Source organism: Hemicordylus capensis, chromosome 5, assembly GCF_027244095.1.
Source record: "Hemicordylus capensis ecotype Gifberg chromosome 5, rHemCap1.1.pri, whole genome shotgun sequence".
Classification (NCBI taxonomy): domain Eukaryota; kingdom Metazoa; phylum Chordata; class Lepidosauria; order Squamata; family Cordylidae; genus Hemicordylus; species Hemicordylus capensis.
In genome coordinates this window covers 207,289,339-207,433,517 of record NC_069661.1, presented here as the reverse complement: position 1 = coordinate 207,433,517, position 144,179 = coordinate 207,289,339, and the positions used below count along the sequence as shown (strand labels likewise).

Genomic DNA, 144,179 nt, shown 5'->3' with positions numbered 1-144,179 from the left:
TCTTAAGTAAGTCTCAGTGGGTGGCATCCAGACTAACACTGAACTGGCAGAGAAAGTTTTCTGAAACACAAGGTGGGGAGGAGTGACTTTTTTGGGCAATTCTCCCTTCCCTCTGCAGTTGCCTCCCAAAAGTATCACTCCTACTATACTACAACAACAACATATATTTATAAACTGCTTTTCAACAAAAGTTATCAAAGCAGTTTATGTGGAAAAATAAATATTAAAAGAAGATGATTCCCTGCCCCAGAAGGGCTCACAGTCTAAAAAGAAACAAAAAGTAGACACCAGAAGCAGGGACGCTGTGCTGGGGCTGGCCAAGACAGTTGCTCTCTGTGTGCTAAACATAAGAGACTCACCACTTTAAAAGGGTTCTCTTTGCTCAGTTAACTTTGTAAAGTATGTTCCCGAGGGTCCCTTAGCTCTTAGGGACATGTTTTCCAATGGTACAGGTAGCTGCAGAGGGAAGGGGGAATCATAGAAAATCACTCCTCCCCTCGTGCAGAACAGAACATGTTCTCCTTTGAGCATGTTGAGTCTGTATGTTGGCTTTTGAGTTTAGTGGCACCTGTTCCCAAGTAAAGGATTAGGGATGTGCATGGACCACAGTTCGAGCACATTTTGGCAGCAGGGCCCGGGAGCTTAAAGACAGAGGAGAGCAGGTTGCTCTCCGCCGCCCCCTGCAGCTTCCTGCTGGAGCGGCACATGTCCCTGGAAGCCCCGTGTGGTGTCGGCACACGTATGGCCTGTGCACATGATCAGATGCCGTTTGCATGGTCAGCGTGGTGTTGCCGACCACGCGAATAGCACCCATGAACGTGCAGTCACCATGTGTGTGCTGATGCCGCACGAAGCTTCTAGGGATTTGCGCTACCCTCGACAGGAAGCTGCATGGGGCAGCAGAGAATCCTCCTCTCTCTTGAAGCTCCCAGGCCCCACTGCCGAAATGTGCTCTGACTGCGGTTCGAACCACGGTTCATGCACATCCCTAGATAGGGCTGCTGGCTGTGATCCTAAACACTTTGTTTAGATGGAATAAGTGGAACTTACTTCCATGCCAGTGTGTCTAGCATTCAAATGTCAGTACTTTTTATGATTGATATTGTATTCAAGGTGTGCCCAAGACCTAATAATATTTCAGGCTGTGACTACCTGCAATATGCTTTTGATTGTATTAATTCAGGTATCTAGAAACCGCTTCCTGTCTTCCACCACCAGGGGGGGCATAGGTACAACCATAGCTGTGTCCTTGACTTGTGTCACACAGGCTGTTCTTTGCATAAAAATCAAGAATGATTTAAATGGGAGTTCACACATTTAACTAGAGATGCCACTGTCACCCCCCACCCCTTCAGAAAAACCCACCAAAACCCCACATGCCTTTAAGAGCAAAGATAAAACATGTTATCCCCATGCTGTTAATGCATTTAAGGAAACAGGGCAAAGCTTGCACCCTTAAAAAAAGGGCACTTTTTCTTTTGTAAATGAAAGGGAGAGAGCTTTTCACATAACACTGTTAAAAGGATGGCTGTGATGTTTCTGTACTTGTTTTGTTTTTTAATAAAGTGATACTCAAAGCAATAGCTCCCTGTGCACATCACACCATATGTGAGGTTCTGGGTGGGCGTACAGAATGCTGTGGTCCTAAAATCACTTGCAGTCAAACCAACTAAGCAAAGCCACTCCAATGAAGCAATCATCTATTAAGAGATGATTACTGCAATACCTGCCTAGCTTAAAAAGCTCGGGTGCTCATGGCAATGCCTTGAAAGTTTAGATAAATATGTATGAATTAGGGGGGAACGATGAAAGAAATAATTCATAAGAGGCTGACAATCAATGAACAGTATTTCAGGAGTCATGGCATGGTGGATGGAGTCAGTGGTTGAAGACTTCACGCATGCTCTTTGTGCTAAAATGCTCTAGGTACATTCTCCAGTTGGAAGGCCTCAGGTAATAGGGGAGCAGTTATCTACTTTTTAACAATTTGTTATGGGGCAGCTAACAAATAAAGTTTATTAATTAATTAATTAATTAATTAATTAATTAATTAATTATTATATTGTTTACACAGTCAGACAGGTGTTATTGACTGGTTTGTTTTATCCAGACATCGAGTCCTTCCCGAGGACCTGGGATGGCTGAATTTTATTGTCAATTGTTATAGATATCGTCACAGAATATAGGCTGTTCCCAGTAAAGCTGCTTTTTGTAATTGGCTGATGGTGATTTCTGTGACCCCTATGGTGTTGAGGTGCTCTTCAAGGTCTTTTGGAACTGCACCCAGGGCGCCAATTACCACTGGGATTATTATTTTTATTTTTATTTTACACAGTCAGACAGGTGTTATTGACTGGTTTGTTTTATACAGACATCGAGTCCTTCCCAAGGACCTGAGATGGCTGAATTTTATTATCCATGTTGTTGCTGTTATTATAGATATCGTCGCAGAATATAGGCTGTTCCCAGTAAAGTTGCTTTTTGTAATTGGCTGATAGTAATTTCTGTGGCCCCTATGGTGTTGAGGTGCTCTTCAAGTTGTTTTGGAACTGCACCTAGGGCACCAATTACCACTGGGATTATTTTGGTCTTTTTCTGCCACAGCCTTTCAATTTCAATTTGTAGATCTTTGTATTTTGTGATTTTTTCTATTTCTTTTTCTTCTATTCTGCTATCCCCTGGTATTGCTATGTCGATTATTTTCACTTGTTTTTCTTTCTTCTTGACTACAGTAATATCTGGTGTATTGTGTGGCAGATGTTTGTCTGTTTGTAGTCGGAAGTCCCATAATATTTTTACATCTTCATTTTCTTCAACTTTTTCAATTTTATGGTCCCACCAATTTTTGGCTACAGGTAGCTTGTATTTTTTGCAGATGTTCCAGTGTATCATCCTGCTACCTTGTCATGCCTTTGTTTGTAGTCAGTCTGTGTGATCTTTTTACAACAGCTGATTAGGTGGTCCACTGTTTCATCTGCTTCTTTACAAAGGCGGCACTTGCTGTTTATTGTGGATTTTTCAACTTTGGCTCTTATTGCATTTGTTCTTAGTGCCTCTTCTTGCGCAGCCAGTATTAAACCCTCTGTTTCTTTCTTCAAGTTACCATTTTAAGCCATTTCCAGGTCTTGGTGATGTCTGATTTTTCATTTATATTGTGCAAATATTGACCATGCAGTGGCTTATTTTTCCATTTTTCTGATCGTTTCTTGACTTGTTCTTTCTTGTAGGCCTGTTTTGTTTCATTGGTGTTGAATAGTTTCTCGTTCTTGACCATTTTACGTGCATCTTCTTCACTGTCCCTTATATATTCTTCAAGGCCTCTTTTCTCCTCCTCTACTGTTTGATGGACTTGCAGCATTCCTCTCCCGCCTGAGCTGTGAGGGAGGTATAGCCTATCTACATCACTGCAGGGGTGCAGAGCATGATTGATGGTCATGATTTTTCTCGTCTTACAATCCAGTGTCTCTAGCTCTGCCTGGGTCCAGTCTATTATCCCTGCAGTATATCTGATAACAGGTATAGCCCAGGTGTTTATGGCTTGTATGGTGTTCCCACCATTGAGTTTGGACTTGAGGCTTTTTCTAACTCTCCTGATGTATTCACTTCCAATTTTTCTTTTAACTTCAGTGTGTGCGATGTTATCAGCCTGGAGAATGCCCAAGTATTTGTAATGTTCTTTCTCTTCTAGGTTCTTGATCTTGCTTCCATTGGGCAGTTCTATTCCTTCTGTTTTTGTTATTTTCCCTCTGTTCATTATTAATGCAGCACACTTGTCTAGTCCAAACTCCATTGCTATATTGCTACTGAATATACGGACAGTGTTTAGCAGTGATTCGATTTCTGACTGGGACTTTCCATACAACTTCAGATCGTCCATGTACAGCAGATGGTTGATTTTACTTGATGTTTTAGATGTTTGATATCCGAGGCCTGTTTTGTTTAGCATTTGTGAAAGTGGGGTCATGGCGATTACAAACAACAGGGGGGATAGTGAGTCCCCTTGGAAAATACCTCTTCTTTTGCTAACCTGTCCAAGTGTCTCGCCATTGATTGTTAATTGTGTACTCCACATGCTCATTGCTTTTTAAATAAATATCTGAATGTTGTTGCTGACACCAGTTGTTTCTAAACATTTTAGTATCCATGTGTGAGGCAATTTGTCGAAGGCCTTCTTGTAGTCAGTCCATGAAACACTTAGGTTTGTATTTCTTCTCTTGCAATTTTCTAAAATCATTTTGTCAATCAGCAGCTGGTCTTTTGTGCCTCTGGTGTTCGGGCAATTTCCCTTCTGTTCAATTGGAAGCTGCTTTTTAGTTAATAAGTGTTGCATTACTTCATCTGCTATTATTCCAGTTAATAATTCGAACATGGTTGGCAGGCAGGCAGGTTATTGGTCTTTAATTACTTGGAACTGTACCTTTTGCTGGGTCTTTCATGATGAGATGAGTTTTCCCAGTTGTTAGCCATTGTTCAATATCACCTCCTTGCAAAATGTGATTGAACTGTTTTGATAGTTGTTTATGAAGCCAAAAGCCACGCAGTTAATCGTCGCCTGGTGTAGTCCAATTTTTAATTTTCTTTGCTCTTTCACTTATTAATTCTGGTGTTATTATTAGATCTTGCATTTGTTGGTTACATTTTTCGAACTCTTTCACCCAGCCTGCTTTTTTATTATAATCTATTGGATTGTCCCATAGTTTCCCCCAGAATTGCACTGTTTTTTCTTTATTTCATGTTTCTAGGTTTCTTGCAGTTTCTCCTTCTATACTTTGGTAGAAACGTCTCTGATTCGACTGGAATTGGAGATTCTGCCTGTGTTGTGTAATTCTAGAAGAAATTATTATTAATTATTATTATTATTATTATTATTATTATTATTATTATTATTATTATTATTTCATCATCATCATCATCATCATTGATAGGGGAGGATAGCTACCTGAGATTTGGAAAACCTGCTTGTCAGTCTGGGTATGTCCTGGGCCCCTTTAAGAGGGTCAGTTGGAAGTGACTGGGCCAAGCCTCAGAGAAAGGGGAAGGGGTTAGCAGCACCTGGGTTCTCTTCCTAGCTGTTCAGTCCTGGAGCTACAGCCTCTCTCTCTCCTTCCACCCTTCATCATGGGCTGAGCCTTACTGAAAGGCAGCTTCACATCCGAGCACCCAAGCCCCATCCTTCCTGTATCCTCCTCCATGTGCTTTATTGGTCCCTTCAGTACATCCCTTTGGCCTCTGTTCCCCCTCTCTTCTCCCTCTGCCCCCACCTGTCTCCAGCAGGGCAACTGCTTCCATCGACCACACCTCCTGGCTGATGTCATCAGTAGGCACTGCTTGGCCCGTCGGGCTGTATGCCTGAGTCGAGCCGCCCATGTTGCTCCCAACAGGCCCTGGGCCAGCACCGGCTCCTCCTGGCCTCCCACGCAGCCTCCCCATGTTTTCAATATCGCTGCTGCTCCTGCAGTAAGCCTGGTGTACAGGTAGGTTGGCCAGACACTGCTATTACCCGACTGGGGGCTGGGAGGCTCAGGGTCAAACAGCTGCGTGCAAACACAATGTACCAATGAGGATTCCATTTTTGGCATCCAATAGCAATTGCTTGAAATGGAAGTTGCTTGAAATTGAAACTACTTTTGGGGACACACCAGATGTTGGGGCTCATGAAACACTCCTGGCTGTAACCTTGGAGAAGCTGCTGCTAGTCTGGGAGGTCATTCACATGAGCTCATGCCATCACTCAGGAGCAGTGGGGGGAGAGCAGAGGTTCATCTGCCTTCCCCAGCAGATGAGCAATGGCCATCTTTGCCTCCACCACACCGCACACCCACACGAGTGCTGGCACAGCACAGGCTGAAGCCGGGATTAGGAGGAGGAAGTCCTCCCACATCCCAGAGTGCCCTGTGCCAGCTGTGCAGTGGCTGCTCTCATTAGAGCAGCAGCTGCACTTGGCATGGCCACTCCTTCCCCCAGCTTGCTGCACAAGATGGTGGTGGGCTGGGGAGGAGAGCATGCTACCCGGCGGCAATAGCCCAGATGATTGCCTGCCGAGGTAGAACAAATTTATGGTTTAATCTACCTCGGTAAAATGCTGGGTAGAAGAACAGGGCTACCCTCGGCTGGAGTAGCAAGAGCGGAAGGCTCTCAGTGCTCCAGATAACACAAGCTGCCTGAGTTTCCCTGGGGCTACCCTAGGCAGCTCGTGTCATGAGAATAGCCTCTATGTAGACAATACTGAGGTAGCTGGATCAATGGTCTGGCTCAGTATATGGCAGCTTCCTATGTTCTATGTTCTTGAAAGGCCATATTAATTGATACAAATGTTGTTGATGTTGATGTTGATTTTATTTTATTTATTGTTAAATTTATATATCACCTTTCATTAAAAACAATCCCAAAGCAGTTCACATAGAAACATTTAAACAAGACTATAAAATCTACACAATTAAAACATTAAGCTAAAATATAAAGACAGAGATCTAACTAAAAAGATTTTTTTAAAAACATGCATAAACTATACAAAACACAAAGAAGCAGCAGTGGAGACAATCACATAAGGAGGAGCCCCTGGTGGCGCAGTGGTAAAACTGCCGCCCTGTAACCAGAAGGTTACAAGTTCGATCCTGACCAAGGGGCTCAAGGTTGACTCAGCCTTCCATCCTTCCGAGGTCGGTAAAATGAGTACCCAGAATGTTGGGGGGCAATATGCTAAACCATTGTAAACCGCTTAGAGAGCTTCCAGCTATAGAGAGCGGTATATAAATGTAAGTGCTATTGCTATTGCTATAAAAGCCTGGCTAAAAAGCCAAGTTTTCACATGCTTTCTAAAGCCATGATGGAGACCGAGGAGCGAATAGCCACTGGGAGAGCATTCCAGAGTCTGGAGGCAGCAAAAGAGAAGGCCCTGCCCTGCGTGTACAACAGCTGAGTCTCCCTCATTGTGGGCACCTGGAGCAGAGCTCCCTCAGATGTCCTTGTCAAGCAGGCAGCAACCCTTGGGAGCAGACAGTCCCTCAGGTATCCAGGGCCCAAACATGTTCTCTCTTGTGTTGTTCCTTTAAAAAATAGTTTCCCTCCTTGTTTAGATGTTTCCTTTGTTTTGATTTTTTCCTGCGCTCCCACCACCCATCCACCGTTTTAAGCGATGGCAGCTGAAACTTAGTCCCTCCATTCTGAGTGGTTGGGCTTTTTCCTCCTTCCTCAGTGCTACATTTCATTTTGTTTCCCCTCCAGCATCAGTCTGTTGACCAATGGAAGCCATCACAATGTGTCTTTGTCACAATTTGTCTTGGGTAAAGAAAGGTTCCACACTATTGGAGAAATCACATCATCCTGACATTCACCCCCTGCTAGCTTTTCGGCGAGTATGTTGGATGAGAGAGACTAAAAAGAAAGAGAGAAAAAAGAAAGCCCTGAAAGTCAAAGGAAACTGTTAAACACTTTCCTGACATCAAAATAAGCACAGTGTAACCCAGCAACACTTTTGATTCTGCCTGAGTTACGGATTCTTTCTTTATCCATCAACGATAAACAGCCCACACAGTTGGTTCTAGTAATTTTCAAAATATGAGATACATAAATTTAACTTTATAATCTTGTGATCAGTGCCACTATGGAGAGAAATAATAAATCAGCCTCTATTGTGCTGTTTTGTGTATTGCCAGAATGCACAACTGCTGTGCAGATATTTGATTGATTTGTTATGCATGGTCAGGGAGACATGGATAGGGCTTATCTATGCCACTTCTGGTCTTGCAAGCCTGCGAGGTAACCATAATCTTCTCACCATGCCCCAGTGCGTTTCTCCCTTCCCACCCCAACTGATCAGTTTATCATTGGGATTAAGTTCAGTCCAAAGCAAGTGAGTATACTGCAGAACTCTTTATTCCAGCTTGATATAAAGAAAATGTATGCTGTCTTAATCGGAAGTGAACAATGCCTTAGGAAATTACCTAGTTCGGATCCATTATGCAGTCAGCAGATGGTAGACTTTCTATAGAATACACACACATACAAAGTGTACACAGGAATGTAGAAGCTACCTTATACCGAGTCGGAGCATTGATCCATTTATCTAATCTACACTGACTGGCAGTGGCTATCCAAGGTTTCAGGCAGGAGTCTCTTTCAGCCATACCTGAAGATGCCAGAGATTGAACCTGGGACCTTCTGAGATGCTCTACCACTGAGCTATACCCTGTCCCCAAAGATGGAATACAGGGGTCTCCCATCCAGGCACTGACCACACCAAGACCTGATTAACTTCAGCATGGTGGCTATCTCATGTAACCTTAGACCAGGGTTTCTTAACCTTGGGCCCCCAGATGTTGTTGGACTACAACTCCCCTCATCCCCAGACTTGGCCTTTGTGTCTGAGGATGATGGGAGTTGTAGTCCAACAACATCTGGGGGCCCAAGGTTAAGAAACCCTGTCTTAGACCATTCTCTGGGACCATGTGACTGCTGATGAGTTGGGAAAAGCAACTTTTATACCTCTGCTTGCACTACAGAAAAATTGTCTACTTGGGGTCATTCATGAAATTTCAGAATTGTGTCACTAGATATTCACGGTGCCTCCACCATTTATAACACACTGTGAAAATATTTCCCATTTCTTCCCAGATGAGGGCCACAATCTAGTCTCATAAACCTTCAGGTTCAATGACTGAAACCCATATGCCTGGGACACAACACAACTATCTTCTGTAAGTGGTAGTCAAAGTCTGGTAGGAGTGTCACAAGTTAAATCAAAGTATGAGTCAGTGTTGCACTTTAGGTTCCAGTATTAAGTGAGGCAGCGGAAAATGCTTGACTAACAAGCAGAAGGTTGCTGATTTGAATCCCCGCTGGTACTATATCGGGCAGCAGCGATATAGGAAGATGCTGAAAGGCATCATCTCATACTGCATGGGAGGAGGCAATGGTACCCCCCCCCCGTATTCTACCAAAAGAAAACCAAAGGGCTCTGTGGGCACCAGGAGTCGAAATCGACTTGACGGCACACGTTACCTTTATAGTATACTAAGAGCTTCCCTTCCATGCCAGAGAATCCTGTGAAATTTTCCTTGTAGTCTGCTGGACTGAGAAATGAAGCCAAGGAAGACACAGGCTGGACTGCAAGACTGATTGTGCTGTTATACCCATATAAACTGTCCAGACCAGGAATGCCATAATCATTTGCTGCTTATATCACATTCTGGCACCCATCCTTTATGTTGCCATGGCTGCCTCTGGGAGAAAGAAAATGGCCAAAATGCAGGGCGGGGGGTGGGGGGATGTTCCATTAATCCACATCAGAGCTCAAAGTTAAGGATCTACTGTAACACCTAATATATGGTTAGAAACATAGGAAGCTGCCTTATACCCAGTCTGACCATTGGTCCATCTAGCTCAGTATTGTCAACAGTGACTGGCAGCGACTCTCCAAGGTTTTAGGCAGGAAACCTTGGGTGTAAACTTTAAAAAGTAATGTGTAAAGCAGTTGGTAGAGAGTCTTGCGGGTCAGAATCACTTCTAGTGGGTGTAGCAGATAAAGAAGAGGAACATAGCTAGTGGCTCAGGTCAGGAAGGAAGAATATCACTAATGCTCATGATACTCGAGGACATAAGAACACAGCAAGCTGCCTTATACTGAGTCAGGCCATTGGTCCATCTAGCTCAGACTTATCTGCACTGACTGGCCGTAGTTCCTCCAAGATTTCAGGCAGGAGTCTTTCCCAATCGTGCCTGGAGATGCCAGGGATTGGAACAGGGACCTTCTGTATGTAAAACAGATGCTGTACCACTGAGCTAGGGTCTTGTTTTGGGATCATTACATTAATGGCAGAAGCATTAATTAAAACAACTTACTTTTAAACTAATAGATTTGGGAGTTAGAACAGCTGACAGACCATCCATTATTGCTTGCTAATAGTTTTAGATGGTTGGTTGATGTTTCTTCAGTGGGAGCTAATGACAAGAAGTGGTCTCCTGATAGCTTGGAATTGCTCTCTAACGTTTGGAATGAAATACCCATTAGAGTTTGGAGAATACAACACACCTTCAGCTGAGCTTTTGACACTGACATTTATTGAGAAAGGTATAAACAAGAACAAATAATTGTGTGTGTGAAGGGCATTTCTGTAGAGGATGCATTTTGGGAATCAGATGCAAATCTTATCTCTGCAAGCCATACATACCCTGTCCTAAGTCCCTAATAATGATACCCGACAATTTTCAGGTGGGTTAATGGCGGTTCTAAATTAGTTCAGAAATGGACAGGATAATGGCCAATAAACAGCAGCACAATCCAAACAAGATGGAGGTACTGCTGGTGCATGGTTCAGCTGTGCAAGGAGGTGGATTTCAATTTTTCCACTCCCCCTAAAGGGCTAGGTGTGCAGGCTGGGATTGGACAAAGAGCCAGTCCTGTCACTGGATGCCTAAGTGGCACCTGTTCCACAAAGCACTTTTCACCAGCCAACACCCGTGTCCCTCAGCAGCCCTCCTGGATATAGAGAGCCTGACCATGGTTATCCATACATAGGTAAACTCCAGATTAGACTACTGTCATGCATTGCACATGGGGCTACCTTGGAAGACTGTTTGGAGTGTCTGGAAACTGCAGAGGATGTAAAGAAAGCTGCTAGGTGTTGGTATCCTACCTACCTAGTGTTGAAAAAACTCTGCTGGTTTCCAGTCCTTTTTTTTGAGCACTATTCACAGTGCTGGTGCCATCCTTTAAAACTCTACACAGTTTAGGATTTATCACATCTCCTGACATTGGTCTTCCCATACCTTGCAGTCATTGGTGCCCCCACCTTCTGAGATGGGACAGGTAGTGACTAGAGAGACCATTGTTGTCTCTGGCACCCATCAACAGACTGTTTGTTCTGGGGAAGCTCTCCTCTTACCTTCTCTCTGATGTCATTCTGGCACCAGGAGAAGACTTTTTAAAAAAAAAATCCTCGCAGGCTTTTAAAAGCGATGAAACTGCTAGTGATGGTTTTATCTGTTATATGTTTAGCTGCTGCCCTTTTCCTGCTGTGTGGTAGTGGTGGTGCTGAGCTTTTATGCTGTTTGTATTTTGATCATGCCCTGAGAGAACTTACCAGTTGTTTTATTATTACGGGATCTGCATTTATTAAAAACATACATGCTTTGCAATATTTTGCTGCATCTTTTGCAGCAATGCAGGTGATATACAGGTGAAACTCGGAAAATTAGAATATCGTGCAAAAGTCCATTAATTTCAGTAATGCAAATTAAAAGGTGAAACTGATATATGAGACAGACGCATTACATGCAAAGCGAGATAAGTCAAGCCTTAATTTGTTATAATTGTGATGATCATGGCGTACAGCTCATGAAAACCCCAAATCCACAATCTCAGAAAATTAGAATATTACATGGAACCAAGAAGACAAGGATTGAAGAAAAGAACAATATCGGACCTCTGAAAAGTATACAGTATACTGTGCTTGATTGGCCAGCAAACTCGCCTGACCTGACCCCATAGAGAATCTATGGGGCATTGCCAAGAGAAGGATGAGAGACATGAGACCAAACAATGCAGAATTGCTGAAGGCCGCTAATGAAGCATCCTGGTCTTCCATAATATCTCATCAGTGCCACAGGCTGATAGCATCCATGCCACGCCACATTGAAGCAGTAATTGCTGCAAAAGGGGCCCAAACCAAGTACTGAATACATATGCATGCTTATACTTTTCAGAGGTCCGATATTGTTCTATTCTTCAATCCTTGTCTTCTTGGTTCCATGTAATATTCTAATTTTCTGAGATTGTGGATTTGGGGTTTTCATGAGCTGTACGCCATGATCATCACAATTATAACAAATTAAGGCTTGACTTATCTCGCTTTGCATGCAATGCGTCTGTCTCATATATCAGTTTCACCTTTTAATTTGCATTACTGAAATTAATGGACTTTTGCACGATATTCTAATTTTCTGAGTTTCACCTGTAGGAATGTGTGGCACCTCATGGGGCACAGCATGTCTCGGGCTAGTCCTAGCACTCTCTGTCTACAGGGATTATTTACCAGCCTTAGATCATCATAAGAACATAAGAATAACCCTACTGGATCAGGCCCAAGGCCCATCTCGTCCAGCATCCTGTTTCACACAGCTGCCCACCAGATGCCTCTGGAAAGCCCCCGGGCAGGAGCTGAGGGCATGCCCTCTCTCCTGCTGTTACTTCCCTGCAACTTGTATTTAGAGGCATCATGCCTCTGAGGCTGGAGGTGGCCTATAGTAGCCACCATTCTGGTGGCTATAGTAGCCAGTAGCCATCAAAGTACAAGACTTCTTTCTTTTTTTAAAAGGAAGAGTTTGTTCCTTTTCAGCGACACTAGCCCAGTTTATTTCTGTACTTTGCAGAATGGTGAGCACTTTCTGTCCCGTTGAGTGCACCTTGACATCTTTGTCTCTCTCCATTTCACAGCCCTTCCGTAGTATATGGCGTACGTGCTCAACTGCTTAAGTATTTTTAAATTTGCTCCTTTACAACCATCCAAATATCCAACAGATGTGCTAATGATCTTTAGGATGAATGCACTGTGGACACAGTGGTATGATGAGGCTCACTGCAATCCCATTTCTTCGTTTGCTCATGTAGTTCTCACCTGTGTAATGTTGGCAGCATGTTGACTCACAGCACACATTATTCTCTTGTTCAGAACTAACTTTACATCTTTGTTCCCTTAGGGAAGCACTTTATGTGACTCCTTCTTCCTTATTTGTTGCATCCCGACAGTTCTGTTCTGTACTGTTACTAACAAATCGTCTATACCAGGGTTTTTCGACATCTGCGGACCCAAAGTTGGCAACCCTTGATCTATATGAACACAACTTACATCATCAGCTTTCATAACCTACATGTTAAAATAAGTTGCAAAGAAGAAAACCAAAAGTAACAGCAGAGGCAGACTTTTTAAAAGCCTTGTGGAAATTAGTGCTCTTAAAAAGCTTCATAGAAAGACTGTTGTCATGGCTTAAAGCATGCATCTATAATAGGAACAGAGAGGCACACTCAGTCTGAGAGAACCCCTTGGAAAATGCTAACTTTTGGTTCACCTGATGAATATATCCTTGGCTCTCAATAAGTGTAGACCATATTGTTCACACTTGTGATTGCTGGTGCATAGCAAATGTTTGCTGAATTTAGTTTTGGCTGAATTGTGAACCGAATCTGCTAGGTTTACAGCCTACTAAGAAGGCAACCCCCCCCCCCAAGTCCTGCTATACTGCCTCATCATGGCGGGGTGGGGGTGTTCCTGGGAGGGATGAGCGAAGTACGCTGGGAGGTATACTCCCAGTAGGGTCACCCAAAGTGCGAAGGTCATCCCAGCTGCCCAGCTAAAGCAAGTAGGCACCTGCATTGGGCAGCAGTGATATAGGAAGGTTCTGGAGGTGGATGATCACTTCTGTGACAACAACAAAGGCATCATTTCATGCTGCGCAGGAGAAGGCAATGGTAAACCACTCCTGTATTTTACCAAGAAAATCACATGGATAGACAAAATTAAATGATTATCGATGTAGTGCCAGATGATGGGCCCCTCAGGTCGGATGGTACTCAACAGAGAAGATCAAACAGAAATGGAAGGAGCATACTGAAAATCTGTACAGCAGGGATGTCAACGTCCAAGATACTCTTGAAGATATTCCCTACTTGCAAGAACCTCTAGTATGGGAAACTGAAGTTAGATCAGCATTCCGGTCATTACCAAGTTGGAAGGCTAAAGGAATTGATGGAATAGCTACAGAAATATGGCAGCCAACAGAAGAAGAATCAGTCAAGGCTCTAACCAAACTATGCCAGCAAATTTGGAGAACAACACGTTGGCCAACAGATTGGAAGAGGTCAGTCTACATACTCATACCAAAGAAAGGAGACTTAACAGATTGCGCAAACCATTGCACAATATCCTTAATTTCCCATGCTAGCAAAATAATGCTCAGGATCATCCAACGCAGATTAGAGCTGTATGTGGAAAGGGATATGCCAGATGTTCAAGCTGGTTTCAGAAAGGCCAAGGAACAAGAGACATCATTGCTGATGCATGCTGGATACTTGAGAAAGCCAAAGAATACCAGAAAGAAGTCAATATGTGCTTTATTGACTACAGAAAAGCCTTCTATTGTGTCGACCATGTCAAGTTGTGGAATATCCTTAGGAAAATGGGTGTCCCAGAACAACTCATTGTTCTCATGAGAAACCTATACACATGGCAGGAAGCCACAGTCCAGACAGAACATGGTGAAACAAAGTGGTTCCAGAACAGCAAAGGAGTAAAACAAGGCTCTATTCTTTCTTCTTCTTTATTCAATTTATATGCTGAACATCTACTGAGAAAGCTCGATTGGGAGAAGATGAGCGTGGTTTTAAAGTTGGAGGAAGAAACATCAGTAACTTGCACTACACTGATGACACCATTCTGATAGCTGAGAATGTGGATGATCTGCCAGCTTTAGTAATGAAGATCAGGGAGCACAGTGAAAAAATGGGACTACAATTTTACAAAATGTAAAGAAGACTAAACTAATGACAATGGGTACAGTAACCAGCCTCAGAATTGACAATAAAGGCACTGAAGTGGTGGATAGCGTCTGCCTTTTAGAATCGACCATCAACAGTAAAGGATTCAGCAGTCAAGAAATAAGCTGCTGACTAGTACTTGGTAGGGTTGCAATGAAGGCCTTGGAAAGGATCTTTAGATGCAGTGACGTGTCTACACCTACAAAGATTAGAATCGTTCGGACAGTGGTTTTCCCCATGACACTCTATGAATGCGAAAGCTGGACTTTGAAGAAACAAGATAGAAAAAGTATTGACGCTTTTGAACTTTGGTGCTGGAGAAGACTTTTGAAGATACCATGGACAGCCAGGAAAACAAACAAATGGATCATAGAACAAAGCAATCCAGAATTTTCACTCAAGTCACAAATGACCAGGCTCAAACTATCATACTTCGGACACATTAAGCGAAGACCTAGCTCCCTTGAGAAGTCCATAATGCTGGGGAAGGTCGAAGGAAAGAGAAGAAAACGATGACCAGCAGTAAGGTGGATGGACTCGATTATAAGAGCAATGAATGCACCACTGAGAGACCTTAAAGGCCAAGTTGAAGTCAGATCATCCTGGAGAAAATCTATCTATGTGGTTGCTAAGAGTCGACACTGACTTGACGGCACTCAATCAATCAATCAATCAATCAATCAGGCATTCAGCCATAAGGATAATGGGCAACTGTAGATAAGTGCTAGAGGGGAAAGGGAAGCTCATATGTGAGACCCTCCATAAGAATAATTGGCAACTACAGATAAGTGCTAGCCACCTTAAGTGGCACAGCAGAGAAATGCTTGACTAACAAGCAGAAGGTTGCTGGTTTGAATCCCTGCTGCTACTATATTGGGCAGCAGAGATATAGGAAGATGCTGAAAGGTATCATCTCATACTGCGCGGGAGGAGGCAATGGGGTAGAATACCCCTCCTGTATTCTACCAAAGAAAACCACAGAGCTCTGTGGGTGCCAGGAATTGAAATCGGCACACTTTACCTTTATAGATAAGTGCTAGAGGGAAAAGGGCAACCCAAATGTGAGAACCTCTAAGGTGAACCCAAGTTTCAGGAGTAATTGCCACTGAAATGAATGCAGTGTCTTTAGGACTGGGTGGGGCTCTGGTTTAGTTGTAGAATGCTTTGGTTGCAGAAGGTTCTAGGTTCTGTCCCTGGCAGCTCCAAGTAGGGCTGGAAAAGACCCATCTCTGAAACCTCTGAGAGCAGCTGCCAATCAGTGTAGAAAATACTGAGCTGGATCGGCCAGTTGTTTGATCCAGTATAATATTGTTGTCATACAGGTAAATAAAGTTCTTGTTAATCCCACTGATAATTTGCAGCCCTGATTATGTGTTTTACCTCATTAGGTGCCCATGGTTGGGCTGTCATATGGAAAGAACACAGGCCTCCTGGGAGCTTTACAGACAGGGCTTCTACCTCAAATCTTCTTTGGGAGAGAGTGGACCGGGTCTCACGATCAGTGAGACCTGGTTTAGGGCACTGAGTGGGGAGAGCAGGCTAAGCCCGCTCTCCCCACTCACGAGTGGGCAGGGAGCCCTGGGCGGCCAGATTGGCTGCCCACATGATGGCCGGCTCCGAGACGGAGCTGGCAGGGGCTGGGGAGCTCGGGGGCCGCGCTGCTTTTAAGCCTCCCGGCCGGGGGTCTACTTGTGAGTAGCTGCGGTGCAGAGCCACGCCGTGGCTACTCACGAGCAGATAGCCCGGGTTTGTGGAGCACTTGCTCCGCAAACCTGGGCAAGTGACCAGAACCTGGGCAAGGCAACCTCAGCTGCGAGCCCGGTGGTTCTTACGATCACAAAAATTTTTCCTAGCCCGATTTTTGTGATCGTAAGAATAGCCCCAGTGTGTGCTTCACACACCAGCCAAACTTACCTCAAAGTCGCTTCAAGATCCTTGTTCCCACTCCACACACAAGTCGGGCTTTGTCTTGCGAATTCTAGCTAATCTCAAGGTATTTCTGGGTTTTTAAAATGCTGGTTTTAAGCTACTTTTTCTGAAAACACTGGAGCAAATAGGGAGAGGCACTGATCTAGAATCATGAGCGTGATAAGAGGGATACTGTCTTTGAAATGCAGATGTAGCTCTTTAGTAATCTCTCTCTCTCCCCCCCTCCCCATTGGCTAGAAGGAAAACATGGATGCCTGCCATGTGAACTTGTAAAAACAAAACTGAGAGCAGAGAGTAGGGGTTGCTTCCCTCAGTGCTGCGAGTGTGATTCGAAGTGGCTTCGCTCAACATTTACCCCGCAGCATGAAGCCGTGTGAGAAAAACTCCCTGTACCTTTAAAAGACACACAAAGAGGTGCAGTTTGCCATGCAGGGAAAAGAAATACTGCACCTGTTGGATTTCCCACTACTATGCATCATTTAAAGGTGCAGGAGATTGGTTTTCTTTTCCATATGGCAGCTCTAGCCCATGTGGACCATTATACATTGATAAGACTGTTAAAGAAAGAGGATTGATGAACATCTTAGAAATACAACTCAGGGTAATACAAGGGGGCCCCTTTGGTTAAACTTTGGCTGGAACTCAAATTCACTGCCAGTGATCTGTCCTTTTGAGCAATTCAACAAGTTTCTGTTGATAAAGATAAAGTTCTACTTCAGAAAGAAGCTCACTAGATGATAAGATGAGGCTGTTTGGCACCTCAGGTGGTTAAATGAAGAGCTTAACCTACTATATCTATTGTACAACAGAATGTCTCTGATAATCCAGGTGCAGCTCATTAGCTATGAACTTTTCTTTATAAAGAAGTACCTTTCTGAAGTAGTGTATGGGGACAGCCTTGTGCACGGAACCGGCGAGGGGTGGATCAAGGGGGGGATACCTTTAAGGGTGGGGGAAGGTGCTCTTTTAAAGCTATCTCTGCACTTTAAAAGGGTCTGGTGGGTCAGCAGCGTACCTCCCTCCCGCCCCGTTGCCTCGTTACTGGAAGTTACTGGAATACCTGGCGCACATGCGCACGTCAGGCATGTGCACGTGCATGTCACACGCATGCCCAATGTGCGCATGAGCAAGTGTGACGTGTGCATGCACGCACACATCCAGTGTGCACACTCATGCTGGATACTTCCAGTCACTTCCAGTCCGTCGAGGCAATGGGGCAGCAGGGAGGTTCGCTGCCACCCCGATGAACCCTTTTAAAGTGCAGTGCCAGTGGGGGAAACATGGTGGGAGGATAAGAGGAACCTCCCCCACCCTGAGAGGTATCCCCCGCCTTCAAACCGGCCTAACCGCTGGTCTTTCGAACCTATTCATAGGCCTGTAAAAGGGCCTCCGAACAGGTTCGTGCACATCCCTACAGCCTTGTAGGAAGTTTGTTTCTTTTGGATGTCATTTTTAGCCTACTTTCCAGTAGGCTTATGAGATCACCTGGCATTCTCTGTGTGTGTCCATGTGTGTTCCTTCTGCTCATCAACTTCGCAATGCATGGACCAATTTGAACCAAATCGGGTACACTTGTAGGGACACATAGAGACATCTCAATGGCATAGTTTGTGATGATATCATCCACACCTATTCAAGATGATGGATGTGTAAACATTTGAGGTGCAAGTGGGCTAACCACTTAACCAATTTGAACCAAAATTGCTGCAGCTGTAGGGACACATATGGACACCTCAAGGGCATAGCTTGTGATGATGTAATCCACCCCAGTCCAAGATGGTGGTCACGTGAACATCTGAAGTGCAAGCAAGCTAATTTGTGGGCTGTCTAACCCATTTGAACCAAATTTGCTACAGCTATATGGACACATAGGGATGCCCCAATGGTGTAGTTTGTGATTATGTCATCCACTCCGATACAAGGTAGTGGGCATATGAACTTTTGAGGTGCAAGTACACTAATGAGGACTGTCTAACTGATTTGAACCAAATTTGGTACAGTTGCCGTGAGTGACACACAGGGGCACCTCAATGGTGTAGTCTGTAATGATGTCATCCACCCCAATCCAAGATGGCGAGCGCATGGACATTTGAGGTGCAAGAGATATAACTTGGGGACCTCAATCTGAACCAAATCTAGTCCAGTTGTGGAGACAGTGAAAGGAAAGTAGGCTGATTAGTTCTTACTAGGACAACTGGTTTATTTTTGCCTCATTCCCCAAATAAGATGTGTCTTGAGACACATTGGGAGTGTTAGACAAATACTGTTTTATTACATGCTCTTCTGTACCCAGAGAGTTCTTACAGTATATAAGGCAGCTTCATTTGTAATGATAGGTAGCAGAGATAGTAGCTGAGATCCCGACCACATTTATTAAAGGAAGTCTTATTTAAATTTAGCTATCCTTTATTTTCTATCTATTTATTTATCTTTGCATTCATATCCATATCCTGTTCTTCCTCCAAGGAGCCCAGAGCAGTGTACATAGTTATGCTTCTCCTCACAACAACCCTATGAGGTAGGTTAGGCTGAGAGAGAAGTGATTGGACCATAGTCACCAAGCAAGCATCATGGCTGAATGGGGATTTGAACTTGGGTCTCCCCGGTCCGAGTCCAACATTCTAACCACTATACCATGCTGGCTAAAGGAGTTACTTTAAAGTAAGTAGTACTATTGAATAACTTAGTCGGGATGTTAGCCAGTATCTGTAGACTTTGGAAATAACCACAGCTTGGTGTCTGGATACCTCACAGGGACAAGGAAGGGTATAGCTGGAAGATCTCAACTAGATGGGGAAACTGTAAGTTCAGCTTGGGATCTGTTTGTTATTTTCTGTACCTTAGACAAGACTGGGGCTCTGACCGGGGGGTGGGCAGCAGAATAAAGCAGCCTGCTGATTTTCTCTCTGCTTTTATGCAGATGTGGCTAGGTAGCATCTAGATGTGGCTAGGTAACATTAGAAAAGGACTAGCTATAAACTAGAATTAATTTCTTCACTTCATTCAAAGATATGTTAGAAAGCACTTCTTCATCCGGAATAGGGAGACTACATAGAGTATGGACTGGGTTTGGGGACGGTGAGCGGGAAGAGCAGGCTAAGCCCGCTCTCCCCGCTCACGAGCGGGGACGGAGCCCTGGGCAGCTGGATCGGTCGCCCACATGATTGCCGGCTCTGAGACAGAGACGGCAGGGGCTGGGGAGCCGGCCCCCGGAAGCCCCAGTATGCCCTGCACGAGCTGGGAGGCGGCCTTTTGCCTCCCCTCCAGGGGTCTACTAATGAGTTAGTGCGGCGCAAAGCCATGCCGCGGCTACTCACGATTGAAAAAAACAGGTTTGCAGAGCGCTTGCTCTGCAAACCTGGTTTTGGGGCAGGGGTTCTTGAGCGGGTTACTCGCTCCAGAACCACTGGGCTCGCAGCGGAGCCCGGTGGTTCTGACGATTGGGAAAAATCGGGCTAGGCTTTCCTAGCCCGATTTCCCCCGATCGTGGGAATAGCCCCTATGTTTTTGATAGAGAGTACCCAGCTCAAAAGAGATAGGGGTTTTCCCTTGATAAGAACAAAGCCAGGGCATGAGGATCCCAACATGAAATATGATGTGTTCAAGCAACTTTGGGTCACATATGCACTTTTACTGGCAAGCTTTACATATCTAAGTTTAGAAAAGTAGTGTTTTCTCCAACACTTCCTTATTTAAAACTTTTCTGGCCCACCTTTCTTAAATTCAAAGTGGCTGAGAGAACATATAAAAATGATGTCAAAACAATAGCAAAGTAGCAGCAATAAAGTGATCATTAAAGCAACAGAAAACAATCAGAAACCAGCTAACAGCAGGAGGAAAACCTAACAGCTAAAAGTTCTCATGCCTCATAGCCAAAACTAATCATCCTTCATATGAGTTAGCCCCACTCGATTTGCTCTGTTTCATATTGAGGGAACTAGGAAAATACATTTTGCAGATTATAGAAGATTAAAATCTCCAGGGCCTATTGCATGAAAGTACCCTCCGCTTCCTATTTTTAACATAGCTATCCTTTGGTTTCATTGTAAATTGTGTAATTTACATAATTTTTGTATAATTCCACATTCTTGAATTTTACTGGTGTTTGGGGTTACTAGTGAATAGTGTGGACTGGAGGAGTGTAGCTGGATCTCTCCTTGTTATAAACAGTATTCAAGGAGCCAAAAGAAAGTGATAACCACTTGGCATTATGAAATTCTCATTTGAATTATTATTATTATTTGCTTCAAGTACGCATTTGTTTATCTAGGTCCCAACAGGAATATTCTTTGCATTGAGGTTACGGCAATCACAAAAATGACATTAAACGATGCTGGCATTAGTTGTAGTAGTTTAGTTTATTACGGTCATAGACCAGCAAAGATGCTGGCATTATAGATTCAAGCAAATATAATATCAGGCTCTACAAGCCAATACAAATTCCAGGGGGGCCAAGCTGACTTTCTGAAAAAGTCATTTCGCTGCTGAATATTGTTCTAGATAATGCGTCATATATCAAGGGAAGGACTCCTGATCTCAGTAACTGCAGTTGCAATAGCTCCTTTTTGACAGTCCTTTTGAAAATGTCTGCATTTGCCTGATATGCCAAGTCTTATGCCAGTCAGCATGACTCTCATTATCACAGAAGCCCCATTCAAATGTTATGAAACCCAGATATGATGTATCCAGGGGAAGGGGACAGGGACGCATGCTGGCAAGCCATGCCCTAAGGTAGTAAGGTGGTCTGTGGCCACTTCTGGGAAATCAGGTCTTTTATTTGCCCCAGTGGGAGGACATGTGGCTTGGGGGCGGGGGGACACACTGGTTCACACAATACTGACTCGCTGGTTTTAATGAAATGAATTAAAGTGGATTATTTGGGCATTAAGTGTTTTAAGATAAATTAAACCCAGGAACTTATATAAATGCATGGCAAAGAAACACAGAAAGAAATATTTTCAGTACAACATGGTAAGCTTCATACAGCTGTGTAGTTAAATCAAACTCCTTTTCTTTTCCTACTAGATTACTTGGAAGCACCATTTGTTCCCAGCAAAAGACAGTGCTAAAGAGAATTCACAGTCAAAATACAAAGAAATCAATTTTGATACCTACAAATTTTCAAGCTGAAGGGTCTCTAGAAGTGTCAGAAGTTAGAGCGGGGAAAGGTGGAGAGAGAGAGAGAGCCTCTCAAAGAAGTTTCCCTTCATCCTGAAAAACTATTTGTCAAACAAAAGCCAAAAGGTCCTAAAAGGAATCTTCAACAAACCAGGCTTCCATCTTATATACCTCAGCCAAATTACCCCGACCTTTCAGGCCTTCCATTAGTTGCATTCATATTAATTAATAAAATCAGTTCTATATTGGTGGCGCAGTGGTAAAGAGCCCCTGGTGGCGCAGTGGTAAAACTGCCGCCCTGTAACCAGAAGGTTACAAGTTTGATCCTGACCAGGGGCTCAAGGTTGACTCAGCCTTCCATCCTTCCGAGGTCGGTAAAATGAGTACCCAGAATGTTGGGGGCAATATGCTAAATCATTGTAAACCGCTTAGAGAGCTTCGGCTATAGAGCGGTATATAAATGTAAGTGCTATTGCTATTGCTATTGCTAATGATGGTTCAGGGCTTCTGCATGAATCCTTGGAGAGCTGCTGCTAGTCAGTGCAGAAAATACTGAGCTAGATGGACCAATGGTCTGACTCAGTATAAGGCAGTTTCCTATGTTCCTAAGGAATGGCCATGAAGTTGCCAGCATGTGTGGCTAGCTAGCATACTTACATTTCCTGGGGACACAACTGTAATACAGTGTAGCAGATTAAATAAGGGAGACCACAAGTACAAAAGAAAAACTTTACTTAGGAATGTAAGAAGTTGCCATATACTGAGTCAGACCATTGGTCCATCTAGCTTAGTATTGTCCACAGATTGGCAGCTGCTTTTCCAAGGCTGTAGGCAGGAGTCTCTCTCAGCCATTGGAGATGCCTGTGAGGGAACTTGGAGCTCCATCCCCTAGGAGGAATATCTTACAGTGCTCACATGTAGTCTCCCATTCATATGCAACCAGGGTAGACCCTGCTTAACAAAAGGGACAAGTCATGCTTGGTACCACAAGACCAACTCTCCTCCCATAAAAGTGTGACCAAAAAGTGTAACAATACTTAAAAAGTGTAACAAGTTTAACACAACTAATAATGTTATGACATTACCAAATCGTATACAATCAAATAATAACCAACCTTTCCAAACCTCATCCAATTAGTTCTGTTTTTGTGAGCGGTACATAGATCAAAAGCTCTCTCCCTCCGCTTATGAGGGTTTTGTAACAGGACCGGTTGACACTGTAACAGCACTGGCTAATTACTATCAGTTTTGCTGAGTCATGATGTTGAGTTATTGTATTTTAAGAGCATGTTTCAGCCACTACTGTATAGCACTGAAGATGATGTGTGACATCAAAATGTTTGCTACTTTTAACATCTTTTTTTACCTGCTCATTAAAGAGGTCTAGGAAAAAAGCTTGTGTTCCTTGGAAGGATGCATATTTCATTGCTATTATGCCGTCTTATTCAAAGTTGTTGGTTTTTTAACCTGCCACTGCCTCCTGCATGGAATGTTGGGCCAATGTGGGCAAGTATATTATACAACATAACTGGGTTTCATATCACCCAAAGAGGGCTTAAGGGTTCAGTGATCTTGGAAAGCTAGAATATCTTGGCTACAAGCATTAACTTTGCTGCTTCCACCTGTAGATATATTGCCAGACTTTTTATCACTGCATGGCTTATTGGTTTCTTTAAGAGGTAGCCTTTCAGGCAATTCTGACAGGGCAATGTACAAAGGGAAAAGAAATAAATACAATAAGGGTACAACATTACAGAATTCTAGAAACAAAGCATCAACATCACTTAAATTTCCAATGGCTGGAGAAAAACAGTATCACTGAAAGGCCCTGGTAAATAAAAACATCTTTGCCTGCCATCAAAAGCAGTTAGTTGACACCAGGCAACCCTCACTGGGGAAGGAATTCCAGAGACAGGGGGCCCATGACTGAAAAGGCCCTCTCCTTAGTGACTACCCTGAAAATGTCAGATAAAGATAACTGGAGTGATCTCAACTGAAAATCATCCAACCAAAGTATACTGGATGGTGCACTGGGAACCTCTTTTGACTGCGCTGCAAAATTTGTTGATTCAAGGTGCTGATGAATAGGAACAATTTTATCCATAATAAGGTGCTTTGCAAATATGTCACAGTGGGCAACCAAGGGTTCCACAGTATCACTGTTGGGGCTCATCTGGAGGAGGCTTGTGACCACTTAAAGCAGCTCAGCTGGACAGCATTCTGGAGACATAATGGTAACAGTAAAGGGAGATTTCTTTGCTGCTATCACCAGTACAGAGTAAGTCAGTCATGAGTATATATATATATATATATTTGGTCACATGGTAAGTTTCCCCCCACCTGTCTTATAGTCATCTCTCTAAGGCTGTCCTCATGAGCAGCCTAACCCAGGCTAGGGCAGCTCAGCCTAGGCTGCTCGTGTGGAGTGCCAGGATCGATCCCAGTGCTCCCACCCAGTGCTCCCAACCTGACTTTGAAGCCTGGATTTTAGCCAGGATTAATGGTGCAAGCATGCCCTAAACCTTGGCACCAGGGTCACTGAGCTGCATGCAGCCCGAGCATCCACAGAGTTGGGTGCATAGTGTGCCTGACTTCTGGGAGAATCCCCCAATGCACTTTGTGCAGTGCATTGTGGGATTCCTGGAGGCTGGGGTGATGAGTCCTGGCCTCCAGTGATCTGCACTCCATGGAGCAGCATGGATCATGTGGGCATACGCCAAAGAGGACATGAACTTACACCTGGGGGAAGGTAGGTCCGTCCCTGCCTTCACCCTCACCCTCCTTCCCCACAGCTATTTTGGTCATGTGTCCAGCGCCTCAGAAAACCAAGGGGTGGGATGGCTCTTGTCAATGGGGGAGGGTGCTGGGGAGAAAACATGTCAACTGGCCAAGTCATATCCATATCCTATAAAGCAACAAGGGCTTCAACTGGAATGCCAGCCATGTTGAATAGAAACTCCTCGAGGGCTCTCAGGTATCCATTAGAACCCATCATCCTCTGGGGTGGATTATTCTCATGGGCCCACTGCTTCTCTTGAAAGGGAATAATTATTGACAACCTAAATCTGACCTGGAAATGATTTGACAATGGTAAGTGAATCAACAGCCCCCTTCAGTGTAGATCACCATCCCCCAGTTTAGAGGACAGGATGTTTTTCATCTGCCACATGTATTGGGCTGTTGGCATATTGGAATAGTCCCATGGCTGTCATGGCAGTGATGAAGTTAGCTGCACAAGACAAGCTTGGCATGTAACTACTAGCCTGAGGGTTCAAAGCACCATGTCTGAGATCACCTTCACCAGCTTAGGGAGACTGATAGATTGACAGGGAGATTGATAAGCAGCAGGACATTTGATGCATTCCACCCTGTTACTATTGCCCAGCACCAGATATAACAAAGCAAAACTCAGACCTGACTAATCAGGAGTCCATATCTTGAGGGGAGGGGGGGAAGGTAGGTCTCTCCTTGCCTCCCCACCTCCTATTGTTCTCTCAAAGAGAACATCAGCTTTATCACCTTTCAGATAATATGTTACTATTTTTCCATTGCATAGTCTCCACAGAGTCTACTGTTTATGCAATAAACTAATAACCTAAATCGTAACTGATTTAGCGAACTAAATGACTAAACAAAAGCTTATCAGACAAATATCAGGGTGGCAAGTGTTCTTAGCTAATCAATTAAGTAATTACAAAGCAATCTCATATAACTTGTACTAAACAACAGGAAAACCTCACCTGATTCTTCAACTACTTCCAATTTTTGAAAGGATTTATATAACATATAGAAATGGATGGAGTTGTTTGCTTAATATCATATTCATCATTCAGTTGTGAAAGAAAGTTTCACTAAGGAGAATATTTCAAAAGCAATTGATACACCTACTCAGTTGTGCACATGCTAATTTTAAACATTAAGGTTTTGTTTTCATAAAGTACTAAAGTAGCAATACTGCTGTACTGAAAGCTGGACCCAAATTTTTGAGCTAGAAATGCTAGTCCATTATTGGGAAATACACTGACTTATGTACACAAGAAACCAGCCAGCCACTACCCAGGCTTAGCAACCCTCCTTCTGCAGTTTCCCCAAGGATGGGTGGGTGGAATTGCCACACCATTACTCATATCATGTTCGTAAGAGCCAAATGATTTGGCATTCACAGTATTGTGATTTATATCCTACAGCAAAACAGATATAAGTACTCATGAGAGAAAAGTAAGTTTCTTCTACCTAGACAGGTGCTGAATTAGTCCATTTTGCAGAAGAACTTTATGGCCAACTCTGGGCCTTTATAATGCCTTCTGTCTGTCAAGGGGACATAAAGAAAGCCCTACTGGACCAGATCAAGCATCAATTTAGTTGAGCATCCTGTTTCCAGTAGTGATAGCAAGATGTTTCTGGGAAGCTTACATGCAGAACATAAAGGCAGCAACTTTTTCCTTTTGCTTATGCTCTGCATAAGAGACACAGTTTTAAATATGAAAGTTCAATTTAAAGATTCTATATAGTAGCCAATGCCACCAATAGGGCTATCCGGTATTAATTTGTCTGACCTTTCTTAAAAACCATCTAAACTAGTACTTAGTGCCAATCTTGTGGGAATGAATTCAAGCATCTCTTGTAATGTGGTGGAATGTACACCTGCTATTTACCCTACCATCTATGCCCAGGATGTAAAATCAGTGATAAGATCCGGCCTCATTTACTGCATACTATTTCAGGGAATCCAAACAGCACACAAAACAGAACTGCAATGTATCTTAATACATATCTTCCTTGAAAGAACAAAGATAATCAGCACATAACTAAGTCTAACAATCTTCTATCAAATGAGTTCTGCAGGGAATTTTTAATTATTAACCTTTGCAGTAAAAGATGAAGAAAACACCAGCGGTTAATGAATCTTCATTGCCTTGATAAGTTGTAGTTTCTTTGCTCAGATTTGAGGCAAAAATACCAGATAAGGTAACAAAAGAACTTCAGTCTATACTTTTTATTGGGGGGGTGTTTGCACTTACAATGGAGCTTGCATGGATGTTCTGTTCTTTGCCTCTGCTGCTCCAAACCAGGTTTTACAGCATTAATTGATATCACCAGGCTTGCTCTTAAGGTCCCAAACTCTCAGCAAGCAAACAAAATTTAGCCAAGTTATATAGCACAAATGCGTATCCTCAGTATATTTCATGACTCAAAGCCCTGACTAAACACTAGAAACATATTTTCAGCAGGATTTTCATTTGACCAAACTCTTTCCCCCAAAGACCAAGGTTTTCATTTCAGTTCTTAACAACTGGGAGCTTACAGTCAGTTTGAAACTGCCCCCCTCCGCCCGGTTTAAATATTGCTGTGTTTTCTCAATAAACACACAACTGTATGTTGTCTCACTTGCTGCTTCAGGCTTGCCTTTATATTGCTGTAATTCACTACACCGTATAAACCTTTATTCCTTTTCCTATACAGGGAATCGTGTAACTCAAAATGTTTTCCTGTTGTGACGGAGAAGATGAAGAATTATAAAGACTAACACTACAATTTAACGCTTCACAGAAACAGTGTATACCATTCCTTCTCTGTAGACAAGCACACTAATTAATATTTATTGCACCTGTCAAACCTGTAGCCATGGTCAATCCATTGCTGTGGCAGTTCAATGGGAGGCTGGGCTCATTCTTTCTCCTTGGCAGGCATGTTTAGGTCATCAACAAAGACAAAAGCCCTTTTCCCTAGCGAAGCTCTGCAAGCCCTCTTCTTTCTCCTGCAGAATTAAACCATTAATTTTATTCATGTTAATTTTCATCCTAGCCTGAACAGCAGGAAGAAGAAGCAGAAGGGAGGGAAAGAGATATAAAAGGGGAGGCAGCCTCTCTTTGCAGGGAAACTGCCTGACATTATTGTTAGAACCCAGTACTTGTGGAATCTGTGACCTTTGATTTTTATCAGCTGTGCCTTAAAGGTCATGGAAGCATGGGGAGAACATAGTTATAAATCCACATGGAGTTTAATCAAAGATGGCAAGCCGTTCTGAAGTAAACAAGCTAATAAAACCATCCCAGTTAAAACCCTTTGTTAACAGAGTGTCAACAAAACCCTGCTGTCATTGAGTGACTAGCAACCAGATTAATTAAACAAAAGGGATAAAAATAAACCAGCTGCAGTTATGTCACCTACAGTGAGTACTTTGGCACCCTCAGTTAAGACCCATTTCCCAGCATGGTTTATTGCAATTTCTCTCTGCTGTTTCCCTGTCTCGGTTTACGTTCAGAGTGATGCTATATCAGGGTATTCTCAGGATATGGTGCCTCTACTTCATCTGCTGCAGTGGAACAGGGCACCAGCAGACTGGCAAAGTTGGGAGGGGTCCCAGGCAGTTGGTGGGGTTGTTGCCATGCCCACCTGCTCCCCATTGCTTCCCAGTGTATCCCTAGATTGAATCTTGGCTGTATCACTGTTCGTAGTAAGGAGGAAGCCTTTACCTGAGTGTATTCCTCTGATTTGAGGAAATGGGTCATTCTGGCCAGACTTTTCTTAAGAGTCCTCAGGTCATTAGTGCGATTGTAGGGAACTAGGAAAAGCCACTCAGATAGCCATTGCCCCCTGAGCATGCACAGGAGGTGCCAGAATAGACCAAGTGTCAAAGTACTGAGATTATTATTATTATTATTATTATTATTATTATTATTATTTCTTGTTTACACAGTCAGACAGGTGTTATTGACTGGTTAATTTTATCCAGATATCAAGTCCTTCCCAAGGACCTGGGATGCCAGAATTTTATTGTCGATGGTTATAGATATCGTCGCAGAATATAGGCGGTTCCCAGTAAAGCTGCTTTTTGTAATTGGCTGATGGTGATTTCTGTGGCCCCTATGGTGTTGAGGTGCTCTTCAAGGTCTTTTGGAACTGCACCCAGGGCGCCAATTACCACTGGGATTATTTTGGTCTTCTTCTGCCACAGCCTTTCAGTTTCAGTTTGTAGATCTTTGTATTTGGTGGTTTTTTCTGTTTCTTTTTCTTCTATTCCGCTATCCCCTGGTATTGCTATGTCGATTATTTTGAATTGCTTTTCTTTTTTCTCGACTACAGTGATATCTGGTGTATTGTGTGGCAGATGTTTGTCTGTTTGTAGTCGGAAGTCCCATAATATTTTTACATCTTCATTTTCTTCAACTTTTTCAATTTGATGATCCCACCAATTCTTGGCTACAGGTAGCTTGTATTTTTTGCAGATGTTCCAGTGTAACATCCCTGCTACCTTGTCATGCCTTTGTTTGTAGTCAGTCTGTGCGATCTTCTTACAACAGGTGATCAGGTGGTCCACTGTTTCATCTGCTTCTTTACAAAGGCGGCACTTGCTGTTTGTTGTTGATTTTTCTACTTTTGCTCTTATTGCATTTGTTCTTAGTGCCTGTTCTTGTGCAGCCAGTATTAAACCCTCTGTTTCTTTCTTCAAGTTGCCATTCTTAAGCCATTGCCAGGTCTTGGTGATGTCTGATTTTCCACTTATATTGTGCAAATATTGACCATGCAGGGGCTTATTTCTCCATTTTTCTGCTCGGTTCTTGACTTGTTCTTTCTTGTAGGCCTGTTTTGTTTCATTGGTGTTGAATAGTTTCGCGTTCTTGACCATTTGAAGTGCATCTTCTTCACTGTCCCTTATATATTCTTCAAGGCCTCTTTTCTCCTCCTCTACTGTTTGATGGACTTGCAGCATTCCTCTTCCACCTGAGCTGCGAGGGAGGTAGAGCCTATCTACATCACTGCGGGGGTGCAGAGCATGATTGATGGTCATGATTTTCCTGGTCTTACGATCTAGCGTCTCTAGCTCTGCCTGGGTCCAGTCTATTATCCCTGCAGTGTATCTAATAACAGGTATAGCCCAGGTGTTTATGGTTTGTATTATGTTCCCGCCATTGCGTTTGGACTTTCGGATTTTTCTAACTCTCCTGATGTATTCACTTCCAATTTTTCTTTTAACTTCAGTGTGTGCGATGTTATCAGCCTGGAGAATGCCCAAGTATTTGTAAGGTTCTTTCTCTTCCAGGTTCTTGATGTTGCTTCCATTGGGCAGTTCTATTCCTTCTGTTTTTGTTATTTTCCCTCTGTTCATTATTAATGCAGCACACTTGTCTAGTCCAAACTCCATTGCTATATCGCTACTGAATATACGGACAGTGTTTAGCAGTGATTCAATTTCTGACTGGGACTTTCCATACAACTTCAGATTGTCCATGTGCAGCAGATGGTTGATTTTACTGGATGTTTTAGATGTTTGGTATCTGAGGTTTGTTTTGTTTAGTATTTGTGAAAGTGGGGTCATGACGATTACAAACAACAGAGGGGATAGTGAGTCCCCTTGGAAAATGTCTCTTCTAATGCTAACCTGTCCAAGTGCCTCGCCATTGATTGTTAACTGTGTACTCCACATGCTCATTGCTTTTTTAATAAATATCTGAATGTTGTTGCTGACACCAGTTGTTTCTAAACATTTTAGTATCCATGTGTGAGGCAATGAATCGAAGGCTTTCTTGTAGTCAATCCATGCAACACTTAGATTTGTTTTTCTTCTCTTGCAGTTTTCTAAAATCATTTTGTCAATCAGCAGCTGGTTGAGATTATTAATAATAATAATAATAATAATAATTTGATTTCTATACCGCCCTTCCAAAAATGGCTCAGGGTGATTTACACAGAGAAATGACAAATAAGATGGAACCCTGTCCCCAAAGGGCTCACAATCTAAAAAGAAACTTAAGATAGATACCAGCAACAGTCACTGGAGGTACTGTGCTGGAGTGGATAGGGCCAGTTACTCTCCCCCTGCTAAATAAAGAGAATCACCACATTAAAAGGTGCCTCTTTGCCAAGTTAGCAGGGGCCAAGTCAGCAGGGAGAATGCAGTCTCTCTCTCTTAACTAGGGAACACCAGATAAGCCAAGGAACCAAGAACAGATAAGAGTCGGAGATTCAGTCAAGTGCTGAACATCAGTGCCCTCCTTCCCACTCTAAATTGCCTCCCTTGGGAGGACAGCCGCTCAGCCTTTTGTTTTAAGAGAAATGTCTAAGAGAGCACACAGCCTGGACATTGTGCAGACCTTTTGTCTAAGTATCTCTCCATCCACAGAACAATGGACTCGCCCGGTATTGCGCCCTCAGGCTATTTTGAAGAGCTCCTATTTTAAAGGACCCCCTCTTGCCACCCAACATTGGAGGTGATGGTAGAGCTGATGGTGGAGGTGATAGGCACTATACTGATGGTTTTGGGGAACAGCATGCTGCTTGCTTTACTATTTCCACCATCCCAAAGGCATCTCACATTTCTGCGAGTGATATCGAAATTCATCTCTTGTACTAGGGCATTTTTAGCCTACTTTCCAGTACACTAATGAGATCACCCGGCATTCTCTGTGTGTGTGTGTCCATGTATCCATGTGTGCATGTCTCCCCTGGACCAATATGAACCAAATGCCTGGACCAATATGAACCAAATTGTGTACAGCTGTAGGGACACATAGGGACAACTCAACAGCTTAGTTTGTGATGATGCCATCCACCCCAATTCAAGATGGTGGATGTGTACATGTTTGATGCACAAGTAGGCTAACTTGTGGACTGTCTAACTGTGAAACACCCAAGGACCTTTTGTATAGGGTGGTATAAGAATGCACCAAATAAAATAATAAATAAATAAATAAATGTGAACCAAATTTAGTACAGTTGTAGTGAGTGACACACAGGAACACCTCAACAGTGTGGTTTGTGATGATGTCATCCACCCCAGTTCAAGATGGCGGACATGTGAACACTTGAAGTGCAATTGGGCTAACTTATGAACCACCTAACTGATCTGAACCAAATTTTTTTACAGGTGTAGGGACACACAGGGACACCTCAAGGGTGTAGTTATCCACCCTGATGCAAGATGGCAGATATGTGAATGTTTGAGGTGCAAGTAGGCCTCAAGCTTCTCCCAAGAAGGAAGCCTGCAACTGCAAACCCTGGAGTCCTTGTCCTGGCCCATTCCCCCATTCCCTACCAACTCTTCCTGTTCCTCAGCACAAACCTGGCCCTGGCAGCATGGAGGTATGGGGGATCAGGATGCATCATCCCGGCCCCCAGAAATCCCACAAATCTGGTGTGCAGTGTGGTGCAATGTTGGGATCCCCCCCAGTGAATGGCAGGCCAGGCGCCCATCAGTGTTTCAGTGCCAACTAAAAGCAGCTAACATTGACATAGGGTCAGGTAAATAGAGTTAAGGGAGTGCTTGCTTCCTTAACCTTGTTTAAGAGGCGGGCTCCCTAGGTGGGTTTGTCACAGAGGTGCCGCCAGGCAGCCAAGCCCAGGCACAGCTGCCCTAGCCTGGTCTTGGCTGCTCATGACAACAGCCTCAATGTGTAGGCAATGTGCTGTTTGCAGTAAGTTTCTAGTCCCTGTGGTTGATGATGACATGCAACCTCGAAATGGAGACTGATGGTTACCTTTGGTTATGGTAACCTTTGAAAACTCAAACCTTGGAAATGGTTACCTTTGAAAACTCACACTTAAAATTTCATACACTTGGATCTTTTCATGTACATTGTTAATTCTCAGAAGAAATTTAATTTAATGCTTGTAAAGTGTAGTCGTAAGTTTTTCCTTTCAAGTGGATGAGTATTCCAGAGGATGAAAACCACAAAATAATCATATGCTGCCTTATAAAGCATTACTCAAATCCTGTAATGTTTTCACATCGTGAGCTATTAATAATTTAGCATAATTAATTCAAAACACTTCACTCAGTGTGAGCCAGAGTGTGTGTGGGGGGAATGATGCATATTCCAGTGTTCAGCGGTGGAATTAAATATGGAAAACAAGGAAAAGATAAAGAGCTGCCAACACTTATTTGGAGAGTAATTCACCTATTTTGAACTTGATATAAATTTCATGTTTTAAGACTTTCAACTAACTTCACAGGCCTAAATAAAAAACCCTTTCCTTTGCAAGCAAATTGGTTAACATAATTATAGTTGTTTGTCAGCCCTAAGAAGAAAAGGAACAAATTAATCAAAGGAAGGACTTTCCAGCAAAGAAGAAGCACAATGATTAAATACAAGAAATACTTTACACTGAGATTTTTAAATGCAGCATCCTCCACACTCCCTGACTGCAGTGCTTCATTGGCAAATGGGATGTTTTGAAATAGCCTGAAAAATTCTCCAATGTTTCTTTTTGGAACCTACGTTCAGAGGTCTGCGCACACACACAGGCCCACACAATTTTGTGTGAATGGCTGTACCTTTGTTCAGTTTAAAAGTGAATCTAGGTACAGATCTCTCAAAAGCCTTTTGGACAGAAAATACACTGTGAACCTTTCAGATTTCAGTTTGGAGAAATGTTGGTTCCACCTCTAGCAAGGAGTCAAGACTCTGCATGTAAGCTTAGTCCTCCTCTGAACTGGAAACACTGTTGGTGTCTAACCTCAGCTGTGAGGAGACCAGTAATGATAACTCGGTGATGAGAATAGCACTTTGCATATGCTCATGGACACTCTTTTTATGCAGTGACCTTTTATGTGAGCGGGAGGGGAATCTAGGAAGTAGGTGAATCCAATTCCAGGGCATGATTCTGGCTTTTGAAGTATGCACAAGCAAGTAAATTGAAGGTGATTATTCTGTTAGCCAGCCACATGTTCCTAGTTGGAGGATGTTATTTTTCCTAAAGATAGATTAACTGTGGGTTGCTAGCTTCTATTCTTTATTCTAGGGCTGGCACTGAAATGTTGAAAAAGTGGGATTCAAACTGAATTTCAGGCTTCCTCTAATAAGAAGCCTTTGAGATTTTTCAGGCAAAGCCAAATGAGTTTTTGAAAGACAAGTGACATTTCTCAGGAGGGTTCTGAATATCCCTAGCTAGAACTGGCTCTCAGAAGTGATTATGCACTTAAGAATTAAATGGAGATGCATTTTACATAGTTGGCAGCAAGAAAAAAGAGACAGGAGATGGTTTGGTCCTTCACCTGTTTAGAAATGAAAAGCAGATGGTACATGACGTATCACATGGAAAGAGGGAGTTCCAAACTCATATTTTGGCTGATGTGTAGGTGGTTTCTCCTCAATTTGTTTTAACACAAATTGGCAGCCTCAAAATCCAGTTCTACCAGTCATTCAGGCACAGGAGACAACAGGCCACAGGACTTCCTCTGAGTGCACGCTGATGTCATTCATGGCATTCTACATGTTGTATCCTGGAAGCGCAAGTAGAAAGCTAACAAGCTCATTGAAAACTGTGTGCTCAGACTTACATTTACAAAAAGAACTAAATTAAAATATATGAAAAATTAATGCCTTGCCATTATCATCTCCTCCTCCTCCTCCTCCTCACCACAACATATGCAATAAGATTACCTTCAATGCAACACTATCCACCAAATGTTTCATGTCTGCTTCCATGAGGAACCAAGGAAGGATTGACAAGAGATATATGCTGAAACTGACATTAGTTTCTTTGTGCATGAACAACCAGGGAAGCATCAGTAACCTCCTGTTTATAATTAACTTCCTGTAATCTGCTTTATGTTGGGCTCTGTTTGGAAGCATCAGCTGACTGTGACAGAATGCAGTGGCCTGCCCTGTTAACTGGGCAAGAAGTGCCTTTGAAAAGTAGTGGCTCCAGGGAAGTAACTTGCCTAGGGAGTAAAAGGTTGCTGGTTCTAATCCCCGCTGGAATCTTTCCCAGACTATAGGAAACACTGATATCGGACAGCAGCGATATAGGAAGATGCTGAAAGGCATCATCTCATACTGCACGGGAGATGGGAATGGTAAACCAATCCTGTATTCTACCAAAGAATACCACATGACTCTGTGGTCACCAGGAGTTGACATTGACTTGACGGCACAACTTTACTTTACTTTCTTATATTCAGAGCTGTTGTCCCAGTTCAGCCCAGCATAGCATCTTTTGTGGCTGTGACTGTGGAGTTCTCTCTCTCTCTCTCTCTCTCTCTCTCTCTCTCTCTCTCTTTCTTAGATTGTGAGCCCTTTTGAGACAGAGCCATATGCTCTGACTTTTCTCTGTGTACAGTGCTGTGAGACTATTTTTGGGGGGTTGAAAAGCAGTATATAGTTATTTTTGATAAGAATAATTGACAGACATGGGCCTCAAAGAACATGCAACACCAGTTTGAAGCAACTACACGGGTTTCCTATACCTTTCTGGATCTGCTGATTCTTATCTGGATCTGCTGATGCTAAGTGCTGATACTTATGTTTGAAGCTTTAAATGGCCTGAGTCCAGCATATCTTTGGGGCACTCATAATTTTCCCGTTTACTGAGGTCAATTATCCCCAGTTTACTTAGGTCACCCCTAATTATCCCTGGTTTACTGAGGTTTACTTTTCTATATCCCTTCATTTATTCAGGTAATAACTATTAGGTCACACAGGGGCTTTACCAGGTTGTTGCCTGTCCTCTGAAATTCCCTCCTTCAAGAGGTCAGACTGCTCCTCTAACTGCATGCTTTTCACTCTCAAGTAAAACTAGGCCCACAAGACGTAGTCAATTAATCTATTAGATCAATCAATTAAAAACCTTTTGATTAATAAACGGCATAGACCCTGGGTATTTCAGAGAGCATCTTCTTCACTATGAGCCCCACTGCCCATTGAGGTCATATGAGGAGGTCCATCTCCAGTTACTGCCAACACGTTTGGTGGCTACACAGAGATGGGCCTTCTCAGACACTGCCCAGAGATTGTGGAATGTGCTCCCTGCTGAGAAAGGATCCACAATTTTCAAAAAAACACCTGAAAACCCATCTTTTCACCCAAGCTTTCTCAGCTTCCTGAATGTTTTCGGTTTTAATCTCTGGTTTATTTTTAAATTGTTAAATTGTTTTAAGTTTTTGTAAATGTTTTAAACTTGTTTTATGCTATTGTCAACCGCTCAGAGATGAAAGTTTGGGGCGGTGTACAAATTTGATAGATAGATAGATAGATAGATAGATAGATAGATAGATAGATAGATAGATAGATAGATAGACAGATAGAAAGAATAATTAAATAACTTACGTTAACCCCAATTATCTAAGTAGTGGGTAAAAAAAATCATTCTTAATACAAGTAAGAATGTATTTTATATTGTGAACCACCCAGGGACATTTTTGTATGGGGCAGTATATAAATGAACTAAATAAATAAGTAAAATCTGTAGGTGCCATGCCTTAGAAGAGGTATTCTGCTATCTATATCACCCAAGTGGATATGCAAACGGCACAAGAAATGGTGTACCTCAGTTGTGTGATATTCAGAAGATTCCTCTTCTAAGATGCTGCCTGCTGTGAAACGTGTGTGCATATAACACATTTATGCTTTAGTTTCTTCACAAACATTGTTTTTCTTCACATTCTAATTTATGTAGATTTAATCAATTAACCAATTGACAAAATGCATATAATTTATCAACAGAGAGTTCTTTAATCTGGCAGCAGCTGTAGTGAAAACATTTATGTTCAAGAAGGCCTTTTAGGAAAAGTGCCACTAATGTTGCATTTCTTAAAAATTGTATTCCTGTAGAAGGCTTTTATATGTTGCCTGTTTTTGTTTATACTTGTTTTTAAGCTATCTTTAGCCCTATTCATATGTTATAAGCGCTAGTTGGGTGCACCCTTAGAACTGCACCAGCTGTGCTCATACGTACGACTACATTTATGACTCTGTTTACCCCATTACGGCAAGTCAGATAGCCAGCACTTCCATGAGCTGCAGGCTTGGGCAATCCAGGTTCCAGCTCATGGAAGTGCCAGCCATCATGCATACAGCACCTTTCCCTTCAGAGAAATGGGACTGTAATCATGAATGGGCCAGTTAGAGCGGGTGAGGGGGAGCATGGGGTGGGACTTCCCCCTTGCTTTTGCAGTTGTAAGTGTGAGTGTAGCTGGCACTCATAAGGTATAAGTGTATAAATAATGTATAAATTTATTTATATCAATAAATTGGGCTTTGATACCAGTGAGTATATTTATTGACAGAAATTATATTAATAAATAAAATTGTTTAGCACCCAGGTCTTCAGTGTAGTTTTATTCCATTGGTGAAAGGTTCTTCTGTGAACAGAAGGAACATTCTGCATACACAAGGTTCCCTTTTCATGAGCACATCCCTTCCACCATTAATGGATGAAATCTCCATCAGTGGGGCATTGGTGCACCCAAGGTCTGATGCCAATCATCACATTCCTGTTTTCCAGATTAATTTATAATTTATAGATTGGGGCTGCAATCCTAGGGTCACTGAATTGTGAGAGTAAGCACCATTAAAATGTGAAGGATTTACTTTTGAGTACCTGTTCATACTTTTGAATACCTACTCACTGGGACATGTATTGCTGGGCCAGTTCAGATGAACATGCCCCCCACTGGCCCCCTACATGTGATAATGTTGGGGTCACAATGAGAACGCACCTGCCCTGATGTCACTAAAGGGTGTGCTGGAGCATTCTTGGCATGTCCTGTAATTGCATGTAAGGGGTGATAATTGGAATCGTCCCTCTACACACACTGCAAAACCCTATTTAAACATTTTAGTGGTGGAGTGGGTGAGTTCTCAACATGACCCCAATGTTATCACAGTTAGGGGGCCCGTAGGGGTCATGTTAGTCTGAACCAGCCCAGAGATTATTTGGAACACACACACACAAACACACACACACCCCGATATGCAGAGACAAACACTGGGTTATACATGCATGGAAGTTTTCTCTACATGCGATTGCTTTAACTGCCAGCTGGAAGTTTTCTTTACATGTGATTGCTGTAAGTAACTGGTTGCTGAATGTGTAAATTCAGACCCCTGCTAACTTGGCAAAGAGGCACCTTTTAACGTGGTGATTCTCTTTATTGAGCAGGGGGAGAGTAACTGGCCCTATTCACCCCCAGCACAGTACCTCCAGTGACTGTTGCTGGTGTCTATCCTGTGTTTCTTTTTAGATTGTGAGCCCTTTGGGGACAGGGATCCATCTTATTTATGTAATTATTTATCTGTGTAAACCACCCTGAGCCATATTTGGAAAGGCGGTATAGAAATCAAATGAATGAATGAATGAATGAATAAATGATTAATAAATAGGGCTACTGAGAGTGACAGAAAAGGGCTATTTACACAAGCAGCCTACGTTAGGCTGCTCATGTGGAGTGCCAGGATCACTCCAGATCCCAGAGCTCCTGCCCAGTCTGACCAGAATTTTTACCCCGACCTTTAGCCAGGGTTAAGGGCACGATAACCCTGGCATTGGGTTCATGCATATGCTCAGTCTGCACACAGCCCAAGCACACACCAAGCTGGGTGGCAAGAGCATCTGGCTGAGGGAGGATCCCTCAATGCACTGCACTCCTGGCACAGTGCATTGAAGGATGGCGAAGTACCTCCTCCTCTGGCTCTCTGCTCTGATGATCTCCGCACTGCCACTCATGTGTCATGGCGAGCGGCAGAGCCTGGATGGGGATCATGTGCGGGAAGGCAGCCCTCCACCCTGCTAGCAAAAACGGTCATGTGAATGCCCTTAAAGTGTCTTTCCTTCATCTGATTATTGTCAATCAATTTCTGTTTAGAGTACTGTATTAGAACATTAGGCCACCTAATGGCATAGCGGGTAAATGACTTGACTAGTAAGCCAGATGTTGCCCGTTCGAATCCTCGCTGGTGTGTTTCTCAGAACATGGGAAACTCTCATATCAGGCAGCAGTGATACAGGAAGATGCTGAAAGATATCATTTCATACTGTGCGAGAGATGGCAAAGGTAAACCCCTCCTGTATTCTACCAAAGCACAGGGCTCTGTGGTCACCACGAGTCACACACTTTACCTTTATTAGAAAGCTTACTCATTGAAGCAAGATAAAAAGACCTGTTGGATATAACACATTGGGACATGTTGTTTTGTCATGCCCAATTTACTTATTCATAATCTGCATAACCTTTGCAGCTCTCAGGCCTTCTACCTTGCAACTCACCCTACAGATCCTCTTTAACCTCACATGGTGGTTTCCATATCATTAGTAGGCCTTCAAAATTATGAACATATCTTGTGGTCTTCATTTATAAAAGATAAGTACTGAAGAGAATTCTTAATAAGATGTTTTCTATATTTCAATATTCAACATTTTGTTTCACATTTGTCTCTTAGTCAAATGTTAATAATGCTACAGCATTATGTTGCTTTGTGAACTCCTTGACACTGACGGTTCTCTATTAAAAGATAAGCTCACTTCAGGAGGTTGAGTAAAACTCTAACATCTTCTAGTCTCTCCCCCCCCCCCCCCAATTAAATACATAAATAAATCTTGGTTTACTAATGAGTTATCTTCTCAGACTAAACTCCTCTATGTAGCGTATTTTTTTTGCTTTTTTATTCAATTATATCTTGAATTCTAAGAGCTCAACATACCATTTCTCTAGGTAGAACAAGCCCATTGTCCAACTGTTTTAAAAACATGATTAAATTATAAATTATGGAGGAGTTTTTTTAAAATTTCATTTTAATTGTGAACGATTTGATTGGTTTCATTACTTATTTTTATTTGATTTCTTTTGTTACTTAGTTCATTTATTTGTGTCATCTCCATTCATTTTTGTTTGCCACTGTCAATGGTACCAGTAGATCTGGTACCTCAGTTGGCCCAGTTGATCTTCTGATGCCTTTTTCTGGTCAGTCACTGAAAATAAATGCAACAATAAATAAATAAACTACTACTACTGATGCCTGTCACTTCAGTGCTTGGCATTCAAATTGGATGAGTTCTAGAACTCCTTCAAGGCATTAGACCTACACAATTTCAGAGAATTTGGAGTAAGGAGTTCTGTTTGAGAGGCAGATAAAATGACATGCACACCATAAGTTTCCAATTGCTTTTAATGAGAGACTAGCAGCTCTTATCTGAGTCCTGAGTTCTCAGCAGTTCTTGCCCTGTTCTGTGTTTTCCATTGGCATGATTTTCTGATATTTGATTACCCTGACCCCCAATCAGATCTGCTACATTTCCGAGTCTTAGGACAAAGAAGCAAGTTAAAAAGGCATTTGTATTGTAAGCTTTTGCTAGATTTCAGTGGGAGACCCAGTAGTTGTGTGTATCTTTTGTGTTTTCCATACTATTGGCACAGATTTTTCAGGCACTATAAAACACCACCAAAGGATTAAACCCTCAAAATTTCAGGTGTTTAGGACAACATTTTATAGATAATTGAAAATTTGTCAATTTTATTGATCTTGCTCTTTCTGCTCCTGCAGTTTTTCTGTGACCTGCATACAGTGTGCACACTGTTCCAGTGAGGACAGTTGTGAGGGCTCCAATAAAAATGAATGAAAACAAATGAAAATTTATTTTTAAGCCCAGTCATTTTAATATTCATTTGTTTGTATTGATACAACATGAATGGGATTAATTTGTTTTAATTTCCAGTCATTTTTAAAATAAATGCATGACACTATTAAAGTGTATTGGACTTTACTGAAACTGCATTGAATATACTTTACATTTATACATTTTAAAATATCCATCTTAAACTTTTCATCTTCCATGTAATTTCCCCTTTACAATTCTCAGCCACTGAGAATTCAAAATATAATATTTTGGGCCTACAGTACCAGAGTGCAAAAGGCATTGTATCTGAGCTAAGTAATTATGAACTCTTCTATTATATTGTTCTTAAGACTTTACTCTATTATTATTTTTTAATACTACCAGCATATCTCCCTTATATTAAAAAAGAACATTAATTGCAGTTTTACCATTAAAATGCTAAGGGATGTGTTGGGATGGTTGGCAAAGCTCTGTCTTTCTCAAAAGTGGAGAATACAGTGTGAATGTTTTTTCTTATGTGCCAGTTAATGTTGAACTTGCTTTTCTGCCATGTGATGAATTAAAAAATGTATGAGTTGGATGCTGGAAAGCCAGAAAGAATCCCCTAGACTCAACAATTCTTCCTATTGATCTTTTTGCCCTCCCTGAGTTGGCAAGGACTACCTATAGGCTATCACTCAGATCTTTCTCTAACAGATGGCTCCCTTTAATACTCCAGACCCAATCTGGTGATTCCTTTAATATGCTTTAGACTGATGAATACTCTGTACAGAGAGTTAATTCATTTTCCTGCACCAGGAAGAAATGTACAAAGAAAAAGTTAAGTCAACACATTTCCAAGATTGTCTTCTATATCTTGCTCCTCCAGCCATCTGCAGATTTGTCATCAGTTAGAATGTAATTTCCTCAAAAATGAACAATATATGGAGAAACAAATCAACTTTTATTTATATTTAGTCAGAAACTAAAAGAGATAGCTCCTTTACTATTTTATGAACAAATGCTCTTGAGTAAACTAAGCACAATTACGCACTTGATTTTAATTACAACATTGGGTCCTTTTCAGGTTTTGTTAGAAAATGTTGTGGGTCTGATTAGTTGAGGTCTGTGCTGAGATGTTAATTTGACATCTAACATATTTTTCATGAGGTAACTGTCACAGGAAGTTGTTTGTAATAGCTGTCTTTCCAGTGCCTGTGGGGCCTACAAAAAGTAATGGCTTATTCTGAAGCAGCATCTTTTCCAGGAAGTGCATCTGCATAACGACCCTGAACAGCTCACAATAATGCCATTTAGCTGTGTGAATAAAAGAGAGAACCAAAAGATGCAGATAAAAATGTTTCATTGCCCAACTGTACACAGAGCAACAATAGAATTCAATCATAAAATAGTTACAAAGCACAATAAAAACAAGACCTAGAGAAAATGCATGTGAGTAATGGAAGGAAAGTTACTGATTATGAACAGTATGCCTCATGGTATTGCTGATTTGGAAGATTTGGCACAACAGAAGAAACCTAAGAATTAATGTTGTGTATTTGAGGCCAGGATATTAAAGCAAAGCTTTTAATGATAGTGTGCAGAGATGGTTAACTGCTTTCATTTACAACTTCTGACACAAGGCTAAATGACATTGTCTTTAGGCTATAACCTTTTTTCACAGAAGCACAAAAACAGAAATTTAATGCCACATAGACACACCACAGAAAGCATTGTCACTGATCTAACTTGCTTTTTCTTGCCCTTCACACTTTAAACAGAAAGTCAATTCATTTTATTTCACACCTAAAAAGACAAGACTTTGGAGCTTGGTATAAAGTGGTACTTATTGTTTCATTGTTAGTTTTTTGGGCTTATTTTTGGACTGCTGTTGTAGACACTCATAAATGTAGGTTTGACCAGCCATAAGGCCATAGAACGTTTTTAAGCTGCCTCTCCCACTTTACTTTCCAAAAGATTTGACAGTTTACCTCAGGTTACTCTGAGAGAAATTAACTTTCAGATGTGAGGGTAGTGTACACATTCTGCAGTTCTCCCATTTCGAATGTGACTGAACTTCACAGAAAATGTTTTCATAGACCAGAGTTCACTTACATAAAAGCAACAAAGAAAAGCAAAATATATTGATTGACATTTATAATACACTTCAAAAAGCCTGATTCTATAGGTTGTGATATAGCATCAGCAAAGAATAGAATAGTGTGTTGTTTCTGGTTAATCCATTCAGTGATCCAGGCCAGCTTCTGAATGGTGCTTTAGTTGCACTCAGAGCCGCAAATAAAGACAGGACAAGCATGTGTGTATGTAAACTAGGGCCACTTTATTAACAGTTAACTTATGAAGGATCTGCAAGAACAATTGTAACTAAACAAGCCTAAAGTGTGGGCATCTCCACCCCATCTGGGTAAAGGCCACCTCCTACAGAAGACAGTCCTTCCCTTAATGTTGGGTGAAGCAGCTCGGCTTGACCTGCCGTTCGACTACTCGGCGTGGCCAAGACAAGCCACACAGTTACCTGTGTCAAGGAGGTAGCCATCCAGGTCACACACACCCCAAGCTGTAAGGCTCTGTGTGGGTGAATTGAATGGCGCCCCAAAAGTGGTTCATTCCCAGACTCCACCAAGGCTGCAAGACCCTGAGGGGCTGTTCCATGAGACCACTAATCACCTAAAAGGTGCCTATGGCTGATCACCAATGATGATCTTACCTCCGAAGCCCCCACTCACCTGCCACAAAAGGGTGAGTGCCCTTTTACCCACCCCTTACTAAGCACCGTATGAAGACCCTGCTGCAGATCCCTCAAGAAAACATCATTGCCCTGTTCACAAAGATGGACACTATCCTCCTTGTACATAGAAATATCTCAATGCCTAATGTCACTGTGTGTGGTGACAAACCCCCGCATACCTTGAACCGCCCTCCCCAGCTCATGGTTCACATTCTTATGAGCGCAATCTATTGTCTGTGGGTCACTGACATCACATGACCAGAACCTAGGTAACAAACCAGACAACACCAAAATCAATTTGGGCCAATGGGCCAACATCACATGAAAACCTGCAAAAGCCTGTAGAATCAGGGCCTTGCCATTCAGCATTCCAAGATGGAGAACAAGAACCTGTGGGTGTGGGCATGAACTGAAGTGCCAAAATTATGGTGGTAGCAAGCGGCACCACAACATGCTTTGCCTTCCTATCCTCTCCACTCGCGCTGATGCACCACACCCCAGTTGTGTTCCCCAACTGCTGGAACATGCATGACAGCTGGCCCAAAACATGAAACTGTGGCCACAGACCACAACCCGAACCAATTCTTGGTGGCCACCGCAATCTGCAAAGAAACAAGAGTTAGTAACTGATTTACAAATCCTGCCCCCTGAAGGGATGAATGTACCCACGAAGGCAGACAAATGTCATCGGCAAATGCGCTGGATACTAGATGACTGTGGAGGCCCCACCGATCCTGAAAGAGTGAGTGCCCAATGATCCCGCTGGCATCCCTGCCGCACACAAGGCGGACTTAGTTAAAGTCCAAAACTGAAAACACATGAGCGGGGTAGAATCAACATTGGAAAAAAGGGGGCCAGGAGAATTGCCATGAATTGCTAGATATGTTCCCATAGCAGATACAGGGCAGATGGTAGAATTAGAGCAACATTTCAGCTAGAAGACTAGTCCCTTACATCTCTAGTCCGTCTTGGAAGACGTCAATCGGACCTGTAACATCGACTCAAACACAAGTATGTTACCCCTTTGCAATGCCCTGCCCGAGCAGTCCAGTTTTGACATCAGCGGCATGCACATCCGTCTCAACCACTAACCCGCTGAGATGGACTGTAGCAGCTGGTGCGCCACCCCAGCAAGGATGGTGCACCGGCTGATTGGCCAGAAAAGGCCATGTGGGGAAGGATGGCTACGTGCCCTTCCTGTCCCCACAACCTGGGTGCAAAAGCTATCCCCCGCCCCAGCCTTTGGCGTCGGGGGAGGGAGTGGGATTACTTTTATTCTAGTCCTAGAGTAGAAGTGGGGCTAACAAACAGCCAACAGCAAGGGCACTGAAGGAAGACTGCACTTGCCTCTCTGTAAATAATAACTATTGCATTAAACCATCAATATTCCTGATTCAGCTCCACTGTCTTGTCTTTACATACCACAACATTCTCCTCTGCATTCTACACTGGTGATAAGAGTGGCTAAGAACCTCTCCATAAACCAACCAACCAACCAACCAACCAACCAACCAACCAACCAACCAACCAACCAACCTCCTTTCTCAATAAAAGAATGCAACAGAGACTGGAAAAGACACAGAGAGGACAAAAGGAAGGCAAGGGACAGAAACAAAGACACACCATTCTTTTAACCAGGTATTGCTATCTCTCCCTCATTTGGAATTCAGATTTTTTTCTTCACAGAGATAACATGAATATTTTTTCTTCACAGACAAGACTTTTGTCTATGACTTTTGTAGTAGCCTGCTTTTGAGTGCAGCAGCCATCTTATCTACTGTACAGTCTCTTAGCTCTGCCTGAAGGAGTGGAGTGGCAGCCATTTTGACTGCTTCTTTTATTCAGTGGCACAGCTTACTTTTCCAGCAGTGACTGGTTCCTCTTCCAGTTTTAAGAGCTTTATAGATCTCCCTGATTTCCCTGAATTTGCTATTCATGACTCCCACTATACATTGGGACCTAGATGGGACCACAGGCTTGAAAGACAGGAAAATCTATTTCTTGTGATAAAAGGAAATGACCTCACCACAAAGTGGGCAATGTTGCTACATTTTGCATGCAGTGAAGTTCACCACATTTTCAAAACCTTACTTGATACTGGTGTGGAAGAAAGATTTCTCTCTCAGGTGGGGTGCCTTGAAATCAGTTCTTGTCAGCTGAGAAGCGACCAAAATTTTACCTCAGCCCCACTTGCGATGCAAACAATGCACTTGACATTGCGTATGGGCATCTTGAACTGAGGAAACTAGGTGACCCCCATCAAGACACAGCTCGCTCATTTTATAAAGTTACATGTTTTACTTACATCACTCAAGCGTTGAAAAAGTCAGAAAATTACACGTGTACACATAGAACAGGGAAGTTACAGTAATATCTCCGAGATGTTGTGGACCAGCTGGGCATAGCTCTCCACAACTTACTTGGTTTGTGAAGCAGACATGGACAAGATCTCCCCCAGTTGCAGAAGTTCCAACAAATAATCCAATGTGCCCTGAGTGAGGAGGCTTAATGGATACAAGGGAGTGTCTCCATAGTTTGCCTCCTCAAAAATGAGTTTCCGAAACCAAAAGTGCCCTTGATAGAACACTACCATTGGCACATCTTGTCATCAAATTACAAGTTTTCTCACAAATAGTCAAATACACACTCAGAAGGACCACAAATTACTTCTTGAATGGTAGGGTCCCACAAGGCTATTATAGTTCTGCCTAGGTGGTTGACCAAACCAGTGGATTCCCAAGTGAGCATAACCTTCACATGATTGAACATCACAGAGCTCAAGAAAGCCTTTGGAAGTGATGTTGTCATGTCATACTTTGACTCCAACAGACTGAACTTTGGGTGGATGCTAGCCCTGTTGGCCTGGGTGCTGTCCTCACACAAGTAGATCAACATGGCCATATTTCTACTGTAGCATATGCTAGCAAAGCTCTTTCACCCACAGAAAGATGGTATTCTCATACAGAGCAGGAGGTACTTGGAGCTGCATGGGCATGTTCTCATTTTCACTTATACATTTATGGCTGTCCTTTCACAGTCATAATTGATCACAAGACTCGGGAACCTATGTTCAACAATCCATCCTTTCAAGCTCCAGTGCTTATTGAACGCTGGATGCTTAAATGGCAGGGATATGACTACAGGGTCATCTATCGCTCAGGTAAAGATAATTCGATTACTTTTCCAGACATCCTATCTCCAGCACAGCTTCTGATCACAACACTACAACCAAGGCAGAGGCATATGTCAACTTTCTTTTCTATGCAGTTCCCAAAGCTCTCCACGTCAGAGGTCACCAAGGTGTGGTGAAAACCAAAGTGTTGTTAAGAAAGAAAGTATGGTTTCCTGGAATTGATGCCCTTGATGAACCATGTGTGCAATCTTGCTCTCTGTGCCAGGTTGCAGTTCCTTGGAGTCACTCAGCTCCACTGCAAGTTTCTCTTCTTCCTTCCTCACCATGGGTGGAGGTCAGTGTTTATTTTCATGATTTCTCCAATGGTGGGCATCTGTTGGTTGTCATTGATGATTATAGCCATTTCCCAGAGATGGACATGCTTACTAGCATTTCAGTTAATACTGTAATCCCCAAATTGGACAAGATTTTCTTGTCCTATGGCATACCAGCTGTTCTCAAAAGTGACAATGGACTGCTTTTTCAGAGCTCATAGTTTGCTCAGTTTGCAGGCTATCTAGGCTTCAAACATTGAAAAATCACACCATACTGGCCGCAGTTGAGAGGTTCATGAGGACACTTAAGAAAGCTCTCCAGATTGCCACAGAGGGTGCCAATCTGAAACAAGAATTATTTTGTTTCCTCCGCCGCTACAGATCCACTCCCCACTGCTCTACCAGTGTGGCACCAGCTACCCTTATGTTTGGCAGACAAGTTTGCACAAAACTGCCTCAACTTGACAATCCATGACAGGACACTGCTTTATGTCAATGTGATAAACATGCAGAGAGTGCGATGAAACAGAACACTGATCAATGCAGCGAGTCACTGTACTACCACTGAAAGTTGGTGACATGGTTCTAGTGAAAAACCTTTGGCCTTGGAACAAACTGTCACTGCCCTTTTATCCTGCACCATATCAAATAATGTAGATAAAAGGAACCATGATCACAGCCCAGCGGGGTAATCATACAGTCACAAGAAATATAACTCACTTCAATCCAGTGCAGAGCACATATCAAGCTTCAAGCTAAGTTGATGATGACTCCATACCCAGTGACAATGTCATCCCATCCAGGTCTCCTGATCCACCAGTGTCTGCAGCCCTGTGTGATCCTGAGCAGTGCCATTCATATTACTCATAATGGATCAATCATCGAGTTCCAAGCTAGTTGTAGGACTGTACTACATAGCAGTAGCTGGTCATGAATCTGTGGACCAACACTGATCTGTGTTCTTGTTTTATGAGCGTAGTTTTGTGTTCCAAATTTTGTTAGTATTTGGATGGAACTGGCCTTTTATGTGGGGGGAAAGGAGGCAGTAGTCAGGTTTGAGCCTCTGTACATGCATGGAGGCCATTTTAGTGAGCATGGAGGCCACACACATTGCATGGGCACACAAATGGCATTGCACATGCACGCAAGTCATTAAAATGGCCTACATGAATGCTTAGAGGCCCAAACTGGGCCAAAGAAGGCCTGAATTGGGCTGCCATTGGCCCGGCCTACTCTGTGGGAAGCCAGCAGGGGTGAGGGTGAGGGGAAGCTTCTGCTGCCCCTGCCACCCCTGCCACAGCCACTAGCACTTCTAAATAGTTATGTACTCCCCTCCAACCTGCTGATGTTTGTTATCCAGCTGAATGTGTTAAAATCCACTACTGGATCTTAGACATGAAACAGTTTTGGTCCTGTAAATTTTTGATGATTTTTGTATTACAACAGGCATGGAAAATTTTCCCTTAGAATTCTTAGTTTATAGCTCATGGTTTCAAACATATTCTTATCTGGTCTCTGCAAGCCTAGTCCATAAGTGTTGGATAGTCCCACTGGGTGTGTTAACTTGACAACTGCATTCAAGTTTTCTATACGATTCTGTTCCCTTTGAACATTATCCCTTAGTGCCCTGGAGCCTTCTGAGGTACATGGATTACATGTGGTATTTGTGGATTTATTTTAATGGGGTGCTGCTCTAGTAAGAAACCTAGGTCTGCCATCTGTATCAGCATACCATTGATCTTCTGTTTGTTTCTATTCGGTTGCTTTCTACTTATTTTCTAAAGCAGAAAACACCATGGCAGCAATGGCCACATAGCTGTGCATCCACCCCCTGATTTTCCTATATGCTTTCTTTTATGATAGGGAGATTAGCATATATTATTAGTATTGATGAGCTGTATATGGTTTAGGAGAGGAAAGTAAGGTTATAAAATGCAGAATAGAAACATAGGAAGCTGCCTTGTACTGTGTCAGACCCTTGGTCCATCTAGCTCAGTACTGTTTACACTGACTGGCAGTGGCTCTCCAAGGTTTCAGGCAGGAGTCTTCCCCAGAACTACCTGGAAATGCTAGGGAGTGAATTTGGGACCTTCTGAATGCAAGCATGCAGATGGTCTTCCATATGGTCCCGTTCCCTAAGAGGAATACCTTATACTCCCATGTAGTCTCCCCTCCATATGCAAACCAAGGAAGACGCTGCTTTGCAAAGGGGACAATTCATGCTCACAAGACCAACTCTTCTCCACTAGAATGTAGAGAGGATCATAAGATTCTGGGTAGCTGGACATTGGGATGAATGTCTGCATTGTCAAGAGGCAACTCATCAAGAGAAAACAAGAGGTGAGTAAGACCTGCATTTATGAATAAACATGCAAGAGGTTGATTCTCTTTCAAATTAAAGAACTAAATGCTTAGAATGAACAATATGGGAGCAGAGCAAGTCTGCTGTTTTATTATGCCTGAATAATTACTTAGTTTTCTGTTAGGTTAAACATGCAGAGGATTAAACGTGCATTTTAAGATGAGCTTTGCAAGCGAAAGGTTGTCAATATTAAATGTTTAGTGTTTACAAGTATATATGTTTGTTTATTTTATTGTTCAGTTATTATACTGCCTTTCATAAGGCATCTCAAGGTGTTTTTAAAAAGTCAAAATACAATAAAACTCCATAAAATTACATTTAAAACCTTAAAATCAGTAAAACAAACAATAAAACACCAAAAAACTAAAAAAAAACCCAACCATAAAAAAGACAAACAGGATTGCTGAGAGACCTTGCAGCACCTAAGGGGTAAAAGCCTGAAAAAATAAAAATACAAAGGTCTTTAGTTGTTTATTTAAAAACAGCCACAGATGTCAAAGATCAAACATTCACTTGGAGAGAATTCCAGAGCCTGGGGGCAACAACAGAGAAGACCCTGTCCTGTGTGCACAACAATTTAGCCTCTCTCAATGTTGGCACACAGAACAAAGGTCCCTTTGATGTTCTTTCTGGGTGGGCAGAAACCTTTGGGAGCAGGCAGTCATTCAGGTATCCAGGACTTTAAAGGTAATAACCAGTACCTTGAATTGGATCCGGAAACAAATTGGCAGACAGTGCAGCTCTTTCAAAATAGGTGTTATGTGCTCTGAGCGAGCAGTTCCAGAGAGAACCCTGACGGTTGCATTCTGCACCAATGAAAGTTTCTGAATATTCTTTAATGGCAGCCCCATATAAATTGCATTGCAGTAATCCAGCAGCAAAGTGACTAAGGCATGGGTAACTGTGGCCAGATCCACCTTCTCAAGAAAGGGATGCAGCTGGCACACAATCCAAAGCTGTGCAAAGGCATCCCTGGCCACCATCTCCACCTGAGCTTCCAAAAGCAGAGCCAGGTCCAGCAATACCCCCAAGTTGTGCACTTTCTCTTTCAAGGGGAGTACAACCCCATCCAGAGCTGGTTGAATCATCTTATCCTGATTGGCTTTTCTACTGATCAGCACAGCAGCACATCCGTCTTGTCTGGATTTAACCTCCATTTGCTAGCCAACATCCAGCCCATCACCGCCTCCAGCCCCCACCCCACATTCAGTACATCCACTGGTTCCCAAGGATCTGATGCCAGAGAAAGGTGGAGCTGAGTTTCATCTGCATAGTACAAACTTCTTGATGACCACTCTCAGTGGTTTCATATAGATATTAAACAGCATGGGGGACAATACTGAGCCTTGAGGGACCCCATAGGTCAGAGGCCAAGGAGTCGAGCAGAAGTCCCCTAGCACCACCTTCTGGAACCTCCCCCCAAGAAAAGACCAGAACCACCCCAATGCACCATACCCAATCCCTATACCTGAGAGGTGGCCCAGAAGGATACCATGGTTCAAGGTATGTAATGCCACTGAGAGGTCCAGCAGAACCAACAGGGCCCCTGTCTAATTCCTGGCATAGGTCATCCACCAGGGCGACCAAGGCAGTTTCAGTCCCAATCCTAGGGTGAAAGCCAGATTGAAATGGGTCTGTTAAATAAATAACATTTATAAATCCCTGTCCTGAGATTGTGTCCATCCAAAATAGCAAAGCAAGAGATTTGGGGCTAAAGGGCCAAGGGAAGGTGTGGGTACATGGAAACTAAGTGGTAAGTATTGTAAGCACAATATAAGAAACATTTAGAATATCTTTACTGTTTACATGGCGGGAGCCTCAGCTTACAATTTCCATACTTTTGGGTGCATGGTTGCACTTATAAGAATTTTAACTCTTCTCATAAACTAAAGGTTTTTTTATTCTAGAATTTCCATATTTTAAAAAGGAAATTCATCAGATCAGAACTTCTGTAGCACTAGCAGCATTCATGTAATCCCTAAACACTAAGTAGGATGATGTTACACATATATAGCAAGCAATTTGGAAAGCAGAATTTTTGTCTGGTCAAGTTCTACTACATGTCATTTCTAGCAAGTGGCCAATGTGGCTCATGATTCATTGAAGCATCGATACAATAAAACAATGAAACAGACAACTAAATTACAGAAGTCAATTAAAAATGCTAAGAGGAAGGGAATGAATCTCACCTCTGGTGAAAGGGATTCTACAGGGTAGGTGTCACAAGGGTGAAGTCTGCTTCACATGTTACCACCAGATGAGCCTCAGAAGGCAAAGGGTCTCCAGAGGATCTCAGGATAGGCTCATTTGTATAGGAGGAGGCAGTCCTTTAGATACCTTGGTCCTAAGTCATTTAGGAGTTCAAAGTTAATTCCATTGCCAAAGTGGCAATAACTGGACCTGGAACAACAATGGCATTGAGTGATTACAAAGACCATCACCTGTTGAAATCCAACGTGCATACTACCTGAAGTATCTGAACAGTCTTCAAGGGAAACCCCATGTACATCACATTACATTAATCCAGATGAGAAGTAACCAAAGCATAAGTAACTGTATCCAAGTCCAGTTAGAGTGTTACATATGTAGCAAATGATTGGGAAAGCAGCACCAGTTGACTTTCATCCTGAACATTCTTGCTTCCGTGCTGAATTTTTGCCCAGACATTCAGTAAAGATGTCCTCCAGCCTTCATATCATAGGTCATACTGATAAGACAAATCATCTTGATTTTATAATGAGTAGAATGTGGTTTTATCAGACAATTCCTCATGCATTTTCATTCCTTCTGCTTTCATCATGTATATTGGCTTGCATAACTTAACACTTAATTTTGTGTGTAAAAGGTCCCAGGTTCAATTCCTGGCATCTCTGGTAGAGCTGACAAATGAAATTCTCCATGCCAACTTTCACATTGACAGAACAAATGATATAAAGGTTTGTTTGTTTGTTTATCATATTTATATATCACCTGATATGTGCATCTCTAAGCAGTGTACACAGTGTAAAATACAGCAAATATAAAACAGAGTAAAAACAGTTAAAACAATTTCACAGAATAAAAAAACTCAAATGATCTAATGAGATAAAAACAATTTGAGCAGTTTAAAATTAATTTCAGTTAAAAGCCTGAGCAAACAGATGTGTCTTGAGAGTCTTCCTAAAAGCAAGCTATGGGTTATATAAGGTTATAAGGAATAGAAGATTCATGCTTTATAATGGTAATGATAAGATGATAAAATGTGGCTGCATCTTAATTCTGCAACCACGCTCAAGGCTGGAGAATTATAAGCCTTATCTAGTGAAGGCCTTTGGCCTTTTCTCAATCCTCTAGCCATAACTATGCTGTATTGGACTACAAAGACTCAGACTATTAAGAGTATCACAATGCCAGGTCTCAGTCTGACATATGACAGGAAATCATCCATCTTACGCGAAAATGTGCAGGTGTGAGTGCAATACTAGTGTGAAAAGGGTAGAATCTGACATTTCAGGATAATTGTAATGGTGTAGCCTCAGACATGAACTATCATGATGGGTTTGACAGTGAGACAAATATTAGATGCCAGAAGGCATAAATGGGTTTCAGCATCAATCTACTGCATAACTTCCACAAAGATCTAACACAGACAAACTTCCACCTGTGAAAATCTGCAGAATATGAAGGATGTCATTGCTAAATGTTTTTCAAGCTGTTTAGAAACCTACTACAGACTATTTTTATATTCACTGGTTACAATGTATGCTACTCTTCTAGAAAGATGCTCAGAGAGGCATTCTGTAGATGATCTGGGCCAAAGTGACGTCCTATAATTTCCTGTAAAAGTGTTCTCTTTTGCTCTCTTTCTATTCTACAGGCAAGCTTGTGCTTACTGCAGGGTCTAAGGAAGGCAATTCACGAAGGCAGTTCATGTGATCGGAAACTAGGCAGGACAAGTGACCTAACTAACTTCAGGAACTGTGCGCGCGCACAGTGTTTGATTGTGTGTGACCAAACAACTAGGTAGGAAGAGCGAGGAGTGATTGTGTGTGTGAGAGGAGCTGCGTAGGATGGCTTTTCTTCCTATTTTGTTAAAATGCTGGGTAGGACAGCTGGGTAGGACAGTGCCTGCCCAGTAGTCTGAGACAGAGGTCTAGAATAGGGATGTGCATGAATCAATTTTTTTGATTCGGCTTATACCCGAATTGAATCATCCCCAATTTGTTTTGGGTCCAAATCTGGACAGCTAGCATGGGGTTGATTTGTTTTGTCCACAAATCTCCTGAAACAGGTAGATTCGGGTACAAATTGTTTTGTACCCAAATTGATTTGCACAGACTATAGGCGCAGGAAGTGATTCTCTCAGCAGCAGGAAGGGGGTGGAAAAAAAAAATCTCTTCTCTTTTTCTCAATCAAGAAAGCAGGAACAAAAAGCTCTCTCTGGGCAGCAGGCAGGTAAGGCAAAGGAAAGCTCCTCTGGCTTTCTCTCTCTCTCTCTCTTCTCCCACAGGGCAGAGAGGCAGAATGGTGGCTGCCTGCCTCCTTGAGATTTGGAAATCCCTCCTTCATGTTCCCCCACCCTTGTCCCTTCTTTGACCCTTCCCCTAGCCAATGCGAGGTCAGTCACCCCTGGCAACACAAGATTTGGGCCAATCTGGAACCAGGGGGGAATCACCAGCTAATTGTTGGCAATACAAATGGGCCAATCTGGAACCAGGGGGGAATTGCCAGCCAATTGTTGCACACTGTTAAGTCACCAATCTGAAGCTTGGGAGGGCGAGATTTTAAAAAAGATTTCCTGACACAAAATGAATGTCTGAACCTATGAATTTTTCAGGTCCGAAATCTGGGAGATTTGTTTTGAACTTGAATCTGGCCAGCTAGCACAAGGGGCAATTTGTTTTGTCTACAAATCACCCCAAACAGGTAGATTTGGGTACAAATCATTTTGTACCCGAATCAATTTGCACATCCCTAGTCTAGAAGGGCCTGGCCTAGGTGACACTCACATTATCATAAGGGGGGGAAATGATGCTTGATGCAGGTGATGCTTTTAGAAATTTATTTCCTATATCCATGTGAATATCCAGATCTTGTGAGATTTTCTGGAGCCAATGAGAAGATTGAAAACAGGCAACATTCTGTCCTGTCTGTTGAAGCCATCCTGTGGAACAGAGAGAAAGAGTCTTGTAGGCCACTGGTCTAGCTTGTAGTTTCGCAACAGAGATAAGTGGGCCACCATATGTAACATGCTCTCTCAAGAACTAAAAGTCCCAGGGTTCCTTACTTCCTGCTGGCATTTCTTATGCACAGGCAGGAGGAGTCAATACAGTGTGATGTCCAGCCTCTAATGGCTGGGAGGGACAAGTGTCTTAATAATCAGGGACATTAAGTATCAAAGGTCAGTGGGAGCTAGTGCTGTTCATAGGATTTTAGGCCTACAACATACGAATTAGAACTCTGATTTCCAGAGCTCAAAGAAGAACCATAATTAGTTCTCTCAAAAATTAGTTCCGGAGCCAGGGAACAGCATCTAAAAGGCCTTTATCACTCAAGTATAATTAATATTGTTATATCGGGGATGAACCAGTAGCCAAACATTGGGTACACAACACACCAGAGGTCAAAGAAGTCAAATAGGCCAATGAGCTAGCAAGAATAACCACAACAGTTTTTTGTTTTTTTTAAAGATCCTGTTACGGTCTCCATATGAGCAGTGAGCAGTTCCAGAGATGCAGCACTACTTGGATACTGTCTTCCTTTGAAGAAAAGATTACTGGAGGGTTATGGTGTCTTTGTAATATGTGATTTATTTACAAATATACAAGCTGAGCATTAGATGAAGGTGGCACTCTTAAAAGTGACTAATTACATCAGATCCCAAGAGAAAACCCCTACTGTCCGGGTTGAGCCATGGACAGGAGTTGCCTGGTGGTGTGCGGCTTGAAACTGGGACCAGAAGATAGGCAACCAGTTGGGACCAGGAATTAAATCAGTGGCAGAGGTCAGCAACACACCAGAGGTCAAAATGAGCATGAATGGGAGGGTGAATAGGTTAGCCAGAAGTCAGGCATGTTCCAAAGGCCAAGCTGAGCACACAGTCAGAAATCAGGGGTGAACCACAGTGGCTAAATGTTGAGGAGGTCAAAAAAGGTCAGAGGTCAAAGAAGCCAAATAGACAGGTCAAAGAGTTAGTAAGAGTAACCACATCAGGAACAAGAAGCCCTTGATACTGCGGCAAGGCCCACCTCAACTAGGAAGCTTTTCTAGTCTTGCTGCTGCTGCAGGAGGAGCCAATTGTTGCTCACATGGGACAGGGTTTGCCCAGGGCCTAAAGCCTGAAAACCCCACTGCAGTTCAACATGCTGCCACAAGAGGCATCAACATGAAGAGCTTCCACTAGGTAGAATATAGACTAGGGGAGAATATGTCCCCTAGAATATTTTTCAAAATTTCTTATGGAAAGAATATGGAAGGGAATCCTGAGAAATTTCTACTGAACATTAGAATATTTTCTGAATTCTCATGAGGGTCTTTTTCTCCAACACAGCAGCTGATTTTCCAGAATTGAAGTCGCCCCCACCCTTCCTTAAAGTATTCTGGAGGTTTTATTCCATTATTAGTGATGCCTCCAAGGAACCATCTATGGATGTGTGTATTATTCCTGTGTGAAGAAATGTGTGACCTGAGAATTTGCAAATAAATTTCTCTTAAGCATTCTCTTTCCCTCCAGTTGAAGAACGTTTAAACAAACAGTGGTTGGAGAATATTCTTGTCAATGTCTAGCAGAACATAATATCTGCACTCCAAGGTGCTTGAGCTTTTTAAAAACCTTTCCATTCCAGTCTCTCCAAAACTCAGTTGGTGTCCCTCTGTCTCACTCAGAAGCTGCCTGCTGATCTCAAGGTGCTACTTCTGTTCTTTTCAGACTCATACACCAGCCCATCCTGATCATGAGGCACCTCACAAAACTCTTAAAACCTTTCCCTCCATGGTGATCTCTTAACCATAAGAAACAATAAGAAACTTCAAGTGGCCTTGTCTATCAGCCAGTATCTAACAAAATAGACTGACTTGTCTATCAGCCAGTATCTAACAAAAGAGCTGGCCAGCTAGCATTCATAATCCAAACTTGTTGCAACACACACACACACACACACACACACACACACACTTACTTTATGATCCTGGAGCCAAGACTCTCAATGGGGGGATGAGGTGGAAGGTTTAGGGGATGAGGCGGAATAAACCCCAGATGACTCTATGCCACTAGGATGCCCCACACCAGAAGACCTAGGGAAATCTGTGTCAGTACACCCACCATAACCTGAGGACAATCCCTCGCCATCATCCTTCAACTGTAAACCTACCAAACTTAATAGATGCTGCCCAGAGTTACTGGCCAGGCTCCTTTAAGAAATTGCCTTTCTTAGGGAAGGGGTGGAGCCAATTCACTCTACCTGGGAAGTAGCTATTGGAGCAATGTCCCCCTTTCTGTTGCAGTGTGCACTTCTTGTTTTCCTGCTGGGTGCTGGCCGGTGGCCAAAGTTTGGTCTACTCCTACCTTGGCAAAGATCCTGGCACTAAGGATGTGCACAGAACTGCAGTGGGGCAGTTTGAAGGCAGTGTGGGTGTGTGTGTCTCCCTTTAAGAGTGGGGGGAGGGTGTGCTTACCCTCCTGCTGCTTTCCCCGCTGCCAACGTCGGTTTTTTTAACAGCCCATTGGAGCGGAAGCGTAACTCCCTGCCGCCCCATTGACCTCGTCTTCCGGATATGACCGGAAGTTGCTGGCGCACCTGCGCACGCTAGCACAGGCGTGTGCACATCACGCATGCACGCATGTGCTGACATGTGAAGTAATGCACGTTATGTGCCACCCCTGAGTAAAGCATTAACCTTAGGAAGCAAAGGACCTGGCCCCCTATTACTGTTCTTTACTAGCCAGGGTAGATCCAGCTCAAGATGGTTTCTTTCATAGCAGCAACCACATCCTCTACATTTATAAGAGAAGCCTAATGAATCCAATTTAAATAAGTATGGAAATACTGAGTCTGTATTTTGCATTTTTTGAATGCACAATCTTAAAAGCTGTGACTCTGGAGTAAAACAGATTATGAGAAATTTTGCCTACAAATTCAAATTCTTACTAAAATGTTGTGGGCTGGTTATGACTCAGGCTCTTGGTGCAGGGATGTGTCAGGGCACTTCCCATCTAGAACAGATCTGCTAGATAAAAATGTGCAAATACAATGGCTGCTGTGTAAAAAGATAAAAATAAGAGGAGTTTTATTTAGAAAGTCATGCTCTGAATAAATAAGCACAAATGGAGCTATGTGATTGCTAGTGAGGAGTAGGCTGTTTAAAAAGAGAAACAGATTATAATTGCGCCTGTGACAGTTCATTTAAGTGTTTGGGTTTTAATTGTATTTTGTCATTTGAAATGAAATGTATTCCCAAGAAACTTTTTTTATCCCCATAGCAGTTGGCCTTCCCTCTAATTACAATGAACCTAGGCCTTTAAAAGATTATCAGATGAACATCCTCATTACCAATTCATCACTCCATTATTTTGACTGGGTTATTTTGTTCGTAATTAACAGAGCTAACACATGTGAGGTCAAGTAAAATGAAGAAGGAACTGTGATTCAGAAGAAAACAAGATGCACCTCTTTTAAAAAATGTTCCATACAGACACATAAACACACACATACAAAATATGCCTTCTATAAATCAATCTCCGTCTGTGTTATTGACTTTTTAAATGAATTCCTGAATGAAATATTTGAACATGCCACATACTAATGGTATCACAATGTCTCAGTGTAAAACAGAAGGCTAGTTCACACAATCATTATTTGGATAGGACAAGCATCCTAAGCATGTTTGCGAGCTCTGCACACTCCCATTTTGTGTTGATGTGCTTGTAAAACACAGGGTAGAAGGCAGGGGAAGTGATTGTTTGTGAATCTCTTTCTGGGTAGGAGGAGAGGAGAGGAGGAGAGGAGAGTGATGGGCTGGAGCATCAATCTCCTCTTTGCTTTCTATTCTACTCCACCCTTTACTTCTTTTCAAATCCAGTGCACTGAGATGGAAAAGGAGGAACAGTTCTTCACACTATTACAGAGCCATGAGAGAGATGGGGGGATTAGATGGGACAGTAGCAGCAGCAGTGGCAGTAGCTGCCCCCTGAAGTGACCACCGCTTTTCCCCTCTTTGTCTTTCTTCACTCCAACTCTTGAACCCTGGGCTGTGCTGTCCCAATGGCTTGCTCCTGGGTATCTATCCACACTGTGTTGGTGTAACATTGACATCTTATGAGGAAATGAGGTGAAATAAGAATGCTGAAATCTTAAAGCATAACAAAGAGAAGATGGATCTGCTCAGATCTTATTTTGCATCTGTCTTCTCCCAAATGGTGAACTGTGTACAATCTCTGCCTCACAAAAACAGTGATGAAGCAGGCTTGCAGTCGGAGATTGATAAGACGTTGGTCAGGAAACACCTACCTACCTTAAATGGCTGAAGTCCTATGGGCTGGATGAATAGTATTCAAAGGTACTAAAATTATAACTTGCTGATGGGAATCATGGGTAAGGGGAGCCCCTATTTTCAGTGACCTCTGGCAAGCTGGACGGCCATACAGGTCAAAAATCAACATGCACATGTGCCAAGGGACAATCAGATTGCCAGAGTGAGCACTTTAACTCCTGCTGCCTGCGACCTGCAAAGGTGATACCCAGAGGTGCTCTTCCCCCTGGACTTCTGGGCCGAAGTCCAAGGCCTCCACAGCCCCTGGGAGCCCCCAAATCCTCTTTATTCTGTCTTGGGTGGTGTGGTTGCCTGGCAAAGCATGATGATGCTTAATTTTCAGGGGAGGGGGGCCTCCAAAGGCCTTTAGGTCCAGGCTCCAAAATTACCTAGGTGCACCTCTGGTGATACCCTTCCCCAGGGCTTGCATGGATCTAGCAACAGTGCTGGGTGTCAACAGCCCTCTGGCCTGCATGCGATTCTCTATGGCTTGCCACTCTAATGAAACAGCGGTCCATGGGAGACAGGGCATTGTTACATATTATTAATAATTCAGCCCTTGAATTGTTAGTAATATTAACAATTCAAATTCCAAGTGTACCCCAAGATGGTACTTCTCATGCGGAATGCCATAGAGTGTGTTCTTGGTTCCCAGGGGAAGGGTCTGGGTCGGAAGGGGATGGAGCCGCTCTGGGAAGAGCATCTAGGTTTCAAGTTCCCTCTCTGGCATCTCCAAGATAGGGCTAAGAGAGATTCCTGCCTGCAACCTTGGAGAAGCCGCTGCCAGTCTGTGTGGACAATACTGAGTGAGATGGACCTATGGTCTGACTCAGTATATGGCAGCTTCCTATGTTCCTACTCATTTGTACAAAAAATAGAGCAGAGCCACTCAAGAATCCCAGGGGCTGCCTTTCACCTCAGACCCCAGGAATCACTCCCCTGGCATGTGTTTTCATTGTTGCGGGGTGGGGCGGGGGAACCGGATTGCCTGGTTCATGGTTCCACCAGGACCCCGTGTGCTTGTGCAAATGCCACTTTATCACTTGATTAGTGGAGACCTTTCCACAAAGTGCCCATCTTGTCAGCCCATCCCCTTTTCCTGTAGCTTGCCAAAGGGGGGAACATGAGACCCAGTGGAAAGTGGGCATCCACCAATGTGGCTTTTCACACTGACATGCTTAGAAGCTTTGAACGCAGCAACACCGTGTCCTTGTTGCTAGGCAATGGCTGGAGGAGTGTGGAGACAGTGCGGTGTGGGCAAGAGCTCGGAGAGATGGCCAGTGAGAAGCAAAGCAGGCATAGAGCTGGCGTATTTCTGGGCTGGTCTGAGCTACCCTTTCTATGGTTTTGGCAGCAGACACAGCATGAAACCCAGGTTACAGCAGTGACAGAATTCAGATGGCATGATGTTGCTTTCTAAGTTCCAGTTGGAGCAGCAAAACTCACCACAAACCGAAGGTTCAGATTATGGTTTCAGCTTGGAAACCTTGGGTTGCTTTTGTAACAAACTACGGTTTCACACATTCAGACAACCACGAAATGGAACCTCTGTCCTCTACAATTTGGCATTATGTGCAAAAGCGGCCTTATTGTGTTGTTTCAATATATAGGGATACCTTCATCTTCACTCTAAAATAAAGACGAATGTCTTTATTTAACTTTTTCATTCTTCTGTTTTACATTTTTTTCTTCTTAAGGAAAAGAAACTGGGCAGAATGGAATTCTGTTCAATTGGAGGCAGGAGGCATATTAGCATCTTAGCTCTCTGTGGTCTTTTACTATCTATAAGGTATCATTCCCCATGCTTTCCAATGGGAGAGTTTTTTCAGATTTTTCTGGGAAAGCAATTACTTTATCCAGATTTGGTACTCTAGGCAAGGTCTGGGACCTCCCTGCAAAAACAGCATATTTCTTTCTTTTATGGCTTGATCTGGGAGTGTCATGTCAGTGAGTGAGTCAGTGAGGCCCAAGCAACTTTATAGTATAAATATATGAATAGATTTTTCTTGCAAGGAAAATGAAACAGGCCAAATGAAAGAGGCAAGAAAGAAAGATCTCTAGAAAGATGAAATGGAAGGGTTACAGCTCAATTTTATGCATATTTACGCAGAAGTTAGTGCCATTGCATTAAGGCTTACTCACTAATAAGCCTTACTAGTTTATGGTTGCAGCCTTAAAACTTCCCCAGCCTTTTGGCTGCCACCACAGCACAAGGTTAGAATCTTTTGCTGTCCTACACTGACCCTTATTTAAATTTTTTATATTTTCAAAGGGAAAAAAGTTGTGCCATTTGATCTCATTTTGAATATTAAGCGGTGTACTTCAAAGACAGGCACATGAGGTTCGAGTTTTTCATTTATTACATTAGTAAAGGTATTTGAATTTCACAAAGCTGAAGAAGAGAAGAAATCTACAAATACAAATGATATTCTGAATTCCTCTTCAAAATGCATCAGTGCAAATTCATCCAGTCGAGGGATAGATTATAAATTTGGTTTCATTGGCTCACCCAATGAAACTCTTTCACGCGCGTGTGTGTGCACGTGCACGCACACACACACACGCGCACAGAGTTTCCAGGTGTCCTATGATCTCAGATGTTCGGTCAAGAGATGGAGTCTAGGAGTTCATAGATGGTACCTAGTGGAACAGAATGTAGAACCTGGCTGCTACCACACACACAAATGTAAAATGTCTTGCAGTGTGCAAGCATTGCACTGGTGACAGCAGTTCAAGGGGGCAGCAAGGCTGGGGAAAAATACCTGCAAAGAACAGTGAACCACCACTGGCACCTGAGATCCTGAGGAAATCCCGAGAGCCTGACAAGCTTCCATGAGGAGGCCACCACAGCCCACAGTAGCTTTAATAACTGGGGTGCTGCACTGCACCTTTGCTGCTGCTGCTGCTGCTACTGCTGCTACTGTGTGCATGCCTGGTGGATTCATTTTTGGCTTTTATAAGCTGGTGTGTTCTGTCTGATGCCCAGCCTTACAGGCTCTCTCTCTCAGTTTGTTTGTTTGTTTGTTTGTTTGTTTGTTTGTTTGTTTAGGTAGGTGCCTGGGTGCCTGACTGGTGCCCACCTGCCCTCTCCCCCACTGTTGAGTTCTGATATCTGCTTGGCCCAAGAGTGTCCCCAAGAGCAACACGTGGCAGACTCCAATAAAAGATTTGGGGATTGGAGGCACTGTTTTACACATCTACTCCTATGTCTTGGGTAGATTTCAGAGGGTGGCACTTGGTGACAGTTGTTCTTCAAAATGGAAGCTACTATATGAGTCCCCCTGAGCTCCGTTCTGTCATTAATACTTTTTAACATCTACATTAAACCTCTGGGTGAGATCATCAGGGGATTTGACGCTGGGTGTTATCAATATGCTGATGACACCCAAAGCTATCGATCCTTGCAATCAATATCAGAAAATTGTGTTAGCCCCTTAAATGCCTGACTACAGGCAGTAATGGGCTGGATGAGGGATAATAAACTGAAGCTAATCCAAGCAAGATGGAGGTGCTCATTGTTGGAGGTCATAATCTGCAAGACAGGATACAACTTCCTGCTCTGGATGAGGTTACACTCCCACAGAAAGAACAGGTTCATAATTTGGGAGTGCTCTTAGACCCGGGTATCACTCTGATGCCTCAGGTTGGGGCTGTGGCCAGAAGGACTTTTTACCAGCTGTGATTGATTCAACAACTCCACTCATTTCTTGAGGAGAATGACCTGAAAACAGCTGGTAACCTCCAGGCTGGACTACTGCAATGCATTCTATTGAGGACTGCCTTTATATGTAGTTCAGAAATGTCAGTTCAAAATGCAGCAGCCAGATTGGGGTATCCTGGGGAGCCCACATTATGCCTGTTCCTAAACAGTTGCATTGGCTGCTGATATGTTTCTGGGCAAAATACATAGTGCTGGTTATTACCTTTAAAGCCCTGAATGGCTTAGGTCCAAGTAACCCGAGAGAGCACATTTCTCTACAAGATCTCCAACTCTTATTGAGATCATCAGGAGGGGCCACCTTCAAGTGTCATCGGTTCATCTGATGGCGACCTAGGATTGGGCCTTCTCTGTTGTTGCTCCAGGATGTGGAACACGCACCCTGTGGATATAAAAGGATTGTCTTCCTTGGAGGCCTTCAGTAGTGCCTTAAAGTCCCATCTTTTTAGCCTGACTTTTAATGATATTTAGTTTTAATTGTAATTTTAATCTGCTTTTAATTGTTTCTTATTGTAATTTTAATCTCCTTTTAATTAGTTTGTTTATTTTAACATTTATGTATCTTTTATTTTAGTGCAAACTGCCCTGAATCACCTTAGGAAGGGCAGTATATAAATCAAATCAAATCAAATCTATCAATAAAGAGCCCCTGGTGGTGCAGTGGTAAAACTGCCGCCCTGTAACCAGAAGGTTACAAGTTCGATCCTGACCAGGGGCTCAAGGTTGACTCAGCCTTCCATCCTTCTGAGGTCGGTAAAATGAGTACCCAGAATGTTGGGGGCAATATGCTAAAAAAAAAAAAATCATTGTAAACCGCTTAGAGAGCTCCGGCTATAGAGCAGTATATAAATGTAAGTGCTATTGCTATTGCTAAATAAATATGCTGGAAGCCCCAGCAGAAGATGCCAGAAAGTGAGACCGCTACCCTCTACCTTGGTCAGGTTACAGACTTAGAGTTATTTATTTATTTATTTATTTATTTATTTATTTATTTATTCATTCATTCATTCATTCATTCATTCAATTTCTATACCGCCCTTCCAAAAATGGCTCAGAGCGGTTTATACACAGAAATAATAAATAAATAAGATGGCTCCCTGTCCCCAAAGGGCTCCTGGCTTTGCTTCACACCCTCCTGGACATCTTGGGTTTAAAAAATATAAGCCCTAATCTGATGGTGGGGGAAGAAGAAGCACCTTTAAGGGGGTGCGGGCCTGCGGGTGGTCTATTTATGCTCTGTGTGCCACTATCTAGAGCACTGTGGCGCGCACACAGAAGCTTTACAAAATCAAATCCCCCCAACTAAAGAAGCAAGCATTATGGGGGTGGGGGGTGGGCTTTTTTGCGGGGGGACGGGACCAAGCAACAATGGGCAGAGGATGTACAAAGGGCAGGATTACTGTGTCCTTTTTAACCTAAACCAGCCCCTTCTGTCCTACAGTCCTACCAGCATCTAATCCTTCCCTTCTGCAAACTAGGTCCAAGATGTCCAGGAGGGTGTGAAGCAAAGCCAGGAGCAGAGTGGCAGGCAGAGGAAGGGGTGATGCTGCTGGTCATGGCAGATGATGGTGAGAGGGGCCTATTGCCCAAGTTGACACCACTGATGTTGTTTACCGGCTCACCTTGTCCTGCTGTGCAGTCACTTGTGCCAGCTGAGGTAGAATTGGGAGGGGGTCCTCCCTGTCAGGTGAGAAGCTCTTCCTGTGGCAGCAGAGGAGGTGGTGTTTTCTACTGCTAGCCTAGCCAGATTGGATGGAGAGTGGTGGTGGCAGTCTCCAGAATGAACCAGCAGCCCCAGTTCCACTCAGTGTCACCACCAAAATGGTCTTGGACCAATAGCAGCCTGGTGTGGGACCACTCTGGGCTCTGCCGTGGTGACCCACACCATGCTGCCTGCATCTACTGTGGGGCTCAAGTCAATAGGGGTAAGGACCCTAAGCGTCTTACCTAGTGAGCAGTCCACCACTAGCAGCAGCATCACCACCACTTCCCAGTCCAGTAGCATGGTGTTGCTGGCAGGGCTAACCACTGCCTGTGAGCCATGGTGGAACTGCTACATAGTGGTTCATGGAGGGGTTCTTGTTGCCTAGCCCAGGGAACAGGAGGAGCCCACCAAGCCCTGAAGCAGTGCTGAGCAGTGTGTGTTGCAGTACCTGTAGGAGCTGATGGCAGGCCGGGAGACGGAGATGATCCAGTTTGGGGCAATGTGTTGCCAAGTCTGGCCGGACTTAGTGGTGGTTGCCAGACAGTTCCTCTTGTTCCCACCAACCAGTGTCCAGAGAGAGAGGGTGTTCTCTATGGCCGGGGACATTGTAACACGCCATCGCACATGCATTGATGCTGACATGGTGGAGTGGCTGGTCTTCATAAAGGCCAAAATCCCCCTGCTGGGCTATCTCGAGCTGGCCATGGAGGGTGAGTGACTCTTGGTCACCACCACCCACTGTAACACTACTGGCAGCTCACCCCACCCTGGCCAACCCTAAACTCAGACATGTCACAGTCTGCCCATTAGTGCTACCGACACATGCACACACACCACAGCCATGGCTGCTGATTAGATGGAGGATTGGTGCCCTGACCCATGTGTCGGGCCATCAGCCAGGGCCCAGCACCAATCTGAGGCCATGGTGTTATCCAGACATAGGCAAGCAGGCAGGGAGGGATGTAAGTTGGAGAAAATGAAAAGACTTCTTCTCACAGTAAGAGTATCAACTTTGTTTCTTGACTGCTCTGTCCTCCTGTCCCTCTGTGGCAGGTAGGATGGAAGGAAGGAAGATAGGTTTGATTTCATGGTTTTCTCAGCACTAAGTATAATATGCTTGCTGGTGCTTCTCAATCCCGGATGGAGGTTGAGATCCTATGGGGGTTTTGGGGAAAGGTTAAAAAAATTTTAAATTGCCCACTTACCCATTTCTTTTGTGGGTTGGGTGGTAGGTAGCACCCATCATGCCCACTTTGGTCTTAATTGACCTACCTATGAGGAACAATGGGGTGATTCGAGTTCCCCATTGTTCCATATGAGTGAATAATTCAAATTGATTTGAGTTGATTCGTTGAAACAGTGAGCAATGGCAGCTGTTTCAACAAATTGATTTGAGTATTTTTCAATTCTATTTGAGCTCAAGCCAAATAGCAAAATGTGATTTGTGCACACCTCTTGTGGGTTTGGACGACATGCTGCACAGGAGCATATGTTGTATGAAGCCACCCATATAGTTATGCAACTGTTCCTCATTTTCCCAAGTAGTGAAAAGTTCCAAGAGAACGTCTCAAGTTTTGCAAGGAACATCTATGTGAGACCCTATCTAGAAGGCGATGCTGACATGCTGCATGCTCAGCACCAGGACGCATATGTGCCCTCCATTTCCCAGCCAGTTCATGAGGCCATAAGCAGCTGGATGGACTCCTTACTCTCTCATTAACTTGAGAAAGGAAAGTACCCAATCAGTTGTTTACTGCCATGCAAGCTGTTTGGGAAATGGAAGCGGCAGCAGCAGCAGGAGGAAGGAGAAGGGAGGAAAGCAGCAAGGTCGGCAACAGTTGTGCATAGAGACTGTTGGCTTTTTGGGGCCACTACTATGGGCGTACTGTTAATATGACAAAGGGTGATGAATGTCTCCTGGCCTACAGCCTCTGAGGGGCCCCCAAGGCCAGCCCTTGCCCTATCTCCTGTCCTGTAGCCAGGAGTGTGAGCTGCAGTCCCCCCAAGCAGGTTCTCTGTGACTCAGCAAGGAGGCTTCTTGAGCTCTTCCCCCACTTGGCAACTGAGCACAGTTAGGATGGAGTTAGGTCTGGGAGCTAGCAAGCTGTTCAAGTAGAAAGGAAAGTCAAACAAATCTTATCTGTGTGTTTTTTGTGTGAGATTTGGGTTTTCCCCTGCTTCCCAAATTTATGAAGTGTGAGTATGAGTGTGTGAGTGTGTGTGACAGAGAGAGAGAGAGAGAGATTGTTTGTGCCCAAGCTATTTTTAACTTTTAAAAAATGATATAAATAACTGGGTTCTTCCCTCCAAGTCCTGATGACCCATGTGAGATGATCTTTTTCCAAATTGCAATGAGTCATTTTCCTCTCTGTGGAAAGGAACGAAGAAGTGGTGGCAGGGGGTTTATTGGTTGGTTCTATGATGGTGCCATGGTTGTTGAAAATATATTTGATTGTTTTTCAACCAAACAAGTTCTCAAAAAAATGTTCCTTGCTCCCAAAATGGTTCACAATACTTGTGGGTTGGGGAAGAGTGGGGTTAATCTAGCATCCTTCCTGATTGTTTGCTAATTTTAAACTGGTTTGCCTGGATATTCCTTCACCTGCCTTTTCAAAATGAAAAATATTGTTGTTGTTGTTGTTAAATCCTGCCATGCTACAGCCCTGACAAAAATTGTTAAGCTTGGTACAGAAGCTTCTTTTTGAACCCACAGAAGGGGAGGAGATCTGGTCTTGTGGTAGCAAGCATGAATTGCCCTCTTGTATTTCACAAAGCTGATACTGCTGTATTATTTGGTTCTGCTGTTGTTTACACCTTGTAACTGTAGTCTCCTGTCCTCTGTTAATCTGCTATACTATATTACACATGTCCTTAATGTTCTTCTGCAGCAGATACATGGGGCTACGAGAAGGAGAGGAAGGCAGCAAGGGGCCCATTTTAAAACATCATGTCTGGGCTCACTCCAACCTTGGTACGCCCCTGTGGTAGGTGAGTGGGGGACAACAGGTAAGAGGCCTTTGGTAGCCCTTCTTCTAAGGGGGGCCAAAGGCAACATTTTTTTAAACACACCTGCCCAATTACAGTTATGCCCCTGGTTAGAATAACAACATCATTTGTGATGTCTGAACCAACCGATCATGGTTTATTCTAACTAAATTGCCTGATATTAAACAAAATCAGAACCCACAGTTTGAACTGGGTTTCAGATCTATGACAACGATGATGACAATATATATTTATATTCCACTTCTCCACAAAAGTTCCCAAAGTGGTTTACATAGATATGAATGAATGATATGGCTCCCTGATCCCAAAGAGCTCACAATCTAAAAACAAAATGTAAGATTGACATCATCAACAGCCACTGGAGGGATGCTGTGTTGGGGTTGGATAGGGCCAGTTGCCCTCCCCCTGTTAAATAAAGAGACTCACTAGTTTTAAAAGGTGCCTATTTGCTGAGTTAGCTGGGGAGAATCTGAAATCTCAGTTTATTTTAAGCAAGTTAGAATAAACTAAGATCAGTCAGTTAATCATGGTTCTATGTGGCATCTGAACTAGCCCAATGTGTGCATACTATCTTCAGCCTCCTCCCTGGAACAACAATCAGAGACATACTAAGAATGATTATTATAAATAATACTTGATTTGTGTTTATTTTGTATATCAATTTAGATATGGAAACTTTGTGAACATGTGTCCCACTTATTTTGGGAAATGCAAGTTTGTTCTTTAAATCATTTCGCTGATACTGAAAATAATAAAACATAGTATTTGGATACCTATTGGTTTGCTATAAAAAAGAGGTTAAAAATAACAAATTGTTGTTTTTTTTAAATAATTAGAAACAAAAATGCCTATTGATTATTCATAATTAATAAAATACCCAGCAGACATGGTATTTTTTTTCAAAAGATGAATAAATTAATTTTGTCTGTGCATGAATACTCTATCTGCATGCAAATAAATTATATAAAAAAATTTCTGTTCTCCCAAGTGCCTGTGAATGACAAATAATAAAGAGAGTACGAACTTGGCCAAAATAAACAGCCAATTAAAAATCTGAAACAATGTATGCAAGTGCTCTTTCTGAAATATTCTGCCAGCTCTTTCCTTTCCTTTTGGGATTTCTAAATGCCACACTGAATACATGCAAAATGTAAATACATTTTCTCTGGCTTATATGAACAAAGAACACTTTTTAATAGAAGTGCCAAAGGTAATGTTTTCAGCTCCTAGATGCAGTCTATTTCACACATTATGCCTAAAAAATGCATGTCTCCTAATACAGGCACATGGTGCAGAGAGTTTCATTCACTCACATTACATGCATGTTTTAAGAGGTGTTTTAGAATGGAATTGGAAACTTTTCATTTTTCACCTGTACAATATGGATGCAAACTAAATATGTTATTGTGAAGTGATCCAGATTTTTTCACAACCGCAATCACACCCAATTTCTTGATGGGATAGAAATGCTAATTTTCTGGAACCTTACTGGATGCTCTGAGCAGGAGTTGTCTGTTCTATATACTTGCATTATCTGTAGCAAAGAGTGCCAGCCAGTCACATCCTTTTCTACACTTCTGTCATTTTCTCCTCACAAGCATCAAGGGTCCAAACTTCATACCCTCCAGCATTTCACAAACAAAAGTAAGGACACACTTGTAACACCCGCTTCTCATACCAAGGATCACAGCCCAAAACCTCCTCCAGCACCATTACACATATTTTTCTCCATCTGCTTTGTGCTATATTAGAAACAGATAATTGTTTTACAGTATGTTGCCAATAGCTCAAAAGATACTTCAGCAGTGTTGCCCCCATTTGACGGCAATCCTGCCAAAAGCAGCCCACCCATTAGTTGGCCTCTCGAGAAATACCTCCTGCCCCAAAGTGACCAAAGATGTTGTTTACTCAAGGAAGCAGGGGTTTCCAAACTGTGGTACTCCAGACGTTGCTGAACTATGACTCCAATCATCCCCAGCCACATAAATTGTAGCTGGGGGTGATGGGAGTTGAAGTTCAGCAACATTTGGAGTACCACAGGTTAAGGACACCTGTCTTTGGCCATGCTGTTTCCTGATACCATCCTTTCTCTCCTCTGGAACTCTATGACAGCTCTAAGGGTAGAAGGCAGGTTCTGAGAGTGTTGTTCTAAAATCATTGGGTGGTCTGCTGTGCTGCTGTTGTTGAGGTCAGACTCGGGGGAAATGTCCTCTGCCTTGAAAGTTATTAGTGGCCTTTCAGTAGCTGGGAACCTGTCTCTTCACTTAGCACATTCATAAGAAATTAAGAACAGCCCTGCTGGATCAGGCCCAAGGCGCATCTAGTCCAGCATCCTGTATCACACAGTGGTCCACCAGATGCCACTGGGATCCTACAGGCAGGAGCTGAGGGCATGCCCCCCCCCCTGCTGTTATTCCCCTGCACTGGTACTCGGAGGCATCCTGCCACTGAGGCAGGAGGTAGCCAAGAGACCTCTGACGTAGACGTTGATAGACCTCTCCTCCATGAAGTTATTCACACCCCTCTTGAAGCCATCCAGGTTGTTGGCTGTCACTGCATCTTGTGTCAGAGAATTCCACAAGTTGATTATGCATTGTGTGAAAAAGCATTTCCATTTGTTGGTCCTAAATTTTCTGGCAATTAATTTCATGGGATGACCCCTGGTTCCAGTGTTATGTGAGAGGAAGATAAATTTCTCTCTATCCACTTTCTTCACACCATGCATGATTTTATAGAAGTCTATCATGTCTCCCCGCAGTCGTCTCTTTTCTAAACTAAAGAGCCCCAGGTGTTGTAGAATTGCCTCATAAGGAAGGCACTCTAGGCCCCTGATCATCTTGGTTGCCTCTTCTGCACCTTTTCTAATTCTACAGTGTCCTTCTTTAGATGTGGTGACCAGAATTGTATACAGTATTCCAAGTGTGGCTGTGCCATAGTTTTGTATAAGGGCAAAACAGTTTGTATAAGGGCAAAACAGTAAATAAAATATACAGTTTTATTTTCAATTCCCTTCCTAATGATCCCTAGCATGGAATTTGCCTTTCTCTCAGCTGTTGCACATTGAGTCGACACTTTCAACGAGCTGTCCACCACAACCCCAAGATCCCTCTCCTGGTCAGTCACCGACAGCTCAGATCCCATCAGTGTATACTTGAAGTTGGGAGTTTTCATCCAAATGTGCATCACTTTTCACTTGCCAACATTGAATCACATTTGCCATTTTGTCACCCACTCACCCAGTTTGGAGAGATCCTTTTGGAGCTCCTCACAATCTGTTTTAGATTTCACTACCTGAAAGAGTTTGGTATCATCCTCAAATTTGGCCACCTCGCTGCTTACTCCTACTTCTAGATCATTTATGAATAAATTAAAAAGCACCTGTCCCAGTACAGATCCCTGGGGGACCCCTCTTCTTACTTTCCTCCATGGTAAAAACTTTCCATTTATACCTACCCTCTGTTTTCTGTCTTTCAATCACTTCAAGCACTTATAACGTGCTTCTTTACCTATGTTTTTCCAGAGTTGTTGAATATATGAAGTTGCCTTATCTTCTATCAGACCATTGGTCCATCTGAGTCACTATTGTTTACTCTAACTGGCAGCAGCTTTCCAGGATGTTGCCTAGCAGGGGAGATTCCTCCATGAGGCAAGATGATGTGGCATCCAAAGCCCTGAGAAAGCCTTCTCCCAGGTTGCCACCAAATGAGCTGGCAGCAACCTTAACTGGACCTCCCCAGATGATCTTAATAGGTGGTAGGGTTCATGACAAAGAAGGCACTCTTTTAAGTACCCTGGACCCAAGCTTTATAGGTAATAACCAGCACTTTGTATTTCACTCAGAAACATAGCAGCAGCCAGTACAGTTCTTTTAAAATTGATGTTATATGGTCCCTTCAGGTTGTCCCGGAGACCAAGAATTGGTCGATGATGGTTTATGTTTATAAATTGCTCCATGATGGTGACAGAAGCATAGGTGGGCCCAATAAGACAGCCACACAGGAGGATGCCTGGAGAGCTCATGGAGAGGCAGCAAAGCTAATAGGGGAGGGGCCTGAATGCCGGGCATTATTTAAGGGGTCTTTGGCCAGGGATGAGCTGGTCGGAGGAGACAGGAGTTGGCAGTCCCTAGAGGCTCCTTGAGCAGGTCAACCTCTCCCTCCAACAGGTGGAGGACCACCGGTGTGGCTCATAACCCCCTCCCCACCTCTCTGGGGCCTATAAACCCTGTGTAGCAAGCTAGCAATAAGGTGGGGGGGGGAGCCACCACGTCACAATTGTTTTTATCCAATGAAATTGTTTTAACTTTTTATTCTGTGAAATTATTTTGTTTTTACTCTGTTTTATATTTATTGTCTTTTAAATTGTGTACACCACCTATATATCAAGTGATATCTAAATATAATAAATAGTAATAACAGTAATAATAATAACTAGTTATAATATATTAGTGTAAGCTGTTGGGAAAGGTTCCTATAGCTGACAGCATCCTTGAGAAATGTGTTATACAGCACTGATCTCTCTAGAGGCCTTAAATATCTGTCTAAAATGCATGGGACAGCAATCACTGGGTCTGTCACTTTAGTTGCAGCCTGATAGTTCGCAATTTATAATTTCAGGATAAATTGGAACCATTCAGCTAGCACATATTATGCAGAACTTTCGCATGGCTTGTGCTCCCCTCCAGCATTAGAGAGAGCTGTATCAACAGCTTGGAGCTGTCTATGGACTTAGTTTAGCAAATTGTTGTAGATACCACCATTCTCAAGTGCATCATTATAATGAAGAAATTAAAAAATGCTGATCTAATAATAATAATGTTTTATACCTGTGAAATATTACTAAGGCCAAACTGCTGTTTGCATTGCAAGAGTTTCAGCTCACAGTTAATGGAGAGGAGGGGTCATTAGCTGGCTTCCAGACTCATGAGTAGCCCCACTGGAATTAATGAAAAACGTTTTTTTCATTAATTTCAGTGGGGCTACTCATGAGTCTGGAAGCCAGCTAATGACCCCTCCTCTCCAATAACTGTGAGCTGAAACTCTTGCAATGCAAATAGCAGTTTGGCCTTAGTAATATTTCACAGGTATAAAACATCTATCAGGGTTCTCGGAAAACATAAAACATCAGGGTTCTCAGAATTGTCATGTCCTATTAAGTTTAGCCTTATTTTTATTCTCCTAATTAACTTCTTGGAATTGGGACAATCTTTTCCTATATAAATTCCAATACTAGCAACATGTATGATGATAAACACTGGTGAAAAACAAACTAAAAAAAACCCTTTGCTCAAAATAACACCAGAGAGTTTTTGCTTCTTAAAAAAAATGAGCAGGGCTACTACTATAATTATAATTAAATTATCATCTTAGCTATTCAGACTGAAAGAGCTGCCTCCACCCTCAAAAGATCAGTTTGTCATGCATAGCCCATTTTTAACAAACAAAAAAACTGGTTTAGATTGTGAACATCCAAGTACTATACTTAACAAAGTTAAATCAAAAGACAATTGTAGTGAAATGCTACAGAATTGCACATCATTAACAAATTTGTTTGCTTTTCTCAGGGTTTGATTGTATATTGTGTTCTTATTCAAGTATTTATGACATGTACTGAATATATGTTTTGTAATTCTCAGCTTGTTATCCTGGTCAGCCTTCAATGTAGCTCAAATTATATACATACCATATTTTCACATCTGGTCAAAGACCGTAATAAAGGATTTACTAATCACATTTTTCAGAACCACTCTACACATTCCATATATTCAGACAGCAGGCAGGCTGCCATATTTTTGAAAGCTTTGCCACATAAAAGCTCCCTTCATGTAATCAACTAGTACATCAGGGAGATGACTATTCTAAAACTATATTCTTCCTGGTGTGCAGTGTTACATCAGGAAGGTATAAAACCTATCCATGATTCATGGAAAGAAAAGAGCAAGTGAAGCCACTATTGGGCAATTCCAAGGCTAACAGAATCAGGCATGTTACCACTTTTTCAGTGACTATAGCCATAGCCAAATATTCAAGCTGTAATACATACTCACTGGCAAAAGAATATCTCCTCCTATAAGGTCACATTTATACAAAACCCTTAAATATTATAAATAGTTAAATGTTATAAATCAGAATTTTTGGTCATCGTTTCTGATTCTGTTACTGATATATTATGTCCATTTCAGATACTAGGGCTGTTTACAGTACATGGGTTGCATGGGTAAACTAGGTCCTACCCAAGCAGCCTGTGTCTTCTGGGAGGCCAGGAAGACTCCAGACCAGCATCTGCAGCCTCAGGCAGCCCAGATCCACTACCTGGCCAAAACATGAGAGAGAATGGAAGAGCAGTCCATCCTACCTCACATTTTTGGTCACATGCAGCACCATAGCTATGACCTCCAAATGTGGTGGCCATAGAGCCCCAACTGCAATGCAACCAAGGAGATGAGCCCTGCTGCATTGTAGCAGGCTGCCTCTTTGCTGCCCATGCGGGGCATTGTGGGATGTGGTGGGAGAACTTCCTCCTCCTGATCCCATGTTGGGTGACCACCATAGCGCCGCTCATGTTGGCACATGAGTGGTGCTGCCGCAAAGAGGAGATGGTCTTGTGGGGGGAGATAGATAGGGAGGTAGATAGGCTCCTGCCCTCTCCAGCTCCAGCACGGATGGTCATGAGAACAACCTCACTATCTATAATCTTTAAGGGTTTTGTAAAAAATATGACCTTATAGTAGGAGATGTTCTCTTGCCAGTGGGCATATATAGTATTAACCTGAAAAACTGCTTATGACTCCAATAATTGAAAAAGGGGTATCATGCCTGATTCCATTACCCTTGGAATTGCCCTATTGTTGACATTGATGAGATTAGTGTTTTACAAATGCTGCTATAGAGAGGAAGATCTCATTGCATTTCTGAAAGGGTGAGAAAGGATTTGATGGCATTACTTTGCAGTAGGCAATGAATGTCCTGGTATCAATCAGAGCCAGCCTTCAAGTTACGTTAGCTGTGTCATTGGATCAGTCTAGGGCCTGAGAACCTTATTGGGCAGCAGTATGCAGAGTCTCAGGTTCTCAGTCTCAAACTAGGCAACACCTGACAGATAAACCAACACTAGTATACATAACAAAATACTATTTTCTCTTATGTATTAAGTATATTATGCTGCACCTCCATGTGCACAAGGCAACTAAGCTTAAAACCAACTGACACAACCAATGCCATTTAGCAAACTATTTAAAAACACATCTAAAACCCCCATAAACACTAACAGCTTAATTATTTGAACAGCAACGTCCATTGCAAACCTTGTTAAAGACCTTGGCAGCATCCATCCTGGTTCTCAAAAGTTTGATTAAATGGGGAGGCCCTACTTTCCCCCATAAAGCTTAAGAGTGTTGCAGCCACTCCAGCAATTCTGTCTACAGCCTCTGGGTTAACCAGATGTTGCAGAAGCTGCCATATCATTTCTGAATCATGTATCTTTCCTATCTTTCCCCATGTCACTATCCTACAGCTCCAAATCCACATCCACCATGAAGAAATTCTGTGGTGTTGATCCACAGAAGATTAGTCATGATTTAAATCTACTAAAATCAATGGGAATAAAGTTAATTAACTTTTTGTTCATTGATTTCAATGAGACTTAACTGCAACTTTATCCAAATTAGGACCAATCTGTTGGCAATTACATAGTCCTGTGAATATCACTAATGGAGATTGTCAGCATTCACCATCCACTATTAATGATAGCTGATAATTATCATTATTTCCCAGCTATTGTTAACATTCACTAAAACAAATTACAAGTATCAACAAACTCCAGTTTCTGAAATTCACAGTGCCATAGAAAAACGTACAAGCACCTGTGCACACCTAATTGTCTCACCATTGACAATGGGGAAAATTGTTCTATAAGCACGCTAAACTATTTCTATATCCTCAGCTTATGTTGAATGAATTAATGTGGTAGCTTAAGCAAGAAGCAGTTTCCATGGTTACACCAAAGGCCTTCTAAATATAGCTCATGATGTAACCACTAAAGTGACTGTGTACAAAACTGATGTGTACGGTTGGAGAAATCTTCCCCTTTTTCTGGTTTTCTTTATAGGCATGGGCCACACTGTTCCATCAGATTCAAAGCTTTATTGATCATGGTGCCAGGTCTTCATCACTTACCAGGGTGAGGGAGAAGAACCCCCACAAAATGATGGTTACCGATTATATACTCATTTATGCAAATACATTTAGTCCAAAGAGGCATCAATACACTGTCCATCTTCCGACTAGCACTGACCAATCACAGTTAATTAACATTTTCTAGAACTACTGTGCATGCCTGACCTAGTGCCACAATAAGGCCATTGTACATTGTCCAAGATCTGCACCTGCAGCATCTTTGCAAATACCAGACAAAATGGGAGTCAAACTTCGGTTCTGCACTTTGGTTCAATTCTCAGTTTGGTTCAATTCCTTCAACAGTTCCCCCCCTCTGAGGCTAGGTGAATTCCTTCACCATAGCCTCACCAACCCAAATGCCTCTTCACCAGGGGTATCTACTCACATCTCCAGATACTCCTTTTGCTCCCTGGTATTGGTATCATGTGCCTTCATCCTGACATACATTTTTATACCTCTGCTCTTGTGAGAGCCCCGTGGGTTATTATCCTCCTTGTCAGGTAAAATATGCATCTAATAATAATGGTTGCTACCACATAAACAACAGCTACAGCAACAAAAAATAAAATCATAAGCTGGAGTATTCTCCTTCTCCAAGCCCCCAGGTCAGGAAACCAAGACGTTATCCAGGTTCAGTCCCACTGACCCAGGCTAATAGCCTGATCCATGGCTATCTGATGGAACCCTGGTGTCTGTTCGTGTATGATCACCAGGTTCCTTTCCACCTCACGATGTTTATTAACATACATACAGCAGGAGAAATTCATCAATGCACACACTCCACCCTGTCCAGCCAACATCATATCAAGGGCCAGCCAGTTGTCCAAAGCTGTAGCACCGATTTGCTCCAGCTCTGTTTGGAGGTCTTGCAAGGTGCGGACCATGGCTTGGAAAATGGCTTCCAAGCCATAATATTCTTGTTAGGCCAAAGGGTGGCCACATTCAGGCAACGCTGGATATGGCCAACAGGGAAATACCGGCCCCTTCTGGCCTTGTCAGTTGTGAAACAGGGGCGGGAAAAGGTCTGCCTTTCACCCTGACAGGTGTGACAGGCCATCAGGTGTGGTAGTCCAGTGGTCTGTCTCATGTTAAATTGGAGTAGGGTGCTAGAGTTTGCAAACAGTCATGAACTCTCTTAGGTTACCACCCCTAAAGGGATGGGCTTCTGTCCCATGTGTCCAGGGACATGGTTACAAATCCAGCAGTTGGATAGGTTAGCTGAAGCCACAGTCACGTTTATGGCAGCTATCCATAGGATGGTCTCTCATCCCGTGAAAGCGAGCCCTATAAACCAGGCCAAACCCACAAAACCAACAACCCCAGCACCAATAAGCCATTTTCCTCATGTTGGATCCTCCTCCTCTGGTACTGGGAGCACTTGAGACAGGGTAGCAGATGGATACTCTGTCATCATGGATTGGGTGGATACTTGATATTCAGGTGGGGACCTCCCAGGCTGCCGCTATGAATGGTGATTAGCCTGGCCTGATAAGCTGCTTGTCCTTCTTCCAGGTCAGGTGCTGATCCCTCAGGGGAGTTCTCCTAGAGTACCTTCCTACAGTGCAAAGTGTGGATCCAGGTGCTCTTTCCTTTACACTTGACTACCATCTGAGTTACCAACAGAATCTGGAACGGGACTGGTCCACCTTGGAGAGAGGCAGTTCTTCCTTCAAAACTCCTTGATGAGAACCCAATGTTACAGACCAGGCCTGATTTATACACCAAATATGCTCATTAGCCAGTATATAAAATAGGTCTGGACCATAATGTCACCAACGTGACCTTGTTCTTTTAATTAGTGACCATGTGTGAATCTGGATTGCAAAGAAGGAAGGAGGTTGAACCAGTCCTCAAAGAGGTTCAGTGGGCTTTATTGAGTATAAAAACTAACAACATAATCTAGCAAAGCAGAAAGCAGAATACTCTATTAATATTAGCAACAGTATTTAAACAGAACATCCTAACCAGTACCAATATATTCCACCCAATGTGCCTGACATATGTGCGTGCAATTAAATCTTCCTAGAGCCTAGTACAGTCTAGATACAGGTGGAAAAAGGGGGAGGGAGGGAGGAAGGCTCAGGGCTGGTATGGTTTTGGGGGTTCAGAAATTAGTAGGGGGGAGAGGTGAAGGGCGTAGGAGAAGGGGAAGGGATGGGGGAATTCCAGGTTTGTATGAGCCACATATTTACCCAGGCTTGAGAATGGTGGATCTTTCAGCTGAAGAGGAGAGACTGTAGCTGGGAGCAGCAACAGAGCGATGGTCTGGCTTCTGGTGGTCAAGCAGACAGTTTGCTCAGAGCAAGGCAGAGAGTGAAGGTGCCATGGCTGGGGAAAAGTCTTGACTTCTCACTGCGCAGTAGAAGTCACAGACAGTTCCTGTTCATGAGCAGAGTTCCTGAGCAAATCTTGCTGTAGGCACAAGATAGCTAGCGTGTCAGCAGAATGCCCGTAGGCACAGAACTGCTAAACTGCCATGTCCAGAGACTCCTTCTTATAGTGGTTCCATCCCTTGATGCCCCTTTTTAGTCTTCTGGATCACAAAAGGCATTTATTCCTGCTATCCTTGGAATATTGTCTTTTAATTACCAAAATTAGCTCAGGATATTTGATCAGTCCAGAGAGATCTCACTCTCATCTCCTGTTAGCTGTTATCTTGAGGAGGGGACAAAGTCCAAAAGCAAATCTGCATCCCAGATGTGTTAGCCTGGTCCCAGAAGGTGTTAAAAGTTAGCAATTAGTGAGAGGGAGTTAATTCTATTTGTGTGAGACATTATTTCTTGTATACCTCTATCTAGTGTGTATTTGCAACAAAAGAATATTCAAAGTAACATCAAAAGGGTAAGCGTGAGTGAGGCAAGTTAATCAACACATTTGACTTAAGGCAGAAGCATCCTGTTACTGGACAACAGGTTAATTTCAGCAGTGTGAGACTGGTAATTAAGCCTGACCCATTGTCTCAATGAGTTTCCGCAAACCCTGATAAACAATGCTAGATTACCCCTGCCCCTACAAATCAATTACCAAGCATTGCCCAGGCAGGTCTAATTGAACTCTTAATATAAAGAAATGAAATCAGACACAGGCCTATGTTTCACATACTTCTGAGCTGGTACCTCCGGTTCTGATATGTTATAGACTGTTCATAACACCAACCTCAGGGCTGGAGAGCGGAGCTCCAATCTCTGCTTTCACACGTCTGTTAAGAGACTTAAACACATTAGTGAGGGTCACATAATATTGAACTAGGTCAGTGTCCAGGTGCACCAGACTTTTCCTGATAGGTTTGGTGGGGGACTCCATTCCCACCCTCATAGCGCCCACTCACTGGTTCATGAGGGCTAAGTCCATGTCTCATTGGAGCCATCTCAGGTGGACATCAGGACATGGGGTAAACCAGGACAGATTAAAATCTTGCATCCCTTTAGTCAGCATAGTCCAGGTTTCTGAGGAAGTCCAAATCTTGGGGTAAAATCAGTCAGCAGTTGCTTGTCAACCATCTGTCCATCCTAGAAAAAATACAAACGACCACCAGTAGGTGGTGGCAAAGTCTACCTGGAGGGACTTGAAGTGTCCCTTAGTCCGCAGCCTTGCAGATAGTCTTGTCTTCACTCCTAGTCCAATGTTGTGGGCCTGACAAGTGGAACAAGATTGGCAACGCTTGCAAAAGGAGCCAACCAAAAATCATACAAACCAAAAACCAAACCAAAACAACCTCTCCTTTGTTCATGTGCAAGCCTGGATGAGCCACATGAACAAGACACTTAACCTGTTCCCTGGGTTTCCCGGGGCAGCCTTCTGGGTGGTGCTAGATGGCTTGGGCATCCTGATTGCAGCTGGCAAACAAGCAGAGATGCTGTTCCCCACCAAGATTACTTCTATATGAAGGCCTCTCCTAATAGAATCCTTTGAGAGGTGTCAGCATCATTTCAAAATACTATTTTAAAAATTATCCCTATTGTGCCAGGCAGGGCTGTCTGTAGGGGAGTGCGGGGCTGGGGGCAAATCAGCATGTGCAGGGCCTCCTTAACATTTCAATATAATATACATAAAGACTGTTCTCATGAGCAGCCTAACCCAAGCTTGGGCAGCCAAGCCTGGGTTAAGCTGCTCGGACGCAGAACCGGGATCAAGGCAGTTCCTGGCACTGCTATGGCACATAACCCACCTTTTGGACCTGGCCTTTTACCAAGGATACAGGAGTGAGCATGCCCATAACCCCCATTCTGAGGTTGTGTGACTGCTCAGGCTGCTTGCAGCCCAAGCAGACACAAAGACGGGTACCTAGAGCACCCTTTCCACTGGGGTATCCCCCAATGCATCACGCTTGTCCTGGCCTCTGGTGATCCATGCTGCGTGCAGCAGCATGGATCATGTGGGAGCGCCGTACACACTTCCAACCATCAATCCAGGGTTGTCTGGGGGGAGAGTAGGTTTAGCACAGTCTTCCTGCCTGCCCAACCATGTGCCCTGCCTCATAATATACAAAATATACTATACATAATCTAAGTGTATATGCACATGCATTCAGAGTGGGGCCTTCCTGATTCAACCTGCGTGGGATCTAAACAACTCTCCCTTCAGTGTTCCCTGTAATTTTTTTTCTTGTGTGCACAGAATGAGTTTTATTTTGGACAGCAGTATCAGCAAAGTGTGTGTGTCTGTGTGTGCGCGCACGCATTCAGAGTGGGCCCTTCCTGATTCAACTCGAGTGGGATCTAAAATTAACTGAGCAGATATCAAAGATTTTGTGTGCAGTGCACCACCTTCCCTCCTTACAAGCTGCTAAGTGTGTTTTCACACTCACCTGGTCAAGATGGCAGGCAGGTAGGCAGGCTGAATCAGACAGCAATCACAGGAGCATCAAGCAAAGACAGACAGACAGACAGACAAAAATCATATGGATGGGATGGACTGGCAAATTTGATGGTGGTGGAGAAATGACAGCAACAAGCAACAGTAGCAGCAGGGTGGCCAGATGTTGAGGCGGGTCTCACAATCTGTGAGACCCGCTTTCTGCCAAACTACGGGGAGAGTGGACTAAGCCCACTCTCCCCGCAGATGACCGAACAGGGAGCCCTGGGCAGCCAGATTGGCTGCCCACATGGTTGCCGGCTCCGTGACGGAGCCGGCGGGGGCTGGGGAGAGCGGGGGCGACGCGGCCCCTGGAAGCCCCAGTATGCCCTGCGTGCTCGTGCAGGGCATACTGGGGAGACCCCCGGAGCCGGGAGGTGGCTTTTTGCCTCTAAATCGGGGGTCTACTCGCAGAGCAGAAAGCCCAGGTTTGCGGAGTGCTCGCTCCGCAAACCCAGTCTAAGGGGTGTGCTACTTGAGTGGGTTAGCCGCTCAAGAACCACTGGGCTCGCTTGCGAGCCCAGTGGTTCTTATGATTAACAAAAATAGGGCTAGGCTCTCCTAGCCTGATTTTTGTTAATCGTGAGAATAGCCCCAATGATTTTTTTGGGGGGTGCACTACTGGCCTGCACACCTCTGAGCAGCTTGTGTGATAGGGAGAAATCTGCTTAGCTGTAGGTGGTTGGGGGCGGTGGGAGAGAGTGTGCAGGGAGGCTGTGCGCCTTCTCCAAGCCAACCCTCCTCTGGGCATCTAGGCTCCAGAAATGGGAAAACAGGCAAGTGGCCATGGCCTGCAGGTAGTGGGGGCTGGGGAGAGAGTGTGCGGGGCCTACCAGTCTCTGCCATCACTGCAGTCATTCCTGCACCACCACCATATGCCTTCTCTGTGCCCAGCCCCTCAGCTCAGAGCCTTGGAGTCAGGTCTCCTCAGCATCTAAAGCAACTGCAGCCTGCAGGTGGTTGGCAGGCCCAGGCTCAGGGATAGTCAGGGAGAAGAAGCAGCCTCCGGTGGTTGCCAGGGGAAAGTGCACAGGGCCTGGAGGAGATCAGGACTGTGGGCGATTGCCCTGGTTGCCCCACCCAAAGGACAGGCCTGGTGCAAGGTTATTCTATGAGCCCAAACTCCACCTTTTAGCAATCTCCAGGCTGAAACTTCTTGATAATTGTTATTGATTAGATACAGTAGAGCAGCATGCTGTCTTGAGTATAAAATTACACGTAATGGCTTATTCTTCAGCTGTCCCAGAAAAATACTACATGTTTTGTAATAAGCACATACCGTATATCCCATATAGTTGAAATCCTGTTATCAGCTACTATCCATCTTCCTGGATTAACAACTGTATGTACTTTCCTGCTATCCATTTACTGTGGCTTGTTTGATCACAATCTTCATGTCAATGTAGTCAGATGACTAGGGGTGGGGCGGGGGGACCTGGCATTTCTACTTCCAGGCAAACAGCCATAAAAGAAAGGGGAAGATAGATCTTTTTTCTTCCAGGTGCACACTTTAAATCAGAGTTTCTCAAACTTGCGTCCTCAGATGTTGTTGGACTACAACTCCCAACAAACCCAGCCACAATAGCCAAAGGACCTCTGGGGGCCCAAATCTGAGAAGCCCTGATTTAGATGAGTGAAGAGGTTTTGCTGTGTTCTGTCAATGAAACTCATTCAAAACATTCTACCCAGGGTTGGCATCAGGGTTGATATCTTGGGCAGCTACCAAAGGCCCACTGTTGATCCCTGAGACCATCTCCATGCCCAGAAGCAGGATATAAATGTTTTAAATAAATATTTATCTAAATATTTGAACTGAGTTAGATACTTGGCCCCCACAGCTCTTCCAGAGAGGATTTGCAGGTTTGTATGCATTAGGGATGTGCATGAAACGGATTTTGCATTTTGTTTCACGCTTGAAACAAAACACAGATGGATGAAATGTTTCATCGAAACAGCAGTCGGCTCATTATTTCAATGGAATAAACCTCGAGACTTTTTGGGTGTTTTGGCCATTGGAAACAATGGTGTAATCTGAAACACCCCATTGTTCCCCATGGGTAGCTCCTAGGGACATCAAAATGGGTTGGGTGGTAGAGCATGATGGGTGCTATATACCACCCAACCCACATAAGAAATTGTTATAATTTGTATGATAACAAGCCAATTAAGAAGCAAGGATATCGCAAGCCAATCAGAAGCTAGTGCCAGAAAACCAATCAGCAAGAGAAAAACAGGCCTCCAAAATGATGCTCGAAATGTTGAAATGTTTCAGATAAAAATGGGTTTGTTTTGTTCCAAGATCAAAAAGGTCCTTTATTCACTGAGACACTTGAAATGGCTTGAGACACTTGAGATGGCCCATTTCGAGTTGAAATGTTGCACATCCCCTGTATGCATCTATCAGGATGTCTTGAGAAAGAAGCACAAACTACTCTTCCTTCTGCCCACAAGACAGCTTGGTAAACCAGGGTCTCAATGCAACAGTTGGGTTTAACAGAAAATAGAACCCAATCTCATATTTAGTTTCCCCCCTCAGTCTTGCATAACTCTCATCTCCCAGCACCTTTCAGTTCAGCCTTGTGGAACCTGATCCTAGTGCCAGTCACATTCTACCCCATTCCCTCTGGTGCCACAATCTCAAATGCTAATCCAGCCTAGGATATGGTTGCCCATCCATGAAACATATTTATCCAGAGAGATACACATACTTCAGTGATTTTAGCAACAATTGGCAGCTAGTAGTTCCCAGAACTTACCCTGTTTTTTTAAATTGTTATTACACACTGTAGCCTACAGTAGGCTATTCAACTTCTCTGCTTCCATAGACCTGCTAGCAAAATAGGGATTATACTTAGCTCTCTTAGGAGGATTGATTACAGGGTTATATATGCTACTCAGCCAATAATAATAATAATTTGCATTCACATACAGCCAGCAGGTAGTTTGATTTAACCTTATTTTAAGTGTTCTCAAATATGGGAGACAAATTTGCAAACCAGTTTTTATCTATTTCTATTCATTATATTCTGTTCATTTTTAATCAGGGGTCTTCTTTGGGTTTTATTACTATTATAAGAATATCAAGCTAGATAATAAATGAGATGGTTATTATGACATGTAAGTCTATTTTTTCCCCTTATCTTTTTTTATTCATGTGAAAAACTAATCCCTACCATTCAATCAAAGTAATTTTCCCCAAGAATGGATTATAATCTTATTTAAAGATGTCTGTCTCTCTTGGTTGTTATAACGTGGTGATCTAATGACAACACAATTTCCCTTTTCTCTCTCTTTCTTTCTTTCTTTCTTTCTTTCTTTCTTTCTTTCTTTCTTCCTTTCTTCTATCCAATAATTAACATTATATAAATTCTCAGAAGCCTTTCAGTTTAACATACAGTAGGAATCTCTTGAGAAATAGCATGTCTTGCAAGAATTCTGATACATTTTTAAAAGAAAAGCATCCTGCACTCATTAAGGGTATTCACACGTGCAGCTTAATCCAGGCTACGGCATACCAGCCTTAGTTAGGCTGTGCGTGAGAAGCACCAGGACCAAGGTTGCTCCTGGTGCTGCACCCACACCAAGTCCCACTTTTAAACCCAGCATTTAGCCAAGGTTAAGCAAACCTGTGGTTCACTTAATCTCGGCAGCGATTGGGTGATTGCCATTGGGTTAAACAGCTTCCTCCACCATTTCTGGCAGCAAGCTGGGGGAAGAAACGGCCATGCAGAGCACGGGTTAAACAGGTTAAACAACCCACCACCATTTCTGGCAGTGAGTCGGGGGAAGAAACGGCCACTCAGAGCATGGTGGCTGCTCTAATGAGAGAAGCTGCTGTGCTCGTGACCCAGGGCACCCTGGGAGGGAGATGTGCATGGAACCAGTTTGGAAGCCCTTTATGGGCTTCCAACCCAGTTTGAAAGACCAGTGGTTCGGACGGTTTGAAGGTAGGGGGGAATCTCTTTATGGATGGGTGAGGGTGTTCTTACCCCTCCCACCACACTTCCATGCACACCACTACGCTGGGATTCAAGAAGGGGGACTCCCATTCCCAGCACATCCCTCCGCCACACCAGTGCTCATGTTGGAACATGATGCGGTGGAGCGGAGGATGGCAGATGCTCATCTGCCAGAGAAGGCAGGTGAGCAACTGCATTCCCCATGGCCTGCCCTCAACCCCCCACCCCCAGTGAGGTCGTGTGAAATACCTCATTTAGTGGCAATGTCTCACCATTTGCTTGGACAACTGTTAATTTGAATGCTTACAGCAATGCAGCAGTAAAATGTCTGTAACAATCCGTATGCAGTATTTTTTGCTTTTCTGCAAGAACCTAGTAGCATAGCTAAAAAGCATGTAGCTGCCCATTATCAGATGAGAGTTTTCCATTGATTTTTTTTTTAAAAAAACTGCAAACCTTTTCACTCCCCTCCACACACACCCAGTTGTTATTAAACTCCATTTAAAATCAAATCTTGTTTTAGTACAAATAGCCTGAGGACTATGAAATGACAGTGACTAAAGACTTCAATAAAAAAGCAGCTTCAACTTTCTTCTAAATTTTTGGTAAATATTCCACTTTGGGGCAACTATTGGAACTGCTAGCATTGAATGATCAAAAATGAATTGTGTGTTCTAAGTGCATTTTAAAACCAAAAAGAGAAGAGTCTGCAGAGTTATAGATACTAGAATTTGGAAAGATAGGCTGGATCAGGGCTGCTCAGGTTTGGCTCTCCTGCAGATGTTCACTGACAACTAACATAATCCCTGACTGTTGGCCACTGTCATTGGGGATTATGGGAGTTGTAGTCCAAAAAACAGCTGGAGAGCCAACGTTGAGCAGCCATGGGCTAGATTGTCTTTTCCATATAGGCAGGGCCAGCTCCAGGTTTGAGAGGGCCCTTGTCGGAATGACTGATGGTGGGCCCCCTCCTGCATGGGTGGCCCTTCTGGCTTGTGGGGTGGTTGCAGTGGATCTTATTTTGGCATCACTGGGCAAATTTTTAATTAGATACTTTTAATTAGCTACTGTTTTGATAGTCGTTAACGTTGTTTTAAATTTTAAATTGTGGTTTTAGCCTTCTAATTTTGTTGTAATTTGTATTTTATTGTGAGCTGCCCAGAGACATACGTTTTGGGCGGGATATCAATATGCCAGATAAATAAATAAATAATTTTTGATAAGCTTGTTGGAACTTTTAATCACCCCTCAATGGTGGAAGCAGAACTCCAAACGGCCTCTGGCTCCCTCCATGGTTTTTTGACAATGTCCCCAGTGTGGCAAAAATTCTGAGGCATTGTAGGAAAACCAAGGTGGCAACCCGAGGCTTACATGGGTTCTACTTCCACCATCACCACTGAAAAAACAGCAAAAGGCTTTTTTGAAAAAGCCACCCAGCTGTAAACAGAGCACCAAAAGGGAGGGGGCAGGGCAGGGCAGGTGTCAGCAGACACTGGGTCCTGGCATCCGCTACTGCTGCTGCACGCCAACTCTGGGCCTGCATTACAGGAGAATTACAGGAGAAGAACTGCCATTCGCAGATTTATTCATGGCATCACACATACTTTGTGATTGTGCTTCACAATCTGCTTCAGCAAACTACAACCAGGAGATTACATCGGTCGCATTTGCATGTAACAGGAATGGCATATATCATATTTGTCGTATTATGGAGAAAAACATTCCATAGAAACTACATATAAACTTCTGTTATATCACATTCTGTTACTACCTGCTTCAGTTCTAAGGGGCAAGATGCAGCTACCATTCATTTCACTCCAGACACTAAATATGCAATGGATAGGACAAGTCCTGACTTCTTCTGCCCTACATCTTTAACTAGGAAACCATTCCTAATGCAGGTTATGCCCTGGGTCAATCACACAACTACATTTTCTATAAACATAAACACAAATATTTTGCTAAGCATCTTCAGTCTTTTGTTTACAGAAGCTATGCTCCCTGAATTCCATTTCACATCTTCTGCCAGGAGGGCAGAAAGAGAGACGTTTGATTTCTGACTCAAAACTACTGCCTTATCGCTAGGGATTTAACCTAACCACCTATTATATCAGCTACTGTGGTAGAATGTAGAACCAACATTAGCTCTGTTTGTTTCCATGACTGCAATTCTATGTTCTCTGTGTTCATTAATAGATTTAACTGTGAGGTTAAGTAAATTGGTATGTTCTGATTAGAGTTGGAACTCTTCAGATAATTTCCTCAGATGTGCTCACCACAAACCTAGTTCTGATCTGGGGGAGTCATGTTAATCTTATCTCACCCCATGCTAATATCTTGGTCCTTCCAGCCACATCATAAACTCTGTACACTAACCCTTTAGAAAAGTTGGGTGGTTACAGACTGGAAGCTATCAGAGTTTCATGCATCACTTAGCCCTCTCCCCATAAGAAATAAGACTCCTATGGCTGTGTAGTGGCAGTTCTCAATTCATCACATATTTAGGACAGCTCTAATCCCTGTTGGAGCAACTCAGCACCCATCTAAACTGGTGCTCCTAGTGACCCTCTGGGATTTGAGGAAGCGGGGGTGGGGGTGGGGTTAAAGACTGTCTTGTCCAAAAGGACAATCACACTGAAGGATGTGGAGAAACCTTCTGAGAAAAAATCCTCAGGAAAAATTGTTAGAACACAATGAAAGTTGCCCACAACTTTATGAGCATTGTATGTCTTTAGTTATTAAATGTTCTGCATTAGTATTTACTATCACTTTTGTGTGATTTTTTGACATGCTAAATAATAATTAATATTCATTAGTACATAAGTTACATAGTCTGACTTTACACAAAAAAAATCATCAACGGAATGAAACTCATTCAAGTGATACAGTATATTACACCACACTAAGTGCTGTTACAGAGGACTTAATAGTTGCTGCACAGCTGCTAATACTGGACAAAAACTAGCACATTTTATCACAGAAGGCATAGATATCATAGATGACAGCCAAATACCATCCACCTGGGGCAAAATTGATTTTCAGTTTTCATTCATGCAGCTGGTATAATTGATGCTTCCATTATTTTCACAAGGAAATATTCCTCAAGCTGAAGTCATACACCGAAAACATAAATGAATTCAAGCTATTTGGGAAACTAGGCAAAATTAATGACATCATACAAACTTAGAAGAGATTCGCACTATAGCTTCAAAACAGAAGGAGAAATGGTAGATAGATAGATAGATAGATAGATAGAGAGAGAGAGAGAGAGAGAATCTCTAAAAATATTAGGCAGATGACAGTGCAATGATATGTTCCAAATTAGCTCCTATGCTAGTGCAAGATATTGAGGCTATTCCCAGGATCCCTGGAAAGCGGGCTAAGGGAGCTTAGCCCACTTTCCAGGGATCGTGGGAACCACTGGGTTCACAGGCAGACCCGATGCTCCCAAGGCAGCTAGTCTGCCTAATTCCTCCTCCCCATAAATGAGGTTAACGGAGCGAGTGCTCCATCAACCTCATTTGGTTGCTCGTGTGTCGCTGCAGCACGTGGCAACACACGAGTAGACCCATGACTGGGAGGCTGCAAGCAGCCTCCCGGGCTCCGGGGTCTCTCCAGGATGCCCTGTGCACTTATGCAGATTATCCTGGAAGTTCCGGGGGCCGTGCGGCCCCTGTTCCCCGTAGCCCCCGCCAGCTCTGTGATGGAGCCAGCAGCTGTCTGGGCGGCTGATCCAGCTGCCCAGCTACGGGTGACTGCTCATCTTTGGGGAGAGAGGGCTAAGCCCACTCTCCCTGCAAGCCTGACAGAAGCTCTTCTCATGGATCATAAAAAGAGCTTCACTGACAAGTTCCACAATGCATTTCACAACAGATTGCACAATACACTGCATAACAGGTTGCACAACCTTGTAGCACAACCCTGTATATATCTGGAAAAATTCTTCTACTTGTTGTGCAACACTGCAAAGCACTACAACTATGGGCAGCTCCACAACTTCTTAAGGACCTGCAACTTATTTTGTTCTCCTAGTGCCGGGCTGCACATCTTTGGCCCTCCTACAAATGTTGGACTACAATTCCTATAATCCCTGACTATTGGCTACTGTGGCTGGAGATGATGGGAGCTGTAGTCCAGCTGGCAGGCCCATATTGTGCAGTCCTGCACTAGTGCAACACTAGAATGAATATCATCCTGCCATTCTTTATAGTAATAATAATAAATATTCTTATTACCATGTATTACTTATTACTTTAATTGATGCACAGCACATAAGCTGTCCATACACATAACTTGACAGTTGATGGAATTCTACATTAAAGCACTTTAAGTATTACACTTATGTCCCATGCTTCCTCCAAGGAGCTCAAATGGCATACAGAGTTAACCTCATTTTATGCTCAAAATAATCCTTAGGTGGAGTGATACTGAGTGATACTGGCCCAAGATCAGCTAGTGACATGGTAGAGTGGGGATTTGAACACAGATCTCCTCAGTCCTAGTCCAACACATTACATCATACTGGCCCCCATTAGCTATTTCATTAAATAATTTATAATATCAAAACCACTTTTTATGCATTTGTTGACAAGTTGTGGAAATCCATTAAAAGAAACTGTTTATGCAAAAATGAGAATAAAATGAAAAATCAGAAGTTCTAAGATGAATAGCTAGCTGTTTGATACAAATTATTTTTAGACTACATGCTACAGTATTGAATCCAACTAATATAGTCACATAGAGTGTTGTTGTTGTTGTTTTTTAAAAAATAGGTAATGTGCTTTATTCTCTTCAATGATATCAAACATTTATACTCTGAAAATGATTTTTTTCACCCTTTAGTATAACAAAAGTTACTATGATTTCTTTCTATTCAGATGTCAACAAAGGCATTTTTATGCTCTGCAATTAAATGTTGTATTGTTTGCTCACCTAAATACTTTGATTCAAAATGTATTCAAAGGGACTGGGAAACAGAGAGAGCCCTTATGCTTCTCTTGAAGAGGAGACATCAGGAGAGGAGGAAGGTAGGATTGATTTTGTGGTTTTCTTTTCTCAGCATAGAGTATATGCTGTGCTTTCGCTGCTATAACTATCTGGTTTTGCTGGATCTCAGATTGACATAGGCAGAACTCAGGTCTCTGCTTCTTGTGAGTTGTGATTTGTTTTGTTTGTGAGATGGTGTTGTGGTGAGAATTAGACAGTGGCACGTGTGTGTGTGTGTGTGTGTGTGTGATATTTCTTGGTGAGGGCTGTGATGGGCCTTGAGACTAACTTGTGCCTCACTCACTGCTCTGTTCTACTCTCCAATCTGCATTGCAAGGTGTACTCAGTCAAAATGTGGCTGAAGTTGCTGTAGTTGAGCTTATGGCTATGTTTGCTGCTAACAGTGCTGCTGTGAGAGCTGTTGAAATGCTAGGAAGTAAGGAGTCATAATTGTATGTGAGAGAGCAACTTGTGCCAATAATGTTGCTGCAGCTCAGGCACTGTAGGTGGTAGTGGATTCTGGGACAGTGATTTATTTTTGGACTGTATTTGAAATGTGTATTCTGTATTGGGAGGGATAGATTTTCTTTTACTGTGAGCTTCTGCAGTGTTTTTCAAGACAGAGTTGCAAAATACATTGAAAATTGCAATGAAAATTGCAATTGTTCCCCATGGGTAGCTCATAGGGACCCTAAAGTGGGTTGTGTGGTAGAGCATGATGGGTGATACCTATCATCCAACCCACAAAAGAAATGGGAAAGCAGGTAATTTTAAATAAATGTTTAACCTTTCCCCCCAAACCCCCATAGAATCCTTTGTTCCTTAAGGCTGAAACACTCGAAAGATTTTGAGGTTTGTTCCATCAAAACAACCAGGTAGACTGCTGTTTCAATGAAATGTTCCAGCCATCTGTATTTTGTTTTGACCTTGAAACAAAACACAAAATCTGTTTCATGCGCACCCCCAGAAGGAATTTTATACATCTCCCAGTTGGATGAGAAGGAAATAGAGGCAAATTATCTAGAGGTGTCACTGGGAAATGCTTTACATAAAATACCTACATTTGTTTTTCTGGTCAGGTGCATGGAGTGCACGTCTGTGGCCAAACTCCCAATAATTTTAATGGTGAAGAAAACTCTGAAATAAAACACTTATTTCTCTCCAGTAGGGACCACTAAATCTGCAGGTAGAGGGGTCATGCTCAGTGGGAGAACATATGTTTTGCATGCAGAAGGTTCAAGCTTTGATACCAGCATCTCCATTTAAAAGGATCAGGTAGTAGGCGATGAAAAAACTCTCTGCCTACCACCCTTGAGAGCCTTGCCAGTCAGTGTAGACAATAGTGGGCTAGATGGACCAATGGCCTGAATCAGTATTAGGCAGCTTCATATCTTCTGTTCTGCATAAACAGATGAAAGTGAATGTTATTTTAATTTAATTGCTCATATGATAATAAACAGATTGCAGTTTGCCCTTTGGCAGCCTGGTTAAAGTTCCTTTTCACATCTCTGTGGGCTGACACTGGTTGGAAACAGTTCTACATTGTTAACCCAGGCCGTATCGCATTAAGGAACAGCTTGCTTCTCAAAAGTTCCATTGTAGATGGATTGATTTGATTTGATTAGATTATAGATTGTAATTCAGCACACCATCATATATTAGTGAGTTACATTTTAGGTGCTTTTTACTACTCTTGGATGAAAGATGTATGCAAGTTCAACAGCAGTAGCCTTAATATTGCATTTGCTATCCACCTTGTAAATGGAAAGCATCAACTAGCAAAATGCTCAACAGATAGCGGGAAATGTGTGGAAATGCAACATAAAGATTGGCTGAAGCTGAGTGGGAAGACGTGTCAGTTTGACATGTCAACTCTCACTTGCCTTCCTAGCTGGTTTTGTTTGACCTTTATTTGCTTTGACTCCTCGTTCTCCCTTAATTCTGTCAGCTGCCCCTTTGCACCTAACTTTAGCCACTTTCTCCCCCAATTATCTTGTCCTGCACAGTTACAGCCTATCCCTGTTGCCATGTTAGTGACATCACACTGTGTTTCTGCTTCCCCATGTTCTACATTAAATTCTAATTAGTGTTTCTAGTCAGTAACTGTGCTAGTTGTTGCTTTCACTGAAGCAGAGGAAAACACTGTTATTTCTCTTTGCAATTCCTGGTAGGAAAGAATGGCCTTTTGGAGATCTCTCTCCCAGGTGAAAGGCTGCAAGCTTCCCAAACAGAATCTATTACCTTCCTCCCCACTTTCAGAAGTATCTGTCCAGCCTTCTACAGGAAAGCAGTACAAGAGAAGGTGACAGATTCATAGAGGAGCGTGACATTACCATATAAGATAAGAGAATTGGATAGATTGCCCAGTGGATTACTTTCAAAGCAAAACAAAAAACAAAAAACCTATAGTGCAGACAACAGACATTCTAACAGCAACTGACATTTGGGTGCAAAAAGAGAGAGAAATGAACTCAGCAAATAAACAAACAAGTCTCTCACAACCATTAATAGTCCGGGAACTCCCATTTTGTGATGATGTGCTTGTAAAAAGCAAGGTTAGAGGCGGGGGAAGTGATAGTCTGCAAGGCTCCCACTGGGTTATGTTAGAGGTGGAGTTCCAGTGCATTGACCTTTTGCACTGCTATCCTAATGACCACTAGGGGTATTGGGAGTAGAGGTAGTTAGTGAGGGTCTCCTTACCTGTCCCTGCTTGCCTCTGCTCTATGACCCCTGCTTTGACTCCTCAGTGAATCAGTCCTATAGTGAATCAGTCCTCCTCTTTTCCTCCTAGAGAGAAGATGGAGGCCTCTCTCTCTCTCCCTACCTGTTCATTATGTAGCTAATAGATAGGATAGGTCTATCCTAACTAAGATGTACTTCACCAATAAATCAATTTAGTTTAGACTCTACAGTGATCGCCATGTGTGTTCCTTAGCTGCAACAACTAAACTCCACACTCTGTAACTGGAGTGGTAGCTTCTTTAACACTTTGCTAAATAAGCACAAACCCCAATAGGTTGGAGGGCTCCATCCAACCCAGCAGCTTAAATGAGGTAGGAGAAAAAGCCCTTCTCCATCCCTGCTCCTTTTCAAATCCAGCACATCAAGGAAAAGAAGGAAGAGGAGGGGTGGTTTTTGGCATGGCTTCAGAGTCAGGGCACAGGGGAGCAGTGCACAGCATTTGGCATTCCATTCCAAGCACCCAATGATCTTAGGTCACCTCTGAGGAAAGTCTAAAGTTTGGGGATTTATAGATTAGGAAAAAAGATAACTAAGGTGGGACATGGTTAGTGTTTATGGATGGTGTTGAGAAAGCGAACACAGAGACGTCTCTCTCCCTCTTTTCATAATGCTAGAGATTATTTGGTAGGAAGTTGAGGATTGAAAGAGGAAGAACTTCTGCACAAAGCAAATCTCTTTATGGAATTCACTGCTGGCAGATGTGGTGGTGGTCAGACTTTAAAGGGGAGTAGACAAATTAATGGATGATAGGTTTATCAATGACTACGAGCCTGTCAGGGTTTGCCCAGACACTGATCCAGAAGAGGGCAACTCTGAGGATGAAGGGAAATCTGCCCTGGCCTGGGTCTCCAGCAGTGCTCCACCTCTAACAGCAGCCCACCCAGAACCCCACTTGCCTATTGCTGATTCAATAGTTCCCATTACCTGCCTACAGCCTGCAATGGCTTGCTGCCTTTCTAGACTGAAAGATTGGACAGATCTATGGCAGCTCAAAGGAAACTACAGATTCAGCTAGATACTAGTTCCTGGGAGGTTACAATAGGACTAGAATAGCCCCCTTGAGCCATGCTTGTGCATTTCCTAGGAGCCATCTGGTTGGCAACTGGGAAACAGGATACTGGACTAGATGGAAATTTGATCTACTCCAGGAAGGCTTTCGATGCTCTCATGTGCTGTTGCTTATACCCTTTCCTCCCTCGTCCACATGGTCTGGTTACCCAGACCAAGTGGGACCCAATAAAGTATCACAATTCAGGAAACACACAGAAAATGGGAACAAGTCTTGATTCAGCCTACTTGTGATAATTCACTGCACATAGCTGGTTTATATATTGTTTGGTTATAGGCAAATGGCTACTGGAAGCCATGCACAAACTCAATTAGATTATCATCAGATTGAACCTGGGGCTTTAGAAGTAAATATTTGGTGTGCATTAATCCCCGCAGTACACAGCTCTTCTAGAATCATGTGTTTGGAAATATTTTTGAAAGCAAATAAAAGTTTCATTAGAGGATGGAAAAATAAATTGGTAAGGTGACAGATTCTATGGTTTGATGGAAGCTCAATTATAAATGGATAACATAATATAACAAGTGCACATGAAATCCTATTATGGTCTGAAAATCCAATATCTCATCTCTATGACTTTTAATTGATCTTTACACATATTGTCATTGCAGTCAAATATTTGATATGATTCCTGTACACATAAACAAATGTAAGCACATTAACCCGGTTAATAATTTTAACAAGCAATTTGTATTTCCCATTAGACTGTCTTATATTTTGTTTTAGTATAATTAAAGATATCATCAGTGATAAGTCTGATACGGCATTCAAAGTCAAGCCTGTTCCCAAAATCTACATTTATTATTATCTGCAGCTTGATAAGATCCATGTATGTCATTAAGAAATTAGATTTCATCTTTCCCAAGCCACTGGGAAGAATTTCAAAAACTTCTTCATGTTGCTTTCAGCCATATACGTGGGGGGGGGGGCACTACTTGCAAGTACATATCAGTTTGTTTATAAGAAGAAGACAACAAGAAGACTTTGATGACAGCTGCCACACCTTCAGCCTGATACCATTTTAACCCAGGCCCATAGCATGATTCCTGCTTTACAGACATTGATAGTGCTGCAATTACTGCAATATAGACAAGCAGGGGACTAGTATGGGATAAAGCTCTGAATTGTGGGAGTTGAATGTACATAAAACCTAAGAATACTAAGATCCAATCAAACATCCATCTAATCCAATGCTCTGTTATCACAAGTCTATCAGTGGGGAAATCCACAAGCAGAGCATGGGATAATGGGCTCTGTTATTTGTCCCTAGGACCTGAAGGATAGGGGTTTTCCAAGGATCCTCAGAGGCTTGAGAGAATAATGCTAACAAGAGAGCAAGTGTATGTTTCAGAGAAGCTGCATCTGGCAATAAAACATTACATTTACTAGGGATGTGCATGAACTGAGGTTCATGACTGGTTTGAAGCTGAACCAGTTCGGCGGGTCTACCAAACTGCTTTGGCGGGTCAAATGCAGTGCCAGAGCAGCAAGTGGCACCTTTAAAAGTGAGGTCAGCAGGTCCTTACCTGCTCCACCGCTGCTCCAAGCAGCTTCTTGCTGATGCAGTGGCACTCCCCCCACCCACCTGTATGTGGCAGTGGCGTGTTGTGCGTGGGCTGCTGAGGAGAGTGCCACCGCTGCACGCAAGCTGCTAGGGATGCACCACCACAGCAGGAAGCTGGGAGGAGTGGTGGTGGAGCAGGTAAGGACCTGCTGTCCTCACTTTTAAAGATGCCACTTGGCTCACCCTCCCCACCCGCACCACACTGGATCCGCTGAACCAGTTGGCAGACCCCCTGAACCGGTTCGGCTTCAAATCAGTGTGCGAACCTTAGTTCGTGCAATTCCCTAACATTTACTTCTACATTGGTGTGGCCATCATGTAACTGAACCTCTAAGTTATCTCATACATGGAAGATCATTATGAGCCATTTATCATAACTAATAGCCATTAGTAGACTTTGCTTTCATGAATTGTTCTGATCTCCATTTTAAAACTTCTATTGTATTTTCTTACAACATCACTGGCTCATATCCTAACATTGTGCATACCGAAAAAAAGTTTGTGCACACAATGGAAAAGGGCAATTTTCATCCATTCCCCTTCACTCTGCAGTCCACTGTACTTCAGGGGCATATTCTGGGAACCCTTAAGGACATATTTTGAAGAAGCACAGTAGACTTCAGAGAGAAGGGGAAAATGGCAAGAATCGTTCCTCTCTCCATTGCATGCCTGAAATGTTTTCCAGTGTGCACAATATTAGTTTGGATGCCAGCCACCGTGTATCAATGAATCTATCTTCTTGGCAGATTCTCAACATTGAGCATGCACAGCATGCAGCACAGGGAGTGTGGCACAGTTATACTTTCAGACATATTATTAACGTCCACAGCAACTTTCTGTTTATCCTTTGCAAGTATTTATCCCAGTATGTACTTTAAATATAAACACAGACCTACACAATAAAATAGAAGTCAATGCAATTATTTAAATGGAACTGGTTTAAGTATCCCACCACCACCACCCAGCCACTATTTCTCTACCTTTTAAATGCAAATGTGCTTTGAACTGACTTTTGTATGATGATTTTGATAGCACTTGTCAAGGTGAGGGCGGGTGGGGGGGATATGAATATGTATTTTTCCAACTTGGAATTTGAACTATTTGCTTATGGTACAAATGTGACAGTGGGGAACTTTCTTTAGATATCAACAATACAGCTGAGCTGTAAACAAACACAACTTTTAAGACCAGCTGTGACTAATCCATTGCTTAAGTTCAATAGGCAGAACAAACATTTGATTCACCAACAGCTGAAATTACTATGCAAGCTCAAAGAAAAATATTTTCTGGGTGAGTGATGTTAAGCAGGTATAGGTACATAAGCACATTTTTTTCAGAAAAGGGTGGTAACTCTCAAATTAAAGTGAGTGGACAAAGATATAGAAGCAATTTCAGCAAGTGTAAAACATGAGTTCAATCTCCATATGTATTTTATTTCTGTTATGTAAATATGCTATGACATGCGCAGAGGCCATTTTCATGCAAATTACATGGTCACACAAATGGCCTCTGCACATGCTTGAAGGTCATGCAAATGGCGTCCATACATCTGTAGAGGCCAGAACCACGCTGCTTCGGGGGCCGCACTACTGTTAAGAGCACTGGGGTTTATAGCAGCCACCACTGGTGGTAAGGTGCCCTCTTGCCACCACCACTCCCCTAGCCACCCTTAGAAACCTTTTAAAGGCAGGAGTCCCCTTTGCTTGTAAAGGGCAATCCTCACCAGATTCCTCTTTACAAACATAGCCCTTTGAATCGAGTCGAACCAGGCTGATTGAATGGACCAGACCACTGGCTCACTTGAATGAACCAGTTTGTAGACCGGCAGTTCAGTTTGAATCTGTTCAAATTCAAACAGAACCACCAAAACCAGTTCAGTACACACCTCTATTGTACAGTGGGAATGGTTGCCTCCACATGGTGCAGAGTATTCAACTCCAGTGAAACTTCACAGATGATCAACAAACAATTAGGGAGCCACATTTAGGGTTGATGGGGGCCGCCACTGAGCCCCGGGCCTTACAACGAAAAACACTAACTTATAGTATTAAAAAGTATCCTGAGAATTGGCCTCCCAGATCTTAATTCCAAAAATGAGACATTTTACTGGAAACTCAATCCTGTGGGAAAGTCATATTTTCTGGCCAGACATCTTAGTTCTAGATGCATTGGGGCTGGTTGCGGTTATTCAGTGGCAAAGAAAAGATACTCTAAACATGCTCATATTACTACTGCTACATAATGCGTGTATTTGTTTGCTATTGCAACATGTGATTCATTTACTGAATTCACTGCCATGTGAAGTGATGGTAGCCATTAGTATAGATCACTTTAAAAGGAGGTTATTTATTTAGCACATTTTTATAGAAAAAACTCATGCAAAAGAGGACTATCACTAGCTACTAGTCACAATGGCTATGTTAAATCTTCATCTTCAGAGGCAGTCTCTCTCTAAATACCAGTTGTTGGGGACCCAACAGCAGGGGGTGGCTACTGTCTTCATGCCTTGCTTGTGGACTTCCCAGAATCATCTGACTTGTCATTGAGAAACAAAACGTTGGACGTGATGGAGCTTTGGTCTGATCCAACAAGGCTCTTTCTATGTTCACATGTATTTTTACTATCCAGGCTGGGAATTTCTTACTCTAGACACACAGTCACTGCTCTCTCTCTCTCTCTCTCTCTCTCTCTCTCTCTCTCTCTCTCTCTCTCTCTCTCTCTCACACACACACACACACACACAGACTGTGTGGGTGGCTTGCTAAAGGAGGCATCACAGTGTGTGCTCGACGATGGGCTGTGCCAGGATGGTGGTGAGTGGCAGCGTTGGCGGCCACACAGCCAGACAAGACACTTTAACTACCTCTTTCACCCCCATCACCCCTTACAGCTGCCAGGACTAGGGATGTGCACAGAACTGGCATGGCTGGTTTGGTTTGAATTCTAATTGTATTCGAACAGACTCATCCCAGTCCGGTTTCGGATCTGGGTTTACTGGGCCCGGTCTCAACTGGTTCATGGACAGGTTCGAGGCAATGCTTGCGAAAAGGAATCCACTGAGGATTCCCCTTTACAAGCAATGGGGGATTCCCTAGGGCAGTGGGGAGAGAGTGGAACTTACTCTCCTGGCAGTGGCAGGTTGGCAGCAATGGGATGGAAATGGGTACTAAAACCGCCCAGAGATGCAGGTTTGGGGCAGTAGAGAAATATTTTAAATAAATAAATAAATAAAATACTACTCTCAACCCCCTGCTGGCCTCTTCAATAGCAGCCCGGGCCAACCTTCCCAATAGCAAACTGGGTCAGTGTCTGTGGCCCAGTTCAAGCCTACGGAGCATGCAGGGCCTCTGTGTACATGTGGATGCCTTTAAAATAGATAGCCTGGTGCACTTGTGCGAGAGCACCAGACTGTCTATTCTACTAGCCTCCGCATATGTGCTGTGGTCCTGCACGCTGTGCAGAGGCCTGAACCAGGCTGCAACCACTGGCCCAGTTTGCTATTGGTGAGGCCAACGGGGGGTTTATAGGAGCTGTTGCCATCCCCACCACCACTGCCATCCAAGAGCCACTAGGAAAGTAAATTCACCTCTTGCCCCACCCTGCCCTTTGGGAATCCCACTATGCTTTTAAAGGGGAATCCTCAGCACATTCCCTTTTACAACCATTGTCTCAACCAGTTCAGACTGGTTCTGTTAGCACTGGGGCCAGTCCAGTTTGAATATTTATTTATTATTTATTATTTCTCTGTGTAAACCACCCTGAGCCATTTCTGGAAGGGCAGTATAGAAATCAAATTATTATTATTATTATTAACAACAACAACAACAGCAACAACAACAACTTGGACTGGCACCCCCTTTTGGCGGGCCAGTTCAGTTCAAACCCAGACCAGTCAAACTGGGCTGGTTCAACTTGAACCAGGGTTCACATTAAACCAGTTTGCATACCCCTACCCATGACCCCTCTCCTTTACTTGTAAAGGGGAATCTTCAAATGGTTCAGTCAAATGGACCGGACCGGCTGGTTGTTAGACCGAATCAGTTCAGCACCACACGGAACAGTTAGAATTCAATTCAAATTCAAACTGAACCACGATTTCGGGTTCATGCACACCCCTAGTCCACAATTCATGCAGGAAAGATCTTGTAGATGACTGAGTTACCAAGATGGGCCAGCGGGTTTTCTTGACAAATAGAGACAAATACCCAGTTTCAGAATGTCTTTGCCTTAACATGAAACTCAGTTACACAATAACATTACTCTGCACAACTCCAAAACCTTATTTTCTATATTGTTTCCTGAAACAATATTATACTATATATACTGTAAATCATGGCTTTGCAGATACACAAAGAGACTCCTTTAATAGGCTTCCAAATGATGCTATAGATTATTGCCAAATTTGATTATTCAGAAAGCAATTTGTTGGTTTCTTTCTCCACTGAGATTTGAATTATATTTTCTCCAACAAAATACATTTTCCAAATTGTTTAGCAAAAGAGAGGGCCGAGAATAGCAGTAGCACTTAAGTGCTTAAATATTTATGATATAGTTTTACATTAATTTTATGCAACATTTTAACAAAACACAGACTGCAAAGTTTAAGGAAGACTTTGGGGAATGCCTAATAAATTGCCTTTCATATCCTTAATGGAGTTTAGTAATGATCAGACATGATGTGATTAACAACCATTTAAAAACAACAATCAAGTTAAATACAATAATAACATTTCAACCTTTCCCCAAATTATTATTCTTATGTTGCTGCCAAATTTGACAATAACAGAATTTGGGCTGAATACTAAGATTCCATCAACTCTTAATATTACTCTGAAAATTCTAGCTGCCATACTAAAATTCACAATGTTTTCATGAAATTCCCTGAGCATTTGCATGCAGTGAATGTTAGTTTCTATTTTAATAGAACAGAGATGAACATTTTGTATTCTACAATATTTTGAAACCATTCTGTCACAAGCCCACTTCTCCAGTGCAACTATACATTATATTCATATGTATAGCACTGCAACCTGTATAATAAATACTACAAATTCCACGTTGCAGAGCCAACTCAGTACATTAAATATGCACCATCAACTGATGATAATGTGTGATCATTAATCCAATAGATTCAGCAGAAATTTGTCTATATAACAGAGTATGGAAAACAAAATTTTGGAAATGTCAATTTCCTGGTTCTGAATGAACGGGTGTCTGAGTCTGACCTGGTCTACATATGCAGAATAATATGGTGGGAATGAGAGGCAGAGTTATGAGGTGATAGAATGGACTGTGTCTCTTGTTTAACAACTCCCTGTAGCTAGAACTAGCCAGAGTTTAGCAAATAAATGGCTAGGGTCTAAAGCACCTTTCTTACGAGGCAAGGCCTGGGTCTTTTTAGTTTAGAAAAATTATGACTGCGGGGAGACATGATAGAGGTCTATAAAATCATACATGGTGTGGAGAACGTGGATAGAGAGAAATTCTTCTCCCTCACATAACACTAGAACCAGGGGTCATCCCATGAAATTGATTGCCACGAAATCTAGGACCAACAGATTGAAGTACTTTTTCACACAATGCATAATCAACTTGTGGAATTCTCTGCTACAAGATGTGGTGACAGCCAACAACCTGGATGGCTTTAAGAGGGGTTTGGATAACTTCATGGAGGAGAGGTCTATCAACAGCTATTAGTTGGAGGGCTAAAGGCCACCTCCATCCTCAAAGGCAGGATGCCTCTGAGTACCAGTTGCAGGGTCATAACAGCAGGAGAGAGGGCACGCCCTGAACTCCTGCCTGTGGCTTCCATCAGTATCTGGTGGGCCACTGTGTGAAACAGGATGCTGGACTAGATGGGCCTCCTTGGGCCTGATCCAGCAGGGCTGTTCTTGTGTTAAATGTCTCAAAACTTTGACTTCCTCAAATTATTTAAATTAATACATTTGTGCAGCAAACAAGCACATCAATGAGCAACCAAAAGTGTTGATTTTTCTATTTAGTAGGGGAATAGTCAGGGAGGAGCTATAATAGGGCAGACAAGCTGCCTAGCTCCTGGGGGCCACTGGATACACCCCTCCCTCTGAGCTCCAGCCAGTTCTCATTTCCCAGATGTGTTCCCTAACCCTGTTTCCCAGTAGTGCAATGAATATAGCTGCAGTGACATTGGAGCCATTGCCTGTCACAATGAAGACCCATCTGAGATGTGGAAACCCACCTAGCCATTCCTTGTTTTGGTGGTTTGCGCTCTAGAACTAAGCTGAAGAGGGAAAAGAAAGGGTGGGCTATATACACATTGTACAAATATGTTTTGGGGTTTTTTCACTTTTAAAATTTTATTGGTTTTTACAATATCATAACATTCTCATTACATCCAATTAAACAAATGTTGACTTCCCGCTCACCAATCTTTGCGAATCACTAATTATACAATTTAACCATTGCTATAGTAATTCAAAACATATATCCTATACCTCATTGTACAAATATGTTAGAGAGGAGAGCTGGTCTTGTGGTAGCAAGCATGACTTGTCCTCTTAGCTAAGCAGGATCTGCCCTGGTTGGATCTGAATGGGAGACTACATGTGAGCACTGTAAGATATTCCTCTTAGAGGATGGAGCAGCCATGGGAAGAGCATCCAGGTTTCAAGTTCCCTCTCTGGAATCTCCAAGATAGGGCTGAGAGATATTATGGCCTGCAACCTTGGAGAAGCAGCTGCCAGTCTGGGTAGACAATACTGAGCTAGATAGACCAATGGTCTGACTCAGTATATGGCAGATTCTTACGTTCCTATGTATCCTATGTTTGGAGAGGAGAGCTGGTCTTGTGGTAGCAAGCATGACTTGTCCCCTTAGGGTCTGCCCTGGTTGCATATGAATGGGAGACTTGATGTATGAGTACTGTAAGATATTCCCCTCAGGGGATGGAGCCACTCTGGGAAGAGCAGAAGGTTTCAAGCTCCCTCCCTGGCTTCTCCAAGATAGGGCTGAGAGAGATTCCTGCCTGCAACTTTGGAGAAGCCGCTGCCAGTCTGCAAAGACAATACTGAGCTAGATAGACCAATGGTCTGACTCAGTATATGACAGCTTCCTATGTTCCTATTATTTACAAGTGTGTGTGTGTACACACACCACACACACACCCATCTATACAGCTATATAGAGTTATGAGTTATATACACATTGTACAAATACATTATTTACAAGTATATACACATATCCATCTAAATAGCTGTAGTATTTACACACCAACTATCTACACAAACCAAAGCTTCCAAAACACTATTTACACAAAAGAATTTTATTTATTTATTTATTTATTTATTTATTTATTTAACATTTATATCCTGCTGTTCCTCCAAGGAGCTCAGAGCGATGTACATGCTTATTTTTATCCTCACAACAACCCTGTGAGGTAGGTTAGGCTGAGAGATACATGAGTGGCTCAGAGTCACCCAGTGAGTTTCATGGTTGAATGGGGATTCAAACTCTGGTCTTCCCAGTCCTAGTCCAACACTCTAACTACTACACTATGCTGGCCTCTAGTCTTCACCACACAAACCCACACAACGAAAACCTCCACGCATACACATGCACACACATGCATACACATGCACACTTCCACACATTTACAGCAAATATTCACATACTTAAACTTTTAGACATTTACAGCATGACATTTTTACAAATCCACATTTTCACAAATCCACATTTTTACAGTTCCCGCTGTGCCCGCCCCACCCCCGCCCCGGTCACCTATGCACACATCCAAAAATTTACATATTTACAAACTTACATATTTACAAATCTACACATGTAAAAATATAAACAATACCTCACTGACACAACCCCTGCCTAGTGTTTGTGTGTGTGCCCACAGCTCCTTGAGTGCTGCTGGCCAGGTGGAACCAGGGGGATGTTCAGCATCACAGAACCAGTGTGTGTGTGTGTGTGTTCAGCATCATGGGTTATGTGTGTGTGTGTGTGCTCAGATGTCATGTCACAGCACTAGCGGTATGCTGTCTCATGGCATGGCTGAAGAAAGAATGGGGAAGGGTTAGGATGAGCAGAAGTTGTTGTCGGGCAGGTGACCAACACCATGGGTCAACCATGGGCAAATCACTCACCCAGCTCAACTTCCAGTTTGGGGTAGCCCAGCAGGGGGAGTTTAACCAAAAGGAAAACCAACTGCTGGACCAAGCCAGGGTCCAACCAGGACCAAGAAGGTGTTACCATGTTGCCAGCATGTAAAAATATCTGCTTGCTCTGGATGCTGTTTGGTGGGCAGGAGAGGAGGCACACAGCAACCACCACCAGGTCTGGCCAGACTTGGTGGTGGGTTGCCCAGAACTTCGAGTGGTCCATCTCTGGGTCTTCCTCCACAGGCTCCTCCAGGTACTGGGCAACACACTGTGCAGCAACCGAGGGAAGCCTGGTAGGCCAAGCCTCCTGCACACTGGGCAAGGCGCCAGGGCACACCCGCTTAAACCACTGGGCTGATTTAGTGGGAGGAATTGCCTGCTGCATTGGCACCGCTGCCTGGGATGCAGGGCTGCTAGACTGGGAAGAGGAAGGGGAAGGGGTGGGAGAAGAAGGGCCACCCGTACTGCAGCTGGGCGTGGGTTGCATATGCTCAGGGGGCACACCATCACCACCCTCCTGGTCTCTGGTCCTCCTGACCTCCTCCTCTCTAATTCTATCGACCAGGAGGCCCCTCCACGTGGGCAAGTCATCTGCACAAACAACATTGTCCTTGGTGGCTGGGTCGCAGAGACAGCCAGGATATACTCTTCTCTGTCACCCAACACACCAACCAGCCTGTTGACAACCTGGCCCTCAGCCCAGCCAGCACACACCCCTCTGGCATGGTCAGAGAAGTCCGAAGTTTACCTATCAGCTTTTCCAGGAGAATAGCTGTGGGCAGGGCCTATCTCAGAGGAGTGGCATTGGCACACAAGCTCTTCATGGCAAACAGGAAGGGCTCAAGTGCCAACTCCATCTCGGACATAAGCTTCCATTCTGAGTTGGATAGGTCACACACGCCCAAGGCCTCATTCCTCACTAGTTTGTCAAGGGCCACCTCCTGCTCCAACAGGTGCTGGAACAAAAAGAAGGTGGAGTTCCACCAGGTATCTATATCTGTGGGGATGAAATGGTGAGGAAGGCTATGCTCATGCTGCCACTCACGGAGTAAGCACCTGGACTTCTTACTCCGGTGGATGTGAGCTGCAATCTTGCAGGCCTCGCACACAAGCACAGCTATGGCAGCAACAGCATCCTGAAGCCGACGGCCCTGTTCCCTGGATGCCTTAGCCTCCTTGAGGCTGAGGGCGTCCCTCACAACCAGGTGGAGTGTGTGTGCCATGCAGCTGATGTCACACACTTCAACACTGACTCTACTGCTGCAGTGACATTGGAGCCTTTGTCTGTCACAATGAAGACCTGTATGAGATGTGGAAACCCACCTATCCACTCCTCAGTTTGGTGGCTGAATATGGCCACTACCTCCTCCTAGGTGTGCTTGATGTCCCAGGTCTCCATGTGCAAGATGGCCCACTTGAGCTGAAATGCTGTATGGGATGTGCTGGAGCCAGGCAGAACTGGAGGACCCTTCTCTCTCCAGACCCCATCAGTGAGCAGTCAGGGCCAGGAAAGCAGCGTGCATTCCACTCACACTGTTCCAGAGATTAGTGATGAAATGCACACTGGTGCCAGCCAATGCTGCACGCAGCATAGCTGACATGAGCTCCCTGCATCTCATGTACAGGAGGGGACCATGTTCTGGCTGAACATGGTGCTTGAGGGGATGGCGTAGTCGGGCACTAGCGTCTGGAATAGCTGGCGTAGCCAGTGTTCTCCACCAACTGAAATGGCTGGTCGTCAGTGGTCATCATATCCCCTACGAGGCAGGTGAGGAGACGTGGGTCCACATGACCAGGCTGCTTGCCCGATGCCTGTATCCACTGCTTGACTGGCAGCGTGCCCTGCTTCAAGGAAGACATCACATGGTCCTTGTCAGCACTAGTCACAGGCACACTAGGAACACTAGTGCTGCCAATGGAGGCAAAGAGATATGGGTGACGTTGCCACATGTGTTGCTAAATGGAGGTCTTGGCATCATTCCCCCGACTGATGCTTCGTATCCTTCCCCCAACTGACCTGTGCCCTGCAGTGAACACAGCAAGCAGTGGTTGGAGCATTTTGAGGCATTTCTAAATGTTGCCAAACATTGCTGCGCTAGATGGTCTCTGATGTCCTGGGCTGCTTTGGCGATGGAGGACCTACTGGAGCTGCTGGTTGCCCACTGCCATCACCCACCCACCCCTTCCACCCTGCATTTCAGAAAAAGTGCCCAGCTTTGGCTGAGGGAGTACCTCAGCAACAGACCTTTCCTCTTCAGAGTCAGACTCAGCCATTACTTGGGCATCATCGGAGGGGGGGGGGCACTGAGTGGCAGGGAGGTGGTGGTGGGGCACATGAGTAAGGGACAGTCTGGATGCACTCCTAGATGTCACACCCTTGCCCTCCACTTCCCATTATGGAAGCAGTTTCCCTGGAAGTAGAGCCCCCTGCACTGCCAGGCTCTGCATGGGGCAGCAGCTCTGGCAGTGCACCTGGACCTTGACCTGGATCTGGCTCAGCAGCAGCTGGATAGGAGAGCCTTTGTACCACCACCTCGCCAGGGGCAAAGCATTCACCAATGGGACCCTGTGGGACCCTGTGCTGTCTTCTCTGGCCCCCTGGCCTCCTACCCCAGCTGGGACACATCTCTGTCCTCTGCCTGCCACCCTGCTACAAGTCTTGCTCATAAGACAGCACTCAGACATCTCCCCACATCCCCAGGGGCTTTTAGAATTTAAACAAAAAATAATTTTTTGGGGGGAGGGCATAAAAAAACCCTAACAAAAAAAACCTTTACCAAGACACATACCCACACACTCCACCCACAACAACACAATAAAATGGTGGTGGTGGTTACTAAGGGGAACCTGCAAAAACAAGAAGCAACCTGTTAAAAAAAGCACAGGGAAAAAATACCCCCAACCCAAGCAAGGAGGCCCTATTTAATAAAAACTAAGGACAAAGGGGGCACCACAAAGCAATCACTTACCCCCTCATTGTCCTGAAGTCTTCTGCCCCTGACACAGCACACAAACATAGGCCGGGGGAAAAACCTGACCAGTGGCAGCAGCACAAATGCCTGGGTTGTGCAGGAGGACAGATGGGCAGCAGATGGGCACCCTAAAAAACAAATTAAAATAAAACACTGAGTGAAATAAAATAAAACGCTAATGGAAAGATTAGTGAAACTGCTGGGGGAAAGGTGAGGGAAAGTGGGGTGGGGGGAGCCTAGGCCTGTGGGACAGGAGGAGGCAGCTACTGGCTGCTGCTGGAGCAAGCAATAGGGTTAGTGGGAGAAAAGTGCCTGCTCCAGAGAGAAACAGCAACACCCCGCACCCCAAATCCAAAATAGAATGGAAGGAAGGGAGTGGGCCTGAGGCTGGGGACAGAGAGTCAACCCAGCCCAGAATAACAAAAGCGGCCAGTTAGTCAGCAAAAAGGAAGGGTGGGGGTGTTTTTAAAAAATGGGCCAAAGGCCTGTGGGCCCCCCTGGCAGTGGAAAGCTGGGCAGAGCAGGAGGAGACACTCACACAATCAGAATCCAAAAGGGAAAGGACAGCAGCCACACACAGCCAGGAAAAAATACTTTTAAAAAGAAGGGGAGTTGGGGGAGAAGAGCCAAAAAAACAAGCAGGGCAGGCAGGAAAGACCTCACCAACACAGCGAGACCACCAGACTAGAGAGACAGAGAGGAAGCAACTCCACATTCAAAAAACCAGCAGCAGCCAGGCAGATCTTTCTCTCTCACTTCAGCAAAGAGCGATCTTACAAGCCCATGGGCTTGCCTCTAAATAGAAGTTGAATCTCCCTCCTTGGAGCCCCCATCTTTCCCTCCCCCAGGGCCAATAGGGTGCCAGTTCTTTGGGACTGGCAGCACTTAAAAGCTTACCAGAGAGCCAGACACGTCTGGCCAATCAGGCAAGCAGGAGCTTGGCAAATCACAGCAAGTGACGTCACAAAATGGCCACCAAAACCTAAAATGGCGGCTCAAGGCTTCGAGCTGGTTCCAATAGAACCAAGCTCTGTTTGGATCAAACTTGGACCGGCATTGCCAATTCAATGCCTTATTTGGTCCGAGTTTGAACCTGTTTGCACATCCCTATCTGCCCAGAAAACAATTTGTTATGGGGTGGCTAACAAATTAAGATGTATCATCATCATCGTTGTTGTTTGTTTGTTGTTAGTGGAAGTTTACAAAGCTTTCCCTTTGACTCTATGTGCATTACAAATCAATACAGTTTCTCTAGGAAATTATCTGGATATCCGATATTTGACATAATTTTCAATTGTGCTGATAATTTTATCAATTCTTAAGATATCTCATGTTTTTACATACCACTTTCTAATTTGTGGGATAGGGTGGAACTCTTATTTTTCCAGTATAGAACAATTTGAAATGTAGCTGTTTTAAGTAACAGGGTTATCAATTCTTGTCTAATTGATGGGATATCTTCTTTATTAAGGGAATTTAGCAGTATTGTTGCAGAGTCAAATGAAACTGAATATTCTGATAATTTCCTTATGTGATCTATAATTCCGGCATGATTCTGGCTTGTCCACCAATTATGGAAATAGCATAACGCTCTCTATCTTTCCCAACAAGACTTGTTTAGATCTGTGAAAGTCTCTCCAATGTCAGGAGAGACTAAAATATTGTGCAAGTATTTTAAGTGTTAATTCCATAATATTGAGAGGAGAGAAGGTGAAGCTAAACAATGACCAAATGTGAAGAGAAGGGATAAGCAAATCTTGGACCATACTTCTGTGTATAAGATCCAGCAAAGCCGAATGCCCATTTCTGGGTATGGCAGTGGATGGTGGTGGTGGGGTTCCCTTTGACTCAAATTATAAATGCAGAAGTTTCAGGGATATTACTTTTTAAAAAATTACTGTTACCATTATTAGATAATTATTGTAGTTTCTTACCTCATTTGCTGCCAAGTTTCAAATCCTGTTATGTGGTCTGCTAATTTTTGGCTTAAGATGTGTTCTGGAACAAAATGATGGATCTGTAATATTGGTACCTGGATATCGTGATGTCTTCATGTTTATTTTATAATATCCATTTTGAGGCAATTTTGTATATTTCTTGTAGACTTTTCTTTGTTTCCAAATGTAAAATATTCCAGTCTAACAACTTAAGTTCTTATTTAACACAATAGCATTTCATACAGTTACTTTGATGTGTAATTTCTCTTTCTCTGTTTTGTATTTAGATCATTGTTGTTTTCACTAGGAGATCCATAATACAATAGCATTTATGAGCACCGATCATATAGAGTCTTCATTTTGTCACAGTATACATGTAATGATCCTCATGCAGAAAACATAACTTTGAAATAGACACCATGAGTTAAGTTTGTAGACAAACTAGTAAAGTAGCTTACAGTTCGAAACAGACTGTGAGATACACTTATTGTCTGGGGAAGAAAAATAATTATTTTTGCTGGCAATTTGACAAATAATCTCTCTCCTGGAAGGAGCTGGTCACCATTTCAGAAAGTGATAAATAACAAGGCTCTTGAACAATTTTATTATTATTATTTTTTCATATTTGGGTACCCATACAGCTGTAATCATGCCTCTTGTCTGTTACTGCAGAGATAAAGACAAATGCCCTCCATTGCTATATTGTCAATGCATTTCGACATAAACCAAAGAACAGCACACCTGTTAGGAGGAAGGAATAAGCTATTTGTCTTGTCGTAGCTAGATAACAAGGCACGTCTTGTTTAGACAAGGTCTTCGGGGCAGAAAAATCTGCTGTACATTTTTGCCTGATGATGGTTCTACCCTTGCTTTTTCATCTCCACAAAATGAAGATCCAGTTTTTGCTACTGCAAGTGGGGGACTCTGTCAAAGCCCCTCTCTTAGCATCCTCGCAGTGTGACTGGCTACATTGAGTGTAAGCATGGCTGAGCTCAAAGTGGTTAGCGAAGATCAGTGTCTAAGTGTGGTGTCCTCAACACATGATTTCCATGACTTGAAAGCAGAGATGGGCAAAATACTCAGAAAAAAAGTATTTTAGGTACAAAACACCTGAGGTACAAAATACCTTAGATACAAAATACTTGGTAAACAACCAATACAAAATACAGAATAGTATTTTAAAATACATCTTAAATTACAAAATGCAATGTCTGAAAAAAGGAAACAATTTTGAGAATTTCGTTACTTATTCAAACTTGTTTCCATTTCCTTTAAGCAATACAAGTTTTTCAAAGATTAAAGCCAAAATGCCTTAAAAACTCTTTGGCGCATGTACCTGGAGCAGGTACACAGGGAGACAGAATGGAGCACGCTTCCAGCCAGATCAAGTTTAAAACAATCAAAAGCTAGTTTATTTAAATAGATATAAAAAGAGGGATAGTTCACAGGCAACCAAAGCAAAATGGTAAAAATGCATTTGTGAGATTCCTTTCTTCCTATCTGTTAGATAGGAGGCTTGTTAGTTCTTGGATCTCAAATTACAGTTCAGAGAACAAAAGCTTGTATCGTGGTAAAGTCTGTACATTCCCAGGAGCCATGCAGCCTGGTCTCAGCTAACAAAGCTAAACTAACACCAAAGTAGCATGTTGGAAACCGCAACCTCAAGAGTCCCTCCCCTCCCCTAACTTGAGGTTAACTATCCCTTCTTGGAGATAGGCAAAATAATCAAAAACTTAATGTTTCTCCCTCAAGGTAGAGTTTTCTGAACAATAGGAACAAGATTTCTGACAAACAAGTGAGAGACAATAAATCCACAAAAGCAATGGAAGTTCTGATATGAAAATGGGCACTATCCACCCCCACCACAGTACCACCAGTGACTGTTGCTGGTGTCTATCTTGTGTTTCTTTTTAGAATGTGAGCCCTTTGGGGAAAGGGAGCCATCTTATTTATTTATTATTTCTCTGTGTATACCGCCCTGAGCCATTTTTGGAAGGGTGGTATAGAAATTGAAATAACAACAACAACAACAACAACAGCAGCAGCAGCAGCAGCAAGTTGAAGAAAATGAAGATGTAAAAATATTATGGGACTTCTGACTACAAACAGACAAACATCTGCCACACAATACACCAGATATAACTGTAGTCGAGAAGAAAGAAAAACAAGTCAAAATAATCAACATAGCAATACCAGGGGATAGCAGAATAGAAGAAAAAGAAATAGAAAAAAATCACCAAATACAAAGATCTACAAATTGAAATTGAAAGGCTGTGGCAGAAAAAGACCAAAATCATCCCAGTGGTAATTGGTGCCCTGGGTGCAGTTCCAAAAGACCTTGAAGAGCACCTCAACACCATAGGGGTCACAGAAATCACCATCAGCCAATTACAAAAAGCAGCTTGACTGGGAACAGCCTATATTCTGCGACGATATCTATAACAATTGACAATAAAATTCAGCCATCCCAGGTCCTTGGGAAGGAGCTGATGTCTGGATAAAACAAACCAGTCAATAACACCTGTCTGACTGTGTAAACAAGAAATAACAATTGAATGTTTTTTAAAGCCAAACAAAGGCCCTTCTGTCTCTCTCTCACACACACAAACACACACCCTGTTACAGTGGGGAAAGTGTTCTGCAGCTGAAAATGGAACAACACACAATATCCAAAAAGTCAGGGTGGCTTAAACATCACCCATGAGTTCTAGGGAATACTAGACTCTTAACTCATCATGTAACCTACATAGCCTATGGTGCATACTAGGAATAGCACAACAAAGTACAAAACATACACAGGATCAGATCCCCATACACTTCTCATAAAACGAACTTGCAAGAAACATAGCAAAGCATTTTCAGCAATCTAGCATGACAGATATAAGCATTTCTCTTATTCCTACAAGGCTGTGTGTAGCCAGCTCCAGGCACCTCAGAGGCAAGATGCCTCCAAATACCAGTTGTAGGGGAGCAACAGAAAGAGAGAAGGCATGCCCTCAGCAGGCTTCTCAGAGGCATCTGGTGGGCCATTGTGTGAAACAGGATGCTGGACTGGATGGGCATTAGACCCTACACATAGGAAACATAGGACCTTTTTCCAGCCCCACAAACATAAGGATTCTCAGTTTCTCTCACCTCTTTACAATTAGGAAGCAAATGAAAATTTCCCACTCTCTCTCCCACCACAACCCTACAAAAGAATATAGTACCCAGGATGGAACAGCCCCCATTCCCCAAATACCTAACAAGCAGGGTAGCTGCTGGCTGGGAATCAGACTTTGATTCCCAGCCAGCCTAGAGCCCAAAGTGTTTTCAAAGAGTGTTTAAGAAGATAAAATAATTATTTACTTCTTGCCCTCCTAACTGCATTTTGCTGATTGCTGTACTGTAGACCAGAGAAGGACAATGTATAGGCAAATCTCAATTAATCCACATGTCTGCAAACCTTTCCAACTTCCAAGGGGGTGAGGGTGGAGTTTGCATACCAATGTGGGTGTCACTGATCATTGAAAGACATTAACCCGGTCATTTTAAACTGGTCAAGCCAGTTATCACTTGCTTTCCTCCTTGTTATACTATTTTTAATCAGAGAATCTGAGAGTGAAAGGGCGTGCCTCCTAAGAACTTGCTTGCTGAGTTCTTACAAAGACAACACAGGACTGACTGGGTTGTTCAACTGACTGAAGAACTTGAGCATATGAGCTTGCTGATACTAATAGGCTGCTTGCTTGCAAAAACAAACAAACAAACAAACAAACAAACAAACAAACAAACAAACAGCAGCTTCTGCAGCAAAAACCAAACCAAACCAAAACAAAACAAACCCCAAAGCAATGATTGGCTGATGTATTTTGGTACTGGCAATGTATTTTAAAAATTCAAAATACCTGAACAAATGTATTTTTGATACAAAATACAAAATACTGTTCTGAAAAGTATTTTTGATACAAAATACAAAAGTACTGAAAATATGTATTTTAAAATACATGTATTTTAGATACTGCCCATCTGCTCGAAAGCCAGTTTGGTTTAGAAAGGAAGAGAAAAGCACCTAAATAATGGATGGTGATGGTTGTGGAGAAGATCCTTGGTTTCCCAGGCACAACAATATAACAGTTTCTTCCCCTCTTGCCTTCTCCTCTCTAGTTGCTCCAGTGGGTCTTCTGTACAGGACCTCTTCTTCCTACTTACCCTCTAGCAGCATTCTGAAGTAACACTTGTGGTGGACACAAACCTAGGCAGACTTTGTATCAATGAATGGAACCCTTTCCTCATAGACAGGTTATAGTCTGATGGCTATAGTCAGATCAGGGCAGGGTTCTTCTGAATTAAGCCTGCCTAAAACCTCTAGGAACCTATGGCTAGTTTTTTTAAGGCAACTTTAAATCATTGCATTATAATTAATAGTTTCACTGTTTAAAGGATGTTATCAGAAAAACTCCTGTTAGATAGAAGCTAGTGTTGTGCAACCTTTGATTTGGATGTAGGAAATCCAGGTCCAAATCTCTGCTTGCTTATGAAGCACTGGGATGATTCATTACATATATCCAGTTTAAATGGCTGTGAATTGGCAAACTGGCTGTGAATTGGGCATGCACATTAAAATGCAATAAACATTTGCTTGCAATAAACATGGGAGCAATGGCCTGATCCTTTATGTATTTACATGGCAATCAAACCACTGAAATGGTTTTGCACAATTCACGGAGCGGTGTGTGTATTTTGCCAGTTAATTTTAGGTGCTTTGACCAGTCAGACATTCCTTTCTTAGTCATTGCTACTGGGTGGTATAACTGTGAATAAATGGCCACTGGTTTTCATGAAGGAAGGATGACATTATATGATCATTAAATAAATAAAGGCTGAAGCTAGTGGTTCTTGGTTATTTCTACTGCAGTGGATGAAAAATACTTTTGAGCTGAAAGCTCTGAAATGTTTATCTATGGTTTGAAGAGTAGCTGAAAGATGTGGGGACAATCCAGTAATTTTATGTTTAATACACTTAGCACTGTAAAGTTAAAACAAGAGATAATCATTGAACCCCATGATGGCTTCCACATCTTCCTTCCAGCTCTGCAAGTATTCACTACCATGAACTTTAATTTTTATTGCTATCATTTTCCTCTAAAGGAGCAGATGGGCCCAATGTTAATTGTTAAAATAAATTGCCATATGGATATGGAACCACACACAGCTCATAATTGTATTAACACTAATTTTTTAATATACTTCATGATGTTATCACAACCACAGTTGTCATGAACTTCTGCTCAACATAGTCATTCAATAAATTTACAGTCCAGGATTCTATTGCCAACATATGGTATATAAGTAGACCTTGCCACCTACAGCCTGGCTAAAAACAAAACAAAACAAAAAACCTGTTTCAAAGAGATTGCCAGTGTTAACTCCTTACTGCTCAAAGCAGCTAATCAGGCTGCAGTGAGGGAGGAACTTCCTCCCTCAACTCCAGCTCTGCGGGGCTGAAACTGTGGTGCCAGTGTTCGGTTGTAAAACTGGCACCACAGAACCAGCAATTGGGGAGGGAAATTGCGGGTCCCTTCTTGCCTTCAACTCCGGTTTCCCAAATTTGGATGTATGTCCTGTTATGTCTTAATTCAGTGAGTATGACAGAGAATAGCTATTGCAGTTCTTGAAAGCTAATAGTTATGAGTGTGCTTGTTGGCTGTGGAAGGCACAAATCACAAAAGAAGTAGCTCTAGAGACCTGAGAACACAAGACGGTCATTTTTAAGTTGCAATAGGAGCCTTCTTCAACCTGTTCCAGAAGAGAATAAAGAAATGAGTACCCCATACATATTCTCTCATATCTGAAAGTCCACTCTCATTTTGTTTTCCATACTCTGTATATACAAAATTAACTTCCCATTTTCTCCAATATAGGCAGTGAGAATGGGGCAGGGGGATTTATTGGGTTTACCTAAGAAACTCTGAGAATTTTCTCAGCCTACTGGCAGCCATTACCTTATTCTATCATGAAGGCTTCTTTCCTTCTATCATGCAGGCTTCTATCATGCAATCTAGTTTAGGGCACTGGAGAATGAGAATGCAATGGTAATTTACTGTCTTTGGAAGGTTTAAAAAAGAGCCAGCAGCTCAGACCCCATAAGGGTATATGTGAAGTTGGGATTTTTTGCCCCAATATGCATCACTTTACACTTATTGACATTGAACTATATTTGCCATTTTGTTGCCCACTCCCCCAGTTTGGGGATATCATTTTGGAGTTCCTTGCAATCTCTCTTGGATTTCACTACCCTAAATAGTTTGGTGTAATCTCTAAATTTGGCTACCTTGCTGCTTACCCCAACTTCTAGATTATTTATGAATAAATTAAAAAGCACTGGTCCCAGTGCAGATACCTGGGGCCCCCCACTTCTTGCTTTCTTCCATTTGAGGAACTGTCCATTTATACCTACCTTCTGTTTCCTGTCCTTCAAACATTTACTGATCCACACATGAACCTGTCTTCTTATCCCATGACTGCTAAGTTTTCTTTCCCCACCCTATCTATCTATCTATCTATCTATCTATCTATCTATCTATCTATCGAAATGTTAAAAGACAGCCAATAAACAACAACAAAAAAGAAAAGAATAAAAAGAAACACATATGACATCTCATGGTTATCGAATATATAAACTTGGATTCTACTTCCCCATCTCATCTCCTCCTATCATTTCGTTCTAACCCAATGAGAGCTGAGTAAGATATCTACGCATCGATACAGACATCAGAATTGAAAATATAAAATGTGTGGCCTTGTTTACAAAGCAAATCTAAATCTTGGATGTGGCGTTAACCCATGAATCAAATTATAATGTACAAATGATTCCCACATTGAAACAAATGTAGCCTCTGATTTATTCTTTATGTATAAAGTAATCTTAGCCATTGATGCATTTTCTGAAAGTTTAAGTTGCCACTCTTCGAATGATGGAATTAAATTAACTTTCTAATATAAAGCATAGAGAATCCTAGCAGCAGTTATCATATATAACATATATAACCCCTGCTAACCTGGCAAAGAGACACTTTTTAACATGGTGATTCTCTTTATTTAGCAGGAGGAGAGTAACTGGCCCTATCCACCCCGAGCACAGTACCTCCAGTGACTGTTGCTGGTGTCTAATGTTTCTTTTTAGATTGTGAGCCCTTTGGGAACAGGGATCCATCTTATTTTTTTGTTATTTCTCTGTGTAAACTGCCCTGAGCCATTTTTGGAAGGGCAGTATGGAAATTGAATTAATAATAATAATAATAATAATAATAATAATAATATAAGAAAATTAAAAATTGGACTGCACCAGGCGACGATGAACTGCATGGCTTTCAGCTTAAACACCTAACAAGCCTTCATAAACAACTATCAAAACAGTTCAATCACATTTTGCAAGGAGGTGATATTGAACAATGGCTAACAACTGGGAAAACTCATAATGAAAGACCCAGCAAAAGGTGCACTTCCAAGTAATTATAGACTGATAACCTGCCTGCCTGCCAACCATGTTCAAATTATTAACTGGAATAATAGCAGATGAAGTAATGCAACACTTATTAACTAACAAACAGCTTCCAGTTGAACAGAAGGGAAATTGCCCGAACACCAGAGGCACAAAAGACCAGCTGCTGATTGACAAAATGATTTTAGAAAATTGCAAGAGAAGAAAAACCAATCTAAGTGTTGCATGGATTGACTACAAGAAAGCCTTCGACTCATTGCCTCACACATGGATACTAAAATGTTTAGAAATAATTGGTGTCAGCAAAAACATTCAGATATTTATTTAAAAAGCAATGAGCATGTGGAGTACAGAGTTAACAATCAATGGTGAGACACTTGGACAGGTTAGCATTAGAAGAGGTATTTTCCAAGGGGACTCACTATCCCCTCTGTTGTTTGTAATTGCCATGACTCCATTTCACAAATACTAAACAAAACAGGCCTTGGATACCAAACATCTAAAACATCAAGTCAAATCAACCATCTGCTGTACATGGACGATCTGAAGTTGTATGGAAAGTCCCAGTCAGAAATCAAATCACTGCTAAATACTGTCCGTATATTCAGTAGTAATATAGCAGTGGAGTTTGGACTAGACAAGTGTGCTTCATTAATAATGAACAGAGGGAAAATAAGAAAAACAGAAGGAATAGAACTGTCCAATGGTAGCAACATAAAGAACCTGGAAGAGAAAGAACCTTACAAATACTTGGGCATTCTCCAGGCTGATAACATTGCACACACTGAAGTTAAAAGAAAAATTGGAAGTGAATACATCAGGAGAGTTAGAAAAATCCTAAAGTCCAAACTCAATGGTGGGGACACCATACACGCCATAAACACCTGGGCTATATCTGTTATCAGATACATTGCAGGAATAATAGACTGGACCCAGGCTGATGTAGAGACGCTGGATCGTAAGACCAGGAAAATCATGACCATCAATCATGCTCTGCACCCCCGCAGTGATGTCAATAGGCTATACCTCCCTCGCAGCTCAGGTGGAAGAGGAATGCTGCAAGTCCATCAAACAGTAGAGGAGGAGAAAAGAGGCCTTGAAGAATATATCAAGGACAGTGAAGAAGATGCACTTCAAATGGTCAATAATGAGAAAGTATTCAACACCAATGAAACAAAGCAGGCCTACAAGAAAAAACAAGTCAAGAACCGAGCAGAAAAATAAGCCCCTGCATGGTCAATATTTGCACCATATAAGTGGGAAATCAGACATCACCAAGACCTGGCAATGGCTTAAGAATGGCAGCTTGAAGGAAGAATCAGAGGGTTTAATACTGGCTGCACAAGAACAGGCACTAAGAACAAATGCAATAAGAGCAAAAGCAGAAAAATCCACAACAAACAGCAAGTGCCGCCTTTGTAAAGAAGCAGATGAAATAGTAGACCATCTAATCAGCTGTTGTAAAAAGATCGCACAGACTGACTACAAACAAAGGCATGACAAGGTAGCAGGGATGATACACTGGAACATCTGAAAAAAATACAAGCTACCTATAGCCAAAAATTGGTGGGACCATAAAATTGAAAAGGTGGTAGAAAATGAAGATGCAAAAATATTATGGGACTTCCGACTACAAACAGACAAACATCTGCCACACAATACAACAGCTATAATTGTAGTTGAGAAGAAAGAAAAACAAGTAAAAATAATCAACATAGCAACACCAGGGGATAGCAGAATAGAAGAAAAAGAAATAGAAAAAAAATCACAAAATACAAAGATCTACAAATTGAAATTGAAAGGCTGTGGAAGAAAAAGACCAAAATAATCTCAGTGGTAATTGGCATCCGAGGTGCAATTCCAAAACAACTTGAAGAGCACCTCAACACCAACACCATTCTGCGACGATATCTATAATAACAGCAACAACATTGATAATAAAATTCAGCCATCCCAGGTCCTTGGGAAGGACTCGATGTCTGGATAAAACAGACCAGTCAATAACAGCTGTCTGACTGTGTAAACAAGAAATAATAATATAAAGACAGTTCAATATATTTTACAAGTATATAAGGTTTTGTGATATTTAACGAAGAAGAAAAAACTGGTAACAAAGGAATGTCAGCATTTAAGATTTGTTGCATCTTACAATGAATTGTCTTCCAAAATTGCTGGGCTTCGCTGCACGTCTATCACATATGATAAAAAGTTCCCACCTGATTCATACATTTCCAGCATTTACCAGAAGAAATATTGTCTATCTTTGCTATAATCATGGGAGTAAGATACCAGCGAAATTGCATTTTATACCAGTTTTCTCTTAATGTGATATTCACTGTAAATTTAATATTCACCTTCCATTGATACTCCCATTGCTGCATATCAGTTGTTTTGACAGTTAAGTTTTCACAAGAGTCTTGAGTTTTCTCAAGAGTCTTTGATAGAGGAACGTTGTTGAAAGCTTTTTGAAAGTCCAGGTATACTATATCAAATGGATTACCTTTATCCACACACCAGTAGACACATTCAAAGACGTCCAAAAGATTGGTGAGGCGAGATTTACCTTTGCAGAAGTCATGCTGGTTCTCTTTCAGCAGATCATAACATTGACGTGCTGGAGATGTGCCAGGAGCGGTACTTCCACACATCCGCCGTAGCCTATAAGTGTTTATAGCAAGGGATTGAAAGAACAAGTGAACATCGCAGCACTCAAGTAGACTTGGGACATGTAGTATAAATTTCAGATGCCTCCAGGGGTGGGGTGGGGGGATGTGCCAACTAGTTTCCATGTCTACTTGTGCCTGAGGCACAGCTATGGTGAACCTCAGGTGGCAGAAAGGGGAGGGACTTCCTTGCTTCTCTTCTTCTTACTTCCAGCTGCCTGAGCAACAGTATTATCCCGGTGAGAGGCAGAACTGGGTAGAAGAACTAGACTGTCTGATCAACTCTACTGTAACCTTCTGGTCCACTGCAGTTTGATATAGGCCGCACTTCTGCTTCGCATAAGAGAACTTGTGATCTCTCAGGTCATTAGCTAATGGCATCTCAGACTATTTCCCAGGTCTGACCCCATGATCTCTCAGAAGTTTTCAGGTTTGCCTGCTCTCCCCCTTAGCAACATGGTCTCTTCCCTTCCTATAGGCTGCTCTTCCAGTGGAAAAGCTGGTTTCATTTATGTCAGTGGGAGGTTTGAAGGAGAACTTCCCAATAAGTTGTGTCCTGACATTCAACCATGTATTCCAAAAATAGATTACATATACATTTAATATATGGAGAGAGATTTTGAATATGTGGGGCTAATGCAATAGTAAAGGAACTATTGTTATTCACTCCAATTTAAATACTGTAAATGAACAAGTAAAACAATAACAACAAAAATCCAGAAAGGAGGAAAAATACAGTGATATATTTCATTAAAAATTGAGATATGAACAACCAGATGCCTGGAAATGCAAAGGCGCAGCTGTCACTTTTGCTGACACTGTGCAGTCTGACATAATGTCAACCTTAACTTTGAATTACTGGCTTTGGTTGCCTCATGTTCCCACTGTGAGGCACAATTTAAATCTACTTTTTGTCTGCGAATATAACTATAGCTCCTATATTGTCAATAATAATAGGTTTCCTTTTTTTTTTTTTGCCCCCCTTGGGGCAAATGCTCAAACAAATGGTGTGTGAATCAATAAACACCTTGGACTGCTATATTTATTCATGAGATGCATATCGCTTTGCAAATTCCTTCGGAAAAAAACCCCTTAATTCTTAATCCCACCATATTGGATTGACTGTTTATCAGTTTTAAATTAGATCTGATTCATACTTTTCTTGCCTAAAAATAAATCTCGTGGGGCATGCTATTGTGTGTGTCTAGACCTAATTCCATTTCTATTTTCTTTCCATTTCATTTTCTGCAAACAAGGTCCTAGGTAAAAGAGCAGGAGGTAAGCATATGGCATCACACTTGCATATATCAACATGCTTACATTTGGATATTCTATAAGCCATGCTTCTATCTGCATATGAAAGGCTGTTTCATAACCACCCCAATGCTTGGCTTCCCAACCACCAGTAACAGCCTGATTTCTTTTGTTTCCTCCACCCCAACTCCTTTGTTTTATCAGCGGCTCATTGGCAGCTGCTCTGAGTGGAGATCAGCTTGGCAGGGCTGAATACAATTATATTTCTAGGGCAACAAAGGTACTTATGAACCCTTAAGCATAACCAATGAACCTGATGCCATTTAGGTCCTACCTACTGCCTGCTTCCTGAAAAATTCAAGAATAATATTTTGCTTGGGGCTCATTTGAATAATCTCACCATTCATTAACTACAGCTGCAAGGCAAGGAATGACAGAGTTCAAAAAGCAAACCAAGGGAATATATTAGTAATAAAATTATCCCATTGCCTTCGGGCATCTCCCCAATCTCTCTGCTCCCACCCCCCACAAGACATAGCACCATTAGTTGTAACAACAACTTTGTCATTTGCAAGCATTAGAAATTCTGTGCAAATATTTTGCACTGGAAGTGGGGGGGAATCCATGTTTAAATTTCTGAAAATAAGTAAATAGTACAACTCTTGTAGTTATTGTGTATCATTCAACACTGACTATTTGTTAGTATTGAACTACAGTTCCCAGACAGTGCCTTTAGTTTAACAAAGCATTTACCTCTTCCCCCTTTAAAATCTAACATACCTGTGGTTTTCTAGAGGTTATAAACTGCATGGAAATGTAGCATTCAGAGATGCAAATGAACCTAGCCTTTGCCCATTTCTTCCTATTAAATTCTAATTAAGAAGCACATTTGTATTCTCTGCCCAAACGACAATCGTTTGCCCATTAAAAATGCACCTTTTGTCAAACAGGTGACATGCTCTGAAAACCCATCTGCTAATATGCCTGTTAAAGTGAGCATAGGAATGGATTTGTTGCTTTCAATTCAATTTGTTCAGTCTGAGAATGCCAAAATGCTTCAGGGTTACCAAAGTGTTGACATCTTTAGTGCAATTTTCATCACTTTCTTTGCTAAATAAAATAAACTACCCAAAAGGGCTCTGGAGATTGGAACGTTGCCTTTTCCTCTCTACATATCAAGAGTGTTTTCATTCTTTAATATTTATCAGCTTGCATCCAGAGGGAAATACACAATTTCTCAATCTCTGCAATGTACAATTTCCCCTCATTCAAAGGATAGGTGGTTCTAGAACAAGCAAAGATTTATGTACATTTTGAGGGCATTCTCATGACCGGACGGGCGGGCAGGTGGGCAACAAGGAAGGCTGCAGAAGCCTTCCTTCCTTGCAGATGATCTCCGAGGACCGTCTGGGCACATGGATCACAGGGAGCGTGACGGTGCAGAAATCCTACAATGCACCACACAAGTGTGCAGTGCATTGTGAAGACCCCCACCCCCACCCCGAAATGGCCAGGAGCCTGCTCCTGTGGCAGCACTGGCTGGAAGCAGCAGCCAGTGTTTGCACATGAGCAGTTAGTTCAAGTTAAGGGTGTGCCTGCACCCATAACCTTGGCTAACTGGCAGGCTTCTTGGTGGGTTTGCAACCAAGGTGCCGCTGGGATCCATACAGATCCCAGTCATTCGCATGGGCAGTCAAGCCTGGGCTTGGCTGCCTTAGCCCGGTCTTTCCTGCTCATGAGAACAGCCTTGTTTTGTTTTGCTTTATGTGGGCATGGAGAAAGTTTGAGAGACTCCTTTGAATCCCTCTTAGGGTGCCATTTTTCATATATGTTGCAGCAATGGGGAACTAAAACAATTGTGTTTCCCCCACCCAACACAGTACTTCTCCTATGCTTACAAAATAGCTTGTAGGTACTAGTGTGGCTACATACAATTATGGCTGCATAAAAGCCACAAAAATACATTTATGCTGGGTTTTTCAACATATGGCAAAACAATGGAAAACTTCAGAAAAGTTGTTCACATCGTTCTCCTTTGGCAGTAGGCCCAAAATGCTGAACATACACCTATTTAGTAATGGCTCTATGTATGTTTTGCTACAATCTACAAATTGCAAGAAAGAAACCTGGCGGGCTAAGGGAGTCTACCCCACTTTCTACCAATTGCAGGAACCACCAGGCTCGTGGGCGAGCCTGGTGGTTCCCAGGCAGCTAGCCTGCCTAATTCACCCTCCCCTTAAATGAGATTAACGGAGCGAGCACTCCGTTAACCTCATTTCATTGTTTGTGTGCTGCTGCGGCATGCGGTGACACATGAGTAGATCGGGGATCTTCCCAGAATGCCCCATGAACTTGTGCGGGGCATCCTGAGACTTCCAGGGGCCAGGTGGCCCCAGATCCCTGCAGCCCCCACCGGTTCTGTGATGGAACCAATAGTCATGTAGGCGGCCGATCTGGCCACTCAAAGCTCTGGGCATGATCATCTGTGGGTGTCAGCAGAAGGGAAGTCCAGGAAGATAGTCCACAATACAAACTGGGCTGCAGAAACGAAACACGGCTCGGAATTGTTCTCTATATCAGGCTTGGGCTGAAAGCTGTCAACACAAGGGTTGAAAAATGTTGTCTTCCAGCGGCTCACAGAAAGCTGTTGACGTGCTTTATAGTCCAAGCTGATAACTCTCAGCTGGCAGGGATTCAAGGCTTATCAGCCCTCTGCAAGAGGCATTTACTGCTCCTGATAGTTTCCAGCTGTGCTCTTCGCCTTGTGACATGCCTTTGCTGTGGAGTCAGTGGGAGTTGCCTGCACAGCTCATCTTCTAGTCTGTCCGTCGCTATCTCTGCTGCCTCAGACTGCTGTGCTTGCTCTGAAACATCAGCCGGACCTTCCTCAGCCGTCTCTTGGGAACTGACAGCCGGGCTCTGCCCCTCAGGCACCCCTGCATCAGCTGAAAGGCTGTCAGCTTCCCCTTCCTCCGCGCTATCTGAGATTGAGGGCGTGACAGTGGGGAGAGTGGGATAAGTGCACTCTCCCCACAGACCTCATCAAGGTGCTTCACAGTAATCATGTGAAGCACCTCAGTTTGTTTTGAATTGCAAATTAAAGTGCTGATTTTTAGAACAGTTTCGGATCAACATATCTGAAAGGACATCATCCCCTTTATGAACCTGCCCATTCCAGGTCATCTTTTTAGGCTCACCTGGAGACTGGGCATTCTGTGTACTGATGTCCTGCTTAAGGAACACCCGCTCCCCATATATTTGCTTGGCCAATCAGGTTTTTATCCTTCAGGGATATTTCCCTGAGCCTTTAACTGTTCCTTGTTTTATTTCTCTCCTGTTGCTGCTTTTCTTTTAATCTGAATTCTGTAGTTTGGTTTATATTTTGAATGTGTTATTGTTGATTGTGTTTTACTATTTGTAAGCCATGTAGAATATTGAAAATTGGAAAGGTGAGATATGAATATCTTTAATAAATTAAAGTAGAACATTAACGTAATGTAGAACAACCATGGACAGTTTATTTTGGGTTATAACCAATATTTTGTTTATGGAACTTCTGATAACAGAATTCTGCAGGACCCAGTATGTGTAATGGAGTGTAAAAGAGTGGAAACTGAGGTGTATTATGTTTATTGAACACAGTTACTAAGGTTTATTACTTAACTATTACCAAATCATAAACAATAGCCCTACTTGTAGAATCCAGAGGAAAGAGTTATGGTGTGCAAGGACAAGACAGTGGAGTTGAATCAAGAATATTAATGGTTTAATGAGACATATATTATTTACAGAGAGGCAAGTGCAGTCTGCCTTCAGTGCTCTTGCTGCTGACTGTTTGTTAGCCCTGCCTCTGCTCCAGGACTGGAATAGAAGTGACTAAAGCACCATTCAAAAGCTGGCCTGGATCAATGAACGAATTAACCAAAAACACCACTGTGTTTTTTTCATCTGAGTGATAGATCATCCTAACAGAAAAATAAGAGTCTCAAATGTCCAGTAAGAAATACAAACTGACCAAACAGTCTACAGAACAGATGACTGACACGAACATTCTAAATTCTACTACAAGCCTATACACGGATATACATACAATACATCAGTGGCAAAAACAAAGACAGTGTATACCCACATAAATCTCAGTAATATGAAAACCAGTAGCACAGGTTAATTGAAATAGAGATGTTTCAGGGATTCATGCAATCTTGATGTTGATCCAGTCCATCACATCGGGTACCCATCTGCATCAGGGTATATAAGATTTCAAGGTATGAAATTTACACCCAGACATCTTTAAATGTACTGCATCTCATCTCGGACAGAATAAACCATTGATGCTGCAATGCTTGCTGTACAGCAACCAGTCCTGAGCTTATACTCTCAGCACACCAAACTCCAGAATACCCATGTACAGTTATGTCAGTGTGTGTGTGCGTGCGTGCATGTGTGTGTGTGTGTTCACAATCTGCTTGCAAGCATTCTGATGCCTGGGAATGTAATGAGTCTCTGTGTACATTTAGTCGCCACACAGGATTGACAAAGAAACAATCTTCCTGTTTTCAAATAAGTACCAATAAATATTATATGAATTGGCTTTTCCTGAAAACTATAGAAATCAACGTATCTGTAACTGTATGACTGTTGACTGGATTATACCATTACTGTTTTTAGGACCTGTTTTGGGGAGTTTGAAAACCGATGTACACATGACAAGATTCAGTCATGGAACATCCCCTTTCAAGCTGAGGACCAGCTTCTTTAGAATCCTTATACCTGGCAACAGTCACACTAGCAGACCTGAGAAAGGGAGAAAGCACATGCATTTTTTCACAGGTAATTAAAATCACTGAAAGCCATGACACAGTCTCACTGCAGAATATAATTGGACCATTTTTCAGCATTTTGTATTTAGTTCACCTATTTATATTTAATGTGGCTGCAAATAGAAAGCAAGAAAGTTGGCTTGCAAGAGTAATGATTCATTAGAGCAGTAACAAGAATCCCAAGGCTCTGCAATCCTGGCACATCTAGTCATCAGCTCATACCCAGTTTAGAACTAGGGAGTCAATGTGAACTCCCTCTCTCTCACTCTTCCCCCCTCCCCCACCCTCTCCCTTTCTCTAGACTAGAGAAGAAGAAGAAGTAGAAGAAGAAGAAGAAGAAGAAGAAGAAGAAGAAGAAGAAGAAGAAGAAGAAGAAGGAGAAGGAGAAGAAGAAGAATTACTACCAGGGAAACACCCCAAAAGTACATTGCTTTGAACTTACAACCAGAAACAGCATGAAATCTTTAAAGAACATCCAGTTTGCTTCTGCCATTAGAGTGGTCTATTGTCAGTGCACTTTTAAAAAATCTGAACTAGCTGGACTGGTGCAGAATATCTGCATGCTAGTTCTTCCTGCCTCTACCCCCCACAAGCCAATCTGGCCCCCTGCCCCACCTTCTCCCCACACACACCTTAAGCTGCCCCCTGCCATCCAGAATGGCGGTGGAGGTGGCAAAAGCTTCTTCCGTGGGCCCTCCTGCCACACAAATGACAGGTTGGACCATTTTGGGCCCATTTGGGGACTCTCTTTGCACGTGCACAGAGAGCCCTGAAATGGACCGAAAATGTCCTGACCTATCATTTGGGTAGCAGCAGGGCCCACAGAAGGAACTTTGGCTGCCTCCACTACTATCCCTGCCTTGGTCTCCCCTCTTCCCTGCAAGGGCCGCACCCCGCCAGCCACACCCCCACCTCCACCTCCACCGCCATGCCTACCTCAGTCTCTCTTCGCTGCTGCCCATGACGCTGGAGCGCTGTGCCCCACTGGCCACATTCCTACTGCTGCCATCCCACCCGCCATGTCTGCTTCCTATCTGTGCCTCCTCCTCCAGGCATGGGCCCCACATTTTCATTGGTCACAGCTGCAGCAGGAGTGGGGCTTGCCATGTACCACCTGAGAGAGAGAGAGAGAGAGAGAGAGAGAGAGAGAGAGAGAGAAAGCTAGGTATATAGATATAGACTGAGGAAGTTTGTATTGGATAGTCAACATATAACAATATATGGCCAGTTACACGGATAGGCAAAATGAATAATTCTGAAATGTGGGTGTGCCTGCTCCCTGGGTAGCACCTGGAAGTAGGGGAAGGAAGCAGAGTTTCATGGAAGAAGATTATTCTGTGGCAAGCAGAGCCAGACAGACCCCACAGCCCCCCACACAGGAGAGTTTTAGAGATGCAACCATCAAAATGATGTTTTAATGATGAATCAGAATCGGCTAACAGGCTGCACTCTTTCCTCCATGAAGTGGATCTAGCTATTCACTGTCACACAAGCCTGACTGACATCCAAGTTTATTGCAACAGGCTGTGTGGGCCTGGCTTTGGAAAGTGTTTAGAAGCTTCAGCAGAGACAAAATGCCTCTTTAAATTCTGCCCACCTGTGGGAGCTGGTGTTTAGCATGTGCCTGGGAGAGTGGGGGGCTGGGGGTAATCTGGGGGAAGCTATTTCTGGGGTGGCAGGCAGAGAGAGATATGGCGGTGGGAGTTGGACAGGCCATTACAGGGGGAAATGGTCTAGGCCACAGTTTCTCAACCACTGGTCCTTGGACCGCTGCCGGTCCCCGAAGGGTTGAATGCCGGTCCCTGACTGGGAGTCACCCCCCCCCAAACAACTGCAATCAAGGCACCCACTCCCTCAATTTTGCACATGGCACAGAAGAGGGAGAGGAGGAGTATCATGGAAGCACGGAACCCTGCTTCCGCCTTGCCTCCATGTGCTGCTGAGATCTTCCTACAGCTATCTTTATCTTTACAACTTCAAACTGTATGCGGCGTGGGGGCATCGAGGAAAAGGTATGGCAGTGGGCACCACTTCAAGGGCTGCTAGTTCTTGCATGCTCATTATTTGCAGCCCAAGGTTGATTGATTGAAACCCAGCTGCTGTTTCCCTCTTGCATCGGTGGGGTGTTGTGGTCCCTCGGCCCCCTGTAACCACCTGGTCCACACCACCGGTGGAAGACAGCGGTCCCCTTTGTGACCTCGCCAGGGGGTGGAACCTCTGGCTGGGATCATGCCGTGGTGAGGGCTAAGCGGTGGAGGGAGGGAGGAGGGCCACCTTGGCTTGGGCTTTACAGAAAGGGAGTGCAAGTGGACCTTCCTCAGGGAAAGGGAGCAAGCACACATACCAAGGAGGGCTAAGTGGCGGAGGGAGGTGGCATGCTGCGGGAGAGAGGCAAGAGACCATTTTGTGCATTCGTGCAAAAGGATCATTGGATGAATGGCACTGGAATGAAGTGATCCTGGGGATTTGATGCCCAGCGCGGTTCGTGTCCGATCCCAACCGATTAAAAACCAGCTGCCTGTTGCTGCCAAGGCACCTTGAGAGGGAACGCCATTTCCCTCTTGCATTGGTGGGGTGTTGTGGTCCTTCGGCCCCCTATAACCCTCCGGTCTGCACTGCCGGTGGAAGACGGCAGTCCCTTTTATGACCTCGCCGGGGGGGGGGACAACCTCTGGCCGGGATCATGCCGTGGTGAGGGCTAAGCAGTGGAGGGAGGGAGGAGGGCTGTCTTGGCTTGCCTCGCAGCCATGCACGGGCAGCATGTGGGACCACGTGAGCTGCGTGGCCCCAAAGGCAGGCTGCTGTGATTGGCGCATGCAGGGGAGTTGGGAGGGGGCACAGAAGCGTGTGCTGCGAGAGAGAATGGGGGAACACCTGCTACACTCTGGTGTGCAAGTACAGCGGCAGCAGCTCTTGGACCCCGGCGACCTTCCGAGCGCGGTCCGGTGCACCATTGCCTCGACCACCCAGCCTCATCTCCCCAGCGAGGAAGACGAGCCATCCACCACTACAACGCCCTGCGCCCTCCGCCATCTCAGAATTGCCCCCTTCCCTTTAACACCAGGTCCCCACCGCTCTTCTTCACGTTTTCTTTCACAATTTTTTAAAAAAGCCATTCCCAGCGCCTGCCACGTAACTGTTTTTAAGGAGTTTTGGAGGAGCTGCATGGGTTTCGTTAGGTCCGCCTCACAAAGTGCACAGTTAAGAGCAGGATCCAGATCAAGCCAGGTATCATGACCAAGCAGCATTGACACAAATGAGAGATGACTAAATCAATTTCAGTGGGTGGTCCTGACTAACGTGGTCTGGAGCCGGCCCTGCGACTACACAACTCCAGCTAAAACTCCACCTCCATCAAGAGAGGGTAGGGTTAAACTGTAGACTTTGGGCTCTACTGACAACTTGCCCAGCTCTCCTCTCACCTCCTTTTTTGCTTTGCTTGACATCCAGCCTGATGAAGAGTTTTGGGGAATTCAAAAGCTTGCTTGTATGTTGGTTTTGCAGTTTTTGAATTTTTCTAATGGCCCAACATCCCCTCTCCATTGAGTAATCACAAGCACCCCACTCCCACCCCACACATACTGAAGACATACTTGAGACATATTTGTTCACCCAGGGTTTTAGATTCAGGGGTTCTCAACCTTGGGTCCCCAGATGTTGGTGGACTCCAACTCCCATAATCCCCAGCCATAATGGCCAAATGCCATTGTGGTTGGGGGTTATGGGAGTTTAAGTCCACCAACACCTGGGGACCCAAGGTTGAGAACCCCCAATATTCCATGTTTGCAAAAGATTCAAAATTTAATGATTTTAATGCTTATATTATTTTAATTGTAAACTGCCCAGAAATACAAGTTTTGGGCAGTATAGAAGTCTGTTAAATAGATAGATAGATAGATAGATAGATAGATAGATAGATAGATAAACTTAAACTTGAAACCCCTTTACTAACTGCTGGTCTGGGAAACTGCGCATGAAGAATGTAGCGGTCCTTGAAACTCTGCACGAGGAATTTAGCGGTCCTTGACTCCAAGAAGGTTGAGAAACACTGGTCTAGGCAACTGAGGCCTATTCCTTTTGCTGGCTCTTCTCCCAATCCTGCAGCTCAATTGAGTTCTGGGAACACTTCCTCAAGGATTAGGGTTCTGCTGTCTAGGATTAAATAGTAATCCCTAATTTTAGGGATTACTCTGTGGCAGTGGGGGTGCCAATTTGGATTAAAAGATTTTGGCAGTTCCAAGAGACATGCCTCGGCAACTATCTGGTCAGATTGTGATGGATTCTTTTCAGCTAGTAAAGCCTGAGGAAGTGGACAAGATCCTAGGCAGTGTGCAGCCATGAAGGGCAAGGGTCTAGACCCTAGTTAAATTTGACAGGGAAGGAAAAGGTATGTGATTGGAGCCAATTATTAATGCTTCACTAAGGGAAGGCAAGATGCCATTGAGCCTCAAGCACGCGACAGAAAGGCCACTATTAAAAAAGCGCTCCCTTGATTCCACCAACCTTGATAACTATCAGCCTGTTTCAAATCTTCCCTTTTAAAACAAGGTGATAGAGCATGTGATCTGGGCAGCTGCATGGGGCTTGGATGATACTGTTTGTTTGTTTGTTTGTAAAATTTGTACACTGCCCCAGACTTCCATCTCTGGGTGGTTAACAATAACATAAAATAAATTAAAACATACACAAAAATCTTAAAACAATTTAGACAATCTAAAGTCAAAACAAATTAAAACTTAAAAATTTAAAAAGCTGGAAAAGCTGGAAAAGCTTGGGTAAAGAGGTGGGTTTTCAAGTGCTTTTAAAATATTGTCAGAGATGGGGAAGATCATATTTCAGACTGTGGGACTGCCCCACAGTCTCGGGGCAGCAATCAAGAAGGCCCATCCCTGTGTGGCCACCAGCCGAGCTGGCGGCAACTGGAGACAGACCTCTCCAGACAACCTAATTGGCTGGTGGGGCTCATAAAGAAGAAGATGTTCTATTAAATACCTTTAGGACTAGACCCTTTTCAATCTGGCTTTTGCCCTAGGTTTGGAACTGAAACTGCCTGTGGCAGCTGGCATCCATAGATGGATGACCTATGCCAGAAACTAGACAGGGAGAGTGCATCCCTGTTGGTTCTGCTGGACCTCTCAGCGGCATTCAATATCATCGGCCATGGTATCCTTCTGGACTGCCTCTCAGGTATAAGGATTGGGTGTAGTGCATTAGAGTAGTTCTGGTCCTTTCTAGCGGGGAGGTTTCTGAAGGTGGTCCTGGGGGGCTTTTGCTTGACTCCTTGGCCTCAGGGCTATGTGGTCCTGCAAGGTTCAGTATTGTCCCTCATGCTGTTTAACATTTACATGAAACCACTGGAAGAAGTCATCAGGAGGTTTGGGCTGAAGTGTCATCAATATGCAGATGACACTCAGCTCTACATTTCTCTGACATCAGATCCTAGGGAAGCAGTGGATGTATTGAACTGGGGACTTGAGGCAGTGATGGGCTGGATGTGGGCTAGCAAACTGAAGTTAAATCTAGTCAAGACAGAGGTGCTGCTGGTCAATAGAAAAGCCAATCGAGATAAGGTGATTCAATCAGCTTAGGATGGGGTTGTACTCCCCTTGAAAGAGCAAGTGCACAGCTTGGGGGTGTTGCTGGACCCGTCTCTGCTTTTGGATGCTCAGGTGGAGGTGGTGGCCAGGGGTGCCTTTGCACAGATTTGGCTAGTGCACCAGCTGCATCCCTTTCTCGAGAAGGCAGTTCTGGCCACAGTTATCCATGCCTTAGGCTGGATTGCAATGCACTTTTTGTGGGGCTGCCCTTGAAGGATATTCGGAAACTTCAGTTGATGCAAAATTCAGCTGCCAGGGTTACTGGAACGGCTTCAGGGTTACTTCAGCTGGAACGGCTTACTTGAAGCATATTACACCTATTTTGAAAGAGCTGTACTGGCTGCCAAATTGTTTCTGGTTCCAATTTAAGGTGCTGGTTATTACCTTTAAAGCCCATAATGGTGTGGCTCCTGGATACCTGAAGGACTGCCTACTCCCAAGGGTTTCTGCTCGCCCAGCAAGATTGTCAGAGGGGCCTTTGCTCCATGTGCCAACATTGGGAGAGGCTAAATTGTTGTGCACATGGGATAAGACCTTCTCTGGAATGCTCTCCCAGTGAATGTCCACTCTTTGATGTCTGTGGTTGCTTTTAAAAACAAACTAAAGAGCTTTTTATTTGTTCATGCTTTTCCCCCTTAGGTGCTGCCATGTCTCAGCAATCCTGCTTCTGATTGTCTTTTTTATGGTTGGTTTTTTGGGGAGTGTTTTATGGTTTTTACGGTTTAACTGATTTTAAATGTGATTTTATGGAGTTTTATTGTATTTTAACTTTTGTAAACTGCCTTGGGATGCTTTATGAAAGGCGGTGTAAAAATTGAACAATAAATAAACATTTGTGTACGCTGCTCGCACGCACGCCATTGCTCTCCACGTGGTTGAGCCTACTGGAGAGAAGGACCCCAGCTAGATCAGGTAGATATGAAAAAGAGCTTTATTTTTTTCTCCTTCCTTCACCCTCAAACCTCTGTCCTCCTTCTCAGTGCTTTGACATGGTGAATGTGGTTTAGGAGCCACCTGAGCCATGTCCAGAGAGTCTGTCAAACTCCATTATGGGAAGACAGCAAGTTTTCTAGGCACTAATCCTCCATATAACCACGCTCTCTTCACTTTCTGCTCTCCATTAGCCCTCTCTTTTGCTCCTTTCCATCACATCCACACCGCGACCAACTTTCCCAAGTATTTTAAGGTTAATCTATCTGTGGATTGCTCTGTACCCATTTGGAGCTAAGCATCGCCAGGAAGGGTAGTAGTTGCCACATTTTCATGCAGACCCATTAACAATATCTGTATCATTCCCCTAAGCCTCAGGGATGTTCAGTTCCTGCCTCAGAGAAGCAGATTAGCAAAAATGGCTCCCTGCTACTTCTAGGGATGTGCACAGAACAGGTTCTGTGCATTCCTGGGAGGTGGGGGAGTAGATTTAAGGTGCAGGGAGGGTGCCCTTACCTCCCCTGCTGCTTTTTCCTCTCCGGCGCTGCTTCCAAAACTGCTGCTGCAGGGCAGCTGTATATCCTCTTGCTGACCCGGTCAGCATAATACAGAAAGTGGCCAGTGCATGTGCACATGTGTGATGCATGCACACATGCTGGCCGCTTTTGGCATTCTGCTGACCAGGGCGGCAAGAGGGTATACAGCTGCCCCGTGCCAGCGGTTTTGGAAGCAGAGCCAGAGGGGAAAACGTAGTGGTGGAGATAAAGACACCAGGGGCGTAACTACTATTAGGCAAGGGGAGGCGGTTGCCTGGGGACCCCACTGCCTTGGGGGCCCCCCAGAGGCACCTCACATGACTCCCCATTGCCCCCTGCCCAGCCCCAAGGCCCCTCAGCCACTTGCCCTGTTCACCCTCTCTCCTGCTTGTCCTCCTGGCCGGCAATCGAAGCAGCAGACAAGCTGCAAAGAGCTCCTTTTCTCCCTCCTCTCAGCTGATCGGTGGGTGGGTGGGGCTTCCAGGGAGGCCTCGGTGTAGGCCTCAGTGAAGCCTGAACTGGAGTAGGCCTGCAGGGAGGCCCCAAGGAAGGAAGGAGGCAGGCAGGCAGGCAGGCAGAGTGGCCCCCACAGCTCTCTGCAGCAGACCCTCTGCCCAGCCCAGCATTTGCCAGGTAGAATGTGAACTCCTTTTTGTGGTTACACACACCCGCCCATATATAGGGATCTGCTTGCCATAGGGCTTTGATAGGGAGGGGGGAGAGACTGAGAAGTCTCTGAATATTTAATTTAAAACAGACTGAAAAATGTGCTGGCTTGAAAAACAAAAACTATCTAGAAAGTCCTATAAGTGGCTTTTTTCATAGCAGAAAATTATAAAAACTTCTGGAATATTGTATGTATGTATTCATTCATTCATTTATAAATGCACTTATGCTCAAGTTGTTTTGCAACCCAGAAGGTCTGAGTGAGAACTGTGAAGCATGTGTGTGGTGCTTTTATTTTATTTTATTTTTCTTGTGTGTGAACTGCTCCCCAATAACTCGCAGGGACTTCAGTCTGGCCAACATGTGAATGCAGCACCTCCATTCCAGAGGAGATGTGTGTTAAAGGGCTTTAAAAGCCTCCTGTGAAAAACCTCCTGCCATCAAACTTTATTGAATTTATTCAAAATTCTGAGAAAACATACATAGGCTTACACTGCATGGTTGAAAGTCTCCTTTGCTAATCTGCAGCGAGTGTCCCATTTTAATAATTAGTGTTTGTGTGTTCTGGGCATTAAAAGTAGCACAAATATATAGTTCTCAATGTATATCACTATATATTGTGAAATGTGTGTGTGTGTGTGTGTGTATTCAGTGAAATGTATTTCTAGGCAGCATACTTATTTTGAAATATCAGACTTAAATCTTTGGGGGCCTGGGGTGTGCGGAGGCCCTGGACTTGTGGGGGGGGGGAGCATTTCAAAATCTCGTCTCTGGGCCCACTCCAACCTTGCTACGCCCCTGCTCCCCTAGCCCGATTTTGCCTGATCGTGAGAATAGCCCCATTATATTTTGTTGATAGGATACTAATTGTTTTAATTCATGACCTAAGGCTGCTTATGTTCAGCAGCATCATGTTTCTTTTTCCTTATGTTACTTGTAGGACAGATTCACATCCACTTGATTCATCCACTTGATTGCTGCAACCAACACATCTTGTCCAAGGCATACTAGAATTCTGTGAATTCTATTCACACAATGCAGAACACAATAGCAAATTGTATTTATGTATGCTTTTATTTAAAGGGATTTTTAAGCTACAAAAAGGGATTTAAAGGGATTTTTAAGCAGTCAAATTTCCAGGTGATTTACAAAGGGGTGGTTGTGGAATAACAGAGCAATGCAATTATAATTTTAAAATACAAATGTCCAAAAAACCAATTAAAACTGCAGTTCAAATTTTTAAAATCAGGGAGAATAACATGTATTTACCTGGCACAAAAAGAATAATAAGATGCACACCAGGTAAGTCTCCCTGGGAAGGGAATTCCATAGGTGGAATTCAGCTGAGAAGATCCTCTCTCCAGTCACCACCTGCCCTACCTCAGATAATGTGGGCACTTTGCGGAAAGCCTATGAAGTTGATCTCAGGATATGGGCAGGTTGATGTGGAAGAAAAGATATACTGATTGAACCAGTAAACACAATACCGGTTACAATCCTATATGTGTTTCCAAAAGTGAAACAAATTTGGCAGAAGAATTCTTTTTTAAAAAAATTAAGTGAATTTGTTTGCAGGAAGTCAAATGTGTCTTTAGTAGTGCCTGTATCGATCATTTCTAAAATAGTTTGCTCACCCACCAATATAGGTTCTCTTAGATGATCATTTACCTCCTCACAGTTAGTAATACTGCTGACCCTGCACTTGTGAACACCACTCTCTAATTTAGTGAGGTATCTCTGTTTGTGGTTCAGGCTTCATTTCATGAGCAGATTTCCTAAAATAACAATCAGCTTTCATATGCCCCCTTTCCCCACATTTGAAGCATTTTGTATCACTGTCTTTTCTCCTTAGAAAAGGTTTCTGAACCTCAAACTTTTCATTGGTAAAGGATTTTCCCTATTTATTTACTAGTTTTTCTGTTGAACCAGAGCAGTTTGACTTTCTGTTTACCTCAGATTTGCCATATCTAAAAGACGATTCTTCCTTATTAAGCACCAATTGATCAGCTAAGTTGCTCTCTAACTGTTTCTGGTGCCAAATCTTTTATTTTTATTTTCTGGTGCCAAATATTTTATTTTTATTTATACTCTTGGCGTTGCTGAGAATCAAATCGAGCATTCACAATTAATTCAGCCATTTTATCCAGGGTATCTACTCTTCTTCAACAAATGCAATAACTGGGTACCAATTCAATATAAGACTTCCGTGGTTTAGGCTGCAGTTTTCCTTAAAAATTCAGGTCCTATTTTAAATCTTTTGTATACAGCTTGTTTGAACTCATCATATGATGTAGCCTGTCCTCCATGAATCTGTCTAAGCCCTTTTTAAAGCCATCACAGCTTCTGGATATCACCACATCCCATAGCAAGGAATTCCATAGATTAATTATGCACTGTGTGAAAAAGTACTTCCGCTTGTCTGTCCTAAATTTCTCAACCTTCAGTTTCATGGGTGTTGGACTTCCTTGACAATTCTCCACTCACATATATGTTGAATTGGATCACATGATGGTCACGGCTACCCTGGTTCTAGTGTTGTGAGAGATGGAGAACAATTTCTCTCTATCTACCCTCTCCACTCCATGCATAATTTTATACACTTAGATCATGTATCTCCTTAGTCACCTCTTTTCCAAGGTGAAGAGCCCATGTAGCCTTGCCTCATAAGGAAAGTGCTCTAGGCCCCTGATCATTTTGGTTTCCTTCTTCTGCACCTTTTCCAGTTCTACAGTATCCTTCTTAAGATATGGTGACCAAAGCTGTACACAGTACTCAAGATGTGGCCGCACCATAGATTTGTATAAGGGCATTATAATATTAGAAGTTTTCTTTTCAATCCCCCTCCTAATGATTTCTAGCATGGAATTAGCTTTTTTCACAGCTGCCACGCACTGAGAATTGAAAAACTCAATTCTGGAGAGGGTATATGGTCAGTGCCGTGAAGACAGATGCAAAGAACTCATTCAGCTTCTCTGCAATCTCCTTATCCTCCTGACTAATCCCTTTCACACCCTCATCATCGGAGGGCCCAACCGCCTCCCTGGCAGGTTTTCTACTTCTGATATATTTAAATAAGTTTTTGTTATTCCCCTTGACACTTCTAGCTATATGCTCCTCAAACTCTCTCTTTGCACCATTTACTGTGTCCTTGCATTTCTTTTGCCAGAGTTTATGTTCCTTCCTGTTTTCTTCATTTGGGCAGGACTTGCATTTTCTGAAGGAAGTCTTCTTCCCTTTTAGAGCTTCCCTGACTTGTTAGCCATGCTGGCATCCTCCTGGACTTGGTGGTACCTTTTCTCCTTCTTGGTATACATTCCAACTGTGCTTCTAGTACTGTGGTTTTAAATTAGTTCCATGCCTTCTGGAGTGATTTGACCCACCTGACTTTCCCTTTCAACTTCCTTTTTACCATTCCCCTCATTTTTGAGAAGTTTCCTCTTCTGAAGTCCAACACATCAGTGTTGGACTTCCTTGACAATTCTCCACTCACATATATGCTGAATTGGATCACACTATGGTCACTGCTACCCAATGGTTCTGCAATTTTGACATCTCGCACCAGATCCTGAGCACCACACGGGATTAAATTCAAAGTCACCATCTCTCTGGTTGGTTCCGTGACTAACTGTTCTAAGGCACAGTCATTTAGCACATCTAGAAATCTGGACTCTCTGTCAATAATAATAATAATAATAATAATAATAATAATAATAATAATAATTCTATTTCTATACCACCCTTCCAAAAATGGCTCAGGGCAGTTTACACAGAGAAATCAACAAATAAACAAATAAGATGGAACCCTGTCCCCAAAGGGCTCACATTACCTGTATGTGAATTTACCCAGTCTATGTGTGGGTAGTTGAAGTCACCCATTATTACTGCCCTGTCTCTCTTTGACACCTCTTTTGTTTGTCCAACTCTCAGCGCTTTGATCCAGAGGGCGTTAGCATGTCCCTAGTAACACATTTCCTTTCAGTCCTTGTAATGTTAGCCATAATGATTCTGTGGAGGGCTCTGGTCCACCTAGGTTTTCTAGCTTATTGGAATCTATCCCTTCTTTGATAAACAGTGCCACTCCTCCCCCAACCCAACCCTCCCCTCCCTGACCCTTCTATAGAGTTTATATCCAGGAATAATTGTGTCCCACTGGTTCTCACCACTCCACCAGGTTTCTGTTACACCCACTATATCTATGTTTTCATTAGTAACCAAGTACTCTAGCTCACGCATCTTGGCTCGGAGGCTTCTGGCATGGTATGCAGACCCCTATACGCCAGGTCCTTCACCAGGTGTTGGCATGTGCTTTCCCTCTTACCATCATTTGACCTGTTTGGCAGGCTGTCCTGTGTTTCCTTCTGCTCAACTCCTGGCTCTACTCTGTCCTCTTCTGGTTATCCAAACATAAAAAGAAGTGGTGTGAGAGGCACAGGCTATTCCATCCACTCTTGCCTTTGGTGCTGCTTCTTTAAACTTCCCTGCGCATCAGCAGAGAAGGAAGGAGAGTGGCTATTTAAACTTCGCAACCAGCCCCGTGATCTGATAAGCTTTATTGCTGCCACCGATTGGCAGAGGCGTATCTAGGGAAAATAGCACCCAGGGCAAGCACTGAAATTGTGCCCCCTGTCCAAACATCTGACACCCATCTTTCAGATAACTTTACCATAATATCAGCTCAAAAATACAATCAAGCTCATTAATCTTTTAATATTTCAAAAACTATTTAGCAGTGGACGTAGCCAGACCAAAAAATGCTGGAAAACTACAAATTTCAGTATGCTGGGGCTCATGAAATACACAAATACTATGTGGAGGTGTACTTGGAAAACTAAACAGATGTGCCTGTCTAATTCTCTACTATGCATTGTAGCATCACTATTACATAAGTTTTAAAAATAAATGGAGAATTTGACTTTTCCCAGATACTCTGAAAATAATTAAAGGATATGCAGAGTAAACTGTGTCACTGCTTGGAATATATTCTAGTATTTCAGAAAGACAGTTAAAATGAGAGAGAGAGAGCAAGAAACTCCCAATACTTAATACTAAGGATTAAGGGCCTTAATATACTAAGGCCATTTGAGCATGTGTGGTGGCCATTTTGTTTTTGGCAGCCATTTAAAAAAAATTTAATTTTAAAAAATGGCTCCCCCCTTCAAGTGGTGCCCAGGGCACGTGCCCTGACTGCTCCACCCTAAAAGGTGCAGTTTTTACTTGAAAGGGGGGGCAGTTAAAACAATAGCATTCGTAGTGTTTTAAGAACAATAACCATAAGAGCAAGGAGAAAAATGATAATGGGATAAGCACATGCCGTGATTATCTTCTATTCTATGCTGGCCCAAATAGAATCTCACCAGCAGCTCTTAGTCAGCCTGTCTCTCTGCTTGGCACTGCTTTGTCTGATCTTGCTGTTGTCTTTTCCTCTGGTTGTTCTGAGAGTGATCCAATTCTTCTGTGCGATGTTCAGCTCTCTTCTTTAGGCCCATTCACATGTGATGTTCAGCACTGGTACGATGAGTGTACAGTATACACAGGTACAGATCTGTACACAGGCACTGTCATTCACATGTTACATTGAATGCAGGTACAGAATTACACTTCCTTTCTGTACCAAGGGCCTGTATCCAGGTTCACTATATCCAGGAACTCAGTCACATCTGTACCACACATCTGTACACTCATACAGCATAACACCTGAATTGGGCTTTTGTGAATCAACTGCTCTTACTGCTTCCTAGCTGTAGCTGTTCCAGTTCTCCTTTTTTATCCCCGAAACTTTTCCAACCTCCTCTGGATTAGCCAATCATGGCAAATACAAACCAGATGGAACATAATGACCTCCAGACAGAAAAAACAAACCTGAGATGGATAAAAGGCCAAGCTTGCTTAACCTTTTGTATAAGGAACTCTAACATGAGATGGGGGTCAGGCCGCCATTTTAAACATATCAAAATGAAGAACAAGCACACATACAACAAAATGGAGGTTTGGGCCATATCCTCCACAGAAATAAAAAAAGGATATCATGGGGGCTGTGTCAAAGGCTTTGTAGAAGAAATCAAGACACACAATGGCTGCAGCATCTCCATGCTCTACTAAACTAGGAACTCTGTTGAAAAAAGAGGGGAGATTACTCTGGCATGACTTGTTCTTGACACATTCATGCTGGCTCCTATTAGTAATCACCAGATTCTTTCTTTCTGTAGTGCTCACAGTCTTCTGATAATATTTGCCCATTTAAACATTCAGCAAAAACAGGCAGTTACGTTTTAGAAGACTGTGTCACTTCAAGCTGCAGGTGTGTGATTTGTATGATCCTCCCCACGAAAGGTCACCACACAGAGAAAGATAACAATTTAGGGAAATGATTACATTGAACCAAGGGTGCACATCACCCCAGCCAATTGAGGAGTTTCCCCCACAATTTACTGTCCCCTCACCGCCAAACTTAACAACCCATATCTACTCACAAAATGAATGCATTGCTCGTCAAGCTTTCCCTCTGTCTGCACACCTGTGTTGGATCCTTCTCCCCAACATGCTAGGTTTCCACACCCAGAAAGTTCCCTTAAAATTATTATTTTAAAATCTCATCTTCAACCTGCAGCCTGGATGCAGAGCTTTGCCACTGAATTGTGTGAGTGTATGAACCAGCCTTTCCTTTGGAGGATTTGGAGGGTAGGGCTGGCTCCCAGAGTGCTGCTAGGGCAGAATGAGCAATCCTGCTCCTCATGGATTTGTGAATCCTGCCTCTTTGCAAAGCTTATCTTTGTGGCTCTAGAGATCCTGCTCAGGCCTACTTGAGAACATCTTGCAAGAGGTCTGTCATGAGGTTCCTTTGCACCCATACCCCCAAATAAATGACACAACACAGGAAATGGATTAAAACTAGGGCGATAACTTTATTAACTTAGTTTCAACAGAGAGCTGCAATGTAGCCAAGCCACAGTAGAGCTGCCACCCCTAGGGTGCAGCACCGTATCCCCTCCTCTGACCTGCCATCATGGTGCTGGTGACCAAGGGGCTGCTCTATTTAAAGGCACCGCTCCTAACATGGGCCAGATCAAAAACCCCTACCAGTGCAACAGTGTAGAGTAGGCAAAAAACCAACCACCTCCAGGCCAATCTGGGTGGATGGGGAAAATTCCTACTCGGCCCCAAAAGGCGGCCAGCTAATCCCACACTGTCACCCAGTGGGGTGAGCGGATGCCAAGGTGTTCCTGCAGAAAGCCAGCAGAGGTTGGGGACTGCTTTCATTAGCATGTCCTCATCCCTCTGGATGGCCCTATGGACCGAGGTTAAGGGATGTGCTCACATCATTTTGGCGCCTCGTTAGAGAGGTACCAAAACAATTCGCCTGGTTCAGATGTGCTGATTCAGGAACATCCCTACCGAGGACGCTGTCACAGCATGGTCCACTGTGTTTCCCAGGCTTGTTTCTTATACCCTGTCGGGAATGGATGCAAAAAACCAGCACCCCACACTGCATGCAGTGCTAGGAGAAGATGTGGTCTTGCACCCAGGCTCCGAATCAAGAGATGGGGCAGAGAGAAGAGTTGCAAACTCAGACCACAACTATAGAAACTAGTTTGAAAGGAGTTCTGTAAACTAAGGTGTGGCTTCCACTCCTGGGGTGAAGCATTGCGGTGCAACCATGCCTCCCTGTTAAGGGGGTGGTTTTTGCCTCAGAGGTGAAGGCAAAAATCCTCTGAATGGAGAAGTATCCTCCCTTCCACACAGAAGGATCCTTTGGTCTTCTCCCAACACCTTGAATAGACTTGAGGCTTTGGGGAACCTAGCCAGAAAGGGAATGGGAATCTGGTGCGGGCTTGATCTCCTCAACCTCTTCCTGCCCACAATTCCCTTCACCCACGAGGGGAGATTTGTCAGTGTTGATGTGTACTGACCTGGCTGAGGTCACCCTCTGCACTTACCTCAATAACAATGCCAAGTGGGATTACGGGAAGTGCTCCTTTGCTGGTAGGATGGAGAGAGAAGGCAAAGATAAGTGTGAGCTTCAGATTGGCGGATCTGCTATGACTTAAATGTCATTTTCTCAATGACCCTCAGTTTCAACTACCTTGATTTCATGTTGATGTCTTTATCCAGTCCCCTGCCAAAGAGCTGCTGCCCAAAATGTGTTGGGTTTTCTTCATAAACACATGGGGTTCTGCACCAGCAGACTATATTAATTATTGCAGGGGTGGCCAACCTGAGGCTCTCTAGCTGTCATTGGACTACAACTCCCATCACCCCCGCTGCTGTTGTAGGGACTACAGTTCCAATAACCTCCTGTCACAATACGAGGTGGCTGGGGACGATTGGACTACTGCTTCTATCATCCCTGGCTCCCATTTCTTATGATGGGGTGATGGGAGCTGTAGTCCCTCCACCAGCAGCTATGGATGATGAGAATTGTAGTCCAACAACAGCTGGAGAGTCTCAGGTGGGCCATCACTGTGGCTTTTCTCTTGGCTTTGGCTGCCTGCTGTGCTTACTGGGGGCTGCTGAGTAAGGGCATGGAGGCTGTGTGTCCCCCTTCCCCCCACAAACAAACACTCTTGTTAGGAAGGGAAACTTATAGCTTAACCAAAAGAGAGCAAAAGTGCCATTTTCTCTGAAGAGAAGGGAACTTGCTTAGCCCCTTCTCCCTGCAGCTGTAGCTACTTCTCTTCCATGGTTGGCCAGAAGAGGTGCCAGTCGAGCTATCCTGTCTGATTGTTTTGGTACTCCCCTAAGCATTGCCCACCCCCTCACCCCAGGAGAAACAACCACCAGGCTGATTGCCACAGCCTGTATTTGATTGATTGATTGATTGATTGATTGACTTTTACATTTTTCCTCCGGGAGGTGGGCAATGCTTGGGTAGACAGGATAGCTTGACATTTGGGGTAGGGGGGATGCCCACCTGCCCTCCCCCCAGCTGTTGAGTGCCAGTGTCTGCTCCGCCCAAGTGCCACCTGGAGCTCCTGGTCAGACTCCACCAAACAATCAGAAGATGGATCCCAATCTTCCCTGGCCAATCGGGGAAGATAGGAGGCTGCAGTAGGAGGAAGGAGGGGTTGAAGCAAGCTCCCTTCTTCTCAGAGAAAATGGCTGTCTGTGGTTCTTCTGAGGAAGCTGTACGGATTGCTTCTTAGCAAGTGTCTGCATGGGCTTGGTTGCTCCCCTCAAGCCCCTTCTGACTGTTCCTGCCCAGTGGGCCTTTCCCCTCCTGTTGCCCAGGGAGGTTCTCTTTTTCTTGTACCCTCCCCCACCCCGCACAAGACACTTCCCCCCTTCTCTTGCCCAGTGGGTTGCCCCCCCTTCTTTCCTTCCCCTCCCTCACCACCCCTTGTCCCTTCTTTTGCCCAGCTGGTAGTATTTCTGTTTAGAGATTTAGCCGTGTGCTTCCTATAAGAAAACACTCAGGCTCAAGCTTGTTCAGCTGCCAGGAGTTAGTTGCGCAGGTCAACCTGGGTGCTTTCCAGATTAACCCTTATCACAGTGCCACTACGGATCTGCAAAGTGTGCTTCTGTATTGCCTGTGCATTGACATCACAGTCTCTGTGCTATCAGCAAGGTGTCATTCACATTTCCGAAGCCTTCTTTCAGATTTTATTGCTTTATTACAGTCCTGCAACATGGTAAAAAGATTGCAGTATTTTTCAATTTTAGGGAGTTTGGGGCAAACTAGAAAAGACTGCTGCCCCTGCTGGTGGACTTGAGCAACACCCTTTCATTACGTTGTCAATTCGATCCCAAGCTGAAGCATTTTACGGAGGTTGTAACTGTAATCTGGAAAGCGCCCAGCAGTGGAAAGGTGCTTGCACTGGCACTGAATGGGGTGCTTTATCTTCCTAGAAACTGGAGGAAGTCCCACTTTGGAATTAATAACTGGGATCTACTGAAATGAATTACAAGAATGCGCCACACCCTGCAAGGGGTCCGATGGGCTGCACACCACCCCAGAGTGTCCTAACAAAGCGCAGTTTGAATATAAAAGATAGAAACATTTTAAATATATATGAAATGAAAGGCTTACCATCAACTTAAGACCCCCCACCTTATATATAAATGGAAGCAGGGGAGGGCAGCACACCAGTGTCCCATGGAGTCCAGTAGGTCTGCCCCACCTCCACGGGCACTCTCCCCTCCCAAGCTCCCCATCCATCCTGGCTTGGTCCAGCTCTTGTCTTCTCCAGTCCTCCACAGAATTAGAGCTGGGATGCAGCCAATCCCTTCTGCATAGCCCCTTTGTTCCCTAGATACACCCACATCCAAGACTTCTTAGGATCCATCCCCAAATCGGGTTCACCATGAATTTGCACCCAAATTGGGGGAAACGGGGAAAGGAACTGAGCAATTCAAAAACAAAAATACAAAACCAGTAACTGATACTGACTTTAACCATGGTTCAGGCGTGACGCAAGTCCTTGGGTAAAACAGCGTTGATCTCAACAGCATTTTCCACTCCTGGGATGCTCCATCTAGAGCTGCCCCATCCTCCTGGGATTCTGCATTTCCCTTGCATTCACTGGCTGTAGTTACTTCTACAGGAGTTCTCGTTTGTTGGCGAGCCATTTAATCCCTACCCTGAGGGAAATCAAGGGCGGGGGGCAGGACTAAACTGTGGCCAGTTGCAGGAAGGAGGTAGGTCTGGCCCAGAGCCAGGGTGTGTGTGCAGAAGTGGGGGTGCGGCACTGTCGTGGGGCCGGCTGCATAAGGGGGTGCGGGACAGCCCCGGTTCCGGCTGCAGAAGGGGGGTGCGGGACAGGCCCGGGGCCGGCTGCAGAAGGGGGGTGCGGGACAGGCCCGGGGCCGGCTGCAGAAGGGGGGTGCGGGACAGGCCCGGGGCCGGCTGCAGAAGGGGGGTGCGGGACAGGCCCGGGGCCGGCTGCAGAAGGGGGGTACGGGACAGGCCCGGGGCCGGCTGCAGAAGGGGGGTGCGGGACAGGCCCGGGGCCGGCTGCAGAAGGGGGGTGCGGGACAGGCCCGGGGCCGGCTGCAGAAGGGGGGTACGGGACAGGCCCGGGGCCGGCTGCAGAAGGGGGGTACGGGACAGGCCCGGGGCCGGCTGCAGAAGGGGGGTACGGGACAGGCCCGGGGCCGGCTGCAGAAGGGGGGTGCGGGCCTGTCCCGGGGCCGGCTGCAGAAGGGGGGTGCGGGCCTGTCCCGGGGCCGGCTGCAGAAGGGGGGTGCGGGCCTGTCCCGGGGCCGGCTGCAGAAGGGGGGTGCGGGCCTGTCCCGGGGCCGGCTGCAGAAGGGGGGTGCGGGCCTGTCCCGGGGCCGGCTGCAGAAGGGGGGTGCGGGCCTGTCCCGGGGCCGGCTGCAGAAGGGGGGGTGCGGGACTGTCCCGGGGCCTGCTGCAGAAAGGGGGGTGTGGGACTGTCCCGGGGCTGGCTGCAGAAGGGGGTGAGGGACTGTCCCGGGGCCAGCTGCAGAAGGGGTGTGTGGGATGGTCCAGGGGCTGGCTGCAGAAGGGGGTGAGGGACCATCCGGGGGGTCGGGACTGTCCCGGGGCTGGCTGCAGAAGGGGGGTGTGGGACCGTCCCGGGGCTGGCTGCAGAAGGTGGTCAGGACTGAAGTTGGTCCGGCTGCAGAAGGGGGTGGGTGGGACTGTCCTGGTTCTGGCTGCAGAAGTGGGGAGGTCCTCCTGAAATGCCAGCCTCTCATCATTATCTCCTGCAATACCAAAGTTATATAGACTATTCTTATTTCTGAACTAGTGCCATTCAATGGTGTCAAATTTCATTTTGAAGTGGATAATGGGATTTTCCTCAGGGCAGGGAAGTAGTATATGGGCAGCCTGGTCCTTCTGGCATATATGTAGGAAAATGACAAAACAGAGAAAGCATTTTATTACATCTAGGTACTATCCATGATTACAATCTAAGCAGTTTCTCAAATAAAACCAAAACCAAATACCAAAATAAAACAGCAACCAATTAGGGACAGACTTACACAATTTAACATATCAGCTGAAATGATGAAGCAGAAAAGGTCTACAGTACTTAGACACTGGGAAAACTGTCTCTCTTTCCAGGACTCTCACTCACCACTGTCAGCATTAAATCTGTGGACCTGCTACTTAAATGACTTATTTTCTTAATGACTTTCAACCTTAACTAGGGATGTTCAGAACGCCTAGGAAAAGGTTTGCTGTGAAACAGGGCATTTCAAGCAGTTCAATCTTGCCAGAGAACACCCTACAAAAAGGGGTCTTCTTCAAGATCAACCCAGAACCAACCGGTTTTGCGGCAAGTGGGTTTGCTGTTTCGAGCAGTGATTGTGGGTGCCATTTTGGAGGGCTGTTTTAGTGTTTTCCCCTTTCTTGTTGGTTTTCTGGCATTGCCTTCCAATTGGCTTGTGATCTCCTTATTGCTTGGTTGGCTTGTCATAAAAAATCAAGTGTCGTCAGGGGCCACTGTGCTCCCACTGGCTGGGGGGAGGGGGGAGGGAGGGGGAGCCAAAAGGAGGGAGTTTCAAAGTGTATTTAAGGGGCTGCTTGACAGAGAGAGCCACACTCTTAGAGGATATCAGAGGAGGAAGACTGCAGCAGAGCAGAGAGTGGTGGGAGAGAGACTGTGCCAGTGTCTGGCTTGCTCTCTTTTTATTTTCCTTACCAACTGCTTATTTTACTATTATTTTAAAAATTGTGCCAGCAGCCCTAGTGGTAGTGGGTTTAACTGGGTGCTGCTGTGGGTTTAAATTCTGTTTCTTTGTGGCTCCCCCCTGCCATTTCTGACATGTAACAGCCCTCAGTGCCTTTGATAACAAGGATGCTGAGAGTTCTCCCCACCTCCCCCTTTGGCAGCCCCTTGCTGTCTGCTGCTGTGTGCTTGGGCAATTTTTGTTTTTGTAAGCTGTGTTTGCCCAACCTGCCAGGCTCTCTCTTTTCCCCAGGTGTCTCCAGGATTTATTTATGTTATTTTGCAAGCTTTTTCTTTTAGTCTTTGGGTGGATGGGTGCCCAACTGCCCACCCCACTAGCTGTTAAGTGCCAGTTTCTGCTCGGCCCAAGTGCTGCCTGGAGCTCCTGGTCAGAATCAAGAAGACGACGCCGAGTCAGGTAGCCCCCAAACAACCAGAAGACAGAATATCTTATTTGGCACCTTTTCTGACCTATCAGGGAAGACAGGAGGCTACATCAGGAGGAAGGAGAGGTTCTCTCTTCTTCTCAGAGAAAATGGCTGTTTGTGGTTCTTCTGAGGAAGCTGTAAAGATCCCTCCTAAGCAAGTATCTGCATTGGCTTGGTTGCTCCCAAGCCCTCACTGACTGTTCCTGCCCAGTGGGCTTTTCTTCTCTTGTCATCCACCCCACAACCCAGCTATGTCTTTTCCCTCCTGTTACCCAGTTAGGGTCTCTTTTTCTTGTACCCGCTCCCCTCCCCGGATACACCTCTTCTCTTCTTGACTACTACACCTTCTTTCAAAGTCCGCTCTTTCCTTGCCAGATCCTGCTTTATCT

General features: G+C 43.6%; 1 protein-coding gene and 1 long non-coding RNA gene across 3 annotated transcripts in view; both read right to left on the bottom strand.

Moving 5' to 3' along the window:
• Positions 1-40,905: 40,905 nt before the first annotated feature.
• Positions 40,906-104,967, bottom strand: LOC128327704 (uncharacterized). Of its 2 annotated transcripts, none has more exons than XR_008308744.1 (3): positions 104,842-104,967; positions 50,637-50,847; positions 40,906-41,206 (listed from the first exon to the last, which is right to left on the bottom strand). It is a non-coding gene; the product is annotated as an uncharacterized LOC128327704 (long non-coding RNA). The 2 variants fall into 2 exon arrangements; XR_008308745.1 differs by lacking the exon at positions 40,906-41,206 and adding an exon at positions 48,758-48,884.
• A 32,641-nt stretch (positions 104,968-137,608) lies between these two features.
• Positions 137,609-144,179, bottom strand: part of LOC128327439 (cell surface glycoprotein 1-like) — a 6,579-nt gene continuing 8 nt past the window's right edge. Inside the window, exons 1-3 of the mRNA XM_053256237.1 lie at positions 144,089-144,179; positions 141,115-142,434; positions 137,609-138,707 (exon numbers count right to left, since the gene is read on the bottom strand). The exon at positions 144,089-144,179 is cut by the window's right edge and continues 8 nt beyond it. Coding sequence (XP_053112212.1) covers positions 141,316-142,434; positions 144,089-144,179 — 1,210 coding nt within the window. The 3' untranslated portion in view covers positions 137,609-138,707; positions 141,115-141,315. The remainder of the gene's footprint in view (positions 138,708-141,114; positions 142,435-144,088) is intronic.